Source organism: Musca vetustissima, unplaced genomic scaffold, assembly GCF_032173495.1.
Source record: "Musca vetustissima isolate MV318-11 ecotype Yass unplaced genomic scaffold, APGP_CSIRO_Mvet_v1 utg69955, whole genome shotgun sequence".
Lineage (NCBI taxonomy): Eukaryota > Metazoa > Arthropoda > Insecta > Diptera > Muscidae > Musca > Musca vetustissima.
The window spans coordinates 1-112,200 of record NW_026884361.1 but is presented as its reverse complement, the minus strand read 5'-3'; the positions used below and the strand labels follow the sequence as shown (position 1 = coordinate 112,200).

The window sequence follows — 112,200 nt, the reverse complement described above, 5'->3', positions numbered from 1 at the left end:
CAATAGGGTAATATATGGCGAGTCCAAAATTACTCCTGTTGGTTTATACGTTTGTGATTTGATTTCAAAATTTGTTCAACGCGTAAACGGTCATGAAAATAGCTATATATCATGTATTTATAACAACCAGAGACCATACAGTTGGTCAAATATCAACTATTTATCTCCAATTGGATATATAAATGAAGTCCCACCTAGTTTCGACATAAACACAAACATTCGATATTCTTTTTATGAAAAAGCGATATTTGGTACACATAGAGGGTGATGTGTATGCTGGTTGGTTTTTATTTTATTTTTTTTTATATTATTTATTTTTTCTTTGTTCTCTTCTGTTGTTTTTTTTTTTGTTTTTATTTAGTTTTTAAGTCTAATTGAGATTTTAACTCTCAAAATTACGGTATTCTCGGGAGCAAGGAATTATTCTACAGTATTATTGTAATATAATTATTTTTTCTCTTTTTTCACATGTCTAAGCATGGTGCTGTACACACTATATTGTAAATTTTGATAACACATTATAATCTTAAGTTTGGCTTTCTTTTATTAAAACTCTTCTGAATTATAACGTTTTTAAAAAAGGCTCAATAAATTAAACCTTAAACCTTAAACCTTAGTACTTTTCGTACATAAGTAATAAATTTCCAAAACTACGTTAATATCCCAACCCTACACTTCGACGGTAACTTTAATTTCAAATTCCAAGATTCAAGCTCGATTTGTATCTCCAAATTAAATTTGTACCAAATATAGTACCATATCGTACTTTTCGTACACATGAGTACACGCTTTCAAAACCATCTCCTTAAATGGACCCTACTTCTCAACCTTAATTCACACTCCAAATTTCAAGATTTTAGCGCTATCCGTTCCCATGCTACATAATTGTACCAAATTTAGTACAGTTTCGAACTTGTCGGATCGTTATAGTTCGAATTTCCAAAAACCTTTTGGTAAATCTATCCTAGCTCCAACGGTTCGCCAAATACCAATGGTATCACCTTTAGTACTTTTCGTACCGTTCCACGCCTTGGATGGTTCTTGAAAAAATATTCTTTATAAAATCCACGCCTTGGATGGTTCTTGAAAAAATATTCTTTATAAAATCCACGCCTTGGATGGTTCTTGAAAAAATATTCTTTATAAAATCCACCCCTTGGATGGTTCTTGAAAAAATATTCTTTATAAAATCCACGCCTTGGATGGTTCTTGAAAAAATATTCTTTATAAAATCCACGCCTTGGATGGTTCTTGAAAAAATATTCTTTATAAAATCCACGCCTTGGATGGTTCTTGAAAAAATATTCTTCATAAAATCCACGCCTTGGATGGTTCTTGAAAAAATATTCTTTATAAAATCCACGCCTTGGATGGTTCTTGAAAAAATATTCTTTATAAAATCCACGCCTTGGATAGGCCTTGAAAAAATATTCTTTATAAAATCCACGCCTTGGATAGGCCTTGAAAAAATATTCTTTATAAAATCCACGCCTTGGATAGGCCTTGAAAAAATATTCTTTATAAAATCCACGCCTTGGATGGTATTCTTTATAAAATCCACGCCTTGAAAAAATATTCTTTATAAAATCCACGCCTTGGATAGGCCTTGAAAAAATATTCTTTATAAAATCCACGCCTTGGATAGGCCTTGAAAAAATATTCTTTATAAAATCCACGCCTTGGATAGGCCTTGAAAAAATATTCTTTATAAAATCCACGCCTTGGATGGTTCTTGAAAAAATATTCTTTATAAAATCCACGCCTTGGATGGTTCTTGAAAAAATATTCTTTATAAAATCCACGCCTTGGATGGTTCTTGAAAAAATATTCTTTATAAAATCCACGCCTTGGATGGTTCTTGAAAAAATATTCTTTATAAAATCCACGCCTTGGATGGTTCTTGAAAAAATATTCTTTATAAAATCCACGCCTTGGATGGTTCTTGAAAAAATATTCTTTATAAAATCCACGCCTTGGATGGTTCTTGAAAAAATATTCTTTATAAAATCCACGCCTTGGATGGTTCTTGAAAAAATATTCTTTATAAAATCCACGCCTTGGATGGTTCTTGAAAAAATATTCTTTATAAAATCCACGCCTTGGATGGTTCTTGAAAAAATATTCTTTATAAAATCCACGCCTTGGATGGTTCTTGAAAAAATATTCTTTATAAAATCCACGCCTTGGATGGTTCTTGAAAAAATATTCTTTATAAAATCCACGCCTTGGATGGTTCTTGAAAAAATATTCTTTATAAAATCCACGCCTTGGATGGTTCTTGAAAAAATATTCTTTATAAAATCCACGCCTTGGATGGTTCTTGAAAAAATATTCTTTATAAAATCCACGCCTTGGATGGTTCTTGAAAAAATATTCTTTATAAAATCCACGCCTTGGATGGTTCTTGAAAAAATATTCTTTATAAAATCCACGCCTTGGATGGTTCTTGAAAAAATATTCTTTATAAAATCCACGCCTTGGATGGTTCTTGAAAAAATATTCTTTATAAAATCCACGCCTTGGATAGGTTCTTGAAAAAATATTCTTTATAAAATCCACGCCTTGGATGGTTCTTGAAAAAATATTCTTTATAAAATCCACGCCTTGGATGGTTCTTGAAAAAATATTCTTTATAAAATCCACGCCTTGGATGGTTCTTGAAAAAATATTCTTTATAAAATCCACGCCTTGGATGGTTCTTGAAAAAAATATTCTTTATAAAATCCACGCCTTGGATGGTTCTTGAAAAAATATTCTTTATAAAATCCACGCCTTGGATGGTTCTTGAAAAAATATTCTTTATAAAATCCACGCCTTGGATGGTTCTTGAAAAAATATTCTTTATAAAATCCACGCCTTGGATAGGCCTTGAAAAAATATTCTTTATAAAATCCACGCCTTGGATAGGCCTTGAAAAAATATTCTTTATAAAATCCACGCCTTGGATGGTTCTTGAAAAAATATTCTTTATAAAATCCACGCCTTGGATGGTTCTTGAAAAAATATTCTTTATAAAATCCACGCCTTGGATGGTTCTTGAAAAAATATTCTTTATAAAATCCACGCCTTGGATGGTTCTTGAAAAAATATTCTTTATAAAATCCACGCCTTGGATAGGCCTTGAAAAAATATTCTTTATAAAATCCACGCCTTGGATAGGCCTTGAAAAAATATTCTTTATAAAATCCACGCCTTGGATAGGCCTTGAAAAAATATTCTTTATAAAATCCACGCCTTGGATAGGCCTTGAAAAAATATTCTTTATAAAATCCACGCCTTGGATAGGCCTTGAAAAAATATTCTTTATAAAATCCACGCCTTGGATAGGCCTTGAAAAAATATTCTTTATAAAATCCACGCCTTGGATGGTTCTTGAAAAAATATTCTTTATAAAATCCACGCCTTGGATGGTTCTTGAAAAAATATTCTTTATAAAATCCACGCCTTGGATGGTTCTTGAAAAAATATTCTTTATAAAATCCACGCCTTGGATGGTTCTTGAAAAAATATTCTTTATAAAATCCACGCCTTGGATGGTTCTTGAAAAAATATTCTTTATAAAATCCACGCCTTGGATGGTTCTTGAAAAAATATTCTTTATAAAATCCACGCCTTGGATGGTTCTTGAAAAAATATTCTTTATAAAATCCACGCCTTGGATGGTTCTTGAAAAAATATTCTTTATAAAATCCACGCCTTGGATGGTTCTTGAAAAAATATTCTTTATAAAATCCACGCCCTGGATGGTTCTTGAAAAAATATTCTTTATAAAATCCACGCCTTGGATGGTTCTTGAAAAAATATTCTTTATAAAATCCACGCCTTGGATGGTTCTTGAAAAAATATTCTTTATAAAATCCACGCCTTGGATGGTTCTTGAAAAAATATTCTTTATAAAATCCACGCCCTGGATGGTTCTTGAAAAAATATTCTTTATAAAATCCACGGCTTGAACAAAATATTCTTTATAAAATCCACGCCTTGGATGGTTCTTGAAAAAATATTCTTTATAAAATCCACGCCTTGGATAGGCCTTGAAAAAATATTCTTTATAAAATCCACGCCTTGGATAGGCCTTGAAAAAATATTCTTTATAAAATCCACGCCTTGGATAGGCCTTGAAAAAATATTCTTTATAAAATCCACGCCTTGGATGGTTGGTTGGCTTTAGAAAATATTCTTTATAAAATCCACGCCTTGGATAGGCCTTGAAAAAATATTCTTTATAAAATCCACGCCTTGGATGGTTCTTGAAAAAATATTCTTTATAAAATCCACGCCTTGGATGGTTCTTGAAAAAATATTCTTTATAAAATCCACGCCTTGGATGGTTCTTGAAAAAATATTCTTTATAAAATCCACGCCCTGGATGGTTCTTGAAAAAATATTCTTTATAAAATCCACGCCTTGGATGGTTCTTGAAAAAATATTCTTTATAAAATCCACGCCTTGGATGGTTCTTGAAAAAATATTCTTTATAAAATCCACGCCCTGGATGGTTCTTGAAAAAATATTCTTTATAAAATCCACGCCTTGGATGGTTCTTGAAAAAATATTCTTTATAAAATCCACGCCTTGGATGGTTCTTGAAAAAATATTCTTTATAAAATCCACGCCTTGGATGGTTCTTGAAAAAATATTCTTTATAAAATCCACGCCCTGGATGGTTCTTGAAAAAATATTCTTTATAAAATCCACGCCTTGGATGGTTCTTGAAAAAATATTCTTTATAAAATCCACGCCTTGGATGGTTCTTGAAAAAATATTCTTTATAAAATCCACGCCTTGGATGGTTCTTGAAAAAATATTCTTTATAAAATCCACGCCCTGGATGGTTCTTGAAAAAATATTCTTTATAAAATCCACGCCTTGGATGGTTCTTGAAAAAATATTCTTTATAAAATCCACGCCTTGGATGGTTCTTGAAAAAATATTCTTTATAAAATCCACGCCTTGGATGGTTCTTGAAAAAATATTCTTTATAAAATCCACGCCCTGGATGGTTCTTGAAAAAATATTCTTTATAAAATCCACGCCTTGGATGGTTCTTGAAAAAATATTCTTTATAAAATCCACGCCTTGGATGGTTCTTGAAAAAATATTCTTTATAAAATCCACGCCTTAGATGTTTCTTGAAAAAATATTATTTATAAAATCCACGCCTTGGATGGTCCTTGAAAAAATATTCTTTATAAAATCCACGCCTTGGATGGTCCTTGAAAAAATATTCTTTAAAAAATCCACGCCTTGGATGGTCCTTGAAAAAATATTCTTTAAAAAATCCACACCTTGGATGGTCCTTGAAAAAATATTCTTTATAAAATCCATGCCTTCTACTGTCCTTAAAGTCCACGCTTCTGGAGACTCCTGATTGTTTCAGTTTTTTGTTTACAATTGTCCTCAAATGCTCTTGAACCCGATGTCAAACCATCATTATTAATAATAATTACCACCGAAAGCGAACATTGTCAATATTTCATCATGATTATCATTCAAGTGTCCTCATCGGGATGCTTTTCCATTAAATCACTGTACTACCACCACCATTACCCCACCACACACACACGCCATACCACTACACTTGCTAAATAACCCAAATGTATGTTAATTAGTGCCAAGTGGTTTGTACGGTGCAGTGAAATATGCGTATATTTCGCATTGATGAATAATTAATGACAAACATCTGGTGCAGGCAGCCAGCAGACCATTCGGCAGGTCGTCAGTCAGCCATTCGCTCATTCATTTGGAAAAGCCTAAAGAGGATGGATGTAAGATTTTATCTGCATTTTAAGTTGATGAATAAAAGTCACACGTAACAACCTCTCCAGAGCAAATGCAAAAGACATTAAAACAAATGTAGAACAACAACAACAGTAACATAATGATGAAGAAGCTGGAGGAGGAGGAGGGAGGGTGCACTCCATCGTATGAGAGGAAATTGGATTTTAATAATTTCTGTTAAAGCATTCTCGAACGAATGGATAAATTGCAAATTTGAAATGAAATGGAAATTTGGAGTAAAGGGGATAAATGTGGAAAATGCGGATTTCTGGCAAGGGGGAGGGGAGATGGAAGTAAATTTCGATCTATTAATGTAGACAAGACTTAAGATATCATCAATGGATTATGGGAAATTTAAGCGGAATAATGTTTTTCCTGCAGCACAAAAGGCGTGGATTTTATAAAGAATAGTTTTTCCTAGAGCCTCAAAAGGCGTGGATTTTATAAAGAATATTTTTCCTGGAGTCTCAAGAGGCGTGGATTTTATAAAGAATATTTTTCCTAGAGCCTCAAGAGGCGTGGATTTTATGAAGAATATTTTTCCTAGAGCCTCAAGAGGCGTGGGTTTTATAAAGAATATTTTTCCTAGAGCCTCAAGAGGCGTGGGTTTTATAAAGAATATTTTTCCTAGAGCCTCAAGAGGCGTGGGTTTTATAAAGAATATTTTTCCTAGAGCCTCAAGAGGCGTGGGGTTTATAAAGAATATTTTTCCTAGAGCCTCAAGAGGCGTGGGGTTTATAAAGAATATTTTTCCTAGAGCCTCAAGAGGCGTGGGGTTTATAAAGAATATTTTTCCTAGAGCCTCAAGAGGCGTGGGGTTTATAAAGAATATTTTTCCTAGAGCCTCAAGAGGCGTGGGGTTTATAAAGAATATTTTTCCTAGAGCTACCATATAGGGTTTCTTTTGAAGATTCTTAATTTTTATAAGGCCCTTCGACCTTGTTCTAATTTTCTAAAAAATATCCAACCCTTCCACCACAAAACTTCCACTTCAATGCAAATCAAATAGACCATATCAAGGGAGAGAAAAACCGCATGTCATTCAAATGAATTTATGGTGGCAAACAGACGACCAACCGACTACTACTAAGTTCAGCGGAGCCTGCAACCAAAAACAAAGCAACATTACACATACATACATTCAAATATTCATTAACCACAAGATTCGTATCAGCGACAACAAAAGAATTCTTTCGATTCTTCTCACACACCCTTCCTTCAACCCCCTATCTTGGAATAAGAAAAGTATTTTAAATTGTTTCACACACCATAAAAAATTATGACAATAATAATAAAATGTCAGCTCAAAGCTTTGAAGCGGGGCAGCAGGGGATCTCGGAAAACAAAATACACACACCGCTCGCTACTACATTTAAAGCAATTTTGCAATTGGACCACAATGAACTAATGAATTTGTGACGCTATTTTTATTCTCTCATTGAGGGGGGAAACCACAGAGGTCAGTGGAGTAAAAATGTTTTAGTCGTCCTCGTCGTCGCCGTCTTCAGCTTCGTATTTTTCTGTGCCATGCAGATGCCAAACAGGGTGCATTGAAGTACAATTTTCTGTCGTAAACTTACACCCCATTTATTCCATGGCAGGATGCAAGGACAACATTATTGGCTGGCTATGCAAAAAGACGAGGAAATATTCTTCCTTAAAGAAAATAACGAAGGAGCCGGAAAAGGACAGAAAAAAACTACGAACTACATTGTGGCGTTGACAATGCTATTCATGGTGGTACAATTTTTGTAGAGCATCAGATGACGAACAAAGCTTCTTTATACCCATATTCCGGGAATAAAGAAAACAACTACAACCACCGACAAATGCCAAAGCAAAAATCCGCAAAAAAATCCTCCGTGCAAATAAAATGGCCGCTGAGACAAAGCATTTGAATGCAGCCGCACCACAGGTGGGATGCAACAACAAAAATGGCTCCAGTAACAGCAAGGAATTGACTTGGAAAAAATGGCGAGTTACACCCCAGGAAGGAAACAAATACAACTACAGCCAGCTACAGCATCATCAACAACAACAACAATAAATGTTGTATAAAATTGGCAGTGGGCCAACGCAAATTATAAACTGCATTTAACATTTGCAGTTTAAGAAGAAGGTATCCTGAATGGAGGGGACACGGATAAAGGATCTCTGCTAATTAGGGGTTAAGCAAATGGGGCCCAATTTTTTCGAAACTGAATATTTTTTTAAATATTCTTTATAAAATCCACGCCTCTTGTGGTTGCAGGAAAAAATATTCTTTATAAAATCCACGCCTCTTGTGGTTGCAGGAAAAAATATTCTTTATAAAATCCACGCCTCTTGTGGTTGCAGGAAAAAATATTCTTTATAAAATCCACGCCTCTTGTGGTTGCAGGAAAAAATATTCTTTATAAAATCCACGCCTCTTGTGGTTGCAGGAAAAAATATTCTTTATAAAATCCACGCCTCTTGTGGTTGCAGGAAAAAATATTCTTTATAAAATCCACGCCTCTTGTGGTTGCAGGAAAAAATATTCTTTATAAAATCCACGCCTCTTGTGGTTGCAGGAAAAAATATTCTTTATAAAATCCACGCCTCTTGTGGTTGCAGGAAAAAATATTCTTTATAAAATCCACGCCTCTTGTGGTTGCAGGAAAAAATATTCTTTATAAAATCCACGCCTCTTGTGGTTGCAGGAAAAAATATTCTTTATAAAATCCACGCCTCTTGTGGTTGCAGGAAAAAATATTCTTTATAAAATCCACGCCTCTTGTGGTTGCAGGAAAAAATATTCTTTATAAAATCCACGCCTCTTGTGGTTGCAGGAAAAAATATTCTTTATAAAATCCACACCTCTTGTGGTTGCAGGAAAAAATATTCTTTATAAAATCCTCAGCCTCCTCCTCGCCCAACCTCCTTTGAACCAAATAATTGAGGCAATGTGATTCCCTCCACAATGCCAATAATCATTTGTTCCATCATTCCATAAGAGCAGATTTTTCTACAACCTTCGCAATTACGCGAAAAAAACAACTCCTCAGCTATCAACAATTGTTGATAGGGTTGGATTTTTGCAAATGGTCACCCGGTACCGCTGTTCTGTTCTGGTCTGGTGGTTGAGACAATCCACCGAATAGCAAAATACGAACGAGGAATGAAAGTGCAGGCGGGCAGGCAGCAGGGTGACAATGCAGTCGAAACACAAATTGCAGACAAAGTGTCAACAACAGTGAAATGTTTACTTGTCGGTGGCATTGTTATGTGCCGCGACAATATTCCCTACAACTACCTACCCCGCCAACCTTCTCTCCTTTTTTTCTTCCCCTTCTCTCGTTAACTTTAATATTTGACCGAACAATAGAATGACTTTTGTTTGTTGTTGGCAGCCAAACAAGGAGGGTTGGTCTGGGCTGAATGGCGAATCGGAAAAAATGAGTACCCCACAGCAGAAGATGTGTTGTTTACACACAGAGGCCACATGTCCATAACAACTGATTGTTGATGGTTGTCGTTTGTCTCTCCATGGATGTGGAGTGATTTCTTAGGGGGCTGGGTTGTGCAGGGTAAACCGCAGTCCCTAAATGGAATTATGGGTGCTTTAGTTGAAAGCCCATACATGGCCACCAGCACCACCAGCACCACCAGCAGACAATCGAATGAGAGACATATGAAATAACAAATCGACACGATGAACAATAACAACACCACAACAAGGCAAAGCAGTGAGCGACCATCACCACACCAGGACCTCCGCCGTCATGGTCATCAGAATAAATCGAATATTAATAATGACTATTGTGTCCAATGGACTGCAGTTGTCATTATTCGATCATCACCGTTATCGAGCTACACCCATCAGCGACAGTACCACAAACATCACCACCACCCTCACCCCGCCGCCCACCATCATCATCGCCACCACAAAATGACATTGTCATTCCGCCACACGGTGTTGAACCAGTTGTCGTTGTACTCCAACGACGACTGTGACGATGACATTACCTAGCAATTAGTACAGTTGAAAATTACGCTTATATCCGCAATTATGAAACCATTATGGAACTGTCTGGTGGTTTCCCTAACGGGACCCCATCTGGCAACTTGCCGCATATTGTTGTGGTAGCGGTGATGGTCGTGTATCCCCATAAAAGCAAATGGTGGAACAACAAAAAAAACCCCCATCGCTAAATTTAATTGCGGAAAAATAATTTCTTTCAAGTGGATATTGCAACAGCAAACTGCAATGGTGGCCGTCAGTCAGTCCAGGGGAAGAGAGGAGGACCCATTGGGGTAACAGCAAAAGTTTGTTCGAAAAAAATAAAACTTGTAATTAAAGTTCTTTAGATGTTATCACAAATGATTATGGATAAAAATCAAGAAGAATTAATGGCAATGCAGTGGGCGAAGGAGGCGACAGTGGGTTTGAGAACATTTACAGCCCGGATGTCACAACGTTATTAATTATAAATTTAATAAATAGTTTATAATAGTAACTAATTAAAAAGTAAAGTTTTTTTTACTTTCTTCCAGCGGTAATAAGGAGAATTCCATCCTGACAATATATTTAAAAAAAGTCCATTCAAGTATCAATTGTGTTAATAATCCAAACATAAACATAATTTGAACATATGAGCGGAGCAGTATAGTCGGACGGGAAGCACTCTATGGTTCTGCAGATCTACATTTTCGAGCCTGGGAAATATTTCACGGCATTTGTACTTTCTTAATAGAGTGTGGTCACCAGCTTCTCGGCGGAATCTTTTCCGAATCATGAGTAAAAATTACACTCTAGGAGATTCAAAATTTCAAAAGATTTGTGTAATTTGAAACGTTAAATATTGGCCGTTGCCTTTCCCATGGAAAAATTGTGATGTTCGGCTTTTAATTGTAGCGATTAGAGCTACAAGAAACCCATACCAAATAAAGTTTTCGGTAAATTTCATCCTCGAAATATGATCTGATTATTATCGAAAAATATAAGCGTCATTCTTTACATTAAACTGAACCTCAAGCAAAAACTCCTAGTCATCAGCGCTTCATTTCAGACCTCTAGTGTGGTATTGATAATAGTACACAATATCGCAATAGACCCATGTAAATATAATTTGAAGTCTCTAAAGCGACCAGAAAACAAACAAAAATAACGTTTTTTGGTCATTACCAGAAATATATTGTAGAGGTCTTCTCTGGCCAGAATCGGTCCTATATATAAAATTTCTTGACGTTGTGATATAATGGACAGTATCTGAATGGCTTAATGTGAGTACCTGCCATTTATAGAGATGGTATTTACCGGGTATATACCCAAGGGGTGGGTAAATACCCATTTGCGGGTATTTATTTGGGTATTTACTATATTGACTCGGTAATACAACATCTTACACCCTATTTCCGGGTTTCTGTTATCAAATCGATTTAGAATAGATAGTTTTACGATACTTTAAAGACGTGGGTAAATGCTTGGGAAATACCCGAGTTTTTACCCGAAAAATGGGTAAAAACTCATTAACTGCCGAACCACTTGACATAGGCGGCCAAAATTTTGCACACATGTTTCTAATGACAAAGCAAATATAGAAATCCAACATGGGGTCCCTGGGTCCAAGTTTTGATATAGCCCCCATATAACCGTATCTCCCGATTTAAGGTATTTTTTGCCTATTAGACACATTTTACAACCAAATTGGCTGTAATTTGGCACAGAGTGTTCTTTTTGGGTACCAAATGTCCATGCAAAATTTTATGTATGTAGGTCCACGTTTACTGGTAGCCCCCATACAAAGGTACCCCTATTTTGAGTATTTACCCAAAAATTGGGTATAAACTCACTAACTGCCGATCGGGAGGTACGGTTATATGGGGGCTATATCAAAACTTGGACCCAGGGACCCCATTTTGGATTTCTATATTTGCTTTGTCATTAGAAACATGTGTGCAAAATTTTGGCCGCCTATGTCAAGTGATTCGGCAGTTAATGAGTTTATACCCAATTTTTGGGTAAATACTCATAATAGGGGTACCTTTGTATAGGGGCTACCAGTAAACGTGGACCTACATACATAAAATTTTGCATGGACATTTTGTACTCGAAAAGAACACTCTGTGCAAAATTACAGCCAATTTGGCCTTAAAATGTGTCTAATAGGCTAAAAATACCTTAAATCGGGAGATACGGTTATATGGGGGCTATATCAAAACTTGGACCCAGGGACCCCATGTTGGATTTCTATATTTGCTTTGTCATTAGAAACATGTGTGCAAAATTTTGGCCGCCTATGTCAAGTGGTTCGGCAGTTAATGAGTTTTTACCCATTTTTCGGGTAAAAACTCGGGTATTTACCCAAGTATTTACCCACGTCTTTAAAGTATCGTAAAACTATCTATTCTAAATCGATTTGATAACAGAAACCCGGAAATAGGGTGCAAGATGTTGTATTACCGATTCAATATAGTAAATACCCAAATAAATACCCACAAATGGGTATTTACCCAATTTACCGGGTATTTAACCAATTTACCGGGTATTTACCCACTGCCCATCTCTAGCCATTTAGCCTACCCACAGTGGCTGAGCCACAGGTGGAATAACGCTCACCAGCACCGAAGTGCTTCTTCTTGTTTCCCACCAATAGTCAGGCCGGATCAACAGATCCTGGTGCACCTGACACTCGCGGCATGGAAAACCTCAGATCAGGTTCGAGACCTCTAACAAGAAGACTATACACGAAAAAGTTCACTAAGTTCTAGCCTTCTCCTAAACGCTTCAGGAGAAAAACTACTCAAACAACTGATTGTCTGCAAGAACCTTATTGAAATCCCACCTCTACATTCTATATACCCATATCTTCATAGTAACAACATTCCGTCAGTATATGGTTCCTGAGCCAATCATCCTCATCCAACTGCAATCCACGCATAAGATCAAGCGGCAATGCGCCAAACAGCATCTGCAACCATGCTAGCATGACGACCCGCTGGCACAAAAGGAGCTTCTTCTGTCGTAATACAGTCAATGCAGCTTTGTACCACATAGGTGAAGCATAAGTTGCACAGGTAACCAATTACCATATACTCAAGCCTATTAGACACATTTTAAGGCCAAATTGGCTGTAATTTTGCACAGAGTGTTCTTTTCGAGTACAAAATGTCCATGCAAAATTTTATGTATGTAGGTCCACGTTTACTGGTAGCCCCTATACAAAGGTACCCCTATTATGAGTATTTACCCAAAAATTGGGTATAAACTCATTAACTGCCGAACCACTTGACATAGGCGGCCAAAATTTTGCACACATGTTTCTAATGACAAAGCAAATATAGAAATCCAACATGGGGTCCCTGGGTCCAAGTTTTGATATAGCCCCCATATAACCGTATCTCCCGATTTAAGGTATTTTTTGCCTATTAGACACATTTTACAACCAAATTGGCTGTAATTTGGCACAGAGTGTTCTTTTTGGGTACCAAATGTCCATGCAAAATTTTATGTATGTAGGTCCACGTTTACTGGTAGCCCCCATACAAAGGTACCCCTATTTTGAGTATTTACCCAAAAATTGATTTAGAATAGATAGTTTTACGATACTTTAAAGACGTGGGTAAATACTTGGGTAAATACCCGAGTTTTTACCCGAAAAATGGGTAAAAACTCATTAACTGCCGAACCACTTGACATAGGCGGCCAAAATTTTGCACACATGTTTCTAATGACAAAGCAAATATAGAAATCCAACATGGGGTCCCTGGGTCCAAGTTTTGATATAGCCCCCATATAACCGTATCTCCCGATTTAAGGTATTTTTTGCCTATTAGACACATTTTACAACCAAATTGGCTGTAATTTGGCACAGAGTGTTCTTTTTGGGTACCAAATGTCCATGCAAAATTTTATGTATGTAGGTCCACGTTTACTGGTAGCCCCCATACAAAGGTACCCCTATTTTGAGTATTTACCCAAAAATTGATTTAGAATAGATAGTTTTACGATACTTTAAAGACGTGGGTAAATACTTGGGTAAATACCCGAGTTTTTACCCGAAAAATGGGTAAAAACTCATTAACTGCCGAACCACTTGACATAGGCGGCCAAAATTTTGCACACATGTTTCTAATGACAAAGCAAATATAGAAATCCAACATGGGGTCCCTGGGTCCAAGTTTTGATATAGCCCCCATATAACCGTATCTCCCGATTTAAGGTATTTTTTGCCTATTAGACACATTTTACAACCAAATTGGCTGTAATTTGGCACAGAGTGTTCTTTTTGGGTACCAAATGTCCATGCAAAATTTTATGTATGTAGGTCCACGTTTACTGGTAGCCCCCATACAAAGGTACCCCTATTTTGAGTATTTACCCAAAAATTGGGTATAAACTCACTAACTGCCGATCGGGAGGTACGGTTATATGGGGGCTATATCAAAACTTGGACCCAGGGACCCCATTTTGGATTTCTATATTTGCTTTGTCATTAGAAACATGTGTGCAAAATTTTGGCCGCCTATGTCAAGTGGTTCGGCAGTTAATGAGTTTATACCCAATTTTTGGGTAAATACTCATAATAGGGGTACCTTTGTATAGGGGCTACCAGTAAACGTGGACCTACATACATAAAATTTTGCATGGACATTTTGTACTCGAAAAGAACACTCTGTGCAAAATTACAGCCAATTTGGCCTTAAAATGTGTCTAATAGGCTAAAAATACCTTAAATCGGGAGATACGGTTATATGGGGGCTATATCAAAACTTGGACCCAGGGACCCCATGTTGGATTTCTATATTTGCTTTGTCATTAGAAACATGTGTGCAAAATTTTGGCCGCCTATGTCAAGTGGTTCGGCAGTTAATGAGTTTTTACCCATTTTTCGGGTAAAAACTCGGGTATTTACCCAAGTATTTACCCACGTCTTTAAAGTATCGTAAAACTATCTATTCTAAATCGATTTGATAACAGAAACCCGGAAATAGGGTGCAAGATGTTGTATTACCGATTCAATATAGTAAATACCCAAATAAATACCCACAAATGGGTATTTACCCAATTTACCGGGTATTTAACCAATTTACCGGGTATTTACCCACTGCCCATCTCTAGCCATTTAGCCTACCCACAGTGGCTGAGCCACAGGTGGAATAACGCTCACCAGCACCGAAGTGCTTCTTCTTGTTTCCCACCAATAGTCAGGCCGGATCAACAGATCCTGGTGCACCTGACACTCGCGGCATGGAAAACCTCAGATCAGGTTCGAGACCTCTAACAAGAAGACTATACACGAAAAAGTTCACTAAGTTCTAGCCTTCTCCTAAACGCTTCAGGAGAAAAACTACTCAAACAACTGATTGTCTGCAAGAACCTTATTGAAATCCCACCTCTACATTCTATATACCCATATCTTCATAGTAACAACATTCCGTCAGTATATGGTTCCTGAGCCAATCATCCTCATCCAACTGCAATCCACGCATAAGATCAAGCGGCAATGCGCCAAACAGCATCTGCAACCATGCTAGCATGACGACCCGCTGGCACAAAAGGAGCTTCTTCTGTCGTAATACAGTCAATGCAGCTTTGTACCACATAGGTGAAGCATAAGTTGCACAGGTAACCAATTACCATATACTCAAGCCCCAATCGGTCCGAAAACACTATTGATGGTACCAACGACAATTGTCAGCCTCTCCTTCAACCGACCAAGATCTCGAACACCGTTATCTGAGATACATAACAGTACTACAATACCGTATTCCGCATTCACCAGCTCGAATGAAGGAAGGACGGTTGTATGCCAACCTACCTTTCAGCGGTACCAGCACCGTGTTCTCGGTTGCCACCTTCACTCCAACTCGGTCACTACAGGCCTACGCATTCTGCATAACTTGCCCACAACGATTTTCCAGTTTAAGAAGGGGATAGTCGTTGCTTATCAATCATTAGAAGCAAGGCGTCCGCATACGACAAACTTTGGAGGTAGCTCCCAAAACAGAGAATCCATCATTAGGTTCCATATACATGGACCACAAATGGAACCCTGTGGGCAACCTTGTCCCTCCAGGCCAATGCAGTGGCTCCCATGACATAAGGCTTCCTATCTCGGAAATAACTCGCTCAAAGAGCAATCTTACAACATCCGACCTCTGACAACCTTGTGAGCATGCAATCCCATAAATCAAAGTCCGACATGACCTTCAATACAGAAGTGTCTGTATTTTAGAATAACAAAGTGTCTGTAATTTGGAATTCCAGGGCCTATTGTAAAAAAGTCAAAAAGTCATAACCCTAGTGTACATAGATATAAAGGAAAGTGCAAAAGGACGATGAAAACATACGAATATCGATTTCTTGATTTTGGGGACCCTATCTAAAATCTTATGAGCCACATTTTTCAATATTTTAAGATTCAAATTATTGTCTTTGTCTTTGATATTTACAAGTACTAGAAATAGAAAAGGGATACATTCCTCATTCTGGCTGATCACATGCCAACTCGAAAACATATATTTTTTGAATTTGTAACAAAATTGATATAAACTCTTACCCGACCAGCTCTCATTTGACATGTAACTTCAATTTTTGACGACATGAGGGTGTTTTTATCTTCCGGACAGGGCGATCCCAAAAGGTAACGCAATTCAGCCGATGTACGGTTTATGGGAACCAGCGATGCCAATGGGAAACCAAGACTCTGTAATAAAAAAAATAAATGGGTTAAAAATAAGTATAAATAGATAAAAAATTTTTGTCTATTATAACATATAATATTTGTATAAACAAATTAATACGTAATTTTTAAGCAGAAAAAAAAACGATTTAAGAAAATGATAATCAGAGTTCTACTTTGCGTCGATAAATAACCAAAATTCGAGTACACAATTGTGCAGGAATTGATGAGCAATTATGATCAATTGAAAATGCCTTCAGCAATGGTAAAACTATGAGACTGCATGAGAGATAACATGAAGCTTATTTTTTTGCCCCTCTAACTATGGTGGATTTCAAGCAGTTTCCAACAGTCTAATCGTATGATAACATATTAAATCTCCCATTAAAATATATCCTCTCCAATGATGATCCTTTTCATGTTACATATAAAAAAAATCCAAAAAGTTCACAAATGAATTTTTGGGAATGTGAGCAGATAGCGCAGCCTGGAGGAAAATGTCAAAAAACTCAACTCAACCACTTCAAACATTTTAATGCGGTATTGTTTCTAATCAACGATAGATGACAGCTCCATCGCCAATACTAAATAAATAATAACCACAACTAATAATGTAATGCATCTTTTTTTGCTAGACATCGATAGATGGCAGTGCCATCACATGGGAATGCTTTGTGTAAATTTTATGCTTAATAGTACCCTTTTAAACAGGAAAGCATTATTTATTTATTTTTTTTTTTTTGTATTTATTTATTTTTTTACAGAGCCCTCTATACATTTTTCAAGTCTTACTATTTAGCTTTCTCATAAGATAAACCCCTCTTTTGTAGACAATTTACAAAGGTATAGGCCACATGAGTTACGCATTCACAAAGCCAAACAATGGGTCGAAATATCAACGGAGTTTTTGTTAAAATATCGAAAAAAAATCTTTCGATCCCAATTAATTAGAACAATTTGCCAATACATGTCAAGGTTCAGCATCCGAAGCCCCATACGAAATACTACGAAATGTAAATAGTAGAGTATAGTTCCACACAAAGGAAAATGGCAAAACTATATGTGACGCACCTCAACCACTGCAACTAATGCAATGCAACGTTGGTTCTAGACAACGATAGATGGCAGTGTCATCAAATGACGATGTTTTGTGGATGTTTTTTATGCTATCAAGAGCAGCGAAAGAGATAAAAAATACATTTTTTGATGTAAGTCTCGATCTTTGATCTTTGTATTTAGTTTTCTCGTAGGATAATATCACTTCTGTAGCCAATTTACAATGATATAGCCCACATGAGTTACGCATTCATAATACCAAACATGTGTCGAGATATTTACCGAGTATTTGGTAAAACATCGAAAAAAAAAACACTCGATCCCAATTAATTAGAACAGGGTGCCACGGTTTAGCATCCGAAGCCCCATACTACCAACCGCGACATCAACCTCATCATATGATTATAACACGAAATAGAAATTGTAGGATATAGTGCCACCCAGAGGAAAATGGAAAACAGTTTAACAACTGCAAATAAATCAATGCGGCGTTGTTTCTGGCTGTTCTATTCTCCCAAGAGCGGTAAAGGGAGAGAAAAAATAAAAAAGAGAGTTTTTTCTAAAATATCGAAAAACAAACTTTCGACACGTATTAATTAGAACAGCGTGTCAAGGTTTAGCATCCGAAGCCCCTTACATTCTAATAACCAAAACTAAGTAAGTGAAACACTTTATCTACTGCAAATAATTAAATGCGGCGATGTTTCTAGACAACGATAGATGGCAGTCCCATCGCTATATATCAAAAATTCTCAGACTACAGGACTAATATTTTTTCTATAAAAAAATTCTCGTTAGGACTGATAGGTTCTTGTATAGGAAAAATTCCCAGACCCCCACAACTGATATTTTTCCAAAAAAAAAAAAAAATATCAGAATAATTTTTCAAGACCTATATGAAAAAGTTTTTTTTTTCTTTCGAAAAATCTTTTTTTAACTTATCTAAATGCGTGTATTAAAATAATCCAAGGATTATTTTAAAGTGTGAATTATTGAAAAAAGATTTCTCTGCAGAATTAAAAAAAAATATTCCAGATACCCAATGATAGTTTTCTACTTAAGGGAACCCCACCCATTCTCGATTTTAATTTTTCAAGATTTTCAATGGGCTGGTAAATCAATACCAATGCTTATTAAGGTTTGTAACTTTGCACACATATAATTGAATATTTAAAAAAGAAGAAAAATAATTTACAAAAAAATTTTGTTATTGTTTTGTTGTTGTTTTTTGTAATTAAAGAAAAGTCCTTATTTTTGATGGCGGGCATGATAACTCCTCACTGGATCATCGGAATCCGAAAATTTCAACGGTGTTAGAAAGAGTACATGTCTGGCTCTCGTATGAACTAGGATTATTGACTTCGCTCTAAAATTAACGAAATGGTGGACCTTTGAAAAAATATTTTTGGAAAATCGCCGATTTTTTACCAAAAACCAAGTTCAAAAATAAGGATGATCTTCAAGGATTGGCATTATCCTAGTTCATACGAGAGCTATACACTCCCAGAGAAACGTTGCAAAATTTGGAACCGATTGGATTATTAGTTTTTGAGTTATCGTGCCCGCCATTTGCAAAAAATGTTTAGAGAAAAACGCGTTTAAAGTTTGAGAAGCCCTTCAGCCGTCACTTGATGCTGACACAATAAATCGGATATATCTTCAAGAGTTCTTAAGATTTTCACTTGAAATTTTGTAGCGACATCCTTTAATCAGTGTAGATTCGAATTATATCAACAAAAATTTTGACCCCGAGAATGGGGGGGTCCCCTTAAATGGGTTTAAAAATTAAATTATTTAGAGGCTTTAAAAAAAATCTACCCTATTTAAACAATTAGGGTCCCTAAATGATGTAGTCACTATATATAAGAAATTCTTATAATCCAGAACTCATATTTTTTCTATAGATAAAATTCTTAGTTCACCTGGGACTGATAGATTTTTCTATACAAAAAATTCTATACAGAAAAAAAATTAAACTTCAGGACTAATAGTTTTTTCTATAGAAAAAATTCTCAGATCCCAGAACTGATATTTTTCTATAAAAAAATTCTCATACCCCACGACTAAAAGTTGTTTCTAAAGAAAAAATTCTCAGATCCCAGGACTGATAGTTTTTTCTATAGAAAAAATTCACAGACGTGATGTAACCACTTCAAACATTCAAATATTCTCTCAATGTTTATGTGGGATTGTTGTATTTCCGAACACCCCGTCTAGGATGGGGGGCCAACTCAAAAATTTATAACAAATACAAAACCTTTAAAAGAACTAGGGAAACCGGCAAACAGATGAAAAAATATCACATCACTCTAGATACAAAGGATATTTTCTGGTCTACCCAGAAAGCAGAGTGAATGAAAAAATTCTCAAACCGCAAATACTGATAGTTTTTTTCTATAGAAAAAATGTTCAGATCCCCAGGGCTGATAGATTTTTTATAGATAAATTCTCGGCTCCCATCTCCCATTTTTAAGAATATTTTTTCAAGACCTATCTAAGACGGTTTTTTTTTAATATTTTTTCCAAACTTATCGAAATGCGCTCATTTTAAGAAGGATTACTTTAAAGCGCGAATTTTTGAAATACGTTTTTCAGCGCATATTAAAAAATACTTTTCCAAACCGCTATTGGAAGTTTTCTATTTATAGAATACCTGCAGAGGTCTCTTAATTGGTTTCCAAAATTAAATTATTTGGGGGCTTTTGAAAAATCTGATCTACTTTAAAAAATTAAGTTCCCTAATTGATGTAGTTATAACACATTTGGTCATATTTTTCTTAGATTCAAATTTATTTTCCCTTAACTTGTTAATGTTGTTTTCAAAATATAATTTTTGTTATTTTCAATTTCATGAACTCGCGACCAACACCAAAGACAAATATTCACTTTCTAAGAATTTATAGTTGTTCTTCTACACTTTTTGTCATAACATGGAAAATAATGTTTGTCCTCTTTCTTGCCACGTGACTTAATCTAAATAAAATAACATGGAGGGAGATCAAGCAGTAAAAGGAGACGAAGGAGGAAAAGGAAAAAAATACAAGTCCACTGACAATAAATAATAACCCAATTTATTTATTGTTGATTGTGAAAATTTGCTAGTCCGTTTTTGTTGGTGGAGGTGGCTAGATGGCGGTTTAGGTTAACTTGTTTATGGTGTTATCGCGCGACATGGTGAATAGCAAGGCAAACAAAAGCACATTTAAATGCCCCAAGATTATTTATGGATATTTTTCCTTTTCGCCTTATTCAATTTTTGCTTTGTCTTCATGATTTTGTTGCTCCGTGCAATTTCAAGGACCATTCAATGCGATAAATACGGCGTGGATTTTTTAAAGAATATTTTTTCAAGGACCATTCAAATTGGATTTTAGAATATTTTTTCAAGGAAGAATTTTTTCAAGAATTCAACAAGGCGTGGATTTTATAAAGAATATTTTTTCAAGGACCATTCAAAAGGCGTGGATTTTATAAAGAATATTTTTTCAAGGACCATTCAACAAGGCGTGGATTTTATAAAGAATATTTTTTCAAGGACCATTCAACAAGGCGTGGATTTTATAAAGAATATTTTTTCAAGGACCATTCAACAAGGCGTGGATTTTATAAAGAATATTTTTTCAAGGACCATTCAACAAGGCGTGGATTTTATAAAGAATATTTTTTCAAGGACCATTCAACAAGGCGTGGATTTTATAAAGAATATTTTTTCAAGGACCATTCAACAAGGCGTGGATTTTATAAAGAATATTTTTTCAAGGACCATTCAACAAGGCGTGGATTTTATAAAGAATATTTTTTCAAGGACCATTCAACATTTTATAGGCGTGGATTTTATAAAGAATATTTTTTCAAGGACCATTCAACAAGGCGTGGATTTTATAAAGAATATTTTTTCAAGGACCATTCAACAAGGCGTGGATTTTATAAAGAATATTTTTTCAAGGACCATTCAACAAGGCGTGGATTTTATAAAGAATATTTTTTCAAGGACCATTCAACAAGGCGTGGATTTTTTAAAGGAATATTTTTTTTTCAAGGACCATTCAACAAGGCGTGGATTTTATAAAGAATATTTTTTCAAGGACCATTCAACAAGGCGTGGATTTTATAAAGAATATTTTTTCAAGGACCATTCAACAAGGCGTGGATTTTATAAAGAATATTTTTTCAAGGACCATTCAACAAGGCGTGGATTTTATAAAGAATATTTTTTCAAGGACCATTCAACAAGGCGTGGATTTTATAAAGAATATTTTTTCAAGGACCATTCAACAAGGCGTGGATTTTATAAAGAATATTTTTTCAAGGACCATTCAACAAGGCGTTTTTTTAAAGAAAGGACCATTCAACAAGGCGTGGATTTTATAAAGAATACTTTTTTCAAAGACCATTCAAGGCGTGGATTTTTTAAAGAATACTTTTTTCAAAGACCATTCAAGGCGTGGATTTTTTAATTCAAGAATAAGGAATATTTTTTCAAGGACCATTCAAGAATAAAGAATATTTTTTCAAGGACCATTCAAGGCGTGGATTTTATAAAGAATATTTTTTCAAGGACCATTCAACAAGGCGTGGATTTTATAAAGAATATTTTTTCAAGGACCATTCAACAAGGCGTGGATTTTATAAAGAATATTTTTTCAAGGACCATTCAACAAGGCGTGGATTTTATAAAGAATATTTTTTCAAGGACCATTCAACAAGGCGTGGATTTTATAAAGAATATTTTTTCAAGGACCATTCAACAAGGCGTGGATTTTATAAAGAATATTTTTTCAAGGACCATTCAACAAGGCGTGGATTTTATAAAGAATATTTTTTCAAGGACCATTCAACAAGGCGTGGATTTTATAAAGAATATTTTTTCAAGGACCATTCAACAAGGCGTGGATTTTATAAAGAATATTTTTTCAAGGACCATTCAACAAGGCGTGGATTTTATAAAGAATATTTTTTCAAGGACCATTCAACAAGGCGTGGATTTTTTAAAAATATTTTTTTCAAGGACCATTCAACAAGGCGTGGATTTTTTAAAAATATTTTTTTCAAGGACCATTCAACAAGGCGTGGATTTTTTAAAAATATATTTTTTTCAAGGACCATTCAACAAGGCGTGGATTTTTTAAAAATATTTTTTCAAGGACCATTCAACAAGGCGTGGATTTTTTAAAAATATATTTTTTTCAAGGACCATTCAACAAGGCGTGGATTTTTTAAAAATATATTTTTTTCAATGACCATTCAACAAGGCGTGGATTTTTTAAAAATATTTTTTTCAAGGACCATTCAACAAGGCGTGGATTTTATAAAGAATATTTTTTCAAGGACCATTCAACAAGGCGTGGATTTTATAAAGAATATTTTTTCAAGGACCATTCAACAAGGCGTGGATTTTATAAAGAATATTTTTTCAAGGACCATTCAACAAGGCGTGGATTTTATAAAGAATATTTTTTCAAGGACCATTCAACAAGGCGTGGATTTTATAAAGAATATTTTTTCAAGGACCATTCAACAAGGCGTGGATTTTATAAAGAATATTTTTTCAAGGACCATTCAACAAGGCGTGGATTTTATAAAGAATATTTTTTCAAGGACCATTCAACAAGGCGTGGATTTTATAAAGAATATTTTTTCAAGGACCATTCAACAAGGCGTGGATTTTATAAAGAATATTTTTTCAAGGACCATTCAACAAGGCGTGGATTTTATAAAGAATATTTTTTCAAGGACCATTCAACAAGGCGTGGATTTTATAAAGAATATTTTTTCAAGGACCATTCAACAAGGCGTGGATTTTATAAAGAATATTTTTTCAAGGACCATTCAACAAGGCGTGGATTTTATAAAGAATATTTTTTCAAGGACCATTCAACAAGGCGTGGATTTTATAAAGAATATTTTTTCAAGGATCAAGACGAGGCGTGGATTTTTTAAAGAATATTTTTTCAAGGACCATTCAACAAGGCGTGGATTTTATAAAGAATATTTTTTCAAGGACCATTCAACAAGGCGTGGATTTTATAAAGAATATTTTTTCAAGGACCATTCAACAAGGCGTGGATTTTATAAAGAATATTTTTTCAAGGACCATTCAACAAGGCGTGGATTTTATAAAGAATATTTTTTCAAGGACCATTCAACAAGGCGTGGATTTTATAAAGAATATTTTTTCAAGGACCATTCAACAAGGCGTGGATTTTATAAAGAATATTTTTTCAAGGACCATTCAACAAGGCGTGTTTTATGAATATTTTTTCAAGGACCATTCAAACCTCATCACACTAAATACAAAGGATATTTTCTGGTCAACCCAAAAATGCTGAGGGAAGAGGGAGAGGTGTGCTGAACGAAAGCAGAGTGAATGAAAACTCTTTAATCTTGGTAAAACCGCAACAAAACCCAAGAAACACATCACCAACTGTCAGGACACTTTTCGAAAACTTGGGGATATGCATACAAAATAACAACTACAACAACACCAACGATGGATTGGACACAGGACAAAAAAATGACAACAACTACATTGTCGATAAAAACTTGAGACCTCAATGGCCAGGACACAGAAAAAATAAAGTTATGACGATGACAACAGCAGCAGCAGTATTGGTGATAACAATGAATTGTGATGATGAGACGCAGACGAAGAAGAAGTGGAAGACCACTGGAATAACAGCAACAACTCACAACACCTAGCAGAGCAGACGTTTACTTGGCACTTTTTACAAGGCAGCACCAACAACCAGACGAACATTAACACCAACTGTTGTTCTGGTCCTCCTTTACTGTTCGGGCTGTCATCGACATCGTCATCATCATCGTCATTGGTTTGCTTTGCTTGATTGCTTCAGATTCAATTTATGCTGATACTGCAGCTATCTCTGAGTTTACTCGAAAGGACAGCAAAGACAATACTAGGCGAAGGACTAGCCAACCAACCTACGAAGCGCATCTAGCTAGTCAGCCGGTAGACAATAACTTTGTAGGCAACAGATGCAGCAGGACAACAACATGGCATCCTCCAGGTTGTCTGCACACACGCAAGACAATTTTAAATGATTTTCTTTTCTTTTTTGTTTGCATAAATCCTTTTTTCTAGCTAGGCCATAGTCCTTGAGCAAATCACACACAAACAAATCGAATGTTAGAGTTATAATTGTAAAAAAGTAACAGGTTATAGAGAGAAATAGTATCGTATCATAAACAATTTGTTAGCAATTTCTAGATTTGAAATTGTTATGAAGGTAAGGATATATATTTTTATTTATTTACTCTAAGGCGAGACTACAACAAGTATGGATATGGCGTGGATTTTTAAAAACAATATCTCTTCAAGGACTATCTGAGGCTTAGATTTATTAAAGAATATTTTTTCAAGGACTATCTGAGGATTTTTTTCAAGGTGGATTTTTTCAAGTACTATTTGAGGCGTCGTCAAGGACTATCTGAGGCGTGGATTTATTAAAGAATATTTTTGAAGGACTATCTGAGGCGTGGATTCATTAAAGCATATTTTTTCACCATCTGAGGTGTGGATTTATTAAAGAATAATTTTCAAGGACTGTCATAGGTGTGGAGCTTAAGAGAATATTTTTCAGGAACTATCGTAGGCGTGGAGTTTAAAATAATATTTTTTCAGGATCTATCGTATGCGTGGAATTTAAAAAATATTTTTTCAAGGACTATCAATGATGTGGAGCTTAAAATATTTTTTTTCTAGGACTATCATAGGAGTGGAGCTTAAAAGATTTATTTTTTTCAAGGACTATCATAGGTGTGGAGCTTAAAATATTTTTTTTTTCAAGGACTATCATAGGTGTGGAGCTTAATCGATTTATTGCTCGTCGAGGATGTCCACGTACGATATTTTCTGATAATGGTACAAATTTTGTTGGCGCTTCACGTGAAATTAGGCGGAACTTCATTCAATTCATTCGCGAAAGTTCCGAATCGATTTCAGATACCCTTATTCAGCAGGGTCTAGAATGGAAATTTATTCCAGCGGGTGCACCACATATGGGTGGACTCTGGGAAGCTGGAGTTAAAAGTTTCAAACATCATCTTCGAAAATATAGTCGAAATCTTCGTTTCACATTTGAAGAGTTAGCCACGGTCTTATCCCGAATAGAAGCTTGTCTTAACTCACGTCCTCTTTGCCCAATGTCGGATAATCCAGGAGAAGTTGTAGCTTTAACACCCGGTCATTTTTTGATAGGAGCCCCTTTATTAGCTCCGCCTGAGCCTGTTATAACTGAGCAACCGATATCGCTGGTGAATCGGTTTAGAAAAGTCCAGGCACTTGCTCATCAATTTTGCATCAGATGGAAAGATGAATACCTTAAAAATTTGCATATGCGGTATAAGTGGAAATTTCCGCAAAGAGATATTGTAAATGGCCATTTAGTCGTGGTTCGCAAGAGAATCTCCTTCCGACCTCGTGGAAGTTAGGTCGTGTAGAAAATGTTTACCCGGGTGTAGATGGACACGTTAGAGTGGTAGATATTCGTACGGCAAACGGCATTGTAAAGCGGCCTATATCCATATAGGCTATCATAGGTGTGGAGCTTAAAAGGTTTTTTTTTCAGGACCAATACAAGTCTCTATGAAGCTATCGACCCACTCTATCCTGAGGCTTATAATTTTAGGCCTCTGTTATAGTTAATTTACATATATTTATAAATCAGATTGTATTTATAAATTAAAAATTAAGTATGTTTTTCGTTACAACCAAATCACGAACCAACCCATAAACAAATATTATAACGGAAATAAATGTCGAATAACTCATATCGTTCAACATACATTCCAAAATATTTATGACAATTTATAGACTCACAACACATTCTTCATACTTTAATTTATCTTCTTCCCCTCTTCCTCCACCCAATCCATGAGCATATTGTCGTTCATATAAATTCTTGGCATTTCGCAAAAATTAATCCTTTCATATTCCATTGAGCATTCATTCAATTTCGCCCCAAGAACCAAGCCAACATCCTGCATAAATATTATCTAGGGGGGGACTTTGTGTTATTAAAATCTTCTCTTGAAATGTACAAATAAATTATTTCAACAAATTATTTTGGAACAAAAGGAGAGGGGCTGTAGGCAGGCATACATCATCATACATCTTTGACATACAACAAAGCAACACGAAGGGGAACAGCAAGACGAACAAGATGCACATGTGTTGTAAGATTTTAAATTGAATTCCATTTCTGGAAATGAGGATTGAAAAGATAAATGTTATGCCAGATATGATGCACTGCTTCTTCGGCCACATAATGCATCATAGGGATGTGAGGGTGGTATATGGAGAGGGAGTTTGGTAGGGAGGAGAGAATCAAAGACATTATAAATATCATTGTATTGAGAATGGTGTAGCTTCTCGTCAAGATGATATGAATGCTTTATGCCGCCTTAGCCTTTTATTCTGTGGTATTCTGATTTTTGCTAATCAAATTCTTCTTCACCAGGCTTGTGTGTCGGTTCTAATAATAAATATTTTTGATTGAATTTTATTGTTAATTTATGCTAGGATTATCAACAGGATGAAATGAAATGTTTACATTGTAATGTATATGGAGACGATAAAAGAAACATTCATACGTAATTAAACTGAAAAACAAACATTTTAAATAGGAAAATTATTCTTTAATAAATCCACGCCTTGTATAGGCCCTTGAAAAAATTAAAAAAAATCCACGCCTTGTATAGGCCCTTGAAAAAATATTCTTTAAAAAATCCACGCCTTGTATAGGCCCTTGAAAAAATATTCTTTAATAAATCCACGCCTTGTATAGGCCCTTGAAAAAATATTCTTTAATAAATCCACGCCTTGTATAGGCCCTTGAAAAAATATTCTTTAATAAATCCACGCCTTGTATAGGCCCTTGAAAAAATTTTCTTTAATAAATCCACGCCTTGGATAGTCCTTGAAAAAATATTCTTTAATAAATCCAAGCCTTGGATAGTCCTTGAAAAAGTATTCGTTTAAAAAATCCATTGAACTTTTTTTAGTCTTTCTATAATTTCTTACATTAATGTTTATAAGTTTCCCGATAAAAGTAAGTCATAACTTTTCATAATTTTTTCGAAATTCAATTTAAAGAAATTTGCTACTAAATACTTTACTAATCACTTTTTTCTTCTTCATCTCTTAACAAAAAAAAGTGAACAAAAATGGAAACCAAACTTTTTCCGGCTTTTTGGTGTGTGTTGTGTTCATCTCCTCTCTCTCGCTCTCTCGCTCACTCTCTCTCTTTTTATTTGCTAACAAAATATAATAAATTTCATTAAATCGATGCATACGCAACGGATATTGCAGTTAGAGGCAAACTTCAGATACCACAGAAGATTCAACAACAAACAAGCAAAGCAAGCAGGCAACTGAAGTCAGGCCAGAGGCAACCAACCTCCAACCAACCAACTGCCAACCGATATTGCAGCAGCAACACATTTCTAATAATTTTTTATTTCAAAAATTTTGTTCATTTCTCTTCCTGCTGCTCCTGTTCAATGTTTTGGCAAAGACAGCTAAACTAAGTTAGAAGCTGATTATAAGGAAAAAAGAAGAAGAACAAGATACCAGGAAAAAATTCTAACAGAAAAACTTTTTCACAAATTCTATTATGTAGAGGGGAGAGGCTGGATAAGATTGGCAGGGAAGCTGAGTTAACTCCTCTGGTTTGAGTCGTCGGTGTATGGCTATGAATGAAGCCAAGTTTTAACGGATATCCGGAGCTAAGTTAACAAACATTTAGACAAATGCTTTCACATCCAGACACTATCTTCAGAACATGTAAGGGCAACACAACTGCAACAGCAACAACAACAACATCAAAAAATAGGAACAGATATGCACACATATTGCCATCATCAAAACCTCAGCTTCCCTCTTCTGTTCGCCAACCATGTGTAACATGGTTTTCCAGACCAAGGAATAGTGTCATAGTCATCATCCTCATCTTAAGAAAAATCGTAAACCAGAAGAAGAGTTCTATGTGTGTGTGTGATTGTGTTTATGCGGTGCAATATTGAAGTGATTTCAAATATTAACACATTGAGCGGAAACACCATCACCGTTAGCAGCTCGCTCAACTCAACTCTTCCTGCCAAAGAAAAATAAAAACGCAACATAAAGAAGAAGAAGCTGCGCAGTGTTAGAGAGCAAAATAAGAGGCAAATTGAGCAAAAATCCATGCCAACTTCTGAGGCGGCACACATATGGAAAGTCACAAAAGAAATATTACACACTATAAATATGATTTCAGGAGGAAGAGGAGGAGGGGGTTCGATCAAAGGGAACTCCTAACTGCATAACATCGGTAATTGATGGTGGGGAATTTTATACAAGGAAAAAGGATACGATTTTCCTCAAAAAAAATTATCCAAAAGGCGTGGATTTTTTTAAAAAAGACTTTAGCAAGGACCTACACAAGGCGTCGATTTTTTAAAGTATATTTTTGCAAGGACCAACATAAGGAGTGGATTTCTTAAAGGATATATTTTCAAGGACCAACATAAGGCGTGGATTTCTAAAGGAATATTTTTTCAGGGACCAACGCATGCGTGGATTTCTTAAAGGAATATTTTTTTAGGGACCAACACAGGCGTGGATTTATTAAAGGATATATTTTCAATATAAGGCGTAGATTTCGTAAAGGATATATTTTCAATATAAGGCGTAGATTTCTTAAATGATATATTTTCAAGGACCAACATATGGCGTGGATTTCATAAAGCAAATATTTTCAAGGACCAACATATGGCGTGGATTTCATAAAGCAAATATTTTCAAGTCCTATCTGAGGCGTGGATTTTTTAAACAATTTTTTTCAAGGACCAACATATGGCGTGGATTTCATAAAGCAAATATTTTCAAGTCCTATCTGAGGCGTGGATTTTTTAAACAATTTTTTTCAAGGACTATATGAGGCGTGGATTTTTTAAACAATTTTTTTCAAGGACTATATGAGGCGTGGATTTTTTAAACAATTTTTTTCAAGGACTATATGAGGCGTGGATTTTTTAAACAATTTTTTTCAAGGACTATATGAGGCGTGGATTTTTTAAACAATTTTTTTCAAGGACTATATGAGGCGTGGATTTTTTAAACAATTTTTTTCAAGGACTATATGAGGCGTGGATTTTTTAAACAATTTTTTTCAAGGACTATATGAGGCGTGGATTTTTTAAACAATTTTTTTCAAGGACTATATGAGGCGTGGATTTTTTAAACAATTTTTTTCAAGGACTATATGAGGCGTGGATTTTTTAAACAATTTTTTTTCAAGGACTATATGAGGCGTGGATTTTTTAAACAATTTTTTTCAAGGACTATATGAGGCGTGGATTTTTTAAACAATTTTTTTCAAGGACTATATGAGGCGTGGATTTTTTAAACAATTTTTTTCAAGGACTATATGAGGCGTGGATTTTTTAAACAATTTTTTTCAAGGACTATATGAGGCGTGGATTTTTTAAACAATTTTTTTTTCAAGGACTATATGAGGCGTGGATTTTTTAAACAATTTTTTTCAAGGACTATATGAGGCGTGGATTTTTTAAACAATTTTTTTCAAGGACTATATGAGGCGTGGATTTTTTGAACAATTTTTTTCAAGGACTATATGAGGCGTGGATTTTTTAAACAATTTTTTGCAAGGACTATATGAGGCGTGGATTTTTTAAACAATTTTTTTCAAGGACTATATGAGGCGTGGACGTTTTTTTAAAAGAATATTTTCCAAGGTGAATTTTTTGAAGGAATTTTTTTTTAGGGACGACCTATTCGGTGGATTTTTAAAGGTCGAGATCGATTTTTAATGATATCCATTCAATGCCCTTATCTGAAATCTCTTCAGTGTTCTTCAAGACGATGTTAAATGACATAACTTTGTTTATGTGTGTTTGTGAAGACCTAAATAAAAGAAAAATTGGTGTAAGCGTGTGTGTGAAATCCCTCTCACACATATGTTGTGCCTTGTATTGTTTGTCGGTTGCCGTTGATGTTGCCGACGCTACAATTCCCGCTGCCGTTTTAGAGGGCGACGGTGGGGACGAATGGCGAATGAACGAACGATTTAACCATTAAGAAGTTTGAAGAGGTTTTGTGCCTAATGCAGATGCAAATTTTCCTTCAAATGTGTTTCTTTCGATTTATGGGGTCCCCCCTTCTTTCCCACAGTTACCACACAATTCCTAAGCAAACAAATGCTGCACGGTGGGGAGCATGGATATACTGCATTCATACATTTGTATCTAAAATAAATTCTTGAAAATTTGTTTGGTTGAATGAATTTATGTGAATGTGTGTTTGGGTGTGTGTGTGTGCAACCACTACAAACACTTGCAGTGAAATGCTATTTCTTTAGCCGTAAACCTTCCCCCCTACTTGAAAAGGTAAATGTATGGAAAATCTAAAGTGGCGTATGAGTGTTATTTTGTTGAATGCAAGTGTTATATGTATAAGAATAAATGTGACCGAGGCAGAAGGCAACCTTTAAATATATTGATACATATTTTAAATATTTAAATAAAAACAATCTTGAAAAATTATTCTTTAAAGAATCAACGCCTTAGATAGACCTTGAAAAAGTATACTTTAAATAATCCACGCCTTGGATAGTCCTTGAAAAATTATTCTTTAAATAATCCACGCCTTGGATAGTCCTTGAAAAATTATTCTTTAAATAATCCACGCCTTGGATAGTCCTTGAAAAATTATTCTTTAAAGAATCCACGCCTTGGGTAGTCCTTGAAAAATTATTCTTTAAAGAATCCACGCCTTGGGTAGTCCTTGAAAAATTATTCTTTAAAGAATCCACGCCTTGGATAGTCCTTGAAAAATTGTTCTTTAAATAATCCACGCCTTGGATAGTCCTTGAAAAATTATTCTTTAAATAATCCACGCCTTGGATAGTCCTTGAAAAATTATTCTTTAAAGAATCCACGCCTTGGATAGTCCTTGAAAAATTATTCTTTAAAGAATCCACGCCTTGGGTAGTCCTTGAAAAATTATTCTTTAAAGAATCCACGCCTTGGATAGTCCTTGAAAAATTATTTTTTAAAGAATCCACGCCTTGGATAGTCCTTGAAAAAATATTCTTTAAAATTCCACGCCTTATGAAAAAAATTCAAAAAAACGACTTCTGCTTCTCCCATTTGTGGGGCATTCTTCGCTTACATACCTCAATTAAAGACCGGAAGAACCTTTTATACTTCAATAAAAATCCGTATTTCATTGTACCAACCTTGTTCCACCACTCTATAGCAGAACATTTATTTTTGAGTGCACATAGGTCTGGATGTGTGTGCACATGTGTCATAATATATATACACCTACATACACACATATTCAAATATCTCGAACAATATGCATCGTTCACTCTTAACCGCAATTGCACTTTTAAGTCGCTTTTATGGTGACACTTGCGTACGAATACGAGTAGAGCAGCACCAGTCAGCCAGCCAAGCATGTTGTGTGGTGCATGTTAAAGCATAGGCAACAGCAGCACCACCAGTCAATGGCATCATCGTCACCAACAACAAGAACAACAACAACGTGATTTAACAGAAACCACATAACTTTTAGCTAAAAGGATATGTTGATGGTGCCTTGGCGTCGTTTATTGATGTTGATGGTATGTGAATGTGAGCAACAACATCAGCAACAGCAACAACAACACCAATACCATATGAGATTTTCAAGGAAGAACAAAAAATATGAATGAAAATGGCAGAAAGGATGTTGTCGACACACATTGGCGGTTGACGACTGTCTTTGACTGCAAATGTCTTGCAACTTTCCACACTGCCGGCTTCTTCGTCTACCTCCCCATAGTAATAAAAATCCATTGAAATATGTCACATTTATAGTTGAAATTCCAATATCACAATCACGTGAATCCGTTCAACAAGAATCCGTCAGAGTAGCTAATAAAAGCAACGGAGGAATGATGGCAACACAAATAAACATCTAAAATCCATGAAGTGAACTACACAGTGAAGAATATATTCTTAAATAATTCAGGGCTCAAATGGTCCTTGAAGAAAATCTACTGAAACACCCAGACCTCAGATGGTCCTTGAAGAAAAATCTTCTAAAAAATCCAGGCCTCAGATGGTCCTTGAATAAAATCTTCTAAAAAACATTCAGGCCTCAGACAATCCTTGAAAAAATCTTCTGAAAAAATCCAGGCCTCAGACAGTCCTTGAAGAAAATCTTCTGAAAAAACCCAGGACTCAGACACTTCTTGAAGAAAATCTTCTGAAAAAATCCAGTCCTTGAAGAAAATCTTCTGAAAATATCCAGGACTCAGATAGTCCTTGAAGAAAATCTTCTGAAAATATCCGGGACTCAGATAGTCCTTGAAGAAAATCCTCTGAAAATATCCGGGACTCAGATAGTCCTTGAAGAAAATATTCTGGAAATATCCAGAACTCAGATAGTCCTTGAAGAAAATCTTCTGAAAATATCCAGGACTCAGATAGTCCTTGAAGTAAATCTTCTGAAAATATCCAGGACTCAGATAGTCATTGAAGAAAATCTTCTGAAAATGTCCAGGACTCATAGGGTCTTTGAAGAAAATCTTCTGAAAATATCAAGGACTCATATGGTCCTTGAAGAAATCCTTCTGAAAATATCCAGGACTCAGATAGTCCTTGAAGAAAATCTTCTGAAAATATCCAGGACTCATATGGTCCTTGAAGAAATCCTTCTGAAAATATCCAGGACTCAGATAGCCCTTGAAGCAAATCTTCTGAAAATATCCAGGGCTCAGATAGTCCTTGAAGAAAATCTTCTGAAAATATCTAGGACTCAGATAGTCCTTGAAGAAAATCTTCTGAAAATATCCAGGAATCAGATGGTCCTTGAAGAAAATCTTCTGAAAATATCTAGGACTCAGATAGTCCTTGAAGGAAATATTCTTTAAAAAATCCACGCCTTAGATAGTCCTTGAAGAAAATATTCTTTAAAAAATCCACGCATAAGATAGTCCTTGAAGAAAATATTCTTTAAAAAGTCCACGCCTTGGATAGTCCTTGAAAAAATATTCTTTAAAAAAGTCCACGCCTTAGATTGTCCTTAAAGATAATCTTAAATAAATCGACGCCTCAGATAGTCCTTGAAAAGATAGTATTTAATAAATACACGCCTTAGATAGTCCTTGAAGGAAATATTATGTATTAAATCCAAACCTTAGAGAGTCCTTGAAGGAAATATTCTTTTAAAAAATCCACGCTTAGATAGTCCTTGTATAACTATTCTTAAAAATTCCAATCCTTAGAAATCCTTGAAGAAAAATTTCTTTAAAAAAGCAACGCCTCAGCTTTTCTGGCTAATCTTCCTTTAAAATAAGGACGAAAAATATCCTTCTTAATCACACTTCCCTTTTTCTTTTTCATTGATGCGGATTGTAATAAATTTCAGTGCATATACACAAAAAACACAAAACAAGAAATATTTCGCAGTTATCTGTTATCGGAAATATTTGAATGTAAATATATTTCCATATTTCTTTTTGGCTCAGACTCTTTTTCTTCGAGTTTGAAGTGTGAACGTGTCTTCTTCATTGTCGATATTGTCGTCTACTTCGTGGGTATTTGAAAATATTTATTCTTTGGGAAATTCCGATGCTAACAGGGACGCTGCTGTAAAATGCCAAACATAAAATGTCGCTTTGTATCGAAGTGTGTGCAGAAGAAAAGAACAAGAAATGTACAAAATTTCCAAAACGACACGTATTTGACTTTTCTTCTTCTTCTTCTTGTGCTTCGTTTCATCGAATTGTATTGAATGTGAATACAATTTTTAAAGATCATAACCCCTTCCGTGGAGACGGAGTGTGGCGAACAAAGGAAGTGCAATTGGCAATAAGTTCAGAGGTACAGAACTTTGGATACCTTACAAGAGAATTGAAATCAAGGACAATCAGAGCCAAGGATAAAGATTTTTTAAAAATATTTTTTAGGGACTTTGGATAGTCCTGACGTGGTTTTATTAAAGAATATTTTTTCAAGGACTATCCAAGGCGTGGATTTATTAAAGAATATTTTTTCAAGGACTATCCAAGGCGTGGATTTATTAAAGAATATTTTTTCAAGGACTATCCAAGGCGTGGATTTATTAAAGAATATTTTTTCAAGGACTATCCAAGGCGTGGATTTATTAAAGAATATTTTTTCAAGGACTATCCAAGGCGTGGATTTATTAAAGAATATTTTTTTCAAGGACTATCCAAGGCGTGGATTTATTAATGAATATTTTTTTCAAGGCCTATATAAGGCGTGGATTTTTTAAAGAGTATTCTTTCAAGACCTACATAAGACGTGGATTTTTTAAAGAATATTCTTTCAAGGATTAGCTAAGGCGTGGATTTATTAAAGAATATTTTTTTCAAGGCCTATATAAGGCGTGGATGTTTTAAAGAATATTTTTTCAAGGCCTATATAAGGCGTGGATGTTTTAAAGAATATTTTTCAAGGCCTATATAAGGCGTGGATGTTTTAAAGAATATTTTTTCAAGGCCTACATAAGGCGTGGATTTTTTAAAGAATATTTTTTCAAGGCCTACATAAGGCGTGGATTTATTAAAGAATATTTTTTCAAGGCCTATATAAGGCGTGGATGTTTTAAAGAATATTTTTTCAAGGCCTATATAAGGCGTGGATGTTTTAATGAATATTTTTGCAAGGACTTTCTAGATTTTTTAAGTTTTTTTACAGATAATTTTAAACGGCTATCTGAGGTATGGATTTCATGGCGCTCCATATGGATGCCTTAATCGAAATGCTCCTTCTTATATATTGTAGGTATCAGAAGTGGCAATGCGACAAAAGAAATATTTTAGTTGTTGTGATAATGGGACACTTTAAGCTATTTTGCTCCCAAACAGGACAAAGGGAGCGTGGATCTCCCTAAATTGTAGTTGGTTTTTTCATCGGAATGGTAATAAAGTCATGAAATTTATATTTGAATTTATAGAAGACGTAATCAAAAATTATTGGTAAACGTAAGTGGTTGCGTGAATGGGGTCAAATGCAATTCAAATAGCTGCAGGAAGAAGGATTTTTTGGTGGGTGAACGACTATTAAGAGAAGTAAACTGTTAAGTATTGGAAATGGTCCTGAAGAGCAAGTATATTTTTTGTTTATAATTTTCAATAGGGATAAACCACATTTCATTTCCACATCTGATCTTTTTTTAAATTCTTACTGAATAGAGATTATATATTCTAAATGTGGGGATTTTCCTGGAAAAGGGTTTCGCCATTTTTTCTATAACCCATAATCTTTCTCCCATATAACACTTTCTCTATCCCCTTTAACATCCCTTAACGTTCAATCAATTGTTTCATCTGTTTCTTCTTCGTTAACAAAAAAGCAATTAAATTTCTAACAAAATCGGAGAGATAACATCATTTTCATTTAGGCCTTAGCTTATAATTTATTTTCACTTTTTGTTGTCTTCTTTGTTGTTTTTGTGTCAAATTTATTTTACAAGTACCTACTCTGGGTGCCGATAAAATCTCTGCTTAGCTCTTGGCATAAAAATGTAATGAAAAAGCCAATAAACTTTGCATATCGATTGTCATGAAATGATTTAATTTTGAGATTAGGAAAAGTGCAAGTTTTTTTGTTTATTTTCTTGTTGTGTCTTGTTTAAATAACGGAATTATTTAAGTTTTATGGCAAATGTTTAGTTCGACAGTGACCTTATACATATAGAAACAATAACTAATATATTAATGCGGGGGTATGCAAAACAAAATATTATGAAAAAAAAATATTTTTAAACATCCACGTTACTGGCTACTTGGAAGAATATATTTTTAACCAGTAAGGAAAGCTGTAAATTCGGGCGGTCATTCGTTTGTTACAATCGGACAAAAGTATGTAAAATCAACTTCAAACAAATATCAATAGGTCATCCGTTAGGCTATGTCTGTACTTCTAGAAAACGCAGCTACGTTATTCTATTCTCAATTCTGTACGTTGTGTAAAATCTGATGTCAATATGACTAACATGAGGAGTTTGATGCCTAATTTACTTAAAATCGGACGAAAATGTATATGGAAGCTATATCTAAATATAAACCGATTTAGCGAAACTAGTCACAGGTTAGGTTATACTAATCCCAGTACGATTTGTTCCTATCAGCCATATATTGGTTCCTTGGTGCGTCAATTACTTAAAATCAATCGATAATATATAAAGGGGCTATATCTAAATCTCAAGGGATTTTCACGAAACTTGGCACACATCATTCTGGACTAAATTCAGTACATTCATTACATTCAATCGGAAGAAAATATATATATATATATATATATATATCTGAACCGATTTTTTACGAAACTCAGTACACATCATTCCAGCATCAATTCAGTACGCTATGCCAAATTTCGTGCAAATTGAAAGATATATAGGGAAAATATATATATCTAGATCTGAACCGATTTTCACGAAACTCAGCATACATCATTCCAGCATCAATTCAGTACGCTATGCCAAATTTCGTGCATATCGAAAGACATGTCACATATGTCATATGACATGTCACATATGTCATATGACATGTCATATAACATATGTGACATGTCATATGACATATGTGACATGTAATATGACATATGTGACATGTCATATGACATTTGTGACATGTCATATGACATATATGACATGTCATATAACATATGTGACATGTCATATGACATATGTGACATGTCATATGACATATGTGACATGTCATATGACATATGTGACATGTCATATGACATATGTGACATGTCATATGACATATGTGACATATCATATGACATATGTGACATGTCATATGACATATGTGACATGTCATATGACATATGTGACATGTCATATGACATATGTGACATGTCATATGACATATGTGACATGTCATAGGACATATGTGACATGTCGTATGACATATGTGGCATGTCATATGACATATGTGACATGTCATATGACACATGTGACATGTCATATGACATATGTGACATTTCATATGACATATGTGACATGTCATATGTCACATGTCATATGACATATGTGACATTTCATATGACATATGTGACATGTCATATGACATATGTGACATGTCATATGTGACATGTCATATGACATATGTGACTTGTCATATTCGACATGTCATATGACATGTCATATGACATATGTGACATGTCATATGACATATGTGACATATCATATGACATATGTGACATGTCATATGACATATGTGACATGTCATATGACATATGTGACATGTCATATGACATATGTGACATGTCATATGACATATGTGACATGTCATAGGACATATGTGACATGTCGTATGACATATGTGGCATGTCATATGACATATGTGACATGTCATATGACACATGTGACATGTCATATGACATATGTGACATTTCATATGACATATGTGACATGTCATATGTCACATGTCATATGACATATGTGACATTTCATATGACATATGTGACATGTCATATGACATATGTGACATGTCATATGTGACATGTCATATGACATATGTGACTTGTCATATTCGACATGTCATATGACATATGCGACATGTCATATGACATATGCGACATGTCATATGACATATGTGACATGTCATATGACATATGTGACATGTCATATGACATATGTGACATGTCATAGGACATATGTGACATGTCATATGACATATGTGACATATCATATGACGTATGTGACATGTGTCATATGACATGTATATGATATGACATGTCACATATGTCATATGACATTAAATCGGACGAATTTACATTAAATCGGACGAAAATATATATGGGAGCTATATCGAAATCTTGACCGATTTTCACGAAACTTGGCAGGCATCATTCCAGGCTCAGTTCAGTACCCTATGCCAAATTTCGTGCAAATCGAAAGATACATAGGGACTTTGGTGCACCATTTACATTAAATCGGAAGAAAATATACATGGGAGCTATATCGAAATCTTGACCGATTTTCACGAAACTTGGAAGGCATCATTCCAGGCTCAGTTCAGTATGCCATGCCAAATTTCCTGCAAATCTAAAGACATTTAGGGACTTTGGTGCACCATTTACATTAAATCGGAAGAAACTATATATCTAGATCTGAACCGATTTTCACGAAACTCAACACACATCATTCCCGCTTCAATTCAGTTCGCTATGCCAAATTTCATGCATATTGAAAGATATATAGGGTCTTTGGTGCACCATTCACATTAAATCGGACGAAAATATATATGGGAGCTATATCTATATCTGAACCGATTTTCAGGAAACTTCACGCACTTCATTATAGGCCTAATTCAGTACGCTATGCCAAATTTCGTGCAAATCGAAAGATATATAGGGACTTTGGTGCACATGAAATCGGACGAAACTATATATGGGAGCTATATCTAAATCTGGACCGATTTTCATGAAACCTAAACACATCATTCCAGACTTAATTCTATACACTGTGCCAAATTTCGTGCAAATCGAAAGATATATAGGGACTTTGATGCACTATTTACATGAAATCGGACGAAACTATATATGGGAGCTATATCTAAATCTGGACCGATTTTCACGAAACTCGGCAGACATCATTCTAGGCTCAATTTAGTACTTTATGCCAAATTTCGTGCAAATCGAAAGATATATAGGGACTTTGGTGCACCATTTACATTAAATCCGACGAAACTATATATTGGAGCTATATCTAAATCTGAACCGATTTTCACCAATTTCAATAGGGTTCGTCCTTGGGCCAAATAAGTGAGCTGTGCCAAATTTCATCCAATTCGGATTATAAATGCGACCTGTACTTTGTTTACAATTTAACACCAACAGACTGAGAGACGGACGGACGGACGGACATGCATTAATCGACTCAGAAAGTGATTCTATGCATATTCTTAAAAGGAACTATGGGTCTATCGCGTTTCCTTTTGCTGTTACAAACATATACAAAAAGACAAAGTACCCTGTACCACAGTGTGGCGAAGGTTATAAAAATCCACGCCTTGTTGGCTACATGAAAACATATTCCAAAATATATATTTTAAAAAATCGACGACGTGGTTGATTCTTCTGAAAATATATTTTCCGTGATTTGTCGGACCCCCTCTAAGGTAACTGATTTTATTTTTCAAACTTTCTTACAAAAAAAGTCTACACAAATTTCAACAACCCTCCTTCTCTGGGAAGACCATCTATTCGGTCCACCACATGAAAATATATGACTGCCTCTTCTGCCTATAAATAAAGATTTGTATCGTCAACAGTTTCTTGACTTATTGTTAAAGTTTTGTCTGTTTTGTTTCCAAGCAATGTTTTTTGTTGTTGCAGTTTGTTATTGTTGTTGTATAAATTTAACAACTTTTTTTTTGAATGTTGCCAAACAAGTGAAATAAAAAAACAACAACAATTTATATTACACGAAGCTGGAAGATGATGATCAGATGAGGATGACAGCGACGAGGAAATAAAGTTTGTCTTTTGTTATTTATTATTTTTTTTTTTTGGCGAATGGAGTGGTATTGCCTCTCACTCTCTCTCGGAACAATGTAGGGCCATTAAAAACGCCTACAAAAGATACTTTTGGAACATCTTTTCTTGGAGATGGATGGATGGCTAGCCAAAGTAACAACAAAAAAGATTTCTGTGAACTGGACTGGGAAGTGACATGAGAATCCGGACAATGTTTGGTGTAGAAAAATATTTATCTTTCTCTTCAGACTTGACCAAAAATGTCTGATAAAATTCTACAAGTCTGCATTGTCTGATGATGAGAGTGAGTGGGTAGGTGGGTTGGGGGAGGAACTACAACTAACAAAATTGTTGACTGGCAATATATCAGTTTAGTTTTTTTTCGGAAGTTTATTTAGTGGTATAGCCAGCCACTTGTAGTATTTGTTTGTCTTCCAAATACATATGTCGAGACTTGTTCGCCGTTCCTCACATAAACCTACTTAGGTTGCTTTCATCATGAGGATGATATTCTTGCTTGTATGTCTTGTAGTTTCTTTTGGAATTAGTTGTCCTTCGTTATTGTCCTGCTTGCCAACAAAAAAATTAAACGAACTTCATCATCATTTTCATATATTCGTTGTACGAAGTCCTTCATTTCTGACGTTGACAGATTTCATTTTTCTTTAGAAATTTCAAAAATAAAAACACAAAATTGGTCTTGACTTAATTTTTATATTTTTGTTGCAATGCAATGACTTTGAGAACATGATTGCCATACACTTGGGACAGCAGGATGTGCATAAAAAAAAAAATAATAAAATTTTCTTATTATTTTTTATTATTGTTGTAACATTTTCCCAAAGGTAAAGTAACAGTACAAAACTTGAGAAGTAATAATTTGAAAAAAAAACAGTCGTCATAAACAGAAATACAAGTTGAAAACAAAGTTTCCGGAACAATAAGTCTGCCATACGATTTTTTGATACTCCAAAAAAATTATTTTTAAAAATCCACGCCTTGTGAAGGACCTCAAAAATTCAAAAAAAATTATTTTTAAAAATCCACGCCTTACGATTTTTTGATACTTCAAAAAAATTATTTTTAAAAACCCACGACTTACGATTTTTGATACCTCAAAAAAAAATTTTTTTTTAAATCCACGCCTTACGATTTTTTGAGACTTCAAAAAAATTATTTTTAAAAATCCACGCCTTGGTTGGCTACTTAAAAAAATATATTTTATCTATATGTATATATAAAAGAGCTTAGTGTTAAGTGAGTGAGTGACTGACAGATCATCGCCCGGCTAAAGCTAGAAGCTTGAAATTTTGAGTGTGGGTTATTGTTGGTGTGTACCAAATATGGTACCTTTTGTATTGGACGAACGGGAAGAGCTAGAATTTTGAAATTTTGAATGTGGGTCATTGATGGAAAGTTAGAAAGATATACAAAAGAGTTTTTGAAAATTCGACCTAAAAGTGTACGAAAAATACTAAACATTACTAAATTAAGTTCTAATGGTATATATATATATATATATATATTTAAAATATATAGCTAGAATCTTGAAATTGGAATAGTGTTGATGTTTGCAAATGGTTTTAGAAATTCGAACTTAGGTGTATGAAAAGTACTAAATGGTACTAAATTTTGTTTAAGTTGGGAATCAAATTGACTTTTGGAGTGCTGTATTGAGGGGTAGTTTAGGAAATTCGTACTTATTGGTACAAAAAGTACTATGGTACCAAATTTTGTACAATTTGGATTTTGCTTGAAAGGATAGAGCTGAAAACCTGATATTTGGAATTAAGATTACTGTTGAAGATTGAGCTATAGAGACATTTTTGGAAAATCATATTTATGTGTACAAAAAGTACTAAACGGCACTATATTTCGTACAATTTGGATTTGGGTGTACGGAGGCAGCTGGAAACCTAAACTTTGGAATAATGGTAGCTGTTGGAATATAGAATTGAGATATGGAAGCATAGTACTTATGTGTACTAAATGGTACTATGTTTGGTACAACTTGATTATGTGTGAAGGGATAGAACTGGACTTCAGAATTTTGGAATTAAAATTTATGTCGGAGTGTAGAATTGACATAGTTTAAGAAATTCTTAATTATACAAACAAAAAGTACTAAATGCTACCAAATAGTTTACAAATGATTTTTGCGTGCACGGATAGGGATGAGAACCTGGCTATTCCTAGGCTACTCCTAGGACATTTGGTATTGGAAATTAAATATATCGGCCCTTTTTGGGTGCACCATACCCCAATATTTAATTTTTTGAAGGTTTTGGGGACATTTTTAACCTAATTTTCGGTTTTGTATTTCGGATTCTCCCTGGATAGAATATAGGTACATATTTAGGGGTAGCTGGTTAACGGCATTACCCCAAAGTAATTGTAATTTCACATTGCGGGATTTTGGAGGTTAGCATACATACAGTGGCTCCATCGAATAATCGGACAAGTGGTTGTCAGATATAATAATGCTATACATTTCAAAGAAATTCTCTAAATGTGTAGTTTTTTCGCTTTTATTTACACATTACTTACTTATATTTCTGAACAATTAAAAAAACAACAACTTTCCTAGTGATAACAGTAAATTTCGCCAGAAAAACAAAATTAACTCAATTTATTGTGTTCAACGCAAAATCGGACAAAGCAAAGTATCAATGTTAAAAAATGCAAAAAATCGAGAAATTAATATTTAGTTGCATATCCTTTGTTGTCCAGAACGGCCTGTAAACGCTTCGGTATTGATTTGACCAAATTCTGGCATACCTCCGGCTCTATGGACTTAAATTTTTTTCATACACTCTCCTAGCTAATTCTTCCCAAAGATGCTCAATTACGTTAGGATCTGAGCTCTGTGCAGGTGTTTGTATAAGTTTTGTAATATATGATTTGCACTTGAAACATCTAAATTCAGATCCGACCAAAAAAATACCTATTTTTATTTTGCTCGTTGGCAACCCTAAAACAAAAGTCGCTTAAATGAAATTGCTTCTATTTCAATTCTTTGCTGATCATAAGCTCCGTTATCGATTGTCACTCTCTCAATCATGCAATTTTAACAAAAAGCAAATTGAAATTAGGTGTAGAGAAAACTAATGAAATACTGAAACTTCCTTTTATTAAAACACTTCAAAGAACACGGAACAAATTAAAAAGAGAGATAAGCAATTATAAAACATCAAAAAATTTACATTTTTCTAATCAATCCAAAAGTGAAATTTATTAAAAGTTGCTTAAATTTTTGTGTTGAAACTAAAATTGAGGTAATGCTTCTAGTATTTTCTTCTTATCCTACAAGAATTATAAAAATTTAAAGAAAAAATATATCGCTTCCAAATTATAGTGCCAGTAAATCTCAAATTGCGCAATTTGGTGAAAATTTGTGGTGCCCTATTTATCCCAAAGAAATCTGAATATTTAAAAAGTGATTTTTCCGGATTATCTGAAACAAAATTGGTAATAAAAAGGCCGTAAACCACCATTCCAGCATCCAAAAATCCGCCTCTATATTCCTCCCTCCGATACTGAAACTTTTGTGCGTGCTCCACATTCGGAAGGAAGCACACCGCAACGTAAGGAGCGGAGACCTGCATTGCGGAGAAGAGGAGATTTTGCTGACGATTTCTACCAAATACATAAAATTCTTCCTTCCAAATTTGGAAAATCTTAAATTGGAGCTTTCGGCTGAAACTACAAATTAAACCACTTATTCATCTATTGTGAAACGCTGTGCGGAAGAATAAACGTAGGGTAGCGTTTAGAGTAAGAAACCTCGTGGAGTAAGAATTGCTTAAAAATCCATTACATTTCAATATTCGCATTATTCGATGATTTCCTCAATGATTTAATTGGAATCACCATATTACTATTGCCAAAATGCCAACTTAATCCCAACTTTCTTAAATTAAATTTCTTTAATAAAATTAAATAACCAGTAAAGTTAAGAAAAATAGAATAATTTTTAATAGAATATCCATACAAATTACGTAACTAAGGCTAGAATGTCAAAATTTTGGTAATAAGTAATCAATGATGAATCCATAAATTCGATTTTTAATTTTAGTTATTGTCGTATTTCATAACCCTAAACATATAATTACAGAAACCACAATTAAATGTGTAAGGTATTTACAAATTGATCATCCAATACCTATATTTGATTATCATTATTACCCTCATATTACTATCAAACATCATTAGTTTGAACACATCCAGCAACGAACTTCAGAAGGCCTTCCCGAACTTCGTATAACCTGGTAAGTTGCAACTCATATGAATGAAGAAAGAATAATTGTATTTTTTTTCGTTTGCTTTGTGTCATTGCAAAGCATTGATAATCTATTTTGTTGTTGTAATTTTTTTTCGCTGTTGTTGTTGTCTTCAACAACCTGCACATTTCATTGTCGTTTTCTGCTTAAAGCAAAATTACATAATTAAGATCATTGTTAATTCTTATTCTTCTTTATCTTGATATGTAATTGTTGTTGCTCAATCCACTGCATAAACAATCTTTAACAAAACTTTGATATTTCCCAACAAACAATTTTTATAAGATTTAGCTATACATTTGTTAATGTTTTAAAAAATGGTTTGTTATGTTTATTTATACTGCCAAATTATAACCAATTGAATTTATGGAATTTATTACCAAAAGAAAAATTATAAAGTACATAATATAGTTAATAAGAATATTTTATACGTAATTTTGAAAATGATCTGAAATACTAAATATATACCATTATGAAGTGCTAAATCTACATATTGTTTTCGTAGAAATGTGGTAGTGTGTGATCAGGTAATATACTTCAGGGGTCCTGAAAATAAGCGCACTCAGGACATTGGCTAGGGAGGGTCAGATAGCGCTGGTCTCATAACATCTGAGATCTAGGAATATTGAATGTGTCCGTATCATAAACTATGATTATTAAGGGGATTTTAATTTGTCATAATCATATCTCATATCATCCATTTCTACATTTGCCAAAAATAGGGAGTCTATAAAATTTTCTGTTTAAAACCCATCTTCTGTTGTACAAAGGACAAACCCCCCCAAATTCCGACTGAAGCTAGATTTCAATGGCTCCCGCAGTCCTTTGCCCACAGAACAATCTTTGGAAAACACCTAACCAAAAGCGATGTCAAACTATCAATTCAACATATACCATCAATGTAAGTCTCACCACCGTCACTCGCAAAATTTATCTAAAGGTTTGTTACAGTTTGGGGCAGTTATGGATCAACCAAAGCTTTGCAACACCTGATGTGTGCTTGGGATCGTTGTCTTGATAAAAGGCAAAGTTGTTCGCGATACCCAATTTGTCTGCACTTTGCTTTACATTTTGTTTTAAAATGTTGAGGTAGAGAAATTTGTCGATTTTACCATCAATAAAATGCAAATTGCCTACTCCCGCACTCGACATGCAGACCCAAACCATAACAGAACCTCCTCCGAGCTTAACATTTGCTTTTGTATTATTTTGATTAAATTCAGCATTTGGCTTACGCCACACATACATCTTTCCATCTGATCCGTGCAACTTAAATTTGCTTTCGTCAGTAAACAGAACCTTAATATAATGGAAACTACCAATAGGAAAAAATAGATATGTTTAACTCTTTTTTTAATGTTCAGAATACATTTATATTAGAAAAACTTTTGTCCGATTATGCGATGGAGCCACTGTATATGAAGACAATTATCAATCAATTTCAATCAGACACCCATATGAAAGCTATGCACCAATTTCAACAAAACGCAATAACCTCATTCAAGTCTCAATTTGATACGCTGCACTATGGGTAAAAAGTATGATTTTTTGGCATAAAGTCAATTTTTTTTTGTTTTCATATTTTGAAATGTAACTGATTTCCTAAATGTAGACATCCGTATTAGAAAAAAAAACATTCAATATCAATGGGGGGGGCAACCCATTTTTTGCTGGCGAGCTTTAAAAGTCAGCAGTTTAAAGTCACATTGTTTTGGTACAACTGGCGGTAAAAATCAGCTAAGTTCGAGTGCTTGTAATTTGACAAAATTGAAAAAATTAAAATGTGTAATTATGGAAAACGTTAGTGCAGGTATGTAAAATTAAGACGAGATGCTCTTTTTGTCATATTTGTCTGTTGTTGTAATACTGTGAAATGTTTTGTTTATGTATAACTTTATATAAAATCTATACATTGTAGTTTTGTTCCGTGGAGTGTAACTTGTGAATGGCAAAGCATTGCAAAAAGGTGTAAATGCCAAGTTATTAACAAAAGTGTGTTAAATAATGGGTAACTAGCCTTTTTTGTGCTTTTTTGTGCCAACTCGTGTTTTTTACTGATAAACATGTGTTTGCCCATGCAGCGCTTATTGAAATTTGGAGCAGCAAAAATCGCTCAGAAGATTCACTTATGAAATATGTGTTACAGAATATCAATAATATCAGTTTAAATGAAGACCAAATGCGTTTGATATCGAAACAAGTTAAAGATTTTGATAGTTATATAAAAAAAGCATTTGCCAAAGTTCAACCGTAAAAGTATAATTATAGTAATGGATGAGCAGTATGTTTTTTCCCAAACAAAATAGGTCGCCCAAAATTAAATTATGAACATGCTGGACTTAGGCTAAAAAGGAAATTAGCCTCCGAAGTTTCTTCACAAAATATGCTATATCATTGCTGCTACGGTTTCAGCCAAAATATTCAACACAGAGACATGGCCTTTATTTTGAATAAAGCAGACAATAATGGAAATATAGCCGAAGTAAGGAACAAACATTTTGTTATATGCAGCTATATGAAATAGTGCCCCAAATCATATGAAAATTGGTAGGTCATCTTAGGAGCATAAAAAATGTATACAAACCAAATTTCACTTCAATAGCTTTAAAAACAAAAAAGTCGGGAAAAATCGGCCGATCGGCTATATGAAATAGTGCCCCAAATCATATGAAAATTGGTAGGTCATCTTGGGAGCATAAAAAATGTATACAAACCAAATTTCAATTCAATAGCTTTATAAACAAAAAAGTCGGGACAAATCGGCCAGATCGGCTATATAGCAGCTATATGAAATAGTGCCCCAAATCATATGAAAATTGGTAGGTCATCTTGGGAGCATAAAAAATGTATACAACCCAAATTTCAATTCAATAGCTTTAAAATTAGAGTTTATGCCAAAATAAACGTAAAAAAACCATAGTGCGCTGTGCAAAATTCCGTGCTAATCGCACAAATATTAGCAGTTCGGTGCACCATTTATGCAAAATCGGGTGAAGCTATATCGAAATCTGAACCGATTTTTCCGACACATACCTCCCATCATTCTAGAATCAATTCAGTACCCTATGCCAAATTTCGTGAAAATCGAAGGATATATAGGTACTTTGGTGCACCATTTACATTAAATCGGACGAAGATATGTATGGGAGGTATATCTAAATCTGAACCGATTTTCACGAAATTTAGTACACATCGTTCTGAATCGATTTTTCTCAAAATAAATGAGCTGTGCCAAATTTAATCCAATTCGAATCAAAAATGCGACTTGTACTTTGTTTACAATTTAACATGGACAAACAGTCGCACGGACGGGCATGCATAAATCCAATTAAAAAGTGATTCTACGCATATTCTCAAAAGAAACCATGTGTCTATCTAGTTTCCTTTTGCATGTTACAAACATATGCACAAAGATATAATAATACCCTGTACCATAGTGTGATGAAGGGTATAAAAATATATGTTTGACGGAATTTTTCTATTTTGGTCCTGTTTGGTACTCCTAAGTGGTTATAACTTAGCATTCGGGATTCCCGGTGAATAAAAAACTTTTTTCAGAAAATTCCAACATAATTCATATTCACGATTTTTACATCCCTCTCATACAATGAACCGCTTTATTTGTTTTTTTTTTTTCATACAAACAATCTACTAGCAGACAATGTCATAGTCACCATATGAAGTACCCGACCATTTATTAAGAAATTTTGAATGCACGACACAACCTGGATACGATTATTTTACTTGTTTACAAATGTACTGTCCCTTTTTTAACATTGGAAAATCAAATTCATCGCATGAAACATAGGGAAATTTCAATGCGTCAATATGAAATCGAAAAACGGGAAAATTTGTTGGGATGAAACCAAAATTATAAAAAATTACTGAAAATTAAAAAAATGCTAAAAAAAGTGCTAGGTGCCAGATCACTTTTTTGGTGCTAAACGAATTTAAAAAGTACTAAATCTAGCACTAAAAGTGCTAAATTGGCAACACTGCTTTACACATATATAGTTGAAGATTTAAAAGTTTTTAGTGATTGAAGTAAAGTCCTTATTTTTGATCGCTGGAACATCGGAATCCGAAAATTCCAACGGTGTTAGAAAGAGTACATGTCTGGCTCTCGTATGAACTAGGATTATTGACTTCGCTCTAAAATTAACAAAAAGCGGAACTTTGAAAAAATATTTTTGGAAACTCGCCGATTTTTTACCAAAAACCAAGTTAAAAAATAAGGAAGATCTTCACCGATTGGTTTTATCCTAGTTCATACGATAGCTATACACTCACAGAGAAACGTGTAAAAATTTGGAATCGATTTGGTTATTAGTTATTGAGTTATCGTGCCCGCCATTCGCAAAAGAGAAAAACGCGTTAAAAGTTTGAGAAGCCCTTTAGCCGTCACTTGATGCTGACACAATAAATCGGCTATATCTTCAAGAGTTCTTGAGATTTTCACTTGATATAGATTGAAAACTTACATTTGAATTGAAAATTACAGAATAAAGGTTGTATTGTGATTTCGTACTTATGGATACGTGAAGCACTAAATGGTACTAAATGTGGCACAATTCGTTTTGTGTGAACGGAAACCTAAAATTTTGAATTAAAATTACGGCTGGAGTATAGGCTGGAGTATAGGATGAAAATGCGTAGTTATATGTACTAAATGGTTTTAAGTTTAGTACAATTTAAATTAGAGTAAAGGATAGAAATGGAAAACTTATATTTGGAAATTCAAACTCATAAGTATGAAAAGTACTAAATGGTACCAAATATGTGGAATTGAGGATGTTTTGGAAACTCATACATGCGTCTACGAAAAGTCGGTGAACGGATAGAGGTAGTGTTGGAAATTTGTACTTATGGTTAGATTGATATAGGTTTGGAATATAAATACGAAAAGTACAGAATGGTGCCAAATCTGGTACAATTTGGCTTTAGGTAAACAGTCAGATCTAAAAATTTTAAATTTCTACTTACAATTACTATTTAAAAGCAGGTTTGGAATATGAGTACGAAAAGTACATAATGGTACCAAATCTGATACAATTGTATTTTTAATGAACATACAGAGTTGGACTTACGATTACTATTTAAAATCAGGATTGAGGTACTTTGGAAAATTGTACTTATGAGTATAAAAAGTACTAAATTTGGTACAATTTGAACTTTGATGGAATTAAGATTGTTTATGTAGTTTTAGAAATTTTTATATACACTGCGTATCATAACTATAGACGCACCCTTAATTCAATTGGTATGTTAGTTGAGAAATAAAATGGACCCATTAAGTTATTATTCACAATAAAACGATCAAAAACACATATTATTCAACAAAAAGAATTAATTTATTCTTTATGGTTTCGCCGAATTCTGCACTTTCAAAATTGCTGGTGTTGCATAACTATAGACGCACTTTTACAAAATTAGAAAAATTTATTTTTTAAAACTTAAATAAAATAAAATAACTTTTATAAATAATGGGTAGGGCCTCCCTTATTTTGAATAAGTTCAAAAATTTTATCCATCACACTGTTGATCAAAATTATTCGCAAGTCTTCATCGATTGACCGCCATTCATCGAAAATCACTTCTTGGAGGTAAAATACAGTTTGGTATTGGAGGTTTTCGGCATAGACACGATGAGTCAAGATTCCACACATGTTCTCGATCGGATTCTGGTCGGAAATTTTAATATTTTTCGATTTTAACCATACTTGAGTATGGCGACTTTTATGAACTGGTGCGTTGTCCTGCTGAAAAACGAGTCCTTGATTGTTGCTGCTTTCCCAAAGTTGCAATAATTTGTCTTCCAAGACTTGAACGTACTCCATTGAATTCATTCGACAACATGGAAATGTCAAACAAAGGCTATAAAATGCTCCCAAGGCCATTAAGGAACCACCACCAAAATATCGTATTAAGAAATAAGAAATATTAAGAAATTCGGTAACCGCCACCTTGGGAGCATTTTATAGCCACGGAATGCTTTATTTGACATTTCCATGTTGTCCGGTGAATTCAATGGAGTACGTTCAAGTCTTGGAAGACAAATTTTTGCCATTTTGAGAAAGCGGCAACAATGAAGGACTCGTTTTTTAGCAGGACAACGCACCAGTTCATAAAAGTCGCCATACTCAAGTATGGTTAAAATCGAAAAAGATTAAAATTTCCGACCAGAATCCGATCGAGAACATGTGTGGAATCTTGACTCATCGTGTCTATGCAGAAAACCTCCAATACCAAACTGTATTTTACCTCCAAGAAGTTAGTTTTGATCAACAGTGTGATGGATAAAATTTTTGAACTTATTCAAAATAATGGAGGCCCTACCCATTATTTATAAAAGTTATTTTATTTTATTTAAGTTTTAAAAAATAAATTTTTCTAATTTTGTAAAAGTGCGTCTATAGTTATGCAACACCAGCAATTTTGAAAGTGCAGAATTCGGCGAAACCATAAAGAATAAATTAATTATTTTTGTTGAATAATATGTGTTTTTGATCGTTTTATTGTGAACAATAACTTAATGGGTCCGTTTTATTTCTCAACTAACATACCAATTGAATTAAGGGTGCGTCTATAGTTATGATACGCAGTGTATGAGTATAAAAATTACTAAATAGTGCTAAATTTGGAACTATTTGGATTTGGTTGAATCCTGAGATTTCGGAATTTAGATGACTCTTGAAGTCTAGTACTGAGCTATGGAGACAACGTTGGAAATTCGAATTTGGATTTGGGTAAGGGAGAGAGCTGGAAACCTAAAATCGGGAATGTGGGTCACAGACGGAGAGTTCGAAGGAAGTACTAAAGGGTTTTTGGTACTAAATTTAGTGGTGGTGTTACGGAGGTAGTCTTGAAAATGTGTACTTATGTGTTCGAAAAGTACTAAATGGAACTAAATGTGGAACCTGTACGTAAATATAAAATTGGAATTCAGACCTATTCTAAATCTGTGTAATGGAAATAATAAAGATATTTGGGAAAATAGTGCTTATGTGGTAAATGGTAATAAACATATTAGATGTAGGAATAGAGGTGGAGTTCAGAACAACAAATTATACAGTATTCACGACTTCCATATGAAATATTATTTTCTTTTTGTATTCCATTTCCATTCCATACGAAGTAGCGTGCACTTTTGCTAGTAATTCTATATTTTAAATAAACTGAGTTCCCTTAAAATTCTTTAATCAAATCAAATCCACCATAACGTGAACACAATTTTACAAAATGTCCTTAATATTCTCTCTAATAATTTTCAAACAAAAGTCTTTGCCGTTGTATTAGAACGTAAGTATGCACATAATACAAATTTTGTAATTTTTTTTAGAACTTTGATCAACTTGGTAGAATGATGATGATGCTGCTGCTGTGTTACAAAATCCCGATAACAAATTATTATTATTATGCAGATTTAAAGTTTTCCATTAGACATTAAGGTCAGAGTCGGCCGGGTCGTATCTGGTGTTACGTGACAAAGTCTCTCATCGAGGATGGAGATAAGCTGTTTTTTGAGAGGCTTTATTACAAACCAGGCACCATTACATTGACCAAACCAACGGCTATCATTGTCGGACTAACAACAAAAAAACTTTGCAATCCTACTTGAGGCAGATTTTAAATTTTTTGGTAAAGTCCTCCCTTCATATTGCCCCCCTATAGCCGGAATCTATGTGCTTTTATAGACTTCTTGCAATTTGTTTTGTGTCGTTGATGATGTTTTTTGTTGTTGCTATATTCTTTTTTCTTTCATTTTATACGATTTAATCACATTTAAGGCTTGCTACAGAGGATTATGGCTGTGGCCAGAGTAAAAATTATTTGCAATCCCATTACAGGGACATTAAATATTTCAAGTGTTGAAGAGACAAGAACTATTTGTTCAGGATTAACATGATATCCGCTTGTGGTTTCTGAGTTTGAAAAAAAAAAACAGAAAACTAAAAATGGAAAACGAATAGATAACATACATATACAACAAAATCGTACAAGATCCGAACACACACACACACACCTACCGAAATGTAAAAGTGCAGTCTGAATGTATGTCTATGTTCAGTCCTCTTAATTGATAAGATTTTTAGGAAGTTCCGATTAAACAAAAGCATAGAAACCGACAGACAATTGGGTTGAATATCCTTTTCGATGGCAGACCAAGTGCTGGGAGCTTTTTCTGGTTACCATTTTGTTTTTGTTGCTATCCAAAATGAAAAAAAAACATATCAACAACATATTTGTTTGGAGAATCGGTTAGGGCTGACGAACAAAAATCGAATTACAAATTCATCATTACACAAAAGAAACAAAAAAAGAGGAATCAACGATAGGTTTCGACAAGTGGCAACATATCCGATAACTACAAGAAAATGCATGGATAACGAGTGATGTTTTTGACCGGATACCTGCAATACTTGTGAAAATAACAGTTCATCTCCTATCACCTCTGTCGTGTGCCGGAATCATCAATTAATTTGAATTGCAGGAGAGCAGTTGGGGTCAAGCAATTAATGTAGAGATGTAAGGTCAATATCCTTTGCTGTTTTGGGACCCAAAAGACAGGCGTTTATTTAAAAAACAATAAAAAAGTCAGACTGGATTTTCAAAGAATATTTTCTCAAGGACCAACACTCCCAAAGGCGTGGATTTTTAAAGAATATTTTCACAAGGACCAACACTGGATTTATAAAGAATATTTTCTCAAGGACCAACAGTCCTAAAGGCGTGGATTTTTAAATAATATTTTCTTAAGGACCAACAGTCCAATAGGCGAGGATTTTTAAACAATATTTTCTTAAGGACCAACAGTAAAATAGGCGTGGATTTTTAAACAATATTTTCTTAAGGAAAACAATATTTAAACAATATTTTCTCAAGGACCAACACTCCTAAAGGCGTGGATTTTTAAACAATATTTTATCAGGACCAACAGTCCAATAGGCGTGGATTTTTAAACAATATTTTATCAGGACCAACAGTCCAATAGGCGTGAATTTTTAAACAATATTTTATCAGGACCAACATTCCAATAGGCGTGGATTTTTAAACAATATTTTATCAGGACCAACAGTCCAATAGGCGTGGATTTTTAAACAATATTTTATCAGGACCAACAGTCCAATAGGCGAGGATTTTTAAACAATATTTTATCAGGACCAACAGTCCAATAGGCGAGGATTTGTAAACAATATTTTATCAGGACCAACAGTCCAATAGGCGAGGATTTTTAAACAATATTTTCTTAAGGACCAACAGTCCAATAGGCGAGGATTTTTAAACAGTATTTTCTTAAGGACCAACAGTCCAATAGGCGTGGATTTTTAAACAATATTTTCTTAAGGACTAATAGTAAAATTGGCGTGGATTTTTAAACAATATTTTCTTAAGGACCAACAGTCCAATAAGCGTTGATTTCTAAAAAAATTCTTAAGGACCAACAGTCCAATAGGCGTGGATTTTTAAATAATATTTTCTTAAGGACCAACAGTAAAATAGGCTTGGATTTTTAAAGAATATTTTATCAGGACCAACAGTCCAATAGGACCAACAGTCCAATAGCCGAGGATTTTTAAACAATACTTTATTAAGGACCAACAGTCCAATAGCCGAAGATTTTTAAACAATATTTTCTTAAGGACCAACAGTCCAATATGCGAGGATTTTTAAACAATACTTTCTTAAGGACCAACAATCCAATAGGCGAGGACCAGGACCAACAGTCCAATAGCCGAGGATTTTTAAACAATATTTTCTAAAGGACCAACAGTAAAATAGGCGTGGATTTTTAAACAATATTTTCTCAAGGACCAACAGGCCAATAGGCATGGATTTTTCAACAATATTTTCATAAGGACCAAGAGTAAAATAGGCGTGGATTTTTAAACAATATTTTCTCAAGGACCAACAGGCCAATAGGCATGGATTTTTCAACAATATTTTCTCAAGGACCAACAGGCCAATAGGCATGGATTTTTCAACAATATTTTCATAAGGACCAAGAGTAAAATAGGCGTGGATTTTTAAACAATATTTTTTTAAGGACCAAGAGTAAAATAGGCGTGGATTGTTAAACAATATTTTCTTAAGGACCAAGAGTAAAATAGGCGCAGACTAGCACATCCAGTAGGAAATCAGCAGACTGACTAGCACACCCAGTAGGACATCTCAGTCTACAGGCATATTTACACAAGATTAAATTCGTCGCAGACGAATATAACACTGCTCAGCTATAACACTGCTCAGCTTATGCAAGCTTCAAGCCTACTTCTTGGGGGTGTGAATGATAAGGGCTGAATTACTTCACTAAGTACACAAAATTTCTAGAAGCTTAGGGAGACAAAATCTCAACATGGCTTTGGCTTTCGCCCTAGAGCGCACACTGGCCTAAGAGGACATGTGGTGATGTAAACCACTTCTCTTTTCAACCTAATCTAATCTAAAAGCGACCTAGTGTAGGGTATGTGAAAAGGAATAAATTTTAATCGAACGCCTAAAAGTATGCACCACACAATTCATTTGGGAAACTACCAAAATATAACTCTTCTATAAGAAAAATGTTTTTCCTAGATTAAAACATCAAGCCTATTCAATTTTTTTCTTATGAAAAAGATTAAGCCTCTGTTAGCTCAGGAGGTTTTGCAATAGAAACAAAATCATACCTCAATCAGCTGAGGAATTCTTTCTATACCAAAAAGCAAGTCCCAAATTTCTCAGGAAAACCCTGATTAGAAACTTTTTTGTTGTAAATTTTACATACTGAATAAAAAAGAAATATTATAAAAAAAACGGGAAATAAGTACAGTTTTTTATATATGAAGTAAGGAACGGATTATTCGACATGGTAATGAAACAATTTTTAGCTAAACACCTAAAAGTATGCATCATGTAATGTGTATTCAAATTTTCCGTTGATGAGCTGACTTGGAAGGAAACTAGGTGAAACTGATGGACTTTACAGACGATCTGATAATGTAAGGCATATGAAAAGAAACTATGTTTAGTTGAGCGCCTAAAAGTGTGCACCACACAGATAATTTGTGAAACTATAAAAATAAAACGATTCTTTAAACAAATATTTTTAGAGATTAAAAGATCAAACCTGTTGAACTATTTTCTAATTGGATGATAATACAATGTCTGTAAAAAGAAACGATGTTTAGTTGAACGCCTTAAATTATGCACCACACAGTTCATTTGTGAAACTATACAAATAGAACAATTCTATAAAAAATACTGTTTCTCTAGATTGAAACATCAAGCCTTTTTTCATTATGAACATATCAAGCATTTGTTAACTCGGGTTTATGTTGCCTCAAGAATTATTTTAAAGAAAAAAGATTCGTCTACATACATTTTTATATGTGAAGGGATTATTTTTAGAGGAGCTAAATTAAATAAACCTAATAAACTTTATGAAATAGGAAATGAAACAATTTTTATTATTTCTCTTTCGAGATGAGCTACATGATCGGAGTTGCAATGAAAGGGAAAGCCAGAGAGATACTACAATTCCCTCCATTACGCAACGCGTTTCGTCGTTGGTTTAGCGGCTCATCAGGCATATTGGGCAATGTGGCTTACAAATGTCGTTACTTGATTTTTAGTATTGTCGTGCATCTACGAATTAAATTCAACGGTGTCAAGGTTCGGGCATCACACCAGAACATTCTTTTTCAGAGCAGATTTTTCTTGTAGTGACGGACTTTTTTTTCCACACAGACTACAATATTTTTTCTTCAATGGTATACAATTGCATATTGTGCAACCTTAGAAAGATAAGGAGGTGGCTATGAACGCTAAGGTGCCGGACAACAACCAACAGATGCCATAGGGAACCAGGGTTCAAAACCCAGCCGGGATCAAGCGGAATTTTTGAATGAAATAATTTTTAGTTGAACGCCTAAAAGCGTGTACTGAAGTTCAGAGAGACTTCATAGATAAGCTGAAACAGAGTGGATTTACAGACAAGCTAATGATTCACGATCTGTGAACATAATCAATGTTTAGTTGAATGCCTAAAAGTGTGCACCACACAAACAATCTGCAATTACTGAGAAGCCAGTTAGTCTATATTTCGACGAGTCGAAAGTTTAGGGAGTCGTTATAAGCATGAACTGATATGTAATGTATTTACCGTCGATCTGAAGTACATGTGAATATTTACAATCGAACAGAAGAGAGTGAGTATTTTTTATAGATGAGGTAAAGGGTAATGAAAGGGATTTTTATATAAATGATCAGAAAGTAGAATGAACTTATAGATCACTAAAGGGATGTCTGTATATAAATGAATTGTATGGTCAGGTCAGGAAGTTTATATGAACATCAATTAGTAGTAATATTATAGAGAGAGGTCTGTATATAAGGTTAAGGTCCGGGTAGTCAAAAATGTCTATTTATAGACAATTTGAAGATGACATGTAGCTCAGTTTAAGTTTTCCTTATATAGCAGCTGAAGGTAGAAAGTTTTAATATACGAACTGTAGGGTATAGAGTCTTTACAGACCACCCAAGGCCTTAGCTGTTATTCTTCATATTCTGTCGATTAAATGTTTCACAATAAAAAAAATCGTCCTTTCAATAATTTAACTCCTATAAAGCTCCAGCACATTCCCCCCATCGCCATTATGTCATGGCCCACATTGATTATGTTCGCATAGCTACATGTCATGGCTATACCTTAATTTACCTTAAACGGATGCCTCTCTCTTCATTTTGTTGCGGGACAACATCACATTACCCGGCAAATGAATCAAACGAGCATACCTTGATTTCGGTTTGTTGGTTGTGTCGAATTTTCTCTTTTTTATGCATTGGACGGACCAATGTCCAATATCCTTTGGTTACGTTTGGAATTGTTCATGGTTTGACTCGATAGGTTGGTGGGGTTTTTACGGATTCACAAAAAAAGAACACAAAAAAGTGGATAGACGAATTGAATGTACCAAGTGTCCATGTTACGTAGGTATTTGTCTGTGGCTGGCATTGACTCACTGCTACCTGCTACTGTCCGGCTTTTCATCAGGACATCTCAATGAGGAGCAAAATTCTTTTACGGCATTAAGGCAAATATTCAGTTTTTGGGGGATGGAGCAACTCCACCATACCCCTCTCTTCCCTTATTTTCATTTCTCCAAATTAATTGATGTAGATTATTGAAAGGATTTCAATGAACGAATGGATGGTTAAAGAAAGGAGAAGAATAACAACAACAATTTTATTTATAAAATTAAATCTGAATGGGGATTTCAATGATGAATGAGACAAATTTTTGGGTATAACATTTTTAAGGTAAAATTTCAGTGGGAGCTTTATTTAAATCGCCTTAAATTTATCATTTAATATTTATGACTAGAACCGAACAAAATGAAACAGAACATTTATTTTCCCTACAAACTTAACCAATAGACCATTAAACAATACCACAAAAAAACAAAATCCGCCCTTGGCCTTGACCTTATCACGATGACTTGCTGCGATTCATGGCTTTATGGTTTGTCGCCCATTAATTTCATGTCATGTATTCCATATGGCAATCTAAATAGAAGTGTGTGTCTGGCTTTCACAAAATGATATGCCGGCATAATAGGTCGGTCAAAGACAGCCGAACAAAAAAACCTGAAAATTGTTAACAGAATGCCGTTGCTGCTGCTCTCTACTTAGACTACTTCTGCTAAATATCTATTCCCATGACATCAATAATGTCTGCTATAAAATGAACGAAAAACTAAAAGCCCATCAGCATTCATTATTAATATATATATATATACGAAAAAATGTTGACAAACATCTTGACTTTTATTGAACAACGAACGAACGTACGAAGAACAAACAACAACAATCATTTAAGTAATACTTTTTGTTTTTAGTTATTGTTGTTGTTATTATTTTGTCTTATTTTAACTTCGCGCGCTAATAAATTGAAACTTTTTTTTGGCAAACGCAAAATAACTTTTCCCTTCAATGCATGTTGAGCGATGTGGGTAAAGTTTGAATTTTCTTTAGGAAAATTACAAAACTTTAAGAATGCACAGTGGGATTGAATAATATTTTGAATGACGCCTAAAAGCATGCACCACACATTTCATTTGTGAAAAAAATCAGATGAAACTATTCTGTGAAAATGTTCTGTTTTATAATCAAGTCTTATGAACTTCATGCTATAGGAACTGGATCCTGAGGCTTGATCCAGTTCCTATAGAAAGAAGTTAGAAGTTAGCTCATTACATTTTCTATAAAACCAAATTCCAGTCTCAAGCACCTGATTTTTTACTAAAAAATTCCTATACGATTTCCTATCATCCTTAGTTAACTGGTGTTTTACTGACTAGATAAAAGATGACAGACGTCATAAGAATTGGTATTTGAAAGGAATCATTGTTTATGCCAACGCCTAAAAGTATGCACCACACATGGCATTAGATAAATTAGTAAAATAAAACTATTATCTAAAAATACGTATTTATAGACATAAATATGAATCCTTAGGAAAAAATGTATCCAGTCGCAAGTAGCTCACAACTAAATTTTTTATAAACGTGCTAAAAATGGCAGTTTATAGACGAGATAAATCAGATTACTTTATACAGGTAAAGTGGCCGGGGAGTGAAACAAACACCTGAAAGTGTGTTTCAATTAATGAATTTTAGTTTTTTTGTAGACCCGTTTAAGTGCAAAGAAGTCCTAGAATAGCTGTAGCAAGGAGTATTTTAATTCGGATTATATGAAAAGAAACAAATTTCAGTAGAACGCCTAATCCTTTAAAGACGTGCTTATAATGTTGGGTCTGTATAAAGAAACAATATTTGATGGAACGCCTAAAAGTATGCACCACGCATTCCATTTGCAATTATAGAACACTTAAATGTTACTGTAGATGAGCTGAAGCAGTGAATTTCTACGAAGGCATCTTGATGGGCCAGTGAGCCTCAGCCGATCTGATTCAGGGTATTGCAAAACGAAACGAAACGAATGCTCAATTGAACGCCAAAAAGTATGCACCACGTATGACAAGTAAGAAAGCTGAAATGTATATTTGATGGGTCAGAGAGTCTTAATGTTAACGAAAATATGGGTTAGGGATTGTTTATGTAGATGCACTGAAGAATCGGAGCATCTTTCAGCAGACGAACTGAAGAGTTTTTTTACGGATAAACTGACGGGAGCCTTCGTAGATGACTTGAATAGGCTTCATATATATACCAACTGAGGACTAACTGTTAGTTTTAATATTAAGGTAGTATTTAGAAGTGTCCTGGGCTGAATGGAGTTTTTATAGGCGACTTTTAGTCAGCCTTTATATTATGACTTTAACTTGTATAGGTGAAGTAAAGGTGTCGCTATACAGCCGAGTTGAAAAGCCTGGGAATATTTTCAACCGACCTTAAGGTAGACTAATTAAAGGACCGGAAGACTTAACGTAGAGAGGCTGTAGGGTCAGAGATTATTTACAGCGAAGTTGAAGGGCCTGGAGGAACTTTTATAGGACAATATATAGAGGAGTAGTAGGTCCAGGGATCGTTTATATAGTCAATTTGAGGGCCCATGGAGTCCACATAAACTGTGTGAGAGTCCAGGAAGATATATGAACTATTCGAGGGTCAGGTTAATTTAAGCTACTGGCGACTCTTGATTTGGAACAACTCTAGTAAAATAGTCACGATATTTTTTGATCCACAACAGATGTAGCCACTTATCACACCACTTTGGAAAGGATTTGAGAGAGACCATAATGGACCCAACGTAGACTTTTAGGGAGTTTTTTTTTCAAAATAATCGGGGTCCAAAATCCAGAACGGGTTGACATAACCCACTCAATGGACAGGTAGTTTTATAAGCTTTAAAATGATACTAATTTTATATTAACCGGATCCCTAGAACCGGGCATAACCGGGTAGTGGTACACGAACTTCCCGGTCAAATAACCGGGTACGTCCCCCAGGAAAATCCCCATATCCACATAATTAGGGTAAAAAACATCTACATCTGGAAAATTGTTCAGAAGAATCTGATCGTTTTTACTAAACTAGAGTTAAGCACTTTATATATATACAGACTGAAAAGGGTCTTTATAGATTTCAAACATGAACTTTATACGCAATCTGTATTTATAAAACTGAAGGTAGTATCTATATAGATTAGCTGAAAATAGTCTTTATAGAAGAGCTGACGTACGTATTTATACAGAAACTGAAAGGAGTTTTTATAAACTAGTTGAAGGGAGACCTAATGGACGCATTTTTATAGAAGTGCTGAAAGAAGGCCTAATGGACTGGTTGTCCTCCTTAGACGATATTAATGGATTTTCCATAGAAATCCTAAACCGTCTTAAACCGTACAAAATTAAGTTTTCATAGACGAACTAAAAGGAGTCTCCATAGACGATCTGAAGGAAGTATTTACGTACGACCGGATGGAAGACTTTATAGATGACCATTTGGTTGTTTTTAGAGAATAACAGAAGGGAATATTTGGAGAAAACCTGGATGTAGTCTCTTTAGACGAAATGAAGAAATTTTATGTAGATGTTCGATAGGGAGCCCCTATTGAAGAATCGAATGAAGACTTTTTAGATTGACTGATGGAAGGATAATCTGAAGAGTCAGGATATCTTTACAGTCTTCATACAAACACTGAATGGAATATTTGAAGACAACAATTTGAAAGATGCTGTAATAAACATGCTTGTAGAGGTTCCTTAGTGAGCGGAGGTCCTGAATGTAGGAGCCTTTATATATGAATTGGAGGAAGATATTTTAGATCAATTTATGGAAAGATGAGCTGAAGTGTGAGAATAACTTATGGATATAATATTTTCCGACCAATTGAAGGTTTCTACGGACAAGGTGAAGAACTAGAAAGTCTTCACATCAAAAGCAGTAAGTGAAGCAGAACCTATCTAGTCTAAAGAATTTTCTATATTGTGAGAAATCCAACTGAAATTTTTCACTACAGAAAAATAATATATTACCAATTTCTTGGCATATCGTTTAAACATTGCTAAAATATTTCCCCCTCCCATATTTCCACCAACCATATTGCAGTATCAGTTTTTATATCACTTCTGTTCTGTTGCGAAAATCGTTGACCATTTTAAATGTCCGCAATGCGAATCCTTTCTTTTACAGCTTGTGGATGTCACAGAACTAAATGTCCTCCTCCTCCTTCATTTTCCAAGTTTGAAACGGAGGAAACGGATATATCACACACATGTCAGAGACACACATACACAGACAAACATAAAATCAAGTTGAACTTAAGAGCTCTAAGTTGAAGCTTAGTTTTCCGTCTTCAGATATAACGACATAAAAATATGCACACTCACACACATATGGCATACTTTAACGTATATTTGTGTGTGAGTTTGTGTGCAGTAGCAAGTTAACGAGCGTGTGCTTCTTTTCATCATTGAGTGTTTTTTTTCTAGTTTTTGGTTTTTATGACACTGTTGTTCTGCTGACTTGGCAAAAACACCAACTTCGTATTCTTTGCGATGAAAAAAACAGCATTTTCGCTTCAGAGATTTTTTGAGAAGCCTTGTTGAGGATCCAGTGTTGTAAAATATATTACGGAAAAACTTTAACATATAAATATCATAAATAGAGTTGAAGTGGGGGGCACAACATTTGCCATCATCCGTTATAAGTAGATATGTGTGAGAATAATCGATTAGAAAACAGTTGGAAAGGCGCATGGAATACTGTTTTTTAGGATAAAAGATCGGAAGAAAGTCGTTATGCAAGAGCTGAGGGGAGTCTTCTACGGACGAGCTGAATATTGTCTTTATAGGCCACCTGAAGGGAATCTTTATAGACGAGCTGAAGGGAGTCTTCTATAGACGAGCTGAAGGGAGTCTCCTATAGAAGAATTAAGGGCAGTCTTTATGGACCAGTTGAAGGGAGTCTATAGACGTGCTGAAGTGAGTATTCTATAGACGAGCGGAAGGGAGTCTTTATAGATGAGCGGAAGTGAGTCCTTATAGACGAGCGGAAGGGAGTCCTTATAGACGAGCGGAAGGGAGTCCTTATAGACGAGCAGAAGGAAGTCTTTATAGACGAGCGGAAGGGAGTCTTTATAGACGAGCGGAAGGGAGTCTTTATAGACGAGCGGAAGGGAGTCTTTATAGACGAGCGGAAGGAAATCTTTATAGACGAGCGGGAGGGAGTCTTTATAGACGAGTTGGATGGAGTCTTTACAGACGAGTTGGAGAGATTTTTTATAGGCAAGTTGGAGGGAGCTTTTATAGACGAGCTAAAGGGATTCTTTATAGACGAACTGGAGGGAGTGTTTATAGACGAGTCTTCAGCAGACGAGCTGAGGGGAGTCTTCAGCAGACGAACTGAAGGGAGTCTTTATAGATGTGCTGAATGGAATCTTTACAGACGAGCTGAAGGGTGTATTTATAGACGAGAAAAAGTTAGTCTTTATAGACGAGCTGATCAGGTCTGTATGGACGAGATGAAGGGAGTCTTTGTAGACGTGCTGAAGGAAGTATTTATGGACGAAAAAAATGAAATCCCACCTGAAGGACTGAGTGAATGATACGGCCAATAACTGTTTGTCCTTAGGGTTAAAGCAGAACATCAGGTGGTATTCAATGTTCATGGTCATGTACAAATCCGAATTTTAAATCTTCTAAACCTCGAACTCATACATATGTATGTGCCTATATTTCTTCATGTGGTGGTTTTTAGATGTACACGAGAGGAAAAAAATACACACACAACCTTTCCGATTTTTTTCAAAAACGACAACCCCCGAAAAACGACTGGAAAACTAAACAAAGCTTTAGTTACTGCTGCTGCTGCTGCTGACAAACTCCCGAAAAAAATTCAAGTCCACAAAACGAAACAAAAAACGCCCCAACAAAATCTTTAAAACAAACACATACACACGCATATTGTACAATATATGTGAACATTCTCACATACACACGCATAAAGCAGAAAAAACGTACGTCTATACGTGTGTTGATAAACGGCTTAAGGTATTATGGTGGTCGTATGGTCTTTAGGATTGAGGTACTACACGTCCCTTGTTTCCACTATATATTTTTTTTTTTGTTGGCTGGACACAGACCGTTTCAAGTATTTTTGAAAGCCAAAACGTATGCGAACGACGAAATGCGTTTTTATGTGTCCAATGTGGACAAGAACGATGATGATGGTGATGACCATGGTTTTGTATAAATGAATGAATGGATTTTTCAGAAAAGGTAAACAAAAATATAAAAACGACAACAACAAAAGTGTCTACTACTGCGACATACCTGTTCCTCTTCCGGTTTGCCAGTATTTTTATCAATTTTCGCCATACAAGCAGCTGAACCTCCTGGACAGCCTAAGGCATATTTGGGTACTAATGGTCGGCATACATTTAGAAAGATCTGTTGAGGATTTTTTGTTGGATGAATGGCCGGTTGGTTGGTTGTTTTTGTCATGAACGCAGGCACATACGCACACATCGAGATCGGGCAAATATTCAGGATACAATATGAAAAGAGAAAAAAGAGGAAAATAAATTTATGAATGTTCAAGTGAATATAAGGCAAATAATTAAAAGGAAAGGAAGGAAGGCAGTTGGAGTTAAAAGATACAAAAAGTACTACGAGTGAAATAATGAATCGGAGAGAATTGAAAGAATTTTGCATTGATTTAAACCATTAGGCAAAGATTTCAATAGGAGCATTATTTGGAAGAAATTGCAAAGTATAAAATAGTAGTTTAAGTTGGATTTAGAGTTGTAGTCGCAAATGAGACGTATGAAAGCCAAGGAAACTTTGAATAGACATACAAAAGACTAAGAATTGGAAAACTATAAAAGTTACTTTGTCAAACGTTATACAAACTAAGAAGAATGTTATTTCCCATATCGCTCAGTATCGAAAATCTCATATTGAAGAAGTAAATATTATGAAGATTTTATGTGGAAGCAGGGGAACTAATCATATCTTTTTAGACTAGTATATGTATAGATGTATATGTGGAGCTAAAAGGAGTTTTTGTAGAGGTGTTGTTGGACTACATGGAGGTCTTTATGGAAAAACTGAGGCAAGTCTTTATAGACGAGTTAAAGGGAGGAAAGCTATACAAAAATCTACCTATCTATACAGACGATTGAAGGTATGGAATATTTATAGACAAGCTAAAGGGAGTCTTTATAGACCAGTTGGAGGAAATCTAAATCTGCGATGGAGCTCTGAAGCGAGTCTTTATATACGAGTTAATGAGAGTCTTTATAGAGATACCGATGGAAGTCTATATAGAACAGCTAGAAAGATTTTTTTATAGACTAACTGATGGAAGTCTTTACACAGTTATTCCATCAGCGAGTCTTAAGAGAACAGGGAGCCTTTTTAGAGGAGGTACATAGAGTATTCATAGAATTGCTAAAGGGAAACTTTATATACCATCTGGAGGGTGTATTTATAGATTATCTGATGGATTTTTCTATAGAAGAACTGAATCGAGTCTATATAGAACATCTTTAGGATGTTTTTAAAAACGAACTATAGAAAGTCGTTGTAAATGTGCTTAATAGAGTCTTTTAAATCCAATCTAAGGGGAGGTAGTCTTTATAGGCGAGTTAAAAATAGTCTCTCCATGATGGAGGGAATTTTCTTTAAACGCATTGAATAGAGTCTTCTATAGCACCTTTTAAAGATGAGCTGAAATCTCCCTATATCGCCTATAAAGACTACCTGGCCCTCAGATTGTCCAAAAAGACTCCCTTAAGCACCTGTATAAAGACTCCATATAGGCTCGCGTCTTCTAAAGCCTTCTAAAGATGAGCCGAAAGGAATCTTTGTACCCGAACTAATGGTGGTATTTGTAGACGAGCTGAAGGAAGTTCTTATACGACTCTCTCTCTCCCCCTCTCTCTCCAATATATATCAGAATACATCAATAATTATTTATTTATTTTAATTTTTTTCAATTTCTTTTTTTAATATAATATAATCAGTGAGCGGAGCAGTATAGTCGGACGGGGCCATACGACACCCTACACAACTACAAAGAAACTCTATTTTTCCACGACAGAGGGGTCTACGTTCCGAAAAGACCCGAGTCTAACTCGGCCAATGTCCGTCAACTCAGCCCAACAATAGGGATGCTACAACAACAATAGCAAAGGAACTCTAAATTTCTGCGAATTTTTATTTCAAGCTTGGGCAATATATCGTGATATTTGGACCCTCTTGATCGATTATAGATCAACAGCACCTCCTCCTTACACTGATATATTTTCGGATTATTCCTAATATTCAGTACATCCCTTCTAATTACTTGTCCAGATTCCGTTCACCGTGGGCTGTGTTGTGATGCTCGGCTTGTGACCTATATATCGACTCGGGAAAACACAAAAAATTGAGTTGTCGGACCACTTCATCCCAAATTTTTTATGTGCTCACAACCGAAAATTATAGGCATTGTCCTTGCCTATAACTGGAACCTCTTGGAAAATTTTAAAGTGATCAACGCTATATTTCTGCCCTCTAATGTTAATGGGTTACTAAATAATATCAGAATACGTAAGCACCTATAAATATTTAAGTTTAACTCCCACATCCGAGTACATACTACAATATAATTGGTATCAATTTAAAGGTCAACTACTCCTCTTGGATATGCTGTCAACTTCTCGGGTCTATGTCCTTCAGGAGTAAATATATACGCCATAGAATACAAATTTTATCATTTTTCACACAAAAGTTAGGGTCCATTTGCACCGCTATGGTGCATGTGTGTCCGTCCGTCGACTCAGCTAGTCGAGATATGACAATCAGTGTACTTAAAGGTGGGTCTAGGTCAATATTTCCCGGATGGATGTTTTGTCCCGTAACTGCGCAATTCAATACCGAACTTTATGTCCAACGGCTGAACTGTTAATGAAATCTCATATCTTACATATATTATCATCATTTTTACTGCCCAATTATGACTAGCGATTGGAGAATGATTTTTAGAAGACCTTTCATTTAGAAACTCGCTTTTCTGTTGTTGGTGATATTTATCTATTTAGATCCTGACAATATGTTCCTTCGTGCTGAATAACTATTATATGTTTTAAAAAATATATGAATTTTCCCGGAATTTCTCAGGCTATTAATTAAAAAATTGGTGTTAGTATAAATCATTGTCTGAAGCAAAGTCTTCTAGGAATAAACGAATAAGTGTTGTCACAACGTATACGCCACATTATCCGCATTTGCAGTTTTAAATCTCCAATGGAGGAGTACATTGTGGCGTATACGTTATTTCGTATATTCCTAAAATAGTCAAAAGACCCAACTTTAAATCAAAATAAATGTAATTCGGTATTGTGGGAGTATTAATGTTTAAAAATCCCTCTAATAAACCTAACATAGAACTCACCATGAAAAATAAACAATTAATTATTATCTTACCTTAGTCGACTTAGTCAGCTGTTGATGTTGTGCAATTAATGCCGCATCAATTTCAGCCTCATAATTATCTGTATTCGAAATCAGCGGTGACAAATCAATAAAATCCGTACCGGTACCATCTTCCGAATGATCAACATAAACTTTGGCTCTACAACTTATTTGCTCACGGCAAGCCAACTCAGTTTGATAGTGGATTAACAGTTGACAATTGGAATTTTCAATTATTTTCGGACCAACATTTTTATCCTTGCTGTTGCTACCCTCCGTACGATTGGCACAGACAAATTCTATTTTAGTTGACCATTTTCTAGTTCCTCCATCCGATGTCTTTTGGCAAATGGCACCATCCTCATACAGTAGATAGGGTGTACCCGTCTGGTTGATACGCAAATGGTCGTTGCTTTTGCCCAGACTGGTTGATTGATTATTGACCTGCAGACATGCACCTGGTACAGAGAAGAGAATTGGAGAGAATGAAAAAAAGATAAATGAAATGAAAAGGAATAGAAAATGAGTATTTGATGGTATTTGATGATGCTTGGCTGTTGTCTAGAAGGATAATAATTAAAGTTGATTACATTGTCTGGACATGTGAAGGTAAAATGAGAAAGGTTTTTTTGGGGCAGCCCTTTAAAGATGACACCTTGGGGAAATTAAATAGGAAAAGGTATTTTCAAAAAATTAAGGACTTTGTATGATATTTGTATCATGTATTTTTCTGTTCTCCGTTTTGGGAAAAGCTTTTGTTGTAGAAACTTTTTTGGCTACAATTCCTTAACCTACACAAACACATATGCCCTACTCTCTCACAGTATTGGTATGTGTTAGACATCTGCAAGAATGTACTCGTACAATGAATTCCCATCCGCATTCATGGGTGTTAAGTCGTATTCAGAGTACACAACAATTTTGAATGAGTGCAAATGATTTCAACCACCGAAGATGTGTTGTTCTTCATTGTGCTCTGTCCGATCAAACGATCAAACTCGAAAGCACAACATTCAGTATGATGGATTACAAGAACAACTTATACAACATCAGTGAGTCCAATGAGTGAACATCATGCATTGTATTTTGTATTCTCTGTTTTCATTCAACACTTAACATTAATGGTGGGCATTCATTGTACAGGTACATTCATGCAAATGTTTACCTTGTACAATCTTTAAAACTTTATCAGTGAGCAATAGTGAGAAATAATGTATTTTATTTTTTTTTTATTAAATACAAGTAATTAATAACTCTAGAAAAATAAGTATCTTCCGTCGTTTCCCCAAATATTGCAAATTAGAGTACAAAGTAATATGAGGACAATTTGTAGTACTGAATATCCCCCACACTATGGGGTATCCAATTCGAACCCAAATTAAAACGAATTTTTATATGTTTAAAAGGGCGTTTAAAACATTTAAATATTGAAAAAAGGGAAGTACTGCTATATAGTGGATACATTACTAGATATTCATAAATGTTGCTCTTATTAAGAATATATATACTTTAAATGGGCGGAAATGATTATTTCGATGAGTTACAAACGAAAACAAAAAAACATAACATACCCTTCATACTTTTGTAGATGGTATAAAAACCATAATATCTTCAATTAATTCGGGTAATTCGAATACTAAATAATTCGACACTCTCATTGTGTAAAACAGGTTCGTGTACGAACTTGTCGCATTTGTTCAAACTTTTTGTGTTACAACATACATTCATACCGAAGTAAACATACACAATGAATACCGGTTCGTCGAGTTTGAAACGTGGATTGTATGAATCCAACGAATATACAACAAATTCGAAACTCTCATACCTGAAGCAATTCATGTTTGTTGTACCCTCACTCATTGCACTTCATTTCCAACAAATTTATAGAATAGAAGCCATTACTTTGTGTGAGTGACTCATGGGTGGTGTTTTTGTGCATTCATGCAGATGTCTAGTATGTGTATATATCTCTGAAACCATTAGCCTTAAATGGATACTTCTTTTCAAGTTCATCCGAAAAATAAATTCCATAAATTCTTCGAAAACTAACTAGACGAGACTGTCCACATGGCAAGGAGCTTCCTTCGACTATAGATGTCCTGACCAGGCCAGTAGTAAAGAGAGATACTTGTGCATTGTCCCACACCACCACCCCAGTGCAATCAAGTAGAAAAATTAACTCAATAGCCCTTAAAAATGTACGTTCGTAATGGCCAAAAGTGTTTTTGGCCGAAATAGCCTCTTTGTACTCCAAACACACAAATACACACGCACACAAATATATACGCAATATATTCTATACACTATATGGATATGAAAAAAGATGATAACGATCGAAGATTATAAAGTTTATTAGGGTGGATTGCATTCAAGAATAGCATAACACTATTTTTCTTTTGGAGGTCATATTTAAAGTTGGGACTCTTGGCCCTTTGAAGAATTTACGAATACGTGTTGACACCAAGTATACGTCACAATGTACCAGGCTATTTAAAACATCAAACGCAAATAATGTGGCGTATACTTTGTGTCAAAACTTATACGTATATTCCTAAAAAATCGTTTCAGGTGATAGGCTACTAAAAAAATTATGATCAAATTCAAAGATGGAGAGAACATTTCGAGGGAATCTGTAACGAAATGAAAATATCGAAATGTACAATAGATATCCTATGGAAAATACGCTGAATATATCGAGTAACCCGTCAAACTTGAAAGAAATGAAAGAGACAATAGAACGACTAAAAAACTAAACTATGCAGCAGGAGAATATGCGTTCCGGACAAAAGCACGAAATGTCGACGCCAGAACCACAGGTGAGTTACTACGACCTCACACAATTTTTAACGTGACTTGAAAATGCAAAATTACATTCATTGCAATTTAAATTTGGGTCTCGTGAATGTTCTGGAAATTTACGAATATGTGTTGACACAAGGTATACGCCACAATGTGCTTGTTCCATAGGCGATTTGAAACTGCAAAAGCGGATAATATGGCGTATACGTTGTGTCAACACGTATTCGAAATTTTTGTTTCGAAAACTATTTATATTAACTACTACTTTTTAATAAGTTGCCAAAAAGTTCCTAGAAAATCTGTCAAAAACAGCCGAAGAAGCAGCTACGAGCTGGCACAGCATGAGAAAGCTACACGAAGATGTACCAGGAGCCAAACAATAAAATATCGGAATGGTGGAGTAACAACAAACAATAATGAACAAATTCAAATTTTACACGCGGACAGAAATCAATAGCGTCAGAAATGTCACTGAAAACAATTAAATATACAGTAGCTGTGGAAAATACGTTGAATATATCGTGTAACTCTGTCCGCTTGAGCGAATTAAAATAGGCAATTGAGCAACAACAAAAAGTAACAAAGCAGCAGGAGAAGATTGTCTACCGGCGAAGCTTTAAAAGCTGCCGACAGAACCACAGCTCAGTTACTATGACCTCACAAAATCTTCGACGTTACTCCAAAGTTGAATTATTATTGTTGAATTACATTTATTCCAATTTTAAAATTGGGCCTCGTGACACTTTTATGAATTTACGAATAAGTGTTGACACCAAGTATACGCCACAATAAACTTTTTCCACAGGTAGGCTACTAAAAACCAATGATACACAAATTCAAAGATGGAGAAAATATTTCGTTGAATTCAGAAATGCTACAGAAAAAAGGAAATCTACTAGTAGCGGTCCAATGGAACATTATTTGAACGAAAGAAAGGAGACAACAGAACAACAACAAACAAGTAACTGAGCAGCGGCAGAAGTTGGCATACAGGTGAGGTACTATTACCTCAAAAAATCTTCGACGTGACTCCAAAATACTGAAGTGGATTTATTGCAATTTAAAGTTGGGGTCTCGTAACTCTTTTGGGAATTTACGTATACTTGTTGACACCAAGTATACGCCACCAGGTCATTTAAAAGATCAAATACATATAATGTGGCGTATACATTGTGTTAACACGTATTCGTATATTCCTAATAGATTTCGTTACATAAATGGATTTATATTAATCACAATTTTATAATAAGTTACATTGGAAGTTCCCAGCCAGAACAACATGAAGGTATACCGAAGAATAGATAATCTCACAAATAGAAGATGTACTACAAGACATGCAATAAAAGATATTCATAGTAGTTTAATAACAGACAATGATTATCACTGCACATCATATCAGCTTGGCAGGAAGAAAGATTGCCTGCTCTTCACTAAAAGGTAACGAAACAGCAAAAGAAGATCGTATTCCCTATAAACCGACCACGGATACGCAGCTTATTTACATAGACCTTACATCATATCAGTTTGGGAGGAAGAAAGACTGTCTCCAACGTGGAAGTAAGGTATCGTTGTAAAAATGGCGACTTAAACACCATGTAAAAATTCGAATACAAAAAAAAATGCAAGTAGAAAATATACAAAGAGATAAGCATGCTTGCTTCAGATCAAATAGAAGCTGTAGGGATCAGAACAACACAATACGAGTCATAATGGAACAATATATAGAATGGCACATTCTACTGTATCTACTGTTCATCAACCTCAGGAAAACTTTCGGCAAAATCAGACGAGCTGCCATATGGAAAGCATTGAGAAAAAAAGAAAGTGTCCCAGAAAATAATGTGTATTATAAGAACGATGTACGAGGATGCAGAATACTCAGTTCTTAAAAACTGAAAAATAAGACAATCATTTCGCACCAAATCGGAAATAAGACTCTGTCACCCCTAATGTTCACAATTGCACTTGAAGCAATAATGAAAGGATTCTGCTCGCAGAGTCTTTCACGATAAATCGTAAAAAAATAAGACAATAATTTCACACCAAATCGGAAATAAGGCTTTGTCACCCCTACTTTTCACAATTGCACTTGAAGTAATAATGAATAAATTCTGCTCGCAGAGTCTTTCACGATAAATCGTAGACTTAGATTTTGCGGATGATATCTGTCTTCTTTCTCACATGATATCCAATATGCAATAAATATTAGAAGACCTGGAGAGACTGAGAAGCTACATTGGACTTGACGTTAATTTTAAGAAAAATAAGCCAGAGAAATTTAACAACAGTACAGAAAATATCATGCTACGTCCATAACACTTGATATCTAGGAATAACTGTAACAACGGTTGTGGTGCAGAAACGGTCGTAATCAATAGCCACACAGCAGTGAGCCTGGCTTGTATCCCAAAAGCTACAGGCATTCATAAGAAAATGTCTGAGTATTATATGTAGTATATTCTGGCCCAATACCATAAATAACGTAGATCTTAAGGAACCAGGAACCCATACAAAAGCAGATTAAACGGAGGAAAAAATAGATTGGTTAAACTATATGCAAGAATCTCTACAGCTTGGCCGAAGTGGAACTTTTAGGTGGTGTTAATTAAATTTGGACCAATACATAGCCTTTATATCAAAATACAGCCACATCGATTGGAAAATGAAGCTGAAGTCTTTAAAATACCGAAAATGGGAAGGCACATTGATAATTTTTGGTAGGAAGATTTTACACCCCACAAGAAAAAAAATACGAATAAGGGGTATACCATTAATAAAAAATCGAAGATTTGACAGGCTTAACTCTAGTTTAGTAAAAACGATCAGATTTTTCTGAACTTTTTTCCAGAGTTAGGTATTTTTACTCTAATTGTGGGGATATATTTTTTCTTGGGGGACGTAACCGGTTACCCGGTTATTTGACCCGGAATTACGGGTATATCCCGTTCTACGGATCCGGTTAATATAAAATGGGTATCATTTTAAAGGTTATAAAAATACCTTTTATTGAACTGGTGCGATATGCGGCTGTATCTATTGTGGATCAAAAGATATGGACCTTAGAACCCTACAACAAGGAAATTCTGTCGAGTAGCCGGTGTTGGTATCTGTCCATAGGAGAAAGTCTTACATAGGAGAAAGTCTACACAAAAAATATTCTATTTAGAAGGAGTTCCTGTCGCGTAGCCGGTGTTGGTATCTGTCCATGGGAGAAAGTATTAAATGCCCGGCCGAAGGCGTTCCCCCACAAAAACAAAAACTATTCTCTTTAATAAGAGATTCTGTCGCATAGCCGATGTTGGTACCTGTCCATAGGAGAAAGTCTTAAATCCCAGGCCGAAGGCCGGCTACACAAAAAAATATTATATTTAGAATTATTTTCTGTCGCTTAGCCGGTGTATGTACCTGTCCATAGCTGAAAGCCTAGTTGAAACACGTACTAAAGCTCCCCAAAATATAGATCTTTGGGGTTGTAGTGTAATATTTTGGGCCTCCGTAGAAGGTGGACAATATTGAGAATTTTTAATAGGAAGATTTACTATCATACCACAACCCAAAAGAACAAATTGCACCCAATTAGATAGAATTAGAAACTTTCAAAATACCGAATATTGGGGGTACCGTTATATTGGGGCCACCCCGAAACAAAAAAAAAAAACATAGGGAGACTACTCTAAAGAGTGGACGAATATTGATCATTTTCGGTAGGGAGATTTAGTACCAAATGAGGACCAAACGTACCAAATTACATCCAATTCGATTGAAAAACTTTTCGTTGTATGGGAGCTATATCAAAACGTGCATCGATATACCCCATTTGCTACATGCTACGGGGTATCCGGTGAATATTTCGATGCGTTGCAAACGGAATGAACAATTTAATATACACCCTGACAAGTGGATGATATAAAAATAATCTCATATGATGCGAATGGAGTATCGAATTTTCTTTTTATACGTTTTCTTTTTCAAACAAAAAATGTTTGTTCCACCCCAATATATAAAAATATTGCAAATATGCTATGCTATGGCATGGTATGATATTCTTCATCGCAAAGATTATAGATTGGTACCCGCTCCCCACATAAATGATTTTTATTGCTTAACAGATGAATGACTTTCAAGCAGAGCTATAATTCCAATAGCCTTAAATGGGCACACACACATACACACTCACACATTCTTGGACATTCGGTATCATCAATGTCCTTTCCTAATATCGTTACAAATCATAGTAAATGGCCTAAAAGGCTATAGTGAACGGTCATCAAATGGCTGAGCGACAAACTGGAAGAACGAAAGCAACCAAACCAAACAACGAATGGAAAATCTGACCCCTTTAACACTATGTGTGGCCCCAAACCAACAAGTACAAGAGCAACAACAACTATGTGTTTGTTATTGTTTGGCTGAAAGGCATCAATAACCAAACGACACTCATAGAGGGAGAGAAGCAAGAAGACATGGAGGCCAGCAGCCTAGCTGACCAACCATCCAGCCTGCCCAATAGTTCAGGATACCCATAAAAGATGGAAGGTAGGCAGTCAGGCATTCATTGTAAAGTCAAGTGGCATAAATATCACAAAACACCGGACGAACAGTTAAAGCTATGCCGAGGAGTCAGGTTAAAGGATTGCTGCTTGGCAACCGAAAAATCATTGTAATGCTGCTCCTCTACGCTACCCTTTTGTTGAGAGCGTAAGAGTGTGCGTGCGGGGGCGAGGGCGAGTACGACTGAGTTTAAAGAATGGTGTGACGAGTGACACGTATGCTCCACATAGCCTCACACGTATTGTTATACGAACACGTATCAACAACGTTCCATTTCGAACTATCTATCTACTGAAGATGTATGACCGATATGCAAGGTGGTTGAAGGTAAACGTGGGCGGGGGAGATGATATGTTTCGACAATCCATGTATTCCGATGCATGACCTTTATTCCTTACAGAGGTACTGGGTATGTGTGTGATTAGTTTAATTTATAAAAGTGTGGAAATATTTGGAGAATTTTGTTAAAATGTCCCTTTTCACACAATAATGATTTTTCTAGTAAATTTTATGCTACTATGTGTGGGTGCAAGGTTAGCAAGAAAAGAGTGGTGATGTGTGTGTGGGTATAAAATTTGCTGTTGATAAATTTGGTATAGGTAGGACTTGATGTTACCAAGGCACTGACTGATAGTTATTGACATGGGGTTGTCCGGAAGATGTTATGCAAATATAATTCTCTGATATAGGCCCGTGCGCAATGACACCCAATGAGAAAGAATATTATACACCGTACCGTTATATATTTTTGGTAGGAAGATCGCCAAATTTGTATTCAAAATAATAAAATAATAAATACAGTCAAATCGGATGAAAAACGCACCCACACTCCCAAAAATACCGACATTTTGGAGGGACCATTTTTTTTACCCAGTGAGAACCCAAATTTGCATATTACAAACAATTCGGTGGAAAAACGGGCTTATAGTCCCCAAAATACAAACATTTGGGAAGTAACGTTATAAAATCATACATAGAATTTTAATCGAATCAAGAATATGAATATGAGGTATCCGGTGAATATTTCTAGGCGGAATATCAAATTTTAGGGAGGGTATAAAAATTGTGATTCTGCCACAGACACATATCGCCATGTAACGACGCAAGTAATTTCCAAATTGTAAAGAAATTTTGAAGAGACTAGAGCGAATACTGTAACCGTTCCGCTAAAAATATCGCTGCTGAACGTGAAAGTTTTACCGAAGACCTGAATGTGTCGATTCCTCGTCGATTTTTGGAATTAGGACTGTCTTACGGCACATTATGGCGATTTTTTTGAATTAAAATCGACGGCTACATCAATATTAAGTTCAGCTCACGCAAAAACTGGAACCAAAAAAAGCTAACCATGCACAACGTCATAGATACGCAGAATGGTTGTATGTTAATAAACAAATGGTCTAGAAATGATGCACCATTCGGGAAAGATGGAACGGAGTCTGAGATTCTTAAAAAATCCACCGACGATTCCCGAATACATTCATAAAAGGTGTTCCCATTCAAATTATTTAATTTGTCACCCCAAGCCGAGTGTCTGCAGTTAAAATCACCCCCTATTATTACTCCGTAATAATTTCGGGAAATAATATTCAATGCTTCCAAACTGACACTATATTGATTGCGATCAGCATTGCATGGGATGAAGATCGAACCAATCAAAACACTTTCTTCAACGCCATTTAAAATGATACCAATACTTAAAAACAACCTAGGATATGTAAAATCCTTTACAAACACATTTTGAAATTTGAATGATTTTCTTAAAGCTATTGCTACGCCTTGGGAACTATTATCCCTTACGAACTCGTTATTTTCTAAAGCAACTCTATGGGCATCTCTTAAGTGATTTTCTTGTATAAAGGCGAAATCAATGTTGTTTGAATTTAAAATCTTTGATAATTCAATTCTAAGACTCGCTTCAATAAGCAATCTAACATTAAATGACAGAAAATTTAAAAAATTACGAACCACATTTTTGTTTTATTTCCTCTAAAAGTTCTAAGCATTGAAACCTTGCTTGTTCCTTTGACAGTGTTCTATAGTGCCTAACAAAATTTTCGATTTTGTCATCCAGGGTTATAGTTTCGGCCTGACAAATATCCTTAGCAATTTTCAAAAATGCCTCTATTATAATAGGTTTGGATCTTATATGCTGAGAGTCCGTAAAACAACCAGCGTATGCTCCGCTTAGGTTGCATGTGTTGAAACCGTTTAACACTTTTGACACATTGCAGGAAGCTAATGCCTTTTTTTCCTTAGCTATACTCTTAGTTTGTTCCTGATTCTTTATGTAATCTTTGTAAGCGCTACAGCCCCTACAATTAGACGGATGACCAAATTGCTTGTAATTCGCACAATAAGGCTTATTTTCTTCATTAGATACGAATTTGCAGTCACCTGGTGCGTGCTTTTGATCACATTTCATGCTTTTGATCACATTTCATACATTTCTGCTACAATTTTTTGAGATATGGCTTAATGTTGGCAACGCCAACATTGTACAACCTTTAAATTTGATTTGGGTATTTCCCATGTTACCTTTTGAGAGCAAATATATTTTTGAGACCTTAATTCAGTTACAGATTTTCCTGGCAAAAGACTAATCAAGTAAAGCTCAGTATCAATATTATTTTTTTAGAAAATTCCGTCGAAAATTTCCTAACATCCTCCACCGTATTGGGCACTAACTCATTAATATCGCTCTTTATCTCGTCTAAGGTTGCTTTGTAATGAAGTCCCCTTAAAACTAGCATATAAAACTTAAACTCTTGAGAACTTGAATTGATAGCCTGATCTTTCCACACAAAGAGATTCCAAAATGCACATGGGATTCACTAAGCCGCAATATTCGCAACCAAATAGATCACATATGCCTTAGAGGAAGATGCAAAAGCTCTTTTTCAGAAGCCAGAAATAAAAGAGGAGCTGACATTGACAGTGATCACGAACTCATCATAGGCAAAATCAATATCAAATTGAAATTCTTTTCAGAAAAGTGTCATAGCATGGAATCTCTCCCAGGACAACTTGACTTAGATTCGGCGGATGATATATTTCTTATCTCTCACTAGATTGGGGAGAGGGGGAAAATTCGATTATTTTTATAAGACATAACGGTGGACATTCAGAATACATAAAATCGTTTAGGGTCCTTATATGGGGACAATATTAAAGCATGGACCAATGATAAAAATAAGTACAGGAAAATTCTGATAGAACTTTCAATATACGGGAGTTGTGTGAAGACATGCGAAAGAATTGTTTACAACTAAGAAGCCTGAATGTCACTTTACACCCAATCAGAAATAAATATGTCTAATATAACGAATTTTTAATGTTAAACAGTTTTAAATTTATAAAATAAAAATTGAGGAACTAAAGTCCTCCCTAATCTAAGAAAAAAAAAAGAGTCGCAACCTTTTGTTTTAACGCTCTGTCACATTGTCACATTTATGCGATAGCCTCGTCGGAAAACAAAACCTATTTTTGCATTGTGTATTGCTTGCAAAGTACACAACAGACTCAATATTGTTAAAACAATATTGCTTTACAGCAGAGATCATAGCAATAACAAAAAGAAAATACTGTTATAGCACAGTATTATGAAATAATAGAAAGTGAGGAGGACAATTGCAGAATTTTCTCATTGTTGGGCAAGCTTTCTGCCATTCATAATTGGCGATTTAATTATCCGAAACCCGCGCTTGTCGATAGAGGAAAATGATACCGTTTTCGTGGAAACATAAATTTGGCAGAAACGCTTCGATAGATAAAGCCTTGTTCAAAATTTGTTTCCTTATATTAAAATCTATAACTATAACACATAAGCGAATCGCGAAAATAGATCTTCCTACTCGACGGTTGGCTTGTGATACGCCTTCTATTTGTGAGACTATATATTGTCCGGTGTAGCTTTCTCATGTTGTTGCAGGCAGCTAGTCTGTTTTTTTCAGATTTTCTACGAACTAAATCTTTTTGGAATATACGAATACGTGTTGACACGAAGTATACGCCATCTTATCCGCATTTCCAAGTACATTGTGGCGTATACGTATTCGTAAATTCCCAAAAGAGCCATAAGAGTCACGATAGAGATTTTGTAAGGTCGTAGTAACTTCGATGCGACAAAACATCGTGATCTACTTGATTGCGAGTATTGACGCTTGGTAGTGGCCATGTGCATTTAAGAATGTCTATTTGCGGAAACTGGAGCCACCAAAAATCAGCATAAATGTCTGACCCAGTTCTCGCTCGCCGTTATTGTTATACCCCAACATTAGGATAATATAAACTCCATAAAGTGGAGCTTGGTTTGTACTATGGTAGTAGATCTTCCTAATAAAAATGACATGGAAAGAGATTCTAGAAACCGTTTTAATTTCGGTTCCAAGAATGTTGGAACTTTAGTTATTTTCTATATAAGAAAAACTATACGAAACGAATTTCATATATTCTTATATGGAAAATAACTAAATTAATAAAAATATGCAAAAAATCCTCTAAAGTAGGTTAACCAGGTAAAAAGTTCTAATGCACATGCTGTTTAATATACAAATTTGTCCGGTGCAAGCTTTGATATGACCCCACCTAAAAGTTCCATTTCTTTTTTCAGTATTAATAATTTTTTAACTGAATTTTCTCATGGGAGTTGCTATGATTTGACATATCCGATTTTTGCTGATAAAAATAATTCAAAAAAAGTCCCGTTTAAGTTTTCCAATTGAATTTGGCTGCGGATTTATGGTTAACAGGAGAATAAAATACCTCGTCTCCAGATTCACTTCAGTAGATGAACGCATTGCTGTAATCCGTATAAAAGCGAAGTTCTTCTACATGAGTTTCATTTGAGGCCATGCTCCGACCGAAGACAAAGATAAACAGACCAATGACATATTTTACGAGCGCCTAGAAACAGAATATGACCGCTGTCCTGGCCATGACATTAAAATTTTGCTAGGAGATTTTAATACCAAAAAATCATGAAGAAACATCAAACAATGACATGAGGTTGATTGAATTCGCGGCAGCAAAAAACATGGTAGTCAGCAGCACCAGATTCAAGCATCTCGATATACACAAAACCACCTGGATTTCTCCGGACCGAACAAGGAGAAATCAAACTTATCATGTTCTTATAGACGGAAGGCATTCATCCAGTGTTTAGACGTTCGATCGATCCGAAAAGCGAATATCGATTCAGACCAACCAAGGTTCGTACCCGTCTTGATGTCGAAAAGCTGCAACTACAACAGATAGCAGAAGCCAACTCCGCTCAACTCACCCACCTGCTTGAAAGCACTCCTTATCGCAATAATAATATAGAAGCAAAGAATTGTCCTCTCCCTCCAAACTGCAGCAAAAACAACACTTTGGTACCAAAAACCACCCATGGTACGACCAGGAGTGTCGTAATGCTACTGATGTGAAAAACGCAGCGTATAGGGCAACCCCGCAGACAGTAGCAACACGTAATGCGAGAGAGAATTGTCGGGAGAAAAGGAGAGAGAAGAAACGTATTTTCAAAAAAAAAAAAAGAACAAGAAAAACGCGAGCGGAAGAAAATCGACATGTACGGGAGTCAGAATGAAGACCGGAAATTCTACCAACGAGTAAAACATCAAACCGAAGTATTTGGTCCAGGCACATCATCCTGTATAGCTAAAGATGAAAACATGGTGACAGATGGTGAGGATCTGGAAGGAGCATTTTGAAAAGCTCCTAGTATCCAATAATGGCGGTGAAGAAGATACCCTTAGAACCAATAAGAGATGACGGTATAGAGTGTATGCCAACTAGCCAAGATAAGGTTAGAATGGCGATCAATGGGCTGAAGAATAATAAAACAGAAGGTGCCGATGGATTACCAGGCGAATTATTCAAGACCGGTGGTCAGATCCTGGTGAGGAGCATGCACTAGCTAATTTGTACAATTTGGCTAGAGGAGCGCATGGCCAATGCTTGGAACCTCAGCATCTTGAGATGTACGGGATTCAGAATGAAGACCGGAAATTCTACCAACGAGTAAAACATCAAACCGAAGTATTTGGTGCAGGCACATCATCCTGTATAGATGAAGATGAAAACATGGTGACAGATGGTGATGATCTGGAAGGAGCATTTTGAAAAGCTCCTAGTATCCAATAATGGCGGTGAAGAAGATACCCTTAGAACCAATAAGAGATGACGGTATAGAGTGTATACCAACTAGCCAAGATGAGGTCAGAATAGCGATCAACGGGCTGAAGAATAATAAAACAGCAGGTGCCGATGGATTACCAGGCGAATTATTCAAGACCGGTGGTCAGATCCTGGTGAGGAGAATGCACCAGCTAATTAGTGCAATTTGGCTATTGAAACTTCAGCATCTTGTGTCCCATTCAAAGGAGACAAGACGATATAGAGGAGTAAGTCTCCTTCCCGTCGCATATAAAGTGTTATCGAGCGTGGTGTGTGAACGACTGAAGCCAATGGTCAATGATATTATTGGACCATACAAATGCGGTTTCAGACTTGGAAAAACCACCATTGACCAAATTTTCACTCTGCGCCAAATCCCGACACATTCCATTTATTAGTCGACTATAAAGTCGCATTCGACAACCTTATCCATTCAAAGATGTTTAATAATACGCCTATGTCACGAATCCGATGCAAAGATCAAATAGAAGACAACATCTCGGAACATGGTCTTTCAAATTGAATGAGATGCGGACAAGACCGACAGGCTTGGAAATCTGTTTTAGGCTCGCCTTATGGCACAATCGTTCTCTCATAAGCCAGCAAAGTATGTACTTAAAATCAGTTTAGATGAACGTTTTGTTCTCTCACTTTTTAACTAATTCCCCGTGCTACTCGTTTTGTAGCACTGTGTGACCTCAAAAGCAATGTAAACTAGATGACACAAAAAAATTAATAAAAAAAAACACATAGTGAATGGTCAAACCTATAGTCAGTCACCTCATCCCTTAAGGCATATTTAGATAGGATTTCTCCTAACAAAAGCCAACAAATGCCATAGCAGAGTTTAGTTACAAAGAAAATGAGAACAAAAAAATCGACGCAAAACAAACGAACAGATGAGAAATAGAATCAGCACAAATATACACAGGACAATGGGAACAAAAAAAGAAAAACAAAAACAGAGGATGATAAAAACGAAGAAAAAATAAAACAACTAGACTAAACTAACATTCACAGGAGAATACAAATGGATTGTTAGTTTTTGCTGGTGATGTTGTTGTTAGTTTGTGTTGTTGTACAACTTGTTGTACTACATTTGAGAACAACAAATACTGCCCTAGCTGTGATGGAAGGCTAGGCAATACAGAGAGTAAAGATGCGCCAGATTTGTTGCCTATCAGAACGCACAGAACCGGAAAAACCTACCGGTCGATGACAACGGCTGGCATTACAACAACTACAAAAAATGGTTGGTGATATTGCTGCTGCTGCTATCCTGCGATGGCGTCCTTTTGCTAAGCAAATGAATTGCCATCGTTTTCGACTAGTTTTGCGCGGCATTCAATCCTAAATATTTAAGTTACGTTGGATTTTAGAGGAAAAAGCCTACAACAAAATAAAACTTGGAACTAAACGGAATGGTGGCAAAATACTTGTTTGCCTACACTATATAAGAGAAAGCTGAGAAGTATTGTCCATATTTCGAGTCGAGCCGCAATGTGAATACACAAATCCAAAACTATCAGCAGCAATGTTAGCACTAAGAGATTCTTTTCGCATGCTTTTGGAATTTTTCAGCAGGAGAATTTTCATTTTCATCTGGGCGTTTGTTTCCGTTTTCTTTTTTTTTCTCCTTTTGTTCCAACATAGGCAATACAAAAATGGAGAGCAAAGCGGATACAATAGCCATGCTGCAACTTGGCCGACCGGTCGTTTGGTAGTCTGGGCCAACAGTCACTTTTACAACTCAACGGAAATGCGATTGTATTTCCTGTTTCCTGTTGTACTTGCGAATGCCAGCCATAAATTATGTTGCGCATAAAAATTGGCACCAGCAGCCGAAGTAGTAGTAGTAGTAGCGGAATCAGTAACATTATTCGACAAAATAGCGCAATATTTAACATGATTTGTCTTTTCGTTCTTTGTGTGTAGTTTTTAAGCAATGGCAACATATTTTTTGTTTTTGCAAGCAATAAATTTGCAATTGGCCAATATTGTAGGCAATAAAAATTGTCAATATTCTATGCAAGATATAACACAATTTGGGTTTTATTCGAATAAAAAAGAGAAAGTATTTAGGTTTAGTACAGAATTTTTATGATGATTTTTTTTTCAAGTACTAAGGTTGGTATTTAAGGGGTTTCTAAGAAGAGGTGGTTTATTGGATTACCCAGTATTCCGATAACTTATATTCTTTAACATTTACTATATGATTTAAGAATCAAAACAAATCACGCCATTCTAGACTCAATTCGATACGCTGTGCAAAATTTCGACTCCATCGATCAAATTTTCGGTATTTGAAGCTCCGTTTGTTTGAAATTTGAGCCGATTTCCTCAAAACAAATTGCAAATTCAGGATTGTCGCATTTTCCTCGTTTACTGAAACTGAACATTCATTACACAAACGTCAGTACACCTTTTTCCATAAATATATAGACGTAAGGGTTTATACAATTACTTACATAGCTGACTACTTGTGACAGAACATTTGTTCCATAAGCCGAGCTTAAAAAAAAATTTCAGGCGCGTCGGTCTTTGGCGCAGATTTTCCAATTTGAAAGACCTTGTTTCGAAATGATCTCTTCCTCTTAATCTTTGCGTCTAATTCGTGGCCCTCCCCTTCAAATAGTTCGCTTTTATATGCCCTATGGGCTGGGGCATCCTCATTCATTCACACAACATGACCTATCCAACGTAGCTCGATACGTCTGACAATGTCGTTGTCCGAGAATAGATGGTTCATTTGACGGCGACATTCACCGTCAATGCGGATAGGCCCATAGATCATTCGGAGGAATTTTCTCTCAAACACATTCAGATCCATATACCAACACGAGTAGTATCAGCGTCTTGTAGAGTGCGAGTTTGATCTGGCGAGAGGTGGCCTTGTTTCCTAACTGCTTACTTACTATCATTCCCTGAATTTTAAAACTGATGTCATTATTTTTATTTCTTGCGGTACCAAGGTATATAAAATCTTTGACTACCTCGAAGATGTAGTTCTCAAGTTCCACAGTTAGTCCGAATCTACTGGACGTCTTCCGCCTTGATACCATCAGCATTGTGTTATCGCCGTTTACTGTTAGACCCATTTTGGCAGACCCCTTCTCAATTTGTTCAATGGTGGCTGTTATCGCTCGCAATGTTCGACCCATTATATCGATGTCATCAGTGTAGACGAGTAACATTTGCGTCTCGTATGACCGGTATTACAGGACTCCAATAGGTCCCGCATGGCCGTATTAATTTTGCAGGAATGACGAACGCAGACATGGCTTTAAACACCTCTGAACGGATTCGAATTTCGAACGCGGCTTTATAGTCGACGAATAAGTGGGATGTGTCGATGTGTTTTTCGTGGGACTTTTTAAGAATTTTGCGTAGATTGAAAATCGATCATGGTTTTGCCAGGACGGTCCAATAATATCATTGACCACTGACTTCAATCGTTCACACAGCATGCTGTATAGCACTTTATATGCGATGGAGACTTATTCATCTATAGTTAGCACATATCGTCTTGTTTCCTTTTTGTGCACAGAACACAGGATGCTGAGGTACCAATCATTGGGCATGCATTCATTTAGCCAAATTGTATTAATCCGGTGGTGCATTCCCCTGACCAGCATCTTACCACCGGTCGGCTGGTAACCCATCGGTACCTGCTCCTTTATTATTCTTCGGCAATTGATTGCTATTCTGACCCTATCTTGGCTAGGTGGTATGCAATCTATACCGCCATCTCTTATTGGCTCTGGGGCATCTTTTTCACCGCCACTATTTGATCCCAAAAGCTTTTCAAAATGCTCCTTCCAGATCCTCAACACGCTGTCTGTATATGCCACCAGGTTTCCTTCTTCATGCAAGGCATCGTGTGCTCCAACACAACTTGTTGGACGTATCGAGCGGAATTGAGGACCCTCTAAGCTATCCAATGTCCAAGGCTGATTTTTGAACAAATAAGTGGTAAACTAAAAGTATTCACAAGAACCCGTATTTCAAAACCATTGAGGATCTGAAATAAGTCTACCATACCTGAAGCACCCAATACAGATCCTTGCCGTGCAGTCCGGAAACACGACTACCGTTTAATATTTTAGCATAAACGATACGTTTCACAAAGAAAGTTCGGCCGTTAAACCATATAACATTGATTTCATGCGATAACTGATAATGCAGGATCTAACATACCGTGAGATAGAAGAGCCCTGTGGTCTGTTGGTATCTCTTTTGCATATACATTGATATAGAAACTGAATATAGCCTCGGTATAGCCCTATTTTAATTTTATTTGAGGTTTTAGACCCATTTTTAATTAATGAGGATATAATATGTCATTCTGGATTCTTGTAGGGGTTGTCATACACCACAATATGGATTTCGATGCCCTAGACGCATTATCCTACAAAAATTAAGGAATTTTTGCAGAATAATTTTTAAATTAGGTTCGTGTGACCCTAGGGTCGTGACATATTCCTCATTTAAATGTCACAATCACTCATTTAACGTACTGTTATAGTCCTAGGCGTATTTTCCAATCAAAATTCGTATAATTAAGCATTTCGGGTACATAGAGGGTAAACAAATTGTTAGAAGAAATGTTTCAATAAAAGATCATGTTTTGGCATTGATACACGAGGGATCTTTTACGTTGACAAGGATATTCTGTGTGGAGTAAAACACTTTTCTATTAATTGTCGTCGGCTTTACATGGGCAAACAATTCTCGAACTTGCTTTTTTAATTCGCAACATTTGTCTTTAGGCTCTTCATCCTTTGCTTGCAACGACTGCTACTTTTCTTCGTGGTAACCATTGGCGTCTTCCATTGTTTTTAGAGCAACTTCTAACTCCCAATCTTCTTGCAAGAAATTCCGCCACGTCAAAATTTTTTTCATATAATTCTTCGATTACCCAACATTTCGTTGTTCCTCCTCCAATGCCGATTGCAGCTTCCAAATTTGTTCTTGAGCTGGCCTAACCCCTCCTGCCATTTTTTATTTCTTCTCCAATAACTTCATCCACCGATCACGAACCACTGGATCATCGTCATTCATTTCATCGTGTGCGCCCCTCACTAGATCTCATATATAGTTATATGCGCTCTATATTTCCTGCATATTCACAGTCGTATTTAGACTATTGAAAATCTCTACGAATATGTCGATATTAGCTAGTAGAGTTTTTATGTTTTCGGTCTGTGCCGCTTCTGTACTCCGAACTGAAGCCCCCTCGACAAATTTGCTCTGCGTCACTGCGTCTATCCTTGCCAAAGCCTCTTTCTTACTCGGCATTATATTTTTCTTTCAAATCTTTTTTCTCTTTGAATTTTCCACCAAGCTGACAGAATTTCTTCGATTATTAAGGCAACGATTTTTTTTTTTTAAATTCGCCTAAAATATTCAATATATTTTAAAAATTTTAACCTCATTTTTAATCGATAAGGCTATATGTAGATGTTAGGGGTTTCTGAGCATAAAACATCACTTGTCTGAATTATATAAAGGTCTCGCTCTGTGTTTGGTATGCTCAAGGTGTGTCTTTTTAACCTGAGTAATATTGGTATTTGGGTTTTTGAAAGGAAATATAAAATCCTCCTAACGCAGGTCGCTCCCCGCTCGTATTCATCGATCGTGACATCAGAATAAATGCCGAATATTATCGCGAAAATAGCCTTGGGCACGCAAACATTTTGGGCGCAGACCTTGAACATTCCAACAGGACTCGGCACCATCGCAACTAGCACGAGCCACCCAAAAATGGTTACAAAATCAGGTTCCTCGCTTCATTTCCAGCACACAATGGCCACCAAAATCTCCGGATGTCAATCCGCTGGACTATTGTGTCTGGAGTATTTTGCAAAGCAAGGTTGGTACTAAAAAATACCAAAGTATCGATCACCTCCGGTAAGCGCTTCGCCGGGAATGGTCTGAAATACCGCAGAGCAACAAGGAGGCAGCGTGTGACGGTTTCATTGGTCGTTTGAAGGCCATAATTCGTGCCAAAGATGACCAATTCGAATAAATCTAAACTTATTCTAAAATATTTGATATTTCCGACATTTTTTGCTTTCATTGAATAAAATTTACAATAATTTAAAAATTATGGCGTTTGACTTTGTTGCAGTTTTTTATCTCACCCTGTACATTGAACGTGTAAATAGATTTGGGTTAGGACACATTTATGGTATTTATTTATGATCATCCAAAAATACACAAGAATTATATTAAAATAATTCCCAATTAACCTCCATTTCGTTTCCTGAAATCGAATTGTGCTATGCAAAATTTAATATTTTCATTTTTTCAACCATAAAAATGTTATGAGTAAATATCATTTAAAGGATTTCATAACTCCTTCAAGATATTGAAGGAATCCTCCAAATGTTTGTATCAACTCCTTGCTGCCATACCTTTTTTAAAGAATCACAAAAGTAATTGAATAAATTCATCGAAAAAAAAAAACAAAAATACATTAGTGGCATGTGTGTGTGTCTGTACGATTGAGAGATATGAAAAAGGAAGGGGGTTTTGGGTTTATGTACATGTAACCAAATTCCGACACTACCGAAAAAAGTACACCCCGAATTCAATAAAAACCTGTAAAATCACGTACATAATTTGTTTATGCTGGCAAAAATGGCAAGAGGCAAAAGTCTGTCAATAAAAAAAGTGGGCAATCAAAATCCCCCAATGGCATTCGGCGATATGAAGATATGCTGTGGCAATGGATGGGGCTGGGGCTGGTGGGACACAAAAAATGGAAACGATCCCAAATTCAATATTGTAAATGAAAGCTCAAAAAACAAAACCCCATAGCCGTAGCGCCGTAGTTATAGTGCTGGCAATAACAGCAAACACATAAATATTACCTACTGCCTTTTTTTGTATTAAGATCACCACTCCACTCCTGATTTGCTGGTATATGGAGGTATATGGGAATCGAAGGAATCGTCTCAGGAATGTAAATAAAAAACAACAACAGCAAGGGCAAAAAAACAGTAATATTGTGAAAATTACATTTGTTGTACAATTTTCTTTTTTCACTCCTTTCTTCTGCGGGCGCAAGTCCTCCTTCATTCTTCCATTTTCACCTCATTCCAAGAGTGTCAAAGCCACTTTGAAAATCAAAGAATGCAAAGCAATTGAGAAAATTGAAGGAGAAGAAAAAAACTGAAAATCTGGCTAATGGAAAAAGTAGCGGCAAAACCCTTAGAATAAAATGTTACCCATCATCAGTTCTCGGTTCCTGACCCCCCATAATAAAATCAATTTACTTCGAGAAAAAAACGAATAAAGTAATAAAAATAAAATTGCCTGTGCATGCAAAGAAAAGTTGTTTTAGAACAACAGCCAGATAAAATTTGAACATAAACCGTTGTTATCGATGTAGATTTCACCACACACATAACATATCCACATGTTGTTGTCCAAGGATTAGGGACAGGAGATTTCAAGAAAGGAAAACAATGGTTAAAATTATGTTATTGCCGTTGTTTCGACATTTATTTGAATATTGCTAATGAAGGTTGTTGGTTGGATGTTGTAGTTTATGTCCTGAAGAAATTCAATTTGTAGCTAACACATTCGCAAGAGGGAGGATTAGGGGATTGAATTGAACAACTGATTGAAATCCTCGGACTGACACATTGATACTTTCCTTGCCAATCTGCCTGATCTGACAGAACGGTTGTTCCATAAGCCGAGCTTAAAAAAGATGTCCAAGCACGTCGGTTTTGTGCCTCCGATTTGAAAGACCATTTTCCGAAATGTGGGGAATCCCTTCAGAGTGAACCATCACTTGGTTCGCTTTTATATGCCTTTTGAGCTGTGGGATCTTCATCCATTCTCACAACATGGGCTAGCCAACGTAGTCGCTGCAGCGCGATACGACTGACCGTTGACGGAGATCGGCCCATAGATCTTCCGGAGATTTTTTTCTCTCAAACACTCCAAAAGCTACCTCATCTGCCTGCGCAAGTAACCATGCTTCAGCTTCATCAGCATCTTATGTGAATTTGGTCGGGCGAGAGGTGGCCTTATTCCTAAATTGCTTTCTCAGACCATAGTAGCATCTGTTGACCAACACTATCCTACTCCGAATTTCAGACCTGATATCAGTAGTTTTATTAATGGCGGTACCGAGGTATAAAAAATCGTTGACTACCTCAAAGCTGAGGTTGTTCTTCTCGACATTTACTCTCATTCCCACTTTGGGAGACTCCATCTCATTTGTTTCAAAATTGGCTGTTACCGCTCACAATGTTTGACCCCTTGGCTTCAGTCGTTCACACAGCACACTGGATAGCATTTTATATGCGATGGGAAGACGACTAATTCCTCTTTAATTGTCACATATCTTCCTGTCGCCATGTTTGTGCACGGAAACACAGGATGCTGAGATTCTAATCATTGTTGAGGTTCCAAATTGTACTAATCTGTTGGTGCATGCTCCTGATCAGCGTCTGACCACCGGCCCTAGTTTAGTTGGTAATCCGTCGTGTCCTGCTGCTTTATTATTCATTATCCGATTAATTACTACTCTGACCTCATATAGGTTAGGTGGTATACAATCTATACCGTCATCTCTTATTGGTTCTGGGGTATTTTCTTCACCCTTACTATTTGATACCTAAAGCTTTGCAAAATGCTACTTCCAGATCCTAAACACGCTGTCTGTATATGTCAACAGGAGGATGTGCCTGCACCAAAGCCTTCGGTTTGATATTTTACTTGTTGGTAGCATTTCCGAACTTCATTCTGACTCCTGACTATGACTCTTTGCTCACGTTTTTCTTGTTCTTTCTTTATTCTTTCCTCCTCTATCCTTTTCTCCCGATAATTTTCTAACGTATTGGGTGTTGCTACTGTTTGCAGGGTAGCAAAAAATAAACCAATATTGAAAAAAATCTGCCAGGAAGTATTTCTCGGGAACTCCAAAATATAACCTCTCTAAAACCTTCAAAATACCGACAATAGGAAAGTAGCTTCATATAAGGCCTATACCAAAACATGGACTGATATATCAAAATTTAAAATAATTAGAGGGACATTACTGTACTGACTACGAAGAAGTTCACGTTTAGAAGGTAATAACTTTCTGGAACTAAGGAATGAAATTTGGTCTTCCGTCATAGAATGCATTGACAGGGATAAAGATATGATTGCATAGACTAGTCATTGTGGAGAATTTTGAGTTTCGCCATACGATCCCTATATGTCCAAGAGTGTGAGACCTAACTCATGAAGACAACCGCGAATACAAAAGAAAAATGGGGCTCGGTCCACTGAAACTATACCAAATTTATTGCAAAAAAATGTAATTGTAGGCAACGTTTAAACCAATGTCGGAATGTTAATAAGCGGCTGTCATATTTGGGGGGACCCCCTCTATTCTCTATTTTTAAATTTGAACGATTTTCAAGCGACTGACAGCTGAACGTGCCATATATTGAAGATTTGTAACTTTGCATATAAGAAAGGAAATTCTCCCATTTATACAAATTGGCTTGTACTTTTTTCTCAATTTTTATCTCTTTTTGTTTAATCGATTCCCTTTAAACTCAACGTTGTATGAATGTAAATTCAAGAAATAATTAAATTATTAAAAATATTTTACTCACCATCTGTTTCCATACACGGCTCACCGGTTGCTGAACATATCGATAGTACATAGCTCTGATTATCTTGTTCCAGTGTAAACTTTGAGTTACGCAATGGACTCATATCGATGCTACAAAAAGAAAAAATAATGAATAAAGGAAAATTAAATAACGGAAGTTAAAATGTAAACGAATAATAAATAAAGGAACAACACAATTAAAAATGAAAAGTAATTGTGTAATATAAAATTTTATAAAACTCTTCGATCATTCAGTGTGTATAATATTAATGGTGAAATTGAATATTAAAATGTTTCAAAATACAAGATCGGCCAAATGCTGAACCAAGACATAGTTACGATTGCATTATGAATTATCTTTTAAGAATTGGAAATACCAAGAGCATTTCTGATAATATTATTGAGGTGTAGACTTACATTTCATTATCATGGGCAACAACGGTACATGATGGTAATTCCTGGCAGGCCAATGGTGTTGCAAACGTAAATGTATAAACACAATCTTTGAAACCCATTAGTACTGGATGTGCATTCTGAAATTACAAATTAATAAAAATTAGATTATTTTATTATAAACAAAAATATATAAATGAACAGAATTCAACAAAAAAATAAATATATTTAAAATTTATTTAAATTTGTAATGTGCTTAATAGTAATGTCCAAATATTAACAAATGATTGTAATCTATTCAGATCGCATATATAATTAAGTCTGGTTCCATCTTTTTCTATCGACAGAATATTGTACACATGATAATCTCTTGTATGTACTCAAGTCGGCCCCGTCCGATTTTTGTATTTTGTTTACTGATTTTCTATTAATTTTAGCCATAAAGCAAACACTATAAAGGTGGGTTACGACTGAATCTGACATCGCGGATCGTGCATACCACTGACCTAGCGTAGACCCCACAATGTATTTTACACATTTGTATAATGTTGCGGAAGCAATTGTGGAGTAAATGCTGTAAAAATTCAAAGTCCATAATAAATTATGGCATTTCTCCTCGCATTCCAATTACATCAACCAGAAGGTAAAAGCCAGGAAAAAAGTTGTGAAAGCTTTGTCTGGCACCTTCTGGGATAAGGATAATGAAACGTTATTATGCTGCCCCAGTCTGGACTTCTTTCCTTAGTCACACACAATGGAGACAACTCAAAAGAATGCACTCAGAATTACAACCGGATGTGTCCAGATGACGAGCGTCGATCACCATCATGAGGAGACCAGGATGCTGTCAGTCAAGCAACATAATGTATTGTTTACTAGACAGTTTCTGCTGGCATGCTATCTGCCGAGTCATCCCAACCATCACACAGTGATGACAGAACCACCTCCGCGACACATCGGCCAGGACTTCAGGCGCTATCGTGATGACATCCAAGACGTCATTCCATCGAACGTCAACAGATTGTCGATACCGAACGCGATGAAATCCGTGCATCAACTGGCGGTCTCCGAAGCCATAAATGTCTACAGATGCAATAAAGTCCTACAACAACATCCTCCTGGGATACAGCAATGTTCTCAACTCGTATCGAGAGCGGAAACCTAAACAGGCGCCCCTCCTGCCAACAAAGCCTCACGACACACACCATCTATTCAAGTGTCCGTCCGAGAATACAAGTCTGTTGCCTAAAGACTAATGACTAAATCCAATAGAGATGGCACAATTTCTCCACCTACCCTCTTCAAATCTCATTTCATAATAATTAATTAATGTATATTCCTTCTTCCGATTTCTATCAATATTTTCAGAAAAGAACTTTCATCAACAGCCAACCTGTTACAACAAAAACAACCAAAAGCCATGACGCCAGCTAAGGAAATTGGTAGCTCTATATTTTGCGCAGAGAAAGTTGGCGTTTTTTTAAGCCAAATATTGGCTGTTTCAACAACAATCAATTGTCGTTTCCACAACAGATCGGTCCCTTATTACCCCTAATTATATATGGATTATATTTCCATATCAGATTATATATTTCATATATCAAACTGATGATCTTGCTAGTGGTGTCTGACAGTCAACTTTTTTTGTGTCTATTGACACAACACTTTGTTTGATGGCTTGTGCAGCATCTTCCTTCGTAAATTAGGTCTCGATCACTACGTCTTGGACCATTCTATATTCATTCCTTCAAAGGGTCGAGAGTGATTTAAACATTGGCAACAATTTTCAATGTTGTAACCAGGTTGGTTGCGTTGTTTCAAATGTTCTGATCACTTTATCCGAAACTCTGTGAAACTCTTATTGCAGAAATCTGTGAAATCTTGTCAATCGTTTAAAAGAAATTAAGTCAGGTGACCCTTAAAGGAAGGCCCAAAGTTACCCAAAGGGTATTTTTCTAGCTGACGATCTTGCTATTTTACTTCTCAGTCGGACCAATTGTTTTCAATTGGAGTGGCTGCGAATGTTAACACTCTTAGTTGACAAACATTAGACATTAGATCTTATTTTAACCGATTTGTTTTTAAATTTATGTTTCACTTCCTTGCTTGTTATACACACCTTAACATCCTTATCGCAGTAGAAATTTAAAACAGATGAATAATTTGTGGCACCATTGCATGGTGTTGGCGATGTGTGACGAATTACAAGATTATTATTTTCAATTGTTGGTCTGGGTTGGGCTGTACCATAGTTGAAGAATCTAAAAATATAAAACGATAAATATTATTCAAAATTCCATTTAAAAAATTAAACACATTTCCATACTTCTCTTTATAATTGGCATGGGGTTTTTGAAAGCACACACTACTCTCGGCCGGACACATAGCATTTTCGCTATACAATACGGGTTTGCAGACATTTATAATAAATGCATTTCCCTGACGATCGCTTATCCTAAAATAATTGAAAATAAAAGTAATTAAAATCGCATATACAAATACATTTAAACTTTTTTAGAAATACCTATAATTACTATCACTAAGTGGCATCAGATTAAACATATGACCAGTTTTGGGATCTCGTACACTACAGTCATTGCCCTTAACATTTTCTGGTTCGGGTAAACAGGCCAAGGGTGTTTCGAATGTTATGTAAAAGGAGCAGGCATTGGATGACTAAAAAAGAAACTTGTTTAATAGAACATCCTAAGTTACTTTTTTATTTTTGTCTTACATATGATGTAACACGTGACTGATCCTTATCCAATGTATAATCACATCCCAAGTACACATGCAATTTATAATTATCCGATGAATTGGGACATTTTTCACCATTCGAAAATGTAAAGTACATTTTACCATTGTGATATTCCAATAGATGATGGGTGCCTAGTTAAAAAAATATAACGAATTAGTTAAATGTTGATCATATATATAAAATAAACTACCTACCCAAGACGTACTCCTTTTTATCGGCCTTCTTTAAACATGCCGCAACATCTGTACGTCCATTACAGGTTCTCGTTAAATTTCCACAAATATTAAATTCAAAGGTATCGCCATATTCACCGCGAGTCCAATGGGCAAAATCTGTTTGCAAATTCGTAAAATTGAATAGATGACCATAGACAGGTTCGGTGAGGAAACACTCATTTGTTGAAAATGTCTGAAAATAATTACAAAAAAAAAGTATTAATAAAAATTTTTGAATCAAACAACGATGATAATGATATAGTTAAAGATTATTGCAATTGTTGTTTTTTTAGACGAGCTGAAGGGAGTTTTTATAGACGAGCCGAAGGCAGTCGTTATGGACGAAGTGAAGGAAGAGAGACTATTTAGACAAGCTGATGGGAGTCTTTATAGACGAGTTGAAGGGAGTCTTTATAGGCGAGCTGAGGGGAGTCTTTATAGGCGAGCTGATGGGAGTCATTATGGACGAGCTGAAAGGAGTATTTATAGACGAGCTGAAAGGAGTATTTATAGACGAGCGAAGGGGTTCTTTATAGACGAGATGAAGGGAGTCTTTATAGACGAGCTGAAGGAAGCCTTTATAGACGAGCTAAAGGGAGTTTTCTATAGACGAGCTGAAGGGAGTCTTCTATAGACGAGCTGAAGGTAGTCTTCTATAGACGAGCTGAAGGGAGTCTTTGTAGACGAGCTGAAGGGAGTCTTTATAGACGAGCTGAAGGGAGTCTTTATAGACGAGCTGAAGGGAGTCTTTATAGACGAGCTGAAGGAAGATTTCTATAGACGAGCTGAAGGGAGTCTTCTATGAAGGGAGTCTTTTTAGACAAGCTGAAAGGAGTCTTTTTAGACGAACTGAATGGAGTCTTCTTAGACAAGCTGAAAGGAGTCATTTTAGACGAGATGAAGCGAGTTTTTATAGACGAGCCGAAGGCAGTCTTTATGGACGAAGTGAAGAGAGACTATTTAGACAAGCTGATGGGAGTCTTTATAGACGAGATGAAGGGAGTCTTTAAAGGCGAGCTGAGGAGAGTCTTTATAGGTGAACTAAAGGGAGTCTTTACAGTCGAGCTGAAAGGAGTATTTATAGACGAGCGAAAGGAGTCTTTTTAGACGAGCTGAAGGGAGTCTTTATAGACGAGCTGAAAGGAGTATTTATAGACGAGCTGAAAGGAGTATTTATAGACGAGCGAAAGGGGTCTTTATAGACGAGCTGAAGGGAGTCTTTAAAGGCGAGTCTTTATGGACGAGCTGAAGGGAGTATTTATAGACGAGCGAAGGGGGTCTTTATAGACGAGCTGAAGGGAGTCTTTATAGACGAGCTGAAGGGAGTCTTTATAGACGAACTGAAGGGAGTTTTTATAGACAAGCCGAAGGCAGTCTTTATGGACGAAGTGAAGAGAGACTATTTAGACAAGCTGATGGGATTCTTTACAGACGAGCTGAAGGGAATCTTTATAGGCGAGCTGAGGGGAGTCTTTATAGGTGAGCTGAAGGGAGTCTTTACAGACGAGCTGAAAAGAGTATTTATAGACGAGCGAAGGGGGTCTTTATGTGAAGAGAGACTATTTAGACAAGCTGATGGGATTCTTTATGACGAGCTTCTTTATAGGCAGACTTTATAAGTGAGCTGAAGGGAATCTTATTTATAGACGAGCTGAGCTGAGTCATTATGGACGAGGAGTCTTTATAGACGAGCTGAAGGGAGTCTTTATAGACGAGCTGAAGGGAGTCTCTATAGACGAGCGGAAGGGAGTCTCTATAGACGAGCGGAAGGGAGTCTTTATAGACGAGTTGAAGGGAGTCTTTATAGACGAGTTGAAGGGAGTCTTTATAGACGAGTTGAAGGGAGTCTTTATAGACGAGTTGAAGGGAGTCTTTATAGACGAGTTGAATGGAGTCTTTATAGACGAGTTGAATGGAGTCTTTATAGACGAGTTGAAGGTAGTCTTTATAGAGGAGTTGAAGGGAGTCTTTATAGACGAGCTGAAGGGAGTTTTCTATAGACGAGCTGAAGGGAGTTTTCTATAGACGAGCTGAAGGGAGTCTTTTTAGACAAGCTGAAAGGAGTCTTTTTAGACGAGCTGAAGGTAGTTTTTATAGGCGAGCTGAGGGGAGTCTTTATAGGTGAGCTGAAAGGAGACTTTACAGACGAGCTGAAAAGAGTATTTATAGACGAGCGAAGGGGGTCTTTTTAGACAAGCTGAAAGGAGTCTTTTTAGACGAGCTGAAGGGAGTTTTTATAGAGTCTTATGGACAGGGCTGAAAAGAGTTTTATAGAAGCTGAAAGGAGTCTTTTTAGACGAGCTGAAGGGAGTCTTTACAGACGAGCTGAAAAGAGTATTTATAGAAGAGCAAAGGGGGTCTTTATAGACGAGCTAAAGGGAATCTTTATATCAAAAAAAAATTGGTACTACACACACACAAATAACCAAACAACCAAATTTATTTGTCCACGAACATTTTGACTCACACTCTTTTTCTTCAACAAGAGGTACAACTCCCAAACAAAATAAAAGAGTGGAGAGTATACTCCCTAAAAAACTCGCTGATAGGAGTCTTTATAGACAATATTGAATCTTTGTTGGGGATGTACCAGAAGGAGAGGGCCGACGGGCCCTCTTGATTCAAATCGGACATTCCATTCGACTGATATTTGATTTATAGATATTGAATATTTAGATTTGTGCGGGAGGTACCAGAAGAAGCGGACCAATGGGTCCCATCTTCGGACAAGATCTAGGCTTGGTGGGGTTAACAGGTAGTGCAAAGTTTGGTTCAAATTGTACATTCCATTCGACTTATATTGGATTTATAAATATTGGACATTTTAACGCTTTGGACTTGATCTAGGCTTGGTAAAGATAATAGGTTGTGCAAGGTTTGGTTCATGTCAAACATTACATTCGCCTGAAATAAAACCTTGTGTGGGCTGCCCTATCCTCACAGATTTATGCTTTCTGTGAAAGACTTACAACGAATCGGGTTCTGCCACCTATAAAAGCCTTTCCACCTTTCTTCGTTTAATTCAACCCTTAAAATCAAGGGTCTTCTGAAGTCTCTTCTGTTTGTTGACACCCTTCCAAATTTATGCTATCAAGTTAATTATTTTCTCAGATTGTGATGTTCTCTGTCCCAAGAATTATCTCAATTTCTTCAAAAAAATTTTTCTATAGAATACCAGCATCACCACTTCATAGAAGACCACCAAAGAGTTTTCTCTCTACAAAATAGATTCCACCGTCGCCTCCCAAGGAACTTTTCTCTACAAAAGATTTTACAACGGTTTTCTATCTATAGGTTAGGTTTGGACCTGAGACCGTCAGGTCCATTGTGATCATCCACGAAAAGAAAAGAGATAAGACGAGAGATAAGGATATATATATAGGGGAGAGAAGGGATACAGAGAGATGAGAAGCTTACAAGAAAATGTAAGAAGGTAAGTTTGAAATAGTATCGATGGCTATAGAGATCGGACAAAAGATATATTACGTGTAAAGGTAGCACTTTCCCAACCACTTTAGGTTTCCAATTATGCTGTAGATTAGAGCAGTTTCCGTTGTTGAGAAGACTCTAAGACTCGGTGGAAAATGAGCAACCACTAGGCTGTGCCGCCTGTAAGCCAGGACTGGACAGTGACACAAGAGATGCTCAATTGTCTCCGTCTCCTCCTCGTCAACGCAGTGTCTACAATAATCAGTAACATCATGATCCCATTTACTAGTAAAGGCCTGATATTGCAATGACAAGTAATGATTCCTGTCATTACACTTATTTCAGCTTTGCTCAGGTTCAACAGTGAGTGTCTTTTTGATAGATAGTGTCAGCCAAATAGATCTTGACACATTGCACCTAGGTTCGTTGTGACAAAGTTCATAGGCTCTTTCGTCGAAGAACGCCTCAAAGTCCGATAAAGATGACATATGGGTGGTTTGATTGAGTCATCCATTGCTAGATCTGTGGATTGAGATCCTTGTCTAGCTAATTCGTCTACTCTTTCATTAATTACACCAAGATGTCACAGTGTCCTGTGCAAAATTAATATAAATGGAGTAGAACCCATAAATTTAAAGAAGGCCATAAAATGGTCTGATTTATTGAAGGCTCCCTCAAAAGGTCCTCAGTGACCTTGTGGCTTCTTGTATGTTTCCATTATCCTGCCCACTATTTCCCGGTCCGTGCTCAGAAAACCGTATAGGTATGTGCAAAAATAAATTTAGTATCATCGTAGGATTCGTCTAAAATATTTTCCAAAAATACATCTCATTATGCCAAATATTACAATTCCAGGCTGGCAGCCACTTGAGACATTCCAATTAGATTTTACGATGTTATAAAAAACGCTAAAATAACATTACTAAAATTGTAAAGAGGAATTTCACTCTCTTCTACATTCATTACGAATATTTACTCTCAGTATAAGAGTTAAAGCGAAAAGTCAAAAACATATGACTAGCTCAAAACAAAAACAAACCACAATATTAGCGGTAAAAATAGACTCCACAAAACAAAAAAAACACTGGCAAAATAAAAGCCTGAATGGACAGGATGCATCATGAATTTCTTTATAGGAAAACTACAAAATTTTTAAAATATTTAATAAAATGTAATTAAAAACTTCTCAAATGAAATGTGTCATCATAAAAAATTTTCCACCCCCTTTTGCGAAAACAGAATAACAACCAAGTGTAAAAAGGTTAAGAAAACATGGAAACGAATTGGATTCTTGAATTTGTTTACTTTCTCCTGCAAATTGTAAATAATTGTTTTTCTTTCTTTACTTACCAAAGGATCTGCTTGTTTGGTGTCATCACTGGCTGCGTAATTGACCTTGAATTGTAGGCAACCAAAGAGGAAGAATAGAAGGCACCAGATTGGCGACATACGAATAGGCATCATCATCATATTGTTTTGTTTTTTGCTGTTGTTGTTGTTCCAGCTTATTTCCAAAACAACAACAAACCACCGCTAAACTTCGTAATATGTACGTTTACTTGTTAGAACGAACTTCAGTTCACTTTGCTTTGTGTTAACTCCACTTGCATGTGCGGAGAGAGGGAGGTTTAAATGGATAGACGGGGTTGTTTGTTGCGACGTTTTTGTTTGTTAACAATTCTTTTCTTTTTTTCTTTAACACTTCACTTTATTGACTTTTAACTAAACGATTGTTATTTTATTCTACGATTACGAATTTGAGGTGTATGGGTAAACAATACCTTTGTTATATTGCCGGTAATTTTTTTTTGTTATTAATCACACTACACACACACTCACGTCCCGATATCTCATAAAATGCGATATTTTTTGTTGTTGTTAAGCTTCTATTTTACACTTTCCGATTATCAATATCATTTATTTTTTTGGCGTATATTAAATTTGTTTGACCACAAAACACTAACAACAAATTATGGTAAATGCAGTAACATAAATTGGGAGACGCATCCAACTGCAATCCGCGCAATTGGAAACTCACGAACATACTGAACTGAATTGACTCAGGTGTTTATGTTATCTTATACGCAAAGCATTATACGCGTTGCAGCTTTGTAGCGACGGCAAGGGTGGCTAAGTGTAAAATGAGTTTTTATGAAAATAAATTCATGGATTTTTAAATATATATTTGTATTTTGTATGTTTATATATATTTTAATAATTTGTAATAATTGTTTATGCTGATCTTTTAATTTTTTTATCAATGAGCTCTGAAAAGCTTTATCGCTTCTAATGTAACTGGAAACTGGCAAGGCCAAAAGGGTTTGTTTACATTCGGTGATGTCAATTTAGCGGTTTTTCTTGAGAATGTGTTAAAATGTTGACAGGAGAAAATGGTTCAAAGCGTTGGCATAATTTGTCGGAGACCTCATAAAGTTGATTAGATCAGGATTGCTTAAATCCGGATAGATCTTCAAGATGTTACATAATGGTAACGGAAAATATAGGTACAGGTCTTGGTATACCCAGCAAATAAATATTAAATGTACATATATATTTTAAAATAAATAAAATTTCAAAAACCTCTCATGGCGGAGTGTCTCGCCGTTGCTATGTCAATTTTATTTTAACGGTGCTATTGATTGCCAATAAGTTCCCGTCCACCATTTCGGAGCTTATACAGTTGATTCATACACGAATTTCATTGGCATTATACCCTGGTTGTATAATACTATGGTGAATCACGTATTGCTCTAAAGCTGTAAAACAGACATATTTTTATACAGGCGATTCCGAGATGAAAGAAGGCACTGGAACTGGCGTCTAGTGAAAAGTATTGGGTATACATACAGGTTAGTTAAGGACTTTAGAGTATTTCAGGCTGAAATCTTAGCGATCTTAAAGACATCGGAGTCTGAATTCTGAGATGCTTGAGTCGATTGTTGTTGTAGCAACTGTCTACATTTTTGTTGTATTTTCCGCAATATTGCAATATGTAACGGCTACGTCCAAAGAGATTCCGGACACAGATGAGTGGGTTTAGCAGAGCAGTTAAAAAGATGCAGCGTATCGTGAGGTCCAAGTCCACACGCAGGGCATGTGTTTGGTGCCGCGGTGTCAATTCGGCCTCAATACGAATTGAGGCGGCTGCACCATCCTGATCTTAATTGGGCTAAAACCAATCTCGCAGCTGGCGTTCTTCTGCTGCTATAGGTGGTGGGTGGATTCCAAGTACTGCATTCACATGGTATTGGTCCATTACCTGGGTCACTGCTTCCGTTTGAATGCTTCTAATTCCTGCTCGATAAGCCTGTTGATCTAGGGGTTCTCTTTTGAACCGTTGGACCTCTCCCTCTCTAGATCATGTAGGTCTCTACTTACATGCCTGGGTGGGGGAATTCTATCCACAAGCTGATGGCATGGATGACAACATCCAGTTCTGACGATGTGCGGGTAAGACCATTGCCTCCTCATATGTAAATGGTCACTGGCGTCGTAAGGAGGCACCTGTCGCAGTTCTCAGGGCGGCATTCTGACAGGTTTGAATGTTCTTCCTCTACGTATCGCTTACTTTCACGAACCACACTGGCGCCGCATAGCTTACTACCCATTGACCTTTTGCTTTTTAGGAGGTCAACAAGGTCACTTTATCAGAATCCCAAGAGCTGCCGGTAAGCGACTTGAGGACCTTGTTCCTGATTCTCATCTTATCGCAAATAGCGCACTATTAGGCTTCTTATTTCCAGTTTATGAATTTGTCCTTATAAATGGTTTTCCAGACAATGGTCACCTTCGTCCTTTAGAAAAGTGGTTTCCAGATGGCTGGCAAATATCAACCAATGACTCGCACCATCCACCAGGATCGGTCTTGCCGATGATGGTTAGTCGTTGATTATCTGGAACCATTTGTCGAGTTGCTGTTTCATTACGATTTGCTGACTTTTCACCTGATCGGACCTTGGTCTTTTCAATGTTAATCTTCCCAACTATGGTTTCCCTGCAGCAGGTTGCTCTTCTTCCGTGGCCCTCATCCTTCTTCAATGCCAAAGGGCTTTGATTAGGTTTTGGCTTCGGTCGGAACAGATTCGAATGAACATGCGTTGGTTGCTACAAGCTCATTGCCTCACTTTTATGACATTGACTACACTTTTAACAGCTGACTGCATCATTTCGTGATAAATACTTTAGCGTTTTCTTATCACCTAGTTCTGCGGTTCATTTGTGAAACGTTCAATTGAATTCATTCGTGAACTACACAACGCTACAGTTCAATTTCTTCTTAGATTTAAGATTTTGCCGAGTATTATTTAAATTGCTACCTATTTATATTGGATTTTTAGATGTAATGTCATCTACAACGGAAATTGAAACGCTTCTAAAGAAGGCTGTCACCCTTCTACAATCTTCACATGGCAGTTCGGCAGCAGAGTTACGATTATTACTTGACGAGGAGATCAAAAAACGTTATGGAGCGGACAAGACCCTAACAAATAACATGAGTAAAAAACAACTGGAAGATGAGGCTAACTTCCCCGGCCGAGCAGTAACACCACCCCCACAACCTGTTGAAGCGGAGGAAGTTATTAATCTTGTTAATTCACCGGCCAAAACAATATCCGATTCTCCGGATACTATTGCCGATTCAGATGATGCAGTTAGCGGTGTAGGTGCCGGTGGTGGTGGTATGCTTTCAACCACGGCGGAGGATGAGGCCAATCTAAAAGAATTTGGTGATTTAAATTGTTGTGTCTGTGGCGAAATGATGTTCACGGCCACAAATCGTCTAATTGAATGTTCACGTTGCGGAGCCCTTTACCACCAGGAATGCCACAAACCTCCCATAACAGACGAAGAAGCATCTGAAGATCAAGGCCACAATTGGGTTTGTGATAATTGTGCAACTAAACCCACCTCCAGTAAAACTAGCAGCCAAGTGGTTGTTATACCCGATGAACCTATGCCGCTAATTGCAACCTCCGTGGCATCGATTAAATCCAAATCATCAGCAACATCTTCACGCTCCTCGTCATCTTCGAATTCCTCTTCTCCATTTTATAAAATGGAACAAGCCACCGCTACTGCTACGGGAAAAAGTTCTTCAAAAAGTCACAGCAAAGAAGAGCGATCTTCTGCTGTGCCTAGCAATTGTAAAGTATCATCGTCATCACTCAATGCCCCCAGTTCATCGTCTTCTTCATCATCGTCCAAAAAACATTCCTCCTCATCATCGTCATCATCCAGTAAAAATAAATCATCGTCTTCGAAGCATCATCATGAGAGTAAACGGAAATCGAGTAAATAAATTAAATGATTGTAAGGAATTGGAAGAAATATTTTGGTGAAAGCATTTTGTATGTGAAACATATACCATTTGACTGGCATTTTTGATAGAATTAAGGAATACAATTGCCACCAAGTTGTTTTTTTTTTATAAAATATTTTGGAATAAAATATTTATTTATATATGTGTGTATTGAAAATATGCGATTTATAATTACAGTCGACACCATTTACAAGACCAATGGGTTACAAAGACTCATTCAAAAGTCCCAATGGAAAAATTCTGCCCCTTATTAGATATCTTTTATAACGGCATATTGCCTATAAATTAACCTCTTCTGGTACCTCTTTACAGATGGTGAACTATTTGATAAAAACATATACGTTATATAAATCGAATAATAACAAGTGAAAAAGCGTTAAGTTCGGTCAAGCCGAACTTTGGATATCCTCCACCATAGGTATACTGACAGATACTTGAAATGAAAATATTAATGGCCGACATGTCAATTTCGAACCCAATGTTTTTGTTTTGTGTCTCAATTCTTTCCTTAAGAAGGTATAATTATATGGGGGAGATGCCTAAATGCTGGCCGATATGGGAACTACCCCTAAAAGGGGGGCGAACATTTATAATTTTTGGTAGGAAGATTTGTTACCACATGCGACTACAAAATACCATATTACAGCGAATTCGGGTGAAAAACGCGCTCAAGAACCCCAAAATACCAAAAATTGAGGGTGTCTTATATTTTTAGTGTAGAAATTCGGTACCGTAAATGGGGGGGGGGGGGTACCGTTATATGGGGGCTACCCGAAAAAATGGACCTATATTTATAATTTTTAGTGGAGAAATTTAAGAACCCATTGTACCAAATTTCAGCGAATTCGAAAAAATATCGAAAATTGGGTGGTACCTTTATATGGGGGCTATCCCTAAACGTGGACAGATATAGCCCATCTTCGAACTTAACCTGCCTGCAGACAACAGACCCTATCTATCCCAATTCCTTCAGAATATGGCGTGATTACAACAGACGGACATGGCTAGATCGTCTGAGAATTTTACCCTGATCAGGAATATATACATATATATACTTTTTAGTGTCGGAAATAAATATTTCGATGAGTAACAAACGGAATGGCAAAATTAATATACCCTCCATACTATGGTGGAGAGTATAAAACTAGTGTGTGGTAATTCCATAGACATACGAAAACCACAGGCCGGGGTATACATATGTCGGCAGCACCTACTGACACTTGTTTAATTGCTTTAAATTTTTCTGAGTCTTTGATCTATTTTGAAGATGGGCTCTATTCGTTCTTCCAGTGGAAATGGTAGCAGGTATAGAATATTTTATTTATCTTTTGGTGCATCGAACTTACACTCCATTTCTAACCCCATTCAAAACTCCTGTGCCAATCCGAGTTTTTCGAACGGGTAGGCATAGGAGTATTAAAGGATTATGTTTGACAAAATTTCTCACAGATGTTCTTGATATAGGGTAAGTGCACCAATAGTCGGCACTTTAAGAATTTTCGCTTTTTAAACGTTTCACCATTCCAAGTGCATCTTTTCCACGGCATTGTATTTAGGTTCATCTGTTTCGAAATTTTGTTTACTCCCCGATGGAATACAAATTTGTTTAATTAACTTGTATTAAAGTAGATATTAATAATTATGTAAAATAGTGCCTATGTGCCAATAGTCGGCACATTTTTCTAATTGTCGGCATGTTATGTTCCAATAGTCGGCATGTCACATTTTAGTTAAACAAAAATTATATATTTAATTGATTTTTCTGCTATTTTAAAAAATAAATTATTACTTTGGGACGTTTCCATCAGTGTTGTATTGAAAAAGTTATATAAAATAATATTATTTATTAAAATATTACAATTTTAAAACATGGTGCCGACATTGGGAACCTGTTATCCAATTCTCGGCATGGCTAAATAAGGCATTTCAGAGGTTAAAAGTATTTGAGATTAAAATCGTGTCTTCTATTATAGAAAACACTCAAAACTAGTTTTTTATAAGATAATCGTTATTTAGAGGACTTATTTAACATTTTTTCCCATTTTGAGCCAAACTGATTGAAAAGGTGCTTATTATTCACCCATATGCCGACTAAAGAAAAACCTTAAAATTTTTTGTTCCTAAGGTCGGCATTGATAAAAATATTATTATTAAAAATATTTTTTTAATGATTTTAAATTCTAAAGTATTCTCCTCTATGTTCTTTACAATTATGAAGAAGATCCTTGTGAAAAAATATAATTTTAATATAGTTACAAGTCTTTTGAAATCGTCATGCACACTACTTTTTTCTTAAGAAACATGAATTATCGCTAGTGTTGACAAACCTCATTGACAAAATGCAAATTTTTGACTGAATAAATGAAATTAGCTCGATTAAATTTTATACAGAGGTAGATTGCAGTGTCATTGAAGATTATTCAAGGTATTTTTCATATATAGTTATAGGATTTTTTAAGTTATTTGAAGTTATATAAAACAGATGCCGACTATTGGTACATGCCGGAATTAGGTGCGTTTACCCTATATCCTTACCGTTCAACGGAAAAACAAATCATATCTTATAAAATCAGCATATATCTCCAAAAGAAATTTTGAAGAATATCATTTTTTTTATTTTAAACATATGATGAACGTATACAACAAATACAAAAGAAAAAAATGCCATAAAAAGTAAAATAATGTTTGTGTTCCGAACAGTATATCAAGTTATAGATTGTGATTCCAAAAAACTAACAAAGTAGATATAAGATATAACAAATCTTCAATATAAAACAAAGGCGGATTTTTCCCCAGCAAGAGTGAACAAAGTAAAGAAAATGCTTCGATAAATGTAAGAAAGTAAAAAAATATTACAATTATTTCGAAAAGTGAATTTTGGAATGTTATACAAGAAATGCGCCTTGATAATACTCCGCATCATTTACGATGGTGATCGATGTACTCTACGTGACTTCTTAACCGTGACAGCCGGTGTCCGAGGACTCTCATCCCCTCCGCCGACTTTACGTACATTAACTCTAGTCACTGGTGTTGAACTGCTGTTCGTCTTAGCCAATGGTGTTGATTTACTACTCGATGAGGTAGATAGTGATGGGGCATTTTCCTCGGTGGCCGGTTGCAGTGGCTTCTTTTTACGTTTCACATTAACAATGACATTGGCATCCATACTGACATCTAATTCAAAATTAAATTCATATGTTTTTGTTGGTTTTTTATTTGGTGTTAGTCTATCGTTAATTATGGTTTTACCCGATCTCGATGAGGACATAGTTATGGCTGGTGACATACGAATACTAGTTTTGGCATTCATGGGAGTACTTCTTAGGCGGGGTGAAGACGTCGATGATGTGTTGTGACCTGAGGGCGATGATCTTTTCAATGGTGAACGGCGACTACGAGTTTTTGCCGAGTTATTTATGGAACCATTTAGTTTTGTCCGCTTTGTGGGTGAGGGTGATGAAGTGGGTGATGTTGAAACATCTAAAGATTTTCTTTTCAGTGATGAATTTAAGGGTGACCTTTTTAGAATTTCTTTTGGTGTCGATTTGGGATTTCGTTTTGGTGTAATCTTGGGTGTTAATTTATCTTTTGTTGTTTTTAATGCATTGGCTTTTGGTTCCTTCTTTATGGGTCTCTTGGCATCGAAAATAACATCGCCATCATCATCGTCACTAGCATCAATAACTTCATCTTCAGAATCATCCATTTCCACCACAGCTGGTTTTTTACCCTTAGTCTTTACTCCACTGGCCTTGGCTTTACTTGTTGAGGCCACCTCCGCATTACTTCCACCAGATTTCAATTTAAAATCTAAATCACCAGTATTGGCAATTTTCAATGCCTTTAATGCATTTTGGAAAATTTTACGACATTTTTCATAATCCGGTGTGGTATTGTATTCCATTTTAGATATATACTTCATATAATCCATTATAGCATCCGGCACAGCCGACGGAAATATTTTTTTGAGATTCTCTGAAATATTGGACATAAATTCCTCTTTGGATTTTTGTACCTTTGTGGGGTTTGCCAATAACTTATCCCTAACCCATGGCAATTCCACCCCCAACCATTCAATTAAATTATAACCCAGAATTTCCATATCGGTTCTCATTGTGGGTACACCCAAGTGAGCATCTCGGGATGTGTATTCAATTGTGCCATTATGCATTTTCTTTGGATCGGGTTTGAAGTCCTTGGTGGTGAAACGTGAAGCCAAACCAAAGTCCACTAAATAGGCTTGGTGTTGTTGTTTTGGTCCATAGCCCAACAAGATGTTGGCGGCTTTTAAATCGGCATGAACATAACCGGCACCATGTATAAATTCATAAACATCCAACATTTGTAGAGCCAAACGATAGCAAGTGCCCTCCGGCAGTCGACGGCCATTGTTAAGGAAATGTTTAGCCACATCCGAACCATAACGAGGCATAACAATGAAGCGATGTTTAAGGCCATTTATTTCTGCCGAACCATTCCCCACCATATAGGGCATACCAAAACTTTTGAGACCATGTTCCTTCTGAAATCTGCGTACATCGTCCAATTTGGCATTGCGCATATAGAAATGCATTTCTACAAATAAGGGTCCATTGTCATGGGGTTCCTGAAATGAATGATCGTGAATTCACATAAAAAGAAATTCGAAGAAAAAACTACAAAAAAGTCATATCCTTACACATTTCACCACATATTCGTATTTATTTTCTCCTGGCTTACAGGCCGAATATATTTCACCAAATCCGCCGGTACCAATTGAGGGTCCTATTTTCCATTCACCCTTCATCATATCGGTTAAAATTGTACCCTCTTTTATTTTTTCCGGCATATTGTACAATTTCGATTTCTTGGCTCCTGCAGCGGCTTTTTTGGCGCCTCCAGCTGCTGCAGCAGCCTTTTTTGTTGCAACTTTCGGCATTATCGGATATTCTTAAAACACTTATATATTTTTTGAAAACACTTTTCTCCGTTTCCGTTCCTTAGAAGTTTAAGTCCCTGTGATGAAATACGAAATGCAATGCGGCGCTTCGTTATGGAGTTTTGTTTTTTGTTTGCAAAAAAATCGACGCTTGCCGTTTTTTGCTGTTCGCATTTAAACTTGTTTTGACATGTTTCTCTTCTGTTGCTATTTCGTGTGGAATTGTTTTGGCATTCGTTAAGTTCTTGGAAATTTGGCAGCACTTTAACAATGATAGAAGGTAGGGATGCCAATGTTTATATTAACTATTTGTTATTTTATTCGAATCGGTTAAATTGTAGTAATGTTATTTTGCATAATTTCTTAACTCATTTTTATGACTATTTATGCATTGTTATGGCTATTGCATTAGTTATAATTTCAATCTATAAGTGCTGACACAAATTTAACGAACAATTTAACCACTGTATATACTAATCGATAAATTCGATTGCAGACAATCACATATGTTTGATAACAAAAATGCAGTAGCGTTTTGTGCAAGGCATGAGGCAATAATAAGGTGATGTATCACAACAAAAACCTTTGTTTTTGTCTCGATTATCTTTCATGCGGTGTTTGATAGTGTGGCCTCACATGTTTGTCATTCATCAGGCAACCACAAAAATATTTATGGTTGTTGGACAGTCAGTAATCGATAAAAAAGTTGACAGTCAAAAATGATAGTGTGTACACCGCTTCAAATTTCGAACATTTGCACATCGAACATATGAGAAATTAGTACAAATATAATTCAACAATTACATAGGAAATCGTTATTATTTGTCTGTTCCCATACTGCAAAAATCTACTACTTTTTACTAAGAAAACAAAATTTCCTTTATGATATCGAAAAAAAATTTAAAAATTTTAAATTCTTGCAGTACGTGAATAAATCCTGTATGTAACACTAGTGTCAGTTTGATATGACGAAGAATCTACTAGTTTTTACTACGATAACCAATTTTTTCTTTATTATATCAAAAAAACAGCTTTTTTTATCGATTATGCCATGTACAGACGAGCGTTGTTCGCTCTCTCATTCGTTGTTCGACCCTTAATTATGAAGTAATTACTTAGTTCCCCATACAAAATTGTCTGAGCGAACACCGACTTTTGTACGTTGTTCAATTCGAATCACTCTCTGAATAACCAATAAATTTGTCCCATCCCTAACAATTGAGAGTATTTATCGAAAATAAATTAATTTTGACAGTTTGAAAATATTTATGAAATTTTCAAACTTTTTCAGTAAAATTGAAAATCATGAATGAAAAGTAAACAATTGTAGAGTTTTTATATATGCAGCAGGATGTAAATTTTGTTTTCTATATAATGCAATATGCATTTCTTTTCCCTTGGTTCTAATTAGCGTACAAAACAAATAACAAATGTGGGGCAACTCAAACAAAAAATTCTCCAAATTTGTATATGTGACATTTGAATTGAGAAAATATAAAAATGTATTAAAAACAACAACATTTTCAGAAAAAATGGAAAACATGAATGAAAAGTAAATAGATATGGATTCATACTATATTCATGAGAAAGAGAATTATTTTTTCTATTTAGATCCCTATGTAATTCACTAAAATATGTTATATTTTTGGTGTAAAACAAGAAACAAAAAGTTTGAAATTAAAAACTCTGATGACATGAATTATGAATAGTGTTGTATGAACGGGTTAATTCATGTACGTAATTCTGAGAGCGAACTACGTTGTTCGGATGACCGTCAGAGCATGGCATTACTGACTGTCCAACAACCATGAATGTTATCGTGGTTGCCCATGGTATAATAATAAAAGGTAACAGCAAGTGTTGTTGTACAACAAACGATACAACAACCACATGGACATTTGTTGTTGTAAGTTCTACTAGTGTCAACTCTTTTGACAGAAAAATGTAAACAAACAAATTACCATTAAATTATTTTTATTTTGAAAATGAAATATTTTTGAATCCTCAAAATAAAAATTGAAAAACATGAATGAAAATATATCAAATTTATATTTCTATCGCTTCCACATCTTTACTATAATTGAGCCATTGCCATATATAGGTGTAACACATATGCCAATGCTGGGAATAGCGAGTTGTTCCTTGAAGAAAGATTTGCTTCCTCAAACGATCCCAGCAGGCAGATTGAGTAAATTGAATACGGGAGGACATTTAATAAAGAACAATTTCGAATTGAATAAGTTCCCAATTTTCCTGTTGGGTGATTTTTAAAAACATAATTTGTCAAATGCATATTGACACTAGTATTACGTTGGAATCAAATCAGCTGGGATTTGCTGTTACCTTTTTTAATTGTACCATGGTGGTTGCCTGATAAATAACGAACATAAAGCGGTCTACACACTAGCACTTTTGAGTGCCACTCTTGCCCAAATTTTGCTTGTTTGATAGTGTGGCCTCTAATGTTTGACATTAACAAAAATATTCATGGTTGTTGGACAGTCAGTAATCGATAAAAAAAGCTGTCACTCAAAAGTGCTAGTGTGTACACCGCTTAAGTCATCATTCCCTTTGTATATATGACAAATAAATGACAATTTCCATTAATAAAAATGCCCAGTGTAAATGTTCGCATACAATATATTAATACAACAAATCATAAATATGTTTATTTTCATTTAAAATGCATGTTTTAATTCTTTTATTTGACAAATCTTATATTCAGTTGACATGTTCGATAATCAGTATACCCATCTATGTCGATTAATCGATTAGTCAAAAGTCGATTTAGTAATTCCTAATAGCGTCTCATCTCATTCGTAAAAAGAAATTCGTGTCGTTCGGAGGTTTTGTGCCCTAAAAGAAAATAACTCGCAAGACTTGTGAAAAAATAGAAGAAATATCTACATATATTCATTCCAGTTTAAATCTATATAAATAAACAAAAAAGCAAATATCAAAAATGGTAATTTCCTAATCTACAAAACGTAAAAAAACAACGTAGCATCAAAACGCAAAGAATACATACGTGCATCGAAGACAAATAGAAGATATCACGGTGTGTCAATGGACGGACAATTGTGCTTGTGTTGAAGGTGGACTAAAAAAATTGTGGTGGTTGGTTGATGATGGGAGTTTTGAGAGCGTGCGTGCGTGGAAGTATGGATCGGAATGAAGTGATTTTTACGAAAACGAAACAAAATATAGCAATTATTGCTGTAAAACATGCCAAAAATAATGTTTTGTATACCTTAAATGATGAAATTTGTGACAAATGCCGAATGTTATTCGTTTTTAACCTCACTTTTTTTTGTAGAAGTGTTCGTCGTTTGACTATAAATACAATGATTTGTATTTGGTATTTTCTGCGTTTGCCTGCTACGTTGTTTTCTTTTCAAAATTTGAAAATGTGATGTGTTTATTGTCGTATTAATAATAATTTTGTTTGTTATTGTTTAAAGGCTGGAGGTAAAGCTGGTAAAGATTCAGGAAAAGCAAAAGCCAAAGCTGTTTCACGTTCGGCCCGCGCTGGTTTACAGGTAAGAAGAAAAGTCGCGCGCGTTGTAATAACAAAATGCGAGGCAAACAAATCAAAAACATTTTCCCGCCATTTTACTTTGTGCCAGTGTGCGTGTGTGTATGGGGGTTTGGTTAAATGTTTTGATAAGTTTCCCTGCATTTTTTTATTTTGTAATTTTTAAATAGTTTTGAATATTAAAATAATGTTTTTTTCTTTTTAGTTCCCTGTTGGTCGTATCCATCGTCATCTGAAGAGTCGTACAACATCGCATGGACGCGTGGGTGCCACCGCCGCTGTTTATTCTGCTGCCATTCTGGAATATTTAACAGCAGAAGTAAGTAGTTGAACACATAAGAAATAGAATCAAACATTAGTACAGCCCTCCATGTTGTAAGCCACTTCATGTGAAACACAACATGGAAAAATGCTATGCTCTTTGGCTGGCGACTGCTTAGAATCAAATACAGTTTTCCTAGTTTTTCTTTTGGCCGCTGCTGTTGTTGTATATTGTGTATGATGCCTTTACGCGCCAAATGATTTAGTTGTTGTGTGTACGTCGTTTCCTATCTTTTTTCTCTTTTCCTCCTTTTGACACAACAATCCGTTGATGGGCGCAACACAGCAGCATAATTATCACATTGACGACGACGACGAAGAAGAGTGTGTTTTGTAATGACTATTTTTGTTGTTTTTGTAGTTGTGTATATGTATATATGCTGTACACTGCTGTTTTATGTTTTCTTAGGTTTTGTGTCGGGGTTTGGCCTGACTGCTGCCTGCTTAACTGACAGATGGTGGTCCCTTGTTTTGTTCTTTCGTTCGTTATGTTTTGTGGCGTCATTTGCCCGCCATTTTTGTATAAATTTTTTGTGTGTGCGTACTTTTTTATACGAGCATAGAGTTGCCAACTTTATTGCGTATGATATTTAGGGGAATTTCAATGTTCGAGGATTTTCAAAATATTTTTAGTCAATAATAATAAAAAAATAGTTTTTTTTTTGTTTATATTAGTTTGTTTCTATTAGAATTTGATTATATAGATAATCGCACTATTATAATTGTACTTGGCTCTTCTAAACCATCTACGCGCTCTTGCCTTTCTTAGCACTAGTCGATGCTGCCAAGAATCTCGTTCTGATTCTCATTAGTTATTAGTTATTCCTGATACCATTCAACATCCCAGTCTTTTTCCTCCAATGGTGATTAATTAAGAAGTCTCTAAAACGCTATTGGGGTAGTTCCTTGTGAACTTTCGAATGAATTGGAGATTCGACAGTCGCCTACCTTCTGTCTTTGTCTAGCTGTTACTGGTACTGGTGATTCATCCATCTTAAGGACGGGAGTCTCAGTATCCGCTTCAACAGCCAACTGCCTGAGTAATCTTGCCGCATCACAACAGGCCATGGAGATTGAGTGCGGGTCCTTAACCTCGCCAGGGTTTACATCCTTAGTCATCAACTGGGAGAACGCACCTTGCTTCGGAGGAGACTTCAGGATCGCAACCGTGTTTGTCACCGTAGTGGTAATCACTGTTGTTGCAATTCGTAGTTTAAATTCGGCTACATAGAATGTGCTGTTGGTGAGGGATTAAGATCAACCATGGCATAGTCTCTTACCATGGCAAGGACTTGGCAGCTAAGCTTGAATAAATTTGTTGAGAGGCCCAGGTATCAACAAGGCTCCATTCTAATAGTCGGGACCCTGACTGCAAACCTTAGAACGCTAATGGGCACGAGGTCGCATGACACTTTGGGGGGTCACTTTGAGAGATAGTGACCCAAAACTTTGAGATGGTTATTTTGG

At 35.7% G+C, this 112,200-nt stretch overlaps 3 protein-coding genes and 1 long non-coding RNA gene across 4 annotated transcripts; 2 read left to right on the top strand and 2 right to left on the bottom strand.

The window, feature by feature from the left end:
* Positions 1-16,193: 16,193 nt before the first annotated feature.
* On the bottom strand, positions 16,194-98,106 carry LOC133331330 (cation-independent mannose-6-phosphate receptor). The gene is made up of 12 exons (XM_061539728.1): positions 97,987-98,106; positions 93,187-93,400; positions 92,969-93,123; positions 92,759-92,910; positions 92,561-92,689; positions 92,354-92,495; positions 90,259-90,374; positions 89,843-89,952; positions 66,702-67,147; positions 63,564-63,680; positions 16,305-16,451; positions 16,194-16,202 (listed from the first exon to the last, which is right to left on the bottom strand). Exons 1-12 carry the CDS (start codon positions 98,104-98,106, stop codon positions 16,194-16,196), a joined length of 1,857 nt encoding a protein of 618 aa, XP_061395712.1.
* Positions 98,107-100,978: 2,872 nt separating this feature from the next.
* LOC133331329 (integrator complex subunit 12) lies at positions 100,979-101,935 on the top strand. Its single transcript, XM_061539727.1, has one exon. It carries the CDS (start codon positions 100,979-100,981, stop codon positions 101,933-101,935), a length of 957 nt encoding a protein of 318 aa, XP_061395711.1.
* Positions 101,936-104,879: 2,944 nt separating this feature from the next.
* LOC133331327 (nucleosomal histone kinase 1) lies at positions 104,880-106,877 on the bottom strand. Its single transcript, XM_061539726.1, has 2 exons — positions 106,638-106,877; positions 104,880-106,565 (listed from the first exon to the last, which is right to left on the bottom strand). Exons 1-2 carry the CDS (start codon positions 106,875-106,877, stop codon positions 104,880-104,882), a joined length of 1,926 nt encoding a protein of 641 aa, XP_061395710.1.
* Positions 106,878-110,315: 3,438 nt separating this feature from the next.
* LOC133331328 (uncharacterized) lies at positions 110,316-110,716 on the top strand. Its single transcript, XR_009754379.1, has 2 exons — positions 110,316-110,416; positions 110,618-110,716. It is a non-coding gene; the product is annotated as an uncharacterized LOC133331328 (long non-coding RNA).
* Positions 110,717-112,200: the final 1,484 nt, after the last annotated feature.

What these genes read in the sequence shown, in the direction of transcription:
- LOC133331330 (XM_061539728.1), bottom strand. Translation starts at nt 98,106, where the DNA reads ATGATGATGATGCCTATTCGTATGTCGCCAATCTGGTGCCTTCTATTC. An exon ending in ACTGCGATAAGGATGTTAAG is followed by an intron (nt 90,375 to 92,353) that starts GTGTGTATAACA and finishes TTGTAATTTCAG; the next exon opens with AATGCACATCCAGTACTAAT. An exon ending in GCCGTGTATGGAAACAGATG is followed by an intron (nt 67,148 to 89,842) that starts GTGAGTAAAATA and finishes TCTCTGTACCAG; the next exon opens with GTGCATGTCTGCAGGTCAAT.
- LOC133331329 (XM_061539727.1), top strand. Translation starts at nt 100,979, where the DNA reads ATGTCATCTACAACGGAAATTGAAACGCTTCTAAAGAAGGCTGTCACC.
- LOC133331327 (XM_061539726.1), bottom strand. Translation starts at nt 106,877, where the DNA reads ATGCCGAAAGTTGCAACAAAAAAGGCTGCTGCAGCAGCTGGAGGCGCC. An exon ending in ACGAATATGTGGTGAAATGT is followed by an intron (nt 106,566 to 106,637) that starts GTAAGGATATGA and finishes CATTCATTTCAG; the next exon opens with GAACCCCATGACAATGGACC.